Source organism: Triturus cristatus, chromosome 9, assembly GCF_964204655.1.
Source record: "Triturus cristatus chromosome 9, aTriCri1.1, whole genome shotgun sequence".
NCBI classification, from domain to species: domain Eukaryota; kingdom Metazoa; phylum Chordata; class Amphibia; order Caudata; family Salamandridae; genus Triturus; species Triturus cristatus.
This window is the reverse complement of record NC_140592.1, coordinates 368,848,706-368,992,884: the sequence shown is the minus strand read 5'-3', so window position 1 is coordinate 368,992,884 and position 144,179 is coordinate 368,848,706. Positions and strand designations below refer to the sequence as shown.

Here is a 144,179-nt window from a genome sequence, read left to right as displayed (position 1 = left end):
GGCGAGAATTTTGGGCTCCGCATTCAGTAGTGAGATAGGCCGATAAGAAGTAACCCGGTCCCGAGGTCTCCCTTCCTTGTGGATCACCACGATTGTAGCCAGACGCTGGTCAAGCGGGAGGGAGCCCAGCGAGTGGGCCGCCAGGAACATTGCGCGGAGGTGGGGCGCCAATGTATCCGGTCGCAACTTATACAACTCGATAGGGATACCATTCGGGCCCATGGCCTTGCCAGAAGCGACCGAGCGTATGGCGAGGGCGATTTCGTCGGAGGTGGGAGCGGCGTCCAGCGACACCCTGTCCTCCCCGGAAAGGGACGGCAGCGCGATATCCCTGAGCAGGGCACGGGAATCCTCTTCAGAGCAAGAAGAGACCGGGGAATACACCTCGCGGAAATAATCCGCGAAACAGGAGACAATTTCTTCTGGCTCAGTTACACACACACCATTCGTTTTCTCAATCAGCGGGACCACACGATTCGCTCTCTCCTTTTTATCCAACCACGCTATCAGTTTACCAGCCTTATCACCCACATCATACAGTCGCCCCTGTTGCTCTCTACTAAGGCCCCTGGCTGCCTCCGTGACGAGGGCCCTATAAGCCGCTTGTTTGAGTTGGAGGACATGTAGTGCAGCATCCGTCACCCCATCTTCTAGATTACCCTCCAACTCAGCTATTTCAGCCTCCACCCGGGTCACCTCCTCCCGCTCGCGCCTCCGGGCGTGGGAAATAAGGGATAGGGCCTCCCCTCTGAGTACTGTTTTGAAGGCCTCCCACAGGGAGATAGCCGAAGGCACTGACCCCACATTCTCATCAAAATAGCGCTGGAGGGATTTAATCAAGTCAGCGCGAATGGTGGGGTCGCGCAGGTACCAGGAATTGATTGGGACCACCCTGCTCTCACCCCTCGGAAAGACATCGAAATGTAACAGGAGCGGGGAGTGGTCCGAGATACCCCGTGCCAAATGGCGCACCTCCCCCACCCTCCCGACATAGGCCGCCGGGACAAGGACATAATCAAGCCGTGAGAGACTACCATGGGCCCCCGAGTGGAAAGTGTACTGCAGCTGCGTGGGATGTTTTAAGCGCCAGCAGTCCACCAATCCCAGTGTATCCAAGAGGCCGGATAGCCACGCCTGTGCCCGGGGGAGGTCCCTAGGGGGGGTGACGATCCACAGTCCCAGAAACCACCGCATTGAAATCCCCCCCCACCACCAGAAGCCCCCCCGGAAGGCCAAGGAGGAGGCGCCCCAGGTCTGCAAAGGTGGTCGACTGCAACCCCGGTGGGACGTACACTGACACAAAGACAACCACTTTGCCCTCCATTCTCCCCACCAAGACAGTGTAACGTCCCCTATCATCGTGGAGCACCTCATCAATTTCTAACGGGAGCGAGTTCTTTACCATGATACCCACACCTCTTGAGCCTGACGTGAAGCCCGAGTGGGCCACGAGGCGGTAGCCACGCCGATTCATGGCACAGAAGGAATTACCAATAAGGTGTGTCTCCTGCAGAAAGACTACATCGGGCGAGAGTCGCTTCAGAAACTGCAGGACCACACCTCGTTTGATCCTGTCCCCCAGTCCATTAACGTTCCAAGACAACAAAGTTAATTCCCTACCCCCCATCATACACAGAAACCATCATTCGTCCCCCCGAGAGCACATTAGAACCAACACAAAAAAAAGTTTGCCTTGTGATAATAACGAACAACACCCCATCCCTGCCCACCCACCCCAACAGAACTCCCCCCTCCCTGCACCCCTGCATGAGCCCAGACAGCCCCCCCAACGTGCAGTGTGCCTGTCGCCCCATAGATAGTTAAACTAACTAGACCCCCAGAGGAGGAGGGAGAACCCCCAAGAGACCCCACACAACCTCCATAGGAGGGGAACTTAAGCGAACAGACGTATGGTCAAAAGTGGCATCATTTTTGTCCCGAGCGAGGCCTAATATTAGTCCCTCAGTCCTGATCCGGCGAGCCCTCTCCCCCCGCCGCTCCCCCCCCGCCACCCCGATCCCGATCCCCAGACAGAGTATCCAGCCAGTCCCCGGCCGCTTCGGGACGATCAAAAAAGTGCGTGCGACCATCCACCTCCACTCGCAGCTTAGCTGGGAAAAGCATGGCGTATTTGAGGTTTAGGTCCCGAAGACGGCGTTTGACACCGAGGAAGCTCAGTCTCTGCTTCTGGACCGCTGGGGTGAAATCAGGATAAAAATTAATGTCCATATTGTCAAGTCTAATCGGTCCCTGTAGTCTGGAGGATTGCAGGATAGCGTCTCTGTCCCGAAAATTAAAAATCCGGGCAATGAGAGGTCTCGGAGTGGCTCCGACCTTAGGCCTTCCCCCGGGAACCCTGTGGGCCCTCTCCACAGCAAAGAATTTACTCAGCCCCCGTGGCTGGAGATGGGTAACAATCAGGTCTTCCACGAAAAGGTCCGCCGCCGCCTCCTCACGTCCCTCAGGCACCCCGATGATACGGATGTTGTTCCTCCGGGCCCGACTCTCGGAGTCCTCCAGGCGGCGATCCATCAGCGCACTCGCCCGAGCAAGCCGGCGCACCTCCGTTTGTAGGGCCGCCACATCTGTCGTAAGGCCCGATGCGGTGTGGGCCAAAGAATCGACTCGGTCGTTGGTCTTGGAGAGATCGGCCCTTACCAGGCCAACATCCACGAGGACCGAGTCGATCTTCTGCGCCAGCGTATCAAAACGCTGGCCCACCGAGGCCTTCATCTCGGCGATGGCGCCCATGACATCCCGCAGAGTCAGATCCGTGGGCAGATCGGGGGCATCAGTAGGGCCCTCAGGGGACCTGCGTGGCACCTCGGGAGATCCCTTCTGGAGGGTATATCGGTCCATGCTGTTGGACTGATGGGCTGCGCCACGCCGGGTCGATTTTATCTTTGCCCGGTCACCATCTTGTTTCGTGGCCATGGTCCCAGTCTCCCGGTCGCACCAGCCACGTCGTGAAGGGCAGGCAAGCCGGTCCACGGGCTCCGGGGGGGTGCCACCCCAGATCTGCGGGGCGGATCACAGCCGGCGGGCAGGCAGGGTCCCCCGGCGAGGCCACACCAACACACAAAGCCCCGCGACCCAACCTCGCAGAGACAGCAAGGGGGGTGCGAAAGCGAAAGTGAAAGTGCGGGGTACGCGAGTCACCAAGCCCTGCCCGCTGCTGTTGTTCACTTTGTCACTGGATCGCCCCACAGCGCAAATCCGGGGTTCGGCTAGGAGAAGGCCAGAAACCTCAATCGGTGCTAAGGCCGGTGTCCGAGGTCCGATTTGGAAGCGGAAAACGGGTGCCACCTCAGCTCAGGCTCACCTACACAGTCCCCTCATCTGGGACAGGATATGTTCAGGATAGTCATAGGAGGTCGCGGAGGTCCTCGGGAGCCTCGCACCTACGCGGCCATCTTGGTTGCGCGCTGGGGGGCGGCCTCTTTGATGGGCATCATGGTATCAGTCCTTCCTGCCTGGGGCTTAGTCGCTATGGGAGTTTCTGCTTTGGTTGTCTGTCTGTGCTCTTTAAGGTGTCGATAGACCTCGAGTGTACGAGTGAAGAGGTTCGTCACATCGCCCTCTCCTTCTTCCCCAATGTCTACCTTCCTATATAGGGCCGCTAAGCCTTCGGGACCTTTATCGTGGTACCTATCCTCATATGTATTCAGGGCGTGATAACAAAGTCGTACGACAAAGTGTCGTCTGCGGTTGTCGGCATACGAGTTATACACGTCTGTTATATACTCCTCACTTTCCTTTCGCTCCACCAGTGTCCCTACTATCTTGTCGATTCCTGCTCGTTCATCCTTTGTTAGTCGATTCATTCTGGTGGAATCTTTCTTTCTCATCTCAGGGTCATTCAACGTTATTGCCGACGTTGTGTTCAGTACAAGAGGCTCGGCCGGCGCGGAGGCCGTGAGGACCGAGGCCCCTGTACTGCTTTCGCTTGTGTTTGGGGGTTGTGGGTGTTGCACTACCGATTGGGAGGGTGCGTATGGAGGGGGCATGTAAATGATCGGGGGGCCTAATAGTAATTCGTCATTCGTTCGTTGCTTAGAGGACAACTCAGGGTAGAGCATAGAGGGGGTCCTAACAGGGTACTGGCCTGATGTTTCGGGCTCCTGTCTTAGTTTAGTTTCCCTTCTCTCCTTTATTTCTTCTTCTAACTTTCTAGCGGCAAGGTGAGCTGCCTTTCGTAATTCCTTTTCTGCTTTTACTTCTTCCCTCTTATTCCGTTGTGTTGCTTCTTTGCGCCACATGCCGATACTGTCAAGCATAGTAGGCGTCGTCTTATTGCTACGCAGAGCTATTTCTAGCATTTCTATCTTATGGTCGTCGAAGGATCCCATCAGTGGCCACTGACTCTCGGGGTCCTTCTTTGTATATTTATGCCATAGCTTGCTATAAGCTACGGCGACTAGTCCATATTTAGTGAACATGTCCTTATTAGGGGTGCCCTCCAGTGGAGCCGGATGGTTCACCTCTAATAAGCGGTCCGGGCAGAACCAACTACCAATCAGTGGGGAGAAGATAGGCATGACGGGTTACAATGGGGACAAAAGTCAGCACTACCTATCTTTTCACTGCTTGCAAAGACTAGACAGAATATCTCTATTCCTCGTTATTTGTAAGCAGAGAATACCTCCAAAGAACCAATATCGAACAACTAGTGTTCGGACAATCAATCAATCAATGGGGAGATAAAGATAGGCACGACGGGTTACAATGGGGACAAAAGTCTGCGTTACCTACCCTTCACTATTTGCAAAGACTAGACAGAATATTTCTATTCTACGATATTTGCAAACAGAGAATATCTCAAAGAGCACTATCCTTCAAAACAATCAATGTTCGGACAATCAATCAGTGGGGAGATAAAGATAGGCACGACGGGTTACAACGGGAACAAAAGTCTGCGTTACCTACCCTTCACTATCTGCAAAGGGAGAGAGAGAGGGTATTTCTACTCCTCCCCGTTTGTAGACAGCGAATATCTCAAAGAGAACAATCAATAAGCAATTCTAGTATTTTTCAATCAATCAATCAATCGTTTCGCAATTTGTCGTGTTTCACGACCTTACCCGGACCGCGTGGACAGTTTCTCGTCTTCCGCCTCCAGCGCCCGATCGTCCTCTACTCTCCGTTATTGCCGCGGCACTCCTGATGGTTCCCAGTCAGGACCGTAGATCACTCGAGAGAGGTCTGCTCGGAACCAGTGAAGTTCGGATGATCGGCTGCCAGACGAGGGTCTATCGGGCAGGAGCTCTCCCGATCGTTGCAGTCGTTCACTCTGTCGTCGGGACCTCTCCCACTGGATCCACGTGTCGCTGATGGGCCCCACGCTTGGGACGCCAATTGTTAAATGGTAGCGGCAGTCGTAGTCGATAACCTTTCAAGTATTGCCCGGCGGTAATCGCCTCTTATACCATTCGATGCTAAACCAATAAAGAGGCAGGCGCCGGAGACTGGAAGGCAGGAAACAAAGTTTTATTCCGTCGGAGTGGAACACATCAGATCAGACAGCGAAGTATCGTCACGAGGTGCTCTAACTGCATCTCTGAGACCTGGCCTCTTATACACACGTTTATGACTTTATTGCAGGGTTATCATACATGGCACATTCTTGAGATCACTTTGATGCATGAAAGAACATCCTCAGAATCCCCGGCTCAGATCCGATCCCACGCATAGCTACAGTAGAAGTTCTCACCCCACCCGCAGTAGGAGATGGCTATCACACAGCAGGATATTCCGCCAGTTCCCGGGGGTGTGTGCAACCGGTCGGGTCTCAGGGGGTGGGGGCCTTGATCTGCTGTAATCCCTTTGATGTGGGGTGTTTCCCTTACAGTAGGGGCAATAAACTGCATCCGCAGGCCTAGGTGATGGCCTGGGATCGGTTCTGACAATCAGGCACGGAGGAAGGGGGTTATCAGAAAGGATGTATGACCATGTATGGGAGGAAAGGAGGTGTTGGTCAGGCACGGGGTGTGATTCCATGGCAGGGTCGCGCAGAAGGAGAGGTTTTACGGCCCATGTATGAGAGAGCGGGGGTGGCCAGCGCGCGGGGGATGTTCGCAGCGCCTGAGGGGCGCGCTGGTGATCGGCAATGAGCAGGGAGAGAGAGTGGGGTGCCTAAAATGGCGGCCGTGCGTACGCTGTGCGTGGCGCTGGGGAGAGGCAAGATGGCGCAGATAATGTTCAGTTACAAGCTAAATTCCCACAGTGCGAAGTAGCGCAAACTTCGCAAACTACGTGAGCGTAGCGTAGTGCTTTGCCCAGGGTTAATGGAAACCTGAGTAACTGTGTTTTAATGCAAAAGTGTTTAATTACCTTTTGTCTAGAAAACGTTTCAGTGTGATATCTAGGCATACGACCCTGTTTAGAAAAAGTAATCTAAAAATAATCACAAAGACATTACAACTGTTTTTAAACGTTTTACCAACCTGTAACAAAGTCCATTTCATTCAGCTTGCTTATTCTGATCAACTTGTCTGTGAAAGTACAACTTTACTTGCCTGTACCAAGTCCTGCTTGGTTCTAAAAATAAAATACAACCAAAGAAGTATTTTTATAGAAACAATTGGTCTGAGTTCAGTCTTTGAGTGTGTGACATAATTTCTTGCGTAAGTGTGTAAAATAATGCTTAACACTACCCTCTGATAAAGCCTTACTGCTCACCCCTACTACCACAAATAGAGGGTAAGGTATATCTACATTTACCTCTGTAAGCCTTTGGGGATCCACTGGACTCTGTGCACACTATACCTTACTTTGATATAGTATATATAGAGCCAGCTTCCTACAATTTGCGCTTCAGTTGCTAGCAGTGGCGTTTGTTAACCTCGAGTTTTTCTGTGTTCAAGCAGAGGTGCTGTTGGGCTCTTGCCATTGGGATGTGCTTGAGGGGAGTCAGGGTGTCGGCGCATGTGTTGATACGAATGTGTTGAAAATGAAGTGTTAAGATATTGTGCTTATTAAATCTATCAGTGTGTCTTGCACACAAAGAAGAAGGAGTTTTTAGCACCTCTAACCCAAGAAAAATCTATCACAGGACATAGTGCATTTTGTGCGAACTGGATTTTATAACCTGTTAAAACGACACTAGAGGCATTTAAGTAATAGACACTTTTGGATTTTTATTGCATGTGTAGTGTGGCTCATAAAAGCCTCGTGCAACCATCAATTAGCTAAGCAGTATTTGGTTTAATTGTGGCACCAAACACGCTCGCTGTCAATTAAGGTCAGCTGTAACCAATAAAATAAACATTACTAAGCACAAACATTCAATTATCTCTACTTATTAATTCTATTGTAGCAGCGTTGCTATGTTAAGTTGGAAAATCTAAACATTATGGAGAGTCCCTCCTGTCTTTAAACCCATCATCCAAGAGCTGCTTTACAAAGTGTGTGTCTGCTCTGGCAGCTCAGTGGAATGGGCACCTGCTTTGCAGCTCAGTATGTAACTTGAAATAAACTGCAAGCACGTAAACAATGCTTTACACAAAGTAAGTGCACTACAGCGGCTAAGAAATAACAGACATATGTTTCTGTAGATCAAAATAAACATAAAAATACAACTGTGAAATGTTATATTTTCAAAATGTAATCACAAAAGAAAGTTTCATGTGTGTGTAGAAGTGATAAAGTTAACGCTGTTTCTGCAAAGAAATGCAGACTGGGCCTTGTAATTGTAGTAAGTTTCAATGCGTGTGTATGTATAATCCTCTGGGTCTACTAGAGTAAGAAGGAGAACAAAAGAAGGGGAAAGAGAATTGGTGTACCTAAAGCATGTAAAGTATTCCTTTTTAAGGGCGAATTCCCTCACCCACCAGAGGTGGTATGCTTCATCATCGGGAACCTCCTCACACTGATGACTAGTCACGGTATGGGCTACAACCCCCTCACTAGAGGGAGGAGCTCAGGGATGTTTTCAGAGGTATGAGAAATACCTTTCTAATGAGCACGAAGTAGTGAGGGAACAGCAGAGTGTGAGTGAAGAATGTATAATCTAAAACTGCCTACAAGGTATGCAATACAATTTATTCATGCGTCCTTGGGTCAGGATGAAAATCTAGCAGAGGGACAGGCAGGCATAATCACGTTCGCTGGATCTTTCCAAAAACGTAGGTCGATATGTTTCTGCCAATGACCCTCCTGAGAGATGTTGCGGCATTCCCTAGGACCAGTATAATTAATTATCCTGCTTTAAGTGCTCAAACTGATGTAACAAAAAATATCAGAAACAATACCAGTGGTCCAATTATATGTCCAAAGTAGGGCTCCACTGGTATCTCCTGAAAAAGATATTGTACATAGTATTAGCCATATTAGCCATATATACCATATGTGAAAAAATAGGATAACAAACCATTCCCAATCAACGTTCTCACAAATATTTTGGCGATCGTGGAATTATTATGTAAACACATTTTCTATATGCATCACCCATGCAAAACCTGTACCTTGTGCCAAACTAAGGGAACAGGTGAACATAACATGGGTGTAGGTCAAGGCTTACCCGCTAGCGTCGGGATTCAAGGCCTCAACTTGGGCCCTGGCGTGAATCTCAGGGTATAGTCTCCCCTATAATTGTATTGTTGGAGGGAAGAAGAACAGACAGACATAGTTTAAGAACAATTAAAACAATGAGAGAAAAACAAATTACTTCAAAGGTATTGAAACCATAGGTAGGCATCGAAAATGTAGCTTGTCATTACAGTCAAATCAGGATGTCAGGTCCCAAGGAGGTCCATTGTATCTGTTGCCATTTAACGTTACAAAAAACATAGGCCAAACTGGTGATGATTAATATCTCAGGTGGGCACATAGGGTTGTACAAGAATGTATTTCGAGGCTTCGCATACCATTACTTCGCATGCTTTTAGTGCAATATTTTTACGTAGCATAAACCATTACTTCGCAAGTTTTAACTGTGCATGCATTTTTAACGCAAATAGTTATAAATGTTCTATGGTTTATGCTAATTAAAAACATCGCACTAAAATCATGCTTACACTACACTACCTTACACTACTTAAACACCACTACACTACCCCCTACAGGACCTTCCCCCTGCCTGGACCCTACACTCTACCACTACACTTCACGACCCCCCCGACACTACCCTAAACCCTAAAACACTACCCTACACTACACAAACACCACACCACTACCCTAAACCCTAAAACACTACCCCCAGCACCAGCCTGCCCCTACCCCCAAACCGGTCCCTACACTAAAACACTACCCTACACTACACAAACACCACAACACTACCCTAAACCCTAGAAACACTACCCTACACTAACACCACATCACTACCCTAAAACCTAATACACTATCCCCTACATGACCTTCCCCCTGTCTGGACCCTACACTCTAACACTACACTTCACGACCCCCCCCCCCCGACACTACCCTAAACCCTAAAACACTACCCTACACTACACAAACTCCAAAACACTACCCTAAACTCTAAAACACTACACCCACCACGACCCTGACCCTACCCCCAGTCCTGTCCCTACTCCCAAACACTACCCTGCACAACCCCCCGACACTACCCTAAACCAAAATAGACTACTTTACACTACAAAAACACAACTACACTACCCTAAAACCAAAAAGACTACCCCCTGCACGACCCTCCCCTACCCTTAACCCTTAAACACTAAACAGCCACTCTTACCTCTTCTTCCTCGGTTCCTCTCTTCTCCTTGAGCCATGGTTCCTCTTCTCCGGGCTTCCAACGTCAGTGGTGCACGTCGTTGTGTGGAAACGGAAGTGCGTCCGTTTCCACACAACGATGTTGATAGCCTTTGCTTCGCCAGCTTTACAACGCATGCGATGTTACAACATGCGTAGTAAAGGCTACGCGTTGTAACATCGCATGCGTTGTAATACTTGCGAAGTAATGGTATGCGGACTAACATCCGCGTACTAATGGCTGTTTACCGTTTTACAAAGCTTTGGATGAAAGAAGGGGCCAAGCCATTTTTGGCCCTGAACATATAGCATAAGGCCTTGAATTTGATACGCTTATTAACCCTGAGCCAGTGTAATTTGTGAAGCAGCGGTGAAGCTGAAGCGTATCTAGGCAGCCGAAAAAGAAGGCGAGCAGCCACATTCTGGATGATCTGCAAGTATCGGATCAAGGATTTGTCTGCGTCCAGGTATAAAACATTGCTGTAGTCCAATCTGGATGTCACCAGAGCTTGCATCACTGTTCTCTGGGTGGCCGGTGTGATTAGCCAGAGGAACATTTTGAGCCATTTGAGAATGGCAAAGCAGGTGGCTGTGACCCTAGGAACCTGAGGATGGAGGAAGAGGTTGTTATCGATGATGAAACCAAGATTCTTGACCTTAGTTACCGGAGCGGCTAATGGTTGCAGGACATCCTTCCAGTGATTAACTCCCCAGAGTTTGGGGTTGTTTCCCAGAACCAGGACCTCAGTTTTATTGCCATTTAGCATCAGTGCAGTTCTAGTCATCCAGAGGCCAAGCTGGAGCAGAGAGGGAACTAGATGCTGAGCAGCTGATAATGAGAAGATAATTTGAGTATTGTCAGCATATGAAAAGATGATGAGTCTCAACTTCTCAACTACGTCTGCCAAAGGGCAAACGTAGATATTGAAGAGCAGTGGGCTTAAAATAGATCCCTGAGGAACTCCGGTTAAAGCTAAGATCTTAGATCTTGTATTGGCCGAGAAGACCTGAAAAGTGCGAACTTTTAGAAAGGAGATAAATGACCTCAAAGCCAAACCCTCAATGCCTGAAGTCTCAAGTCAGTCTGTCAAGATAAAGTGTGACACTGTATCAAAAGCCGCACTTAAGTCAAGCAGGATGAGGGTGGCAGTACCGCCGGTGTCGAGCTGTTGCCTGAGACATTCCCTGACCCTGAGTAGGGCATATTCGGAACTATGGCCAGCCCTAAACCAGACTGTGAAGGTTGAAACAATTTGCTAGTCACAACAAAAGAAGAGAGTTGGGAACCAACATGCTTTTCCAGTATCTTGGAAAAAACAGAGCAGGGAGATCGGTAGAAACGTTGACCAGCAGAGAGGATCAAGATCACACTTCTTTAGCAAAGGGAGTACAAGAGTGTGTTTCCAACTCTGAGGTACATGCCCTGCACTCAAGGATGTGTTGAGGAGGTTGAAAATCACAGTAAGGGCCGCATCATCTAACAGTCTGAGTTTAGAGGGAGTAACGATTACAGTGTTACCTTGTCCAGAGAGGACCATACCCTAATTCGGAAAGGTTCCTCAGACTGAATATCCGGGGGGTATGTGTCCTGGTGCCTATCTGCTTGAATTGCAGAGAACGTTAGGCTCCCTAGTTGGGAAGCTTCCACGTCTAATTGACGGTGGATGGACTCGACTTTATTTTGGAAAAACTTTGCTAGCTCGTCACACTGATGTTGAGAAAGAGAAGGGGGTGGCAGAAAAGTGCTAGTGCCGAAAATTCATTCACAACTTCAAACAGAGTCTTCTGGCAGTGTTGGGAGTTAGTGATCTTCTCCGTGAAGTAAGTCGCACAAGCAGATTTACAATCAGGAATCAGTCAGGGCTGGTTACACCATCCCATTTCCTTGTTCGTAGTGTTTCTCCGAGAGGCCTGCTGTATAACTCCTTTTTTCTTGCAAACCAGGGCCTTGAGTGGTTGTTATGACTGCCCCGGGAGCTATCCTGGAAGATGATTGAGTGCCATCTCCTAGGGATGGTAACTTGTGCCGTGCCGGAGCACAGGCTATCCAGCTGTATGGGCAGCCCTCTGAGCTCCTTTGCACTATTCCCTTGCGGAGTATGGGTGAAGGCCTGGTGGGTCATTATCCATTGCCCTTGAACACAATAAAGGGCTGAAACAACACTGCTTGGTACTCTCAAGGCGGCCAACAGGAAAATGGTTCCCTGGGGATAGCTGGAAACTAGGTAAGCCACGGAGAGAGTGAAGCTGGTTAGAGCTTTCAGAATGGCATAGGCGGTCTCTTGGAACGTATGGTGCTCCCATGGGACCTCCGTCTACCTTTACGACTCCATGTTCGACGCTGTCAATCTCATAAAGAAAGAAGCGGGGAATCTGACACCCACTGTTACAATTACAGACTTTACAGTGTTTCAGGGCATTTCTAAGACCCAGAGCCCATGATTATAGATTAGATTTCTACCGGTCTTACATGGCTAGGAAATTGTTTCCTATGTAGTCAATGCTGTGAGCAAGCAAATGTTGCTGCAGGCCAGGTCTGTGAAATGAAATGAGCATTTCTATTTTTGCCCAGGAATCTTGTAAGTGACTGGTGCGGATAGTGTTACGTGTTAGCCAGAGCCTCCATCTGTCATACGGACCTTCTCCCTCCATTCTGCTTCTAGACCCCCTTGCCCATGGAGCAGGCATTGAATTGCTGCGCTTTTCAAGGTGGGTCCCAGGGACCGAGTGATTGGATACATGCTACGTCTGTGGCAAGTATGAACAGCTCTGATACATCATTCCACTTTGAAATTGACAACCTCCTAAATGACTTCCAGGCTTCCAGTATTGTGGAGTTACTGACAACACTCCAATGGGCATTACAGCAGAACTGGCTAGAACACAAAATGTTCTCTCTGTTGACGAGACCTCTAGTGGAATCGCAGGTACAGTTGTCCTGGGGGTCAAGTCATTCAGTTCAAACCATACTGAGTTCAATCAATCCGGGTTTCTAAAGCGCAACTACTGACCCGCAAGGGTCTCAAGGCACTAAGGGGGGGAGGGGGCAACTCTGTGGTGTGCTGGGGTCACCCGAAGAGCCAGGTCTTGAGGTCTTTCCTGAACTGGGTTGGTGAAACTGGTACCCTTCTTCCTAAATGCCACCATCTCTTTTCTTCAGCAGTTATTTTGCCAGGCACCCATTATACTCAGATCTGCATCTGAATTCTTAAGACTTTTGGGTTACATGGGCTTTTTGGCCATTGTACTGGATTCTTAGCTAGATGCACTCAAATCCAGTGACATTTCAAGCCTTACTCTCAGTGACCTAAGAGCACAGGGTAGATGCTAGTAGCCATCTTGAAACATGTAAATATAGCAAGTATTTGTCCAGCTTTGCAGCACTCACTGGGCCAAGCACGCTTTCAAATTTACTAGAAATGAAAATATTAACTTAGTAAGGACAGACTGCATCTTGCCAGGCTTTCTGGAAGGAAAAGGAGTGGAATAGAAGATACTAGTTGTAGAGACACTGAATATTTCCCAGCCCATCAGACATAGACAGAGCCTCTGGAGCAGAGCTGGAGGGGCAACAGCAGGCAGGCTATTGCTAAGGGGATGTATAAAGCCAGCCAAAAGGCAAACTACTATTTTCTATGCTGATATGTTCTGTGTCCTCCATAGGGAGGACCACTGTTATTATGCAATTTTGCAGCTTCTATGTTTTCCGCATAATTATGAATTTGATGCATTTGCCACATAATCCATCATCTGCTGCATAAGCTGCAGATGTTAACAAAACAAATTGTTTCTAGCTCAAACGGATCCAAAGTTACTGAAAACTTGGCGACAAAATTGCTGCACAGTGGAAGGCCGTTTGCAAAAGTTGACTAGTACCATTTTCACTGCCTATCGCTATATAAAGGTGTTTAACTGGTACTAATGAGGTAAAACCTTTGCCCAGATAGTGTTAACCTGTGTAGAAATGTCAAAATAAAGAAATAAATACTATCCCCAAATGTGCCACATTATGCCACATAATTTGGCTTTTCTTGCTGCATAATTTAGTCAACTTTGCCACATAAATTGGTCCTCCTCTCCCCTGTCTATAGGACACCATAAACACATCACATGGTATTCCCAGGTCCACAGAATTATTGTAACATGACACGAACCAAGCACACGGAACACTGCCCACACATTGTAGGAGTAGATGAAGGGCCCATTTATGGCCGACTGTACACATTTTTCAATCAAGGGACAAGTGGGCTATCTCCACAACAGAGGCAATGGGATGAAGCACTGGCAAATAAAATTTGTCTTGCCTTTAATCTGTGTTATTGTTGTAGTCATGATTATTGTGCTATGTATTGTGACTGAATGTGAGTGTGTTTTGTGATCGTTTGGAGGTTGTTTTATTGCTGTTTGTAAAGGTTGTGTGCTTAAATTGTTTAATTTTTGTAAAGAGTAGTTTATTTTGTTTTTAATTATGTTCATTATTGTTTAAGTGAAATAAAAAGCTAGGTATAACTTTGTTTATAAATAGCAAGATGTATTTATATTGTGAAAAAGAAATGTACATACTTGTCTAAGCATCCAAAGAAACATTTAGTAAAGGGAACAGTTATTAAATAATGTTTTTTCGTTTTATTTTGTAAGGCAATGGTTATTGTCACAAAATATAACACTAATGAAAACACAGAAAGCAAGTCAGTAAGTGAGTAATTAAAACATAGGTTAGGGAGTCAATGAGGGAGCAAGTAGGGTGGCATGGGGTCGATTCCTATAAGGTTGGCGGCAATATTATAAATGTACTTTCTTAAATGTTGCCTCTCCTCGTGTATATTACAGATCCTGAGCCACAGAATCCAGAGTCTGGTATAATATGTGGATAGTGTGAAAAAAAACTCATGGTGCTGTCCATCGTGCACCAAAGTTGGACACCAGTTGTACGTCAAAGAAGCACATTAAAAGTATTGTTGTTAGGGATTGTATGCGCAGGAGTATAAGAACAAGGGTAGGGATGTAGATTTGAAGGAACAAGTGAAAATCATGCAGCCATTCGAAGTGTTATACTTAACACAAGAGTGTTTCATTTTAAACTAAATGTCTCATTGAGGGCCTGTGTGCAAACAATGCTATATTGTTGGCCAATAATCAATGCCTGTAATTTCCTACATTTAGTTTTGGAACATGTGGTATAGGGGGACATGCATCAATGTAGGCAATTGCGATTCCATAATTGCGATTAAGGAATCGCAATTATGGAATCGCAATTGCCTATGCATGTAGGTTTGGCTAAAACATTAGGGATTCCTACAAATTCCTTAATTGCGAATTGCAAATTGCGATTCGCAATTAAGGAATAGCTTCCCATTCATTTCTATTGGCCTAGTGGCCCATAGGAATGAATGGGAATAGCATGCGCAATTTGCAAGAACCAAATAGGTACTCGCAAATTGTGCATGCAATTTCAAGGGTGCAAGGGGGACAAAAGGCCACCCTGATGCACCCCTTAAATTGGTATGTGATCACATGTTGTGTACACATGCCCCAAGGGAATGTGTTTGCGCAACATGGCACTTTGTAAAATGCACTTTTGTGCATTTTTAAAACTTTTCACTCGTTACCATCAACTTGAAATTGATGGTAATTTGCGATTCCAAATTGCGTAATCGCAATTTTGAACTGCATCATGCATTGCATTTGAGGTAATCACAAAATTTGCGGTTACCTAAATTGCGAAATTGCATTTGGGTTGATGCATCCCAAATGCAAAAATACCCGTCGCAATGGGGCAGATTCTGCGACTCTGCCCCTTTGCGACCGGTATTTTCAATGATGCATGTGCCCATAGTGTTTTAAGAAAACATGGTGCTGTCCCTTGTGGATCAAAATTGGACATCCAATAAGGAGGCAGATTGTATGCACACTGGCACAAGAACAAGAGGAAGGAAGCAGACATGAAGAGAGCAAGTAGAAATAGTGCAGCAGCACAGAGTGTAATACTTAACTCAAGAGATTCTCAATATAAAGTAAACCTCTCACAAAGGGCTTCCAGTATGTGATACAAAAAAGCATCTCCCACAATGCAAACCGTGGAAGGACACATGTGGGACACAAGTACTGTGGCCATGCTACAGGGGAGGGTCACAGGGACGAGAAGCAGTGAAGCCGACAGGCGCTGACCGAAGAGAAGCAAGCAAATGAGAGTGACGATGAAGCCAACACATGGTAAGCAAGAGAAGTGGGCGAGCCAACAAATTAATAGGGCGAGGCAAGGGCCTGGCTTGACTTTTATAGCCCGTGAATGAGCTGAACCCTGAATACATTTGCCATGTAAATCATACAATAGACATCACGTAAAATATGATATATTCTCCTCAAAATTCATTGTGAAAACTTTGACATTAATACTCACGTTGCAGCACTACACTGCGAAGTACTTATTAAAAGTGATAGTTTTTTAACTTAAATATAATACCATTCCTGTCCCCACCGTCGCCACTCTAGCGACTGTGCCATTAGTGAACTAAGAGGCAAGGCAGTTGTCATCTGAACCCTGTATGCGGACTAGATTCTTATAGATAGAGCAATATTATTCTCTATCAAATTAAACAATAGGTTTTTGAACAAATGTTATTCTGAACTAAAGTATTTGAAGGTGCTGTCGTATGTGATAGTGAAGAAAAAGGATTATCATCGGTAAAATAAAATATTTGCCTAAGATTACACCATTTGTTGAAGAGGGGAAACCACAAATAACGCAGGTTTTCTGGGTCAAATCAGGCAATAAGTGGGTATCAATTTGTCTCTCTTTTTTACCTCAAATTGTAATTCTTTGTTTTTACCTCTGTGCACGAGGGCAGAGCGAGGGTGGCAGGCAGACGTTTTACCTCTGTGCATGAGGGCAGAGCGAGGGTGGCAGGCAGAAGTTTTACCTCTGTGCATGAGGGCAGAGCGAGGGTGGCAGGCAGAAGTTTTTACCTCTGTGCATGAGGGTAGAGCGAGGGTGGGAGGCAGAAGCCACTTGAAATCTCGGCTTCATTCAGGCTTGAGTGGTTTTAGCCTGCAGCGGCTCGCCCTCCTCTAGTAAGCAATGGGTGGGCTCTAAGTCCCTTGTAAGTAAACACGTCTTACAAGCGACATCGAAATGCGCCGTTTCATGCGAGACTTAAGTTACAACACATGCTGCCGTCTCAGGTGAGTCCTAACGTAGTCAGTTTCCACCAATAATCAGTGTTTCATAGATACCCTGGATATGGGTGAGGATACACTTCGGGTGCTTCCACCGCCAAACGTGGACTTGTAGGTTGTCTAATTTGCTGGTAATAGAACAAAGATGAACAGAAGAGACGTGCTGTCAAAGCTTTACCTTCTGTGCGAAGAGTTTTATCACTATAACGCCTTACCTGCACTTCAAAACAATAAATCTAATTTGAGGGAGTTGCATTTGTAAATCTTAGCCAGCAGATGGCGGTGTTTCTTTACATTAATGCAGGTTTTTAAATGTGTTTTTGGTGACCATCGACTCTTGCTGCTGGCGATGGCTTGGACCACATTAGTAGTTCGATCTACGTCTACCTTACCTTGAATCCCCATAAAAAGCTATGAGATAGATTACAGAGTTCTCAAGTTTTCAGAATTTTTAAGAGTAAGACCTAATTATAATTTGTAATGAAATCAAGGAATGTTATGTCCCACAACCGTTGACATCAATCATAACACGAAACGTGGCTAGTAAAACAAGCATTTGCAATGCAATAAGTTTCACATTATAAAAGTTTGAGCTATTGGCATTGCTAATAATAATGCAACACTAGTAGTGCAAACATTCAGTAATGCGAGACCTATTGCATTGCAAACTTTTTTTTGTTTGATGCTTTTTTATATAGCACAAACTTGACCCAAAGGCGTGCATTTATGTTGTATTGAGTTCAGTGCAATTATGTGGTATGTTAATATGTGGCACGGAGTGGTATTATGCAGAGTGTATTTATGTTGCATTAAGTAGAGAGTAATTATGTGACGTTGAATTATGTAGTATTGAGTGGTATGTGGAGTGTATGTATGTTGCATTGAATACAGTAATTATATGACGTGTAATTATGTGGTACTGAGTGGTATTATGTTGAGTGCAGTTATGTTGCATTGAGTAGAGGGTAAATATGTGGTGTGTAATTCTGTGGTACTGAGTGGTATTTTGTGGAGTGTATTTATGTTGTATTGAGTAGAGTGTAATTATGTGGCTTGTAATTGTGTGGCACTGAGTGGTATCAGGGGTGTATTTATGTTGCATTGAGTAGAGTGTAAATATGTGGTATGTAATTATGTGGAACTGAGTGGTATTATGTGGAGTGTATGTTGCATTTAGTAGAGTGTAATTATGTGGCGTGTTATTACGTGCCACAGAGTGGAGAGTGAGAGGGATAAAGAGAGAGAGGGAGGGAGAGAAAGAGAGCTAGAGAGAGAGAGTGGGAGAGAGAGAGGGTTAGAAAGAGTGAAAGAGAGAGAAAGAGAGAGAGGGAGAGAGAGAGTGAGAAAGAGAGAGGGAGAGAGATAGAAACAGGGGGGAGAGAGAGAGGAGAGATAAAGAGAGAGAGTGGGAGGGAGGGAAAGAGAGAAAGAGGAAGGGAAAGAGAGAAAGAGAAATAGAGAGGAGAGAGTGAAAGAGTGTGAGGGAGAGAGAGAGAGAGCAAGAGAGAGTGGGAGAGACTGAGAAAGAGGGAGAGAAAGAGGAGAGAGATAGAGAAAGAAAGGGAAAGAGTGAGAGAGCTGGGGGGGAGAGAGAGAGGGAGGGATATCGGGGTGATTCCCACTTCCGAAATGAATACAGTAAGGCCGTGAGAAATGAGGGGCAGAGAGGTTATTCTTTCACAATCCTCACACTGTGTTTCAGGTCTCTTGTGCTGTGATATTTAGAGGTAGAGGATGTGGGGCTGCGGTCAGAGCTGCAGTTAAAAATGTTATGCTACAACTCCTGCTTTGTAAAATTAGGATAAGAGCAAACTTGGCACCCTCGCTGCTGTCCAAAGTATAATCGTTTTGAATTTAACAAGGATCAGGAAGTACTTGAGACAAGAGAAGCTGTTTAAATGCAGACAAACATAGATGAGCTGCAGCTGCAAAACAACTTTCCAGCAGCCTTTGAATGTTAAGGACCTGGTATCAGACTGGTCTTTCTCGTCTGGCCCAAAATAACCGACTGCAAACTGAGTGACATGTTGACTTTAATATGGATACAAAAAAGATGACATCATTCTGATAGATACCTATCCACTTTTAGAGGCGCAAAGGGCTTTTGACCTGCTGAGTGTTACTCAAACTACACACTGCACCTTAAACAAAGACTGCTGAAGCAGGGACACCCACTTATAAGGGATGTGCTTCAGGTTTTATTCTGAAAATGATTGCACAGTACATATTTGTATCACAATATTTTGTAGCCCTTTTGTCGTTAGGGTATATATGCATTTTATTGTTTGTCTGTCCGTTAATCTAGCGGATGGCAAATGGTTCTGTGGTCCAAATAAATGCTTTCTATGCTTGTGCTATCTCATACTGCATCTTTTCAGAGGAACCTGCTGCTGCGACATTCTGGCCTGAAATAAATAACGTTACTGCATGTTTTAATACCAGAGCTTGAACAATGGCCACTAAGAATCACTAAGGAAATCACTTCAGCCAGTGAAAAACATTCTCTAGAAGTCCATATAAAATGTTGTTTGATACAAAGCAAGAAGTGCAACGAAAAGGCCTAAGACACAATTTGAGCAGTCTGGTACATGGAAGGATAGACACGTTATACGATGATGCAGAGTTTAAAATTTTATTTAGTGGCTAATGCCACACATCGGCTGGTATCTACAACAAGCAGAGAGCAAACGGAGGCAACCCGAAAAACACTCTTGTTCCTGCAGATCCAGCAGAATGCTTGAGAAGCATGCAACACAAAAATCAACAAGCATTGGCATAGCCAACAGGTCTCGCTTTTGGGAATTTATAAGTATTTAGTTATTCAGCACAATATCCTTGGTGCAACAACATCAACTGTTGCATGGCTAAATACTTATAAGGTCCCAAAGGCAAGACCTATTGGCTATGCCAATGCTTTTTTTTCTGGTTCCAGTACCTCCTGCGGCCCCCACTCTGCCTATTCCTTACATTTGTATTTTACATTTACTGCCGTAGTGTGAGAATGCAGTTCATGAAAAGGAATATAAAGTAGGGTTGCCAAAGAAAAATGCCAGCCATGTGTTGTTTAAAGAGCCTGCAAAGACCTCGTCTTGACACTAAATAGGGTTATAAATAAAATAGTATGTGCTCATTTGTAATGTCACTTTTCTGTCTTTGTTCCCTTTAATTATCAGTCGTGGATCATTTAGGCAGCCTTAGAGCACAATTAAAAGTACTTTATATTCATATTTGCTGTTCGAAGTATGCACAGATAAGTGTTGAAAATGAAATCATATATATGAGTTATATAATGAGCTGGCAGCCCTAATAATAAGACTGGAAGATGCATCCCGCAGTTTTCTTACGGAGTTTTATATGGCATGAACATGACCCGATCGGGTATCGGAGCACTTTACACAGCAACAGTTGCGTTACATGAGGACACTGTCATTTTTGTTAGGCACGGGGAGATTAAGTGATTTGCCCAGAATCACAGAACGCTCAGCGTCATTGCCGAGACTCGAACCCAGTTCCCCAGATTCGAGGTAGACCGCCCTAGCCGTTAGGCCAACTCCTCTCCCCGGTTGGTTTTTGACTACAGCACGCTCATCCCCCCCCCTTACTAAAGGCTATGAAAAGGGCAAAAACTGACAGCAAGAAGCCAAAGTGAGCACACAATATACACAATACTTTCTGTAAACTCAAAACCGAGATAACACATGCACTGGTGCTAGGGACACCTGACTATAATAAGAAATTCTTATTTAGCCACAGCGACGTGCGAGTCATGTCGCCAGTCTTAACACAGAAATATCCATTGGGGCACAAACCCCTCGCATACAAAAGTGGTGACCTAGACTCAGTCATGCAGGGTCACATCCCATGGTCTTTCATTAGAGATATCAGTTCCACTGGGTGATGGAAAACTTCAGTACCCAGGCCCAGTCATTCCTTGCCCTCTTCGGAGTGATCAGTTATAGGTAACAGTGCTGTGCACTCTAACCAGTTTACAAAATCAGCGTTTTTGATACAAATATTGAAATGTAACCTTGTAATTAATTACCCGTCTCTCTCTAGGATTAACACTACACACTTATGATTGTCATATGGCTATATCTACCCTAAACAACAAATGCCCATTCCCAGGATTTCCTTACACAAATCCCTTTTATCAAATGTGATGACCATTTGGGTCAAGTTGGTTTCCCAGAGCACATTAATTTGTTGAACGAAAATCCATCAATAGAAACGTGTTGTTTAGTGTTTATGGCCTGTTTTAGCAATTCCTATTGCTCACTGCAATTTGCATGCATTTACTGTGTGAAGTTATATTTTTTCACTAAACACACATTTGGTGTTTACTATGCAACAAGTTTCAATTCATTTTACTTGCTTGGATGCATTGAAAGGAATAATTTTACTTTAGGCTAAAACGTTGAAACCTTTAAGCTCCCTCAGTGGTGGGCTGTAAAACATTTTCATGAGTTTGTGTTTGTTTACGCTCACAGCAGTGTGTGGTTGGCACGCGATATATCTTGAGAATTGGACATTTGGCTTCAAACAGACCTTACAAGTGCAGTACTTTTTACCACAGTCAAGTGGGATTGATATTCACCCATATGAAGCTTGGCATCTATCAGTGGCAGGCCACGGACAATTTCAGATGCCACATAAATACTAACCAGAGACTAATCTCCATTACTTACACATGATGCTGGCTGCTCAACTGCTTACAAAGCCATCAGTTTCACTGGTCACACTATTTTGTGTCTCCAAAAGGATGTTGGATATGAATGCCACAAGGGAAGTTTATAATTCGAACCCTAAATTACATGCACTGCCCACGTCATCAGTTACCATGGTTGTGCATAATAATAATCCATATTTATAAAGCGCAAACATATCACCCCTTAAGGTTTCAAGGCATTGGGGGCCGTCAGGGAGATAAGTGAGCCTTTGCCCAGAGACACATGATGTTGACCTGCCGCCTGTGCTGGGGATCGAACCGTGAGCCCTGCGCTCCGGAGTCAGCCACTCTGGCCGCTTATCCACACCTCTGTATAGGCTGAGATTTTAGAGCTATAACAAATAATCTCAAATTTAATTAGTGGTACTCTGGTGGGATTTAAGCAGCACCCTTTGAAGATGTGCAGATAGTGGGACACCAGAGATTGAGGTTCGGGGACCAGATCCTTGGACCGGATCTGCGCCCCTCATAGCCACCTGCTAGAACTGGCCCGGATGGTCATTTGACATGTTTGATGAGCCTCCCTCGGTCAGCATCACGAGTGTTGATGCAAAAGCCAAGAACTATAGGCTGCTGAGCTAGGTCCAAGCCTGGAGCTGCTTGCAGTCTGACCTTTGCCACCTACGGCCCACATGCCAAGAGTATTGCCCATCCTAGCTCTAGACCTGTAGATACCAGGCATGTGTTTGTGATGCTGGCAATATGGCTTGGGGAGTTAAGAGCTTGGCCCAATAACAACTGGATAAATCAGACATATATGGGATTCAGTACTGTAGGGTAAAACTCTGAGGGCTTCATTTGATGCAGATTGAAGCGGGTTCCCGAGCAAGCAAGGAAGTGACTCTATCGTAATGGTGGCTTTAGCAAGTTTGTGCATATGTGATACCCTAGCCCCCCTCATAAAACCTTCTTACACTCAGGGCTCACTCGGTCTGAAAGCATGCATCCTTTTTGTGTCCTCTGGGACAGAGCCAGGTCTGTTGTTTGCCACATAACAGAGTAGACTGATTTACATTTGGCTGTCTGGAAATGTGGGTTATGCCACAAGCAGTGGTCTATTCAAAGTAATCTGGAGGGGAGCAGTGGTCTATTCAAAGTAATCTGGAGGGGAGCAGTGGTCTATTCAAAGTAATCCAGGGGGGAGCAGCGGTCTAATCAAAGTAATCCAGGGGGGAGCAGCGGTCTAATCAAAGTAATCTGGAGGGGAGCAGGGATCTAATCAAAGTAATCAGGAGGGAAGCAGTGGTATGATCCAAGTAATCTGAAGGGAAGCAGTGGTTTTATCAAAGTAATCTAGAGGGGAGCGGTGGTCTGATCAAAGTAATCTGGAGGCAAATTTGGCCTCTAACAAGATTGGGAGTTTCTGCGGCGGGTCCAGAGTTGGAATGGGCAAAGGCATTGTCGGAGAAGTGAAACTCATTCGCAAGGAGACAGTGAGCAAATCAGAGTTGAAGCAGACAGTCCTAAAACGAACCGAGGTCAGAGAGTGTCTCTGCAGCCTGATGAGAGACACCGTGATGGCATGGATGAAAATCGAAGGATTTGTTCAGAGAATACCAAAATGTTTCGTTCATAGCGAACCTTGAGGGAAAAATCGTTTCCAGCTTTGGGGGCCATATCAGACAAACATTGGCAAAGCTAACATATTTGGGTTTAATGTGACAACGAACGAAAGCAAAAATAGATATGGAGAAATTATGTTTCCACAAAACAGCAATTTAAGGAAAGGCCGGCAATGTTCGCTAGCAGAGATTGGAGAAGTCTTTTTTTAATTTTTATTCCACAGTAAGCAAATTTGAAACTTTCGAAATCCCACTCGCTGCCTCTGGTTTCGCATCTGACTAACTCAAATTTAGAGAAAAAAAGAAATGCAGACAGAATGTTCTTCTGCACAAAAACGTCTTGCTCTACACAGTAATCAGTACACAGAGGGATGAATTCTTGCGTTGTCCAGCTCAGTCAAAGGCCAAACTAGATTTACCTTAATGGTACTTGCATAAGTTAACTGATTATACTGTCCTCTCATGGAAGTGCATCAAACCAAATTCCCCCAGCAGTAGAGCCTGTGTATGGCACCAGTCTGTAAGGAGGGCGCTGCAGGCCGGGGCTGTACATGCTTCGGTCTGTAAGGAGGGCGCTGCAGGCCGGGGCTAAGAATGCTTCCCTGTAGGTAGAAGGCACTGCTATGAGTCCAGGCAATGTATGTACCTTTATTCAATTATTATTAAGGCAAATACATTGCCCGACCCTTTACAGTTCTCCTAAAAGCAACTGCATGGGGTTTACTCCGCCGGTGAATACGTAGGGGCAAAGTTTGCATGTTTTGAACATTTTCTATCTCTCACATCTCTTCATCCACACACTGCTAAGAACTGTGTCCCACAAAACGATAAAAGCACTCGGTTGTCCTGATGCACGACATGGACATAGTTCCTAGGTAAGAATAAAAATAAAGACAACGCCCTTCTCATTCACAAGGAGACAGTGAGCAAATCAGAGTTGAAGCAGACAGTTAAAAAATGAACCGAGGTCAGAGAGTGTCTCTGCAGCCTGATGGGAGACATTGTGATGGCATGGCTGAAATTCAAAGGATTTGTTCCTGGATTTGCCCGGTAGGGCGCTGTTCATGACCTGCGGGCTGGTGAGACGCTGGTCTTGCTTAGAACTGCCCCATGGCTGGGTCTCCAGAGAGTTGAGCGCAGCTGCGGACCAGGAATAAACGAGGGAGGGTCCCTGGGGCAGGCTCTGCTGTGGCACCCCAGGGGGAAAAAAGGCTAGGGCTGAGACTACCAGAAATGTGTTCGCTTTAAAGTAAACGAGTTATCATTTTTTTATAGCGCAACCTAATCTATTTTGCAACTTGTATATGTGGGTTCGGGCTTTGAAAAGGAAAATATACTAATCGATTAGAACCAAAACTGGTGCTATGACCTGCTGGTCATAAAACTGGAATCCGTGAAAGCGTTTCCCAGATTTGTATTTTCAAACGCTATAGCGGCATCATTACTGCATGTAGCCGCAACTCCTGATAGTACCGCATTTAAACGTGCCAGTATTCGGGGTGCGATGCTTAATACAAGCATTGGCCGCGCGGCAGTAAAAGTAACACCGCGCCGCCGTAAAGGTGAAAGTCATCGCGATCGCTTTGAAAGCGAAAGTGATCGCGATGACGTGCTAAAGCACTAGTTTTCAAAGTGCTGCTGAAGGCTAGCAGTTCACGCGTGCACGATCGTGTGAACGCAGCGCTAGGCCAGCCAGCAGCACTTTGAAAACTCACCTCCAAAATGTCTCTCCGAGCCAGCGCATGCGCTGGGCTCAGCGAGACCTAAAAAAGGATTTTTTCAAAAACGGGTGACTGTTCACAACCAAAGCTTTCCAGTTTGAAAGTTACACAAAAAATAAGCACTGAAAGCTCTGCAGTTACTGCCCATGTCATTGACATCAGTTTATGTCAGACGTTTTTCACTACACGTGCACCCCAAAAATAATACTTATTACTGAACATTTTTAGTTTGTCCAGGACATTAAGAACACCCAGAGCTGGATGCCTGGAAGAGAGGGAAATAAATGGGGGAGAGAGAGAGAGGTAGATAGAAAGAAAATCAGGGACAGAAATTAGGAAATCCAGATAAGGGGGAGAAATTAGGAAATCCAGATAAGGGGGAGAGAGAGATAACGATAGAAACAGACAGAGAGAGCAGGAGAAAAGTGAAAGATAGGAAGAAAAAAAAGTCAGAGATAAGGATAGACATAGATACAGAGAGAGAGAGAGAGAAGACAGACAGGAAGTGGCAGAGAAAGACAGGTGGAGAGACAAGAAGAGAGCGAGAGAGTGACAGGTGGCTAGAGAAAGATGAGAGCAAGTAATGAGAGAGAACGGGAGGCAGACAAAGAGAGAAAGCAAAACAAAGACAGAACCAGTCAGGAAGAAAGAGACAGGGAGAGGCAGACTAAGAGCCAAGAAGAGAGTGCTACAGGGAGAACCAGAGAAAAAACTGAGAATGACGGACAGACTGAGAAAGAAAAAGAGAGAAGGAGCACCCATGATGGAAGTAACCTTGTTGGATGATGTTATCATCGGTATATAAATACAAATATTGTGCAAACATGAAAAGGCAATTTGTGCACTGTGAAGTGAAGAACGGTGGGTGTAACCTGCCCGTGGTAACAGTGATGTGTGACCCGCTGCCAGGGTCCCGCTCCAGAGACCCCAACACTGCAGCTCTCTCTGTAGGCCCTTCCTTGCACCTAGGCCAGCAACCTGAATTGTGAAACACTGTATATGTGAAATGTAAATCTATTGATTTGGAAAGGTGCAGTCACGGAGTGATTCGGCTGAGAAACACTTTCGCAAATGAATGCTTTCATTTCAATTGTAAAATGCATTTAACTACATTGGCCTTCCCTGGCGCAAGGCTGAGAGGCACCCAGAGAGGAAGTGCCCCATTTCTGCCAGCTGCATAGCCGTGTGAGTCTGCACCGAATGGGGTGTGGGGTGCACTCAGTGATAGCAGACTCTGCTTTTTGGCATTTTGCAACTTGTGTGTTTCATACATTCATTTACTATATTTTTGTAATAAATTCTGCTTGAACTATTTATAGTTAAACATTGCTTGAAAACCAATTGAAGTGCTTTTAAATGATGGTTTCCTAACTGCTGCACCGCTTAATATCTCTGCATCCGGCCATAACCTTCCCACCACATGAGCTGAATGTTTATATGTACTGTAGAGTGTAGCACTGCTTAGGTGTTTGATAGGAGCTAGGTATTCCTATTACAGCGCTAAATTTATGGTTGTTAGATACGCCATGGCACTTAATGTAAACATGGAAGGAGGGGCGCTCTGTTGAAGTTGATCTGAAATTTTTTATAAGACTGCCACACTGCCCATTGTGCAAACTGAAAACCAGGCAATGAAACCTGCAATGAATAAATGAAAACAAGGGCTGGCAGTTGTGTTCCTGTGCGGCCTCTGGCATGGCCAGCTGGCAGGTTGCCCTGCGGAGGGGGATGCTTGTGACTCACTCCATGGGTGGGGCTGCCCCTCGGAAGAAGATTGGCGGAAAACAAACCTAAACTGTTTGTGTTCTCGCGCCGCTCTATCTCTCCGGATTGTTTGCGTTATCGAACCCTTTACTATCGACCCGTTCTCTCTCCGTTCTACGGGTCACGTGGCCCTTCCCGTTCTTTCACTCCACGTGCCTCAGTCAGCTCGTGCTAATAGTTAACCTCAGATCCTAGCACTTTGCTGGAGGATTGATGTAAGTCTTCGGCAATTAACATAATTACAATCCTGATTATAGTCTAATTGCATTATGATTATTTGGTGTTTCACTGTAAAAATCAGGGAAAATTAAACAGGAGCAGCTCCCGTGGCGTGAGCGTTGTGTTTTCTGGAAGCGAACTAAAAACGCGTAGTGTGGCGAGTACACAAGCCAAAGTAAAAAGAGGGGACTTTTCGTTTCAACAATGGCGAAATAAATTTTTAATGTATCCTTGATTATTTCGTACACTTGTGTACATACTTCTGATGCATTAAATGCTTGAGACGAAAGAGACATGAAAAGCGCCCACAACATGTTTGGGGCATTTCGGTGCGCTATGTAAGAGAATATGGGTTTCGAAAAACTCCTTTAACGAGGTGAACGAGCGCTGTTGCGCGTGCTACACACCAGTGGGAATGGGCGGTGCAAAGGCGGGTGGTGCACGCGCTCCACAAAGGAGTGGGGTCAAGGGAGCACGGCAGCGAGGTGAAAGCGCGCTGCTGCACGTGCTAGCCGCCAGTGGGAATGGGAGGAGCAAAGGCGGGACATGCGCCCGCCTTTTTCCAATTGCGTGCCGTTTTTTTTAAAAAAAAGCATGCGAAAGCCAATGCCAGACGGGGAAAGCAAAACCACACGCTCTAGCGTGTGGGTAGCTTTCTGAAGCCCGTACAAGAGGTCTCGCGCGTCGCGAGCAGTGCTACGCACTGCAACGCTAGGCGCGAGACCTAAAAAGAAAAGCTAATAAAAATGAATGTAAATTGAATAAAACGGCAACTATCACTTAGCTATATGTACTGGCACGTATTTCATAAGTATTAGAGCAGCAATCTGATGTGTCCAAAGCGGATGCTTAGATCAACTGAAGAATTCAATAGGAGATCTTCCATTACGGTCGAATTGCCTCCTGTTGTCTTTACAACTGCCAGAAGCTACTCTGCACACAGCACAGCTTTTAAAAGAGAAGCCTTGGAGGGTTCTAGTTCCAGCCCTTCTTATGAGGTATGACAGCCTCTTGTGAGTGAGTAGTCAATGTGTGACTCTCACTCACAATGAGTGAGACTTGAGATCTGTGAGATTATGACTACCTTCTTGATGTACCTGATCTTTCTTTAAGCACGAGAGGAAGAGCCTCATCTCAAGAAAGAGGCAGCTTCACGGTACCATTTCTAGAAAACAAAATGCTGTGTTATCACTTGAAATTTTTGGGAATCTCAAACATCTGTTTTTATTTCTATGCATATTCCAAGCCACTTCCTGTCTGGGAGTTTATAACTTACGTGGATATGTAGACTATGACCCTACAGGTCTTGACTTATTGCTTTGACCACAGTATCTTTGATGGCTGCCCCATTTCCTCAAGCATTTAGTATAGGAGGAAGTGCGTACTGCAGGGTTAGTACCCATGTCTTTGTTTTGATTAACTCTCAAATGAAATTTAATGCAGCTTCCTGTGGCTGCGCTTTTGTCAGCATGGTACAAGAATGCCAAATTTTGGGTTTTTGAGTATCCTCTCTCTGCCTCTGATGCTTTCATCTCCCTTCTCTTTCCACTAACTCAGAGGTCTTCAAACTTTTTGATGCTGAGACCCCCCTGTCAAAACTTTTTAGGCTTAAGGACCCCCTCCTGACAAAAAAATCCAGAACGTGCCACGCCTCTTCATTGACAACTATCGACAGCCATAAACGCCCCCAATTCCCAGAGCAAATCATTTTCACAGTGGCGAAATAATATTAAACAGTATTTAGCAAACCAAAGGTCATTGAGTGTGGGGGCGTAGTCAAAGATGTGGCTAAAAACAAAGGGCCTCATTTATGAGGAATTGGCGTAGGGCAGCTTTGCAAGTCTTCTTGCTGCGCTGCCCTACGCCAGGCAGGAATGCACCGTATTTATGAAATATGGTGCTTTCCTGTCCTTTCCCCCTGCTTTTGTACACATATTGCTGTAGGCAGGATTTTTTGTGTGCAGGAAGGGGCATCTTCCTGCACAAAAACAATCCAGAGAGGGATTTTCCTCTTTCTATGTGTGCTGCATTCTGCACACATAGAAAGAGGAAATAACATGGAGAAATGAAAACATTTCTCCTCATTTTGCCTGCTATGGGGAGGAGTAAGGTTTTGCTTCTGCCCCAGGTTTACATGGTTTTCAAAATCTGGGTCAGCGTCAAAATCCATTGGTGTTGCTTGGGAACACCCATTGCAATGCCCATGGAACGCCTACTTGACATACAGTAAGGCAACGCAGCAACTTGCACTCCACGTCTATGAGGCCATGCAAAGCCACGCAGAGTGACTTTGTGCTGCCTCATAGACATGATTGAGACGCTTGTGCCGCTGGAGCTTCAAAAAAAAGTGACCCTCAGGCTGTTCAAGCCTCTCATAAATCAGCCCCAAAATATTTTATTAGTTCTTTAGGTCCTTCACCATCAGGTAGCTACATATAAAACAAGCATTGGCATAGCCAATAGGTCTCGCCTTTGGGACCTTATAAGTGTTTAGCCATGCAACAGTTGCATAAATAAATACTTATAAGGTCCCAAAAGAGAGACCTATTGGCTATGCAAAGAAAGTGAAAGTGATCGCGATCACGATCAAACATCAAAGCGAAAGTGAAAGTAATTGTGGTAAAGCGCGGCGCGCACACATGTACTGTAGCTCTAGGCTGGCCTGGTAGCACTTTTTGGAGCCCTCTCAATAAGTCTCGCCAGACCAGCGCATGCGCTGGGTCAGGCGAGACCTAATAATGGGTAGCTTGAATTAAAAATAGATTTTAAAAAGTTGTTACTCAGAGGGAAATGCACTTTAGTAAATTATGAAACCTCTATTAGTTAATGCACTGCAGAGGTCTGTGTATAACCAGAGAGCCATCAGAATTAAATCTGGTTGGTGTAGAGGAGAATAGTGACTTGTGTATTTTTAGTGCTACAAGGTCACAGCCTGTGACAGAAAGCAACTTGAATGTGTAAGTCATTATTTTATGCTTCCATTACAGACATTATAAGAGAGACTGCTACAAACTGTGCAAATTATTTTAGGAAAAAATGGAGCTTCCAAAATGTAGATTTTTGTGAAACATGACCATAAGTAATGATTTTCTTTTTTGCATAACTGTCCCTTCAACACCTCCTCAGGGGTACTAAGTGCTGTGTAAATACAATTATGATCAAAAACATGCACTTCACAGCCCAGTTCTAAAACTCTTAGTACTACCACTCAGAAAACACAAATCTTTGACATCACAATGCTTGGAGTGAATCGAGCAATTAAAGCCAGGACTGCTCCCAAGCACCTTTTACATTTTCAGATTAAATCATAGCACAGATTTGCATTTTAATTAGGAAAGCAGGAACCCTGGCACAAGGAACTGTTTTACCTGTCTGCCAGGCCACTTCATTTCACAGCACAGAAGCATCAATTAACTTAAGCTGAAGCATTTTAAAGATCAGAATAAAGCGTCCCAGATGGTCGAGCACACATGTTCTGGATAACAGGTAGAAACGACGCCTGGAAATGCTCGGCCCCCTTCCCATGACTCCACGGCCTTTCTGGGGGTCTTGCCCCACAGTTTGAATACCTCTGCACTAACTCTTCCTCCAGCTAATGCCGTAGGCACTGGAGACAACATCTGCATCTAGGGTGTGGCACCCTTTGGTGGGTGGTACTCCAGGATATGAATGAACAAAATCTAAATAATTAGTAAAATATAAATTCTTCTAGGTGAAAAGTGAGATTGCAGAAAAATCTGCTAAGTGTCCAGCATTGTATAGTGACATAAGGCACCCAAGGGAATTAGCTGAAAGGTTGAATATGGGTTGGGATTTGAAGACAGTGCAGGCTCCGTATCATGAGATGGTGTTGATGGCAACATTGCACCACTGTTCTAACCACATAGGTGGAAGCTCTTATTAAGCTATCTCGTACCAAGGGTGATGGCAGAAGATATATTTGTCTGTCTTTGTTTTTGATGGAACAGCCAGGTCCTTGAGGTGAACAGATGTTCTATCTGGTTAGAATGGATACACCAGCTGGGGCACTAGAATATGGGCAACGTCAGGAAAAATATTCCCAATCTCTGATGTCCAGTTGTCAAGACCACAGCATCTCTAATAACCTCCTTCCAAGAAGTTGTCGAATGTGAACTTATCTCACTCTAAAAGGCCTTTATGTTAGTTCCAAGACAATGACCGAAGTAATTGCGCCAGTCGTGGCCTGGAGCCAAAAAGGCCAGAACAGTTAGCTGTTTTTAGGTGTAGATAAAGTAAGTGATGAGATGGTCTTCCTCAAAGGAGGAGTTGCAAAGACTGGCATGCCACCTGGATGGAGAAGGTGGTCCAAATGAAAATGAATAGATTCTTCTCAGACTGTGGCTAGAGCAACAGAAGAGCAGTCCACCCGGGTGGCAATGACCACCTTTGGGACATTTGTGACAAAGAGAGGAGAGGCCCTGAAAGCTAGCCACTCATCAACTGGATATTCGGGGATCGAGGAGTGGGCCCATCAGATTAAGACAGGGATATTCAGGCATATCCCAAGTGGACATGAGACTAGAGATTTCAAGAAAGCAATACTGCAGAAACGTGAAAGGCTGTTCACTTTCTGGTTTTAGTGCGGAGAAGACATACGCTCCAAAACCCAATCCAGGTGTCAGAGAAGTGTAAGGTATACTACACACTGGAGTAGCAGGAAGTGACACGGCAGACCTAAGGAAAAAAATTCGGACCGCTGAAGAATAAAAACCTCAGCACCAACCAAGGCACCCACAAAGCCTGCTTCAGCTCCTCAAAGAAATACCATTGCCAAGCTGGAGACACCAGAAAGCCTGAAGAAATACCTGAATATGCTGCCAGACCTGGTAGCCTTCAAAATAGGAAATCAGAGGGCCACCAGTTGAGAGCTACTCTAGACACCGGCTCCCAAATTTCTACCATCTCTGAGATCATGTGCAAGCAGTGCCTCCCCAACTGCCCTTTGAACCACTAAGAGTAGCCATCAGTGGAGTGGGAGAGTGCTTTTGCCCCTTCCTGGGGATCATACACTCCAAGTGTGCACAACAAAGGAGATTGCTTTGGCACATAAAAAACGGATTATCCTTGTACATGTGAACTCCTATCTGCCAAGCGCCTTCCCTATACTAAATCAGCAATATTTGGTGCTCGTGTCAAAATGTGGCATGTCAAGATTGTACAAAATTTTGAAAATTTCCTGGACAAACACTCACTATAGTACTCAGCATGGCTCTAGATGGAGCAAGCCAGGAAAGCACCATAGATGGGCCCTGTGGAGGAAGTCACCATGCCCAGAGGACAAGCCGTGGCCATTCTTATGCATGGATGCCAAATGGTCCAAAGAGTCTCTTCTGTGTTGAAGGTCGGCTCCAAAAGAATTGTCCTGTTGAAACTTCAACAAGAGATATCCTGCCAGGGGGTGTCTTGGTGTGGAGCTCCATGGTACCCATAGGACATTGGACACATTTAAACATTCCACTGCCAATCTCGAACCATACCCAACTACTCGTTACCATATCAGGAGAAATGAATCTGGCAGAGACCTACCTGCTAGTCATAGTAACACAGGAAACTGCCTGGACATGAGATAAGCTGACGTTCGATGCCAACTTCCTGAACTTTGAAGGCCTCTTAATGGCAAGGATTGTTAATGAAAGTCAGCATTGCAAGATGGCAGAGTGGCTTACTGTTTTTTTAATAGGCAATTGAGATGTGGGAGAAGCAAGTAATGTTGAGCTCCAGGTCCACCAGAACCCTTCAGTGAGAAGTCCTGATGCATTGCCCCTGCAGATAATAAAGATATGTGGTGACATCTGCTGGAACCCAGAGCATCTATGGTCATCCAGCAATCGCCAGTCCATTAGAATAACAGTGAGGAGCATAGATGCATAGATCGCCAAAGCTTCAATAAGTGTGCAATCTCAGACTAGTATACAGTGCCGAGAGTAGATGATGCACTGGACAGCCTCACTGGAAGCCTTTGGTTCTCTTTACTGGCTCTCTGTGACTGAATATTGGTTGGGTGAGGTAGACGAAGAGAAGCTGGCGTTCACTTGATCACTGGTTTTCTCTATGTTTAGAAGGATGCCACAACAACTTTCTGATCCCCAGTCGTGTTCCAGAGATATATGGGATGCACCATTGGAAAAATAAAACTAATATAAGTACTCTCCTACCTAAATGGCATGACTATGCTCGGAAAGTCAGTTAAGGAGCGTGAAAAACCCCCGGAAAATCCTAGATCTGCAAGCGCATGATTTGAAGTGGTTTCTAAGAAGGTGGTGACTGTTCTTCTGATTTAATGTCAAGTACATGGGATACATCTCCTCAGATAAAGGAGTTGAGGTAGACCTTACAAATATCCAAACTGTTCAGACTTGCCGTCCGCCGTACACCTTGAGGGAACTGCAGATCTTCCTAGGATCCTGCAGTTCCTGCTGATGCTTTGTAACTGGTTGTGCTGACCTCAACAAACCTCTCCCCGAAATGACTTGGGCATAACCTTAACCTCCAAACAAAATGAAACAGAAAAAGCCCAGTCATCCCCATGAACTGTCTTATCACAAGCTTCGAGAGCTCTTTTGAATCAGGTGGTCCATTAACTCTGGTCTTGCTTTCAAGACAATAACTGACAGATGGTCTCGATCACCTTTCCTTGCTTTTAGTGAGCCCTCCACCGCCATGTAGATGCTGGCTTTGAATGTTTAGGTGCTGCCCTAGTGGTGGTGAAGGAGAATCAGGCTAGTAGCAAAACCTCTCACAGTCTGTCGTAATGAACTTCCAGTTAACAAGGCTGAGTTCAGCTCTATGTGGTGGGCTGTGACAGAGAGAATTTGCAACTACCTCTGTGGGGTCCTTATATGACTCACAATCCTTTGAAATATGTGAAGACAAGCCGGTTCCCACTGGGCACCAATGTGTCACTGCTCTTTCAGCAAATGCCTTTCAGCTTCAATATCTGTCAGGGACATAGACACAGACTTCCTGCTTCTGAAGGAGAGTAACCGAGCTGGGTAGAATTATCTGCAACAGCTAGGAAAACACCATGCTTTCACCATGTGCCCACAACCAGTCCACGTGGTCACTGAAATTGAGATCCCAGAAGCCGGATCTGATAACTTTCCAGTGACCAAATGCAACCCATCTGAATTGGATCTGACTACTGTACCATGCCTACATAATTAGGAAATCCTTGCTGCCCAGCTGAGACGTCCTATCATCTCCATCATGCTTAATGCAAAGGAGATAGAAAAACAATGTCATCTATCAAAGGCACACATCTGGAGATAAGTGCCATCATTTGATTCTTAGATTGTCTGACTATTTATGGAAGAATGTTAAACCTGGAGAGCCAGAACCCTCAATCACACATTTTCTAGAAACTAGTCCTGCTCCAAAAGTTTCAAGCAACGGTGTTAAAGTCTCATTGCAATGGACATCCTGAATTTGATTGAATCATAGATTTAGTAAAGAAATTATATTACTGGGCCCGCCAAGCCTACAATGCGGTTCAACACTGTAAGACCTGAATATACTACATGGTTGGAAGAGACTACCCCACAGAGGTGCCAGAGTGAAGCGTATTTAGAGCTGTGGACCACAGGCTTGGCATGCATTGACTTCCTGGCTCAGGCTCCAGGCAGCAAAGGTCTTGAGAACATCCTTGTGATAACCAAACACTTTACCACTTATGCCACAGCTTTCCTCTGTAAAGACCATAACATGTCCACTGTAGTAAAAGTCCTTTGAGAGACATTCTTTTTCAAAATACATGGGCAGCTAGACTGCAAAGTGATCTAGGTCAAGACTTCGAGATCTACCTCATCAGGTCAGTACTATAACTGATAAGGGTTATAAATCTAAGATCAACACCCTACCATCCACAAGTCAAGGAACAGACCGCTAATTTTCAACCCAACTCTTCTAGATATGATAGGCATATTGACGACACCTCGAAATACAATGAATATCCTGTATGTCTCAATGTAAATGCCTGCCTATGACTATACTAGGAACAAAGCCAATTGGATTTCCTATGTTTTTAGAGTGCATGGGTGCCCATCAGTATCTGCTGTGGAATTTTTGGCTATTGAAATGGCCCAAAACCTTAGCTGAAGTATGCGATTGAACTAAAGAGACAGGTTCAGACTGCATACAAGTGGGAGGAGCTTTTTTCTTATCTGAATGTAGAACTAAGGCAGATACCATGTAGCTTTGGTTCAGTTCATGCATGTTTCATTTGCATATTGTTAGCATCCCCAATCACTATCTTCAAAGGGTGTAGCTAGCTTATTGAGTGGCATCCAGAACTCAGCAGCAAGACTCATCCTCGACCTCCCTAGAAGAACCAGCATCACACCTCATCTCAAAGCTCTCCACTGGCTCTCCATCCAAAAAAGATGCCTCTTCAAACTCCTCACACATGCCTACAAGTCCCTCCACAATTGTGGACCCGCCTACATCAACAGCCGCATGACGTACCACCAACCAGATTGCCGCTCCTCCTCCCTTGCCCTGGCCCACGTTCCCCACATCCGTAGGAGCCACTGCATAGGGTGTTCCTTCTCCTATCTCACCGCCAAGTCCTGGAACGACCTCCCACTCCACCTACACACCTCCCCATCGCTTGAAGACGTCAGGAAAAAGCTTAAGACTTGGCTCTTCGACTGAGGCTCACAGAAACCCAGCGCCTGGAGACCCACCAGGGTGACAAGTTGCACTCTACAAAAACCTACTGATTGATTATGGACATCAGTGGGCCAGTATAGAACTGCATTGCTATTATTTTCTGCATATGACTTATTCTCCACTTTGGGCATGCTGGCGTTGCTGTATCTGTTGCTTCACACATATTCATTTGCTTTTCAGATTTCGATCTTCAGCATTGGCATAGCCGTGATACATTTGGGGATCCGGTCACAGGTAATGAGGGAAAATATGTTGTTGCATATTCAGGATTATGGACTGGGGATGCAAAGCACTTCTGCCAATGGTGTCTCAGCCCTTATTGAGTCTCTACCATCATGAAGTCACCCTACAGCCCCTGGGTCCTCCTGTACAAAAGTCTTTTGTGGTTATTGAGCCTGCAATTTTTAGAAAGGTCCAAAGCCAATTTCAAAGAAGAAAAAGTCTTTCCAACTCATAAAAGGGCTTTTACGATCAATTACGAATCGCATACAGAAGGCGCATGGAAAGGCGTCTTCTCCTATTTGGGATTCAAAATGTAATCTTGATGCGGCAGTTGGGGTGGTACCTAATTCACAAATTTTGTGGAAGCTTTCACTGTGGGGTAGATTGTCATTTCTAAATCATGTCAACGAACTTGGGGGGAGCAAGCAGTGACCCATGGGCCCAGTGTCTCCTCCCTCTGATGTCTTCTCAAAAGGGAAACTTTTTTTAATAACACATTTTATTAATTTTGGTATATTTTAGACATCTCGAACTTTTAAACAGTAACAGAAAACCTGTGGCGTATAAGTCCCCTGTTTCTCTCCCAATATTCCCCCCCAACTGTCTCCCCCCACCAGCCCCCACACCTCTAGTTACATATGAAAATTGTCTATGGGTCAGCTCCCGTATGCCCGGATTTCCCAGCCTATTGGCGCTGTCTGCATTGGGCTAGGGTCAAGTGTAATGCCTCTGTAGTCAGCTAATTTCTTCCACATTTTGGCGTGATGGGGACTGCCACTGGCTTCGTACTCAGGGATCTCCCTGCTCATGCACCAGTCCAGACCTCCCCACACGACCTCCGCGGAAGGAGGGTCGCTATTTTTCCATCTACGAGCGATGTCCTTTTCTAATCAGATCAATGTTAGTTCATATTGATCCAAATTTAGGTCCATAGTGATGAGAAGGAGGGCCAGTTTTGGGTCGAGGGGCATAGTCGTCGCCAGGACTTCTCCCAAACAGGCAAACACGCCGCCAGAATCTTTCCAAACTCCCACACGACTATGTGGTGTGTACAAGTTCCCCTTCTTGAGTGCCGCAGCGGAGGCAGGAGGGAGAAGCAACAACTCCCATCCTCCAGAGTCTGCACCTCGTAAAGTAGGTCCGGTGTAGTTAGTTCCATTGGATTAGTCAGAGTCGAGTTGCAATCACTGCGTGACGCGTGAAGGTCAGGGCCTCCACCTAGCCCTCATCAGCCATGGCACCTGTAGTGTCCTGCTGCAAACGTTCTAGTGTCTCAGCAGGCACTTGTTTACCCGCCACTCCCTTGAGGGCGGTCCGTACACCCACCCCACAGCCATCCAACACAGGTGTCACCTGTCAGGTGACCCTGCCAATAAAAAGAGTCTGAGCGCACGTGTTCCAGGCCAGTTCCCATTACCATAATGCTGTGCCTGTGTCGTTTGTGTGCCTTCAAGTGGGTCTAGGGCCCAAGACACTACAGCACCCAAGTCGCACTCAAGGTAAGGCGAAAGTCCCTGAATGAGTCAGATGTGTGGTGTACAGAGTTCAATAAATCTGTGTCACCTTGTGGTCTCCCAGGAGCAATTTGGCCTCCAAGGGATAATACTCCAGGAGGTCTTCTAGACTTGTGATGGGTGGTCTCGGTGTGCGAGGAATCAGGAGGTAGTGATAACATTGGCTGCAATGCAGGTTGTACTCTGTTTGTAACCTCTGATAAGATTTAAGGGTAGTGCCCTCCATCACATCGCCCCAGAACGGAGATGCCTATCAAGTCCCACTTGCAGAAGCTTTCCAGTTATGCCGCCTGTGGCAGTAGGGAGCCTTCCACAGCATTGCCTGCTCTGCGAGTGTGCTCCCCCAATTCCCAGCGCCTAAGGGTCATCTTCCACAGTCTAAGAAACACTCTTGCAAAACTTTTCTTTTAAGGCAGCACTTGTCCATTTAATGGAAATAGGCTGCTTAAAAATAAAATATTTCTCATTTGGTCATGCAAATTCAGGGACGTTGGTCTGTTGGCCCTTTTAGGCTTCAATCCATGCATTCACGGGCAATCACAAGCGGTTGCAAATCATCATTAGACGGGTTGTTTTGTGACTCCAGAGAATGTACTATTTGCAAAGCAACCAACTGCTAAATCGGTTTCATCGCAAATTGAATTCACATTTGCAGGTCAGTCAGTTTGCTAATGGGAGCAGGACGTCACGCCCTAGGTCTCTGGAAGTGATTGAGGATACTATAAAGTTGGGTACACGTTGAGTAATTCATACATTTATTTTTAGTATTCACAAGTCGGGTAGATGCAGGAGAAGGACCTGCCAGTCGCCTCCAATCTCGTCACTTCCAAGAATTCTCATAACTGTTATTTCCACAAATGGAATCAAAACACAATTCTTGTCCCCCGTTAATGTCTTACCAAACATAGGAAAATTCTCCAAGGCTCTTAAGGGCAAAAGTTATTAGTATATGCACTTACATATAAGATAGATATTAACATATAGAAACATGAATGCAAAAGAATAAGATAGAATAAAAAACAAGGAAAAAATATACATTTCTACAATGTCAATAACTAACAAATCCAACATTATATTTCATAATCTTCCATCTGCCAAGGACACCTTCTTTTAATATCCTCACCCAACAAAGGACACAGGACGCGGGAGCGCTTTCGTTTACCTCCTTTATTCTTCTCCTTTCCCTACCTAACTGCCCCTCCCTTTCCGCCTCCTTCGTAGCCCCTCCTTTTCCCTTTCCTGCCTGCCCTGTCTGTGTATCAGGGTCAGGCATAACGACATGACACCTCCCCCCTTTGTACTTTAAGTGTTCACTGTATTTCAGAGTTCTTCAATGAGCCGGACACGTCTTCGAATTGTTCTTCGCGGTCGGCTGGCTTGTATCTGGTCAGGCGAGCTCCTTTCTCTCGTGTTGCCAATTTCCAGCGCTCGTCTGTACTCGTGGTCACTGTTTCTTACTTGACTTGAAAAGTCCATGTTCCAGTCAGGCTCTCGAGCTCGGGTATAGGCAGAGGGGCTGCACCTTTTGAAGTGCGATATGTTTCTGGTCATCCGCTTGCCTCCAGATTCGGCGGTGACCATGGTCCCTTTTCTTCTTGTCACCTGCAGGGGGTGTGCAAGGTAGCGGCTGTCCGCTTTGGTTCTCCTGTCCTGTTTCACCAGCACCCAGTCTCCCTCACGGATGTCGCACGTCTTTGCGCGCCTGCGGTGATCAGCATACTCCTTCATTTTGGACTTCTTGGCGTGATCAAGTTCTACTAGGGTGTCATGTTCTGTGGTTACGACTCGGGATTGTGTGACATCATCCGTAGTCGGGAGCCGGGTGCGTGGGGTTCGCCCGAGCATCAGAGTGGCAGGACATTGGTTTGTAGTGCTGTGTGGCGTGGTCCGGTAGGCTCGCAGCACTTCATTTAGTGCTGGTTGAATTTCACTACGAGCCAGTTCAGCTTGATGTATGGTCTTCTTGATTGTTCCCATAAAGTGTTCCACCATCCCGTTGGCCTGGGGCCACAGGGGAGTGATGTTCCGATGTTTGAAGTTCAAGTGTTTTGCAAAATCTGCAAATTCTTGTCTGTTGAACGGCGTTCCGTTGTCTGTCTTTACCACTATAGGTATTCCCCATGCCGCGAATGCTTCGTCGATGACAGGTATGACAGCAGTCGCTTTGGTGGAGGGAATTTGATGGGCGATGGGAAAGCGTGAGTATTCGTCCATGATGACAACGATGTATTTCCCTGATTTCAGGGGCCGAAGAAGTCGACGGCTACTTGTTGCCATACACTGTCCGGGAGGTCCGACATCTGCAATGGGGCGGGTAATTCCTCTCGGCCCACTAATTGACAGGATGGGCAGCCTTGGAGCGTGGCTTCCACCATCTGGTCAAGGGACGGGAACCAGACGCGTTCTCGTAATGCTTTCTTTGTGGCCACCACTCCTCTGTGTCCTTCGTGTGCCAGGTTGATGGTTCCTTGTCTTAATTTTTGAGGGATCACAATTCTTCGGTCTCTTAGTAGCAGCCTGTCAGCACTGATGGAGAGTTTGAATGCCACAAGTTCTTGAGTGTTGACAGCGTCATTCATGTTTGTGTCTTCTAAGTGTCTCCATGATTTGGTGCGGATTTGGTGCATGATGTTTTGGATTGTGGCATCTTGGGCAGACGATTCACGGACGGCTTCTGACGGGACCGCTGGTGGGCAGGCTTGGTCAATGACGAAATGGAGGTATTCTTCCGCCACAGAGCATCGCACTTGTGTCCGGGTTCGTGGATGTCGCAACATATAGTCTGCCGGGTTTTCTGCCTTCCCTGGCTTGTGGATAATGGTGTTGGTGTAATCTTGTAGGCGAATTCCCCACTGTTCAATCCGTGGGGGCATCTTGGCCCGCGGGTTACCAAAGATGGTTGTGAGCGCCTGGTGATCAGTGATGAGCGTGAAGTGTTTTCCGTATATGAAGAGATGAAAGTGTTCACACGCCCACACAACCGCAAGACTCTCTTTTTCCGGTTGTGAGTAGGCCTTTTCCATGTCAGTAAGGCTGCGACTGGCGTACGCAACAATGTGTCGTTGGTCGGCGTCATCATCATATTGTGCCAGGATTGCACCTAACCCTACTGGGCTGGCGTCCACAGTAATTTCGGTCTTCCGTTTGGTGTTAAAGTAAGCTAAGTTGATGGCAGTGCTCACCGCCTCGTTGATCTTGCTGAAGGCTTGTTCACATGTGGCTGACCATTGGAATTGTTGTCCCTGACGTGTCAGTTCTCTGAGCGGGTAGCTGATGGTGGCATAGTCTTTGATATAACGAGCGCAGTAGCTGGCCATCCCTAGGAATGAACGGAGGTCACTGACATCACGTGGTTGTGGAGTGTCAGAAAGTGCAGATACTTTCTCGGGGTCAGGACTCATGCCGTCCTTTGAGAAGATGTGGCCGTAGAATTTGAGTATTGACTTGTGGAACTCACATTTGTCTCGGTTGAGTGTGAGGTTGGCGTTGAGCAGGGCATAACATACCCGATCAAGTGCTTTGTCGTGTTCTTTCCGATTCTCCCCAAATACCAGTATGTCATCGCTGCAGTTAAATGCGTTTGGGATGTCTTGAATAACACGCCGGACGGCCTCCGGAAAAATCTCGGCTGCCGATGAAATTCCGAAATTGAGACGTTTGAATCTGAAGAGGCGTTGGTGAGTGGTGAATTTGGTAATGTATCTCGACTTCTCATGCAATTCCAGTTGGTGGTATCCCTTGTTGAGATCTAGTTTCGAGAAGAGTGTCTCTGTTTAGGCGCGTGATCATGTCGCTGATGTGGATGTCCTGGGTGCCGCTCTCTCTCGATAGCCGTGTTCGGGGCTCGCATGTCCACACACAGGCGTACCTTGTTGTCTTGACCTTTCTTGGGCACAACCACGACTGGCGACACTCATGGAGTGGGTCCTGTTGATCGCTCTATGATGTCCGCTCTCAGCAGGTCCTGTAATTCATCATCTACTGTCTGTTGCAAATAGAATGGCACTTCCTGTGATGTTGCGCTATTGGTGTTATTTGTTCGTTGATATGTAATTTGACTTTGAAGTGAGTTAATTTCCCTAGCCCACTGAATAGCTTCGGGAATTTGTTGACAATGTCCGGCGAGTCGGCAATCTGCTGCTTCGGGGCCTTCAATTACATGAATGTGTGCTTGGATTTGCCGGTCCTTGTACGTTAGAGTAGTGCGGAACTGTCCTAGACATGGCAGTGGTTTTCTGGATATCCACGTGTAAACTCGAACTGCCGCAGGTTCCTGTCTCGGTTTGGGATTCATGCTCTGATATTCTGTGGCGCAGATGTAGTTGAGCGATGCCCCAGTGTATAGTACAAACTTGGCGGAGTGGCTTCGTATTTGAATGTTTAGTCGCGGGTACTTCTTTAGTCTATCTGGGTCTGCCACCATACACACGTATTCATCACTATCTTGTGATATGGGAGTGAGAAAAGATGACTTCCTGGATGTTGACCGCTGGGATCTGTAAGAGCTGACTGATTGAGCGCTTGACCTTGATGAGCTAGTGGAGCGGTCTCTCCGTCCCTGTACAGCTCTCACATGGTGACGGGATTCTGTGTTCTGTTTGGTCTGTTTCACCTCCGACCGGCGTGTTTGGCAAACAGCTTCAAAGTGATTTTCTCTTCCGCATCGGTGACATTGCTGACCCATTTCCGGGCACTCTCCTGCGTGGGGGTAATCTTGGCCACACCGATAGCACTGCGGTGATTTTCTCCTGGGCTGACTGTTTGGGTCCTGATGCGAGGAGAATTCGCACGATGTGTTCTTGCAAGTCTTCCAGATTTGTGGCGGTCAGGGCGACGCCTCGAGTTGGTGTGAGACTGTATTCGAAGGGCTTGTTCTCTTTTCTCGGTTTTGCTTGCCTCCCTCTTTTTTGCGTGCTATTCGGCTTGGTGATTGATGCGGGTGATCTCTTCTATCTCCTCGAGAGTGTAATGCTTTTTTAGTAGTCGACGACGCAGTGACTCCAATTGGCATCCCTCAATGATACGCAGATGAAGCGCGTCTTCAGTGTTGAATTTGTCGAATTCACAGTATCGGGCCAGGCGCCTGATGCGGGCGATGAAGTCACTCATTGATTCATCCTTCTCTTGTGATGCCAGGTTGAACGTGTAGCGCTCATAGTCTAGGTTCCGTTTGTGGAGAAACTTCCTATCTAGGGCTTCTTTCACAGCTTCGTAGGATTTGGTATTGGTGGCAGGTAGTTCCTTGATGATTTGCCCAATATCTTTCCCCACTAGGTTTCGTAGAGCTATGAGTATTTGATTGGGGTCACGAACTTGCGAACCTGTCATGAAGTCTTCAAAGTCTTCAGCCCAGCTTTTCCATTTGGGCCCCATGCTGTTCCCAGATGTCAGCGTCAAAAGCTTGGGAGGGCGTAAGAAGGATACCCCCATGAGCACCGGTCCTAGCTGCAGGGCATTTTGGGTGGACCCAGTTGCCGTTTGTTGCGTGGAATCGGCCTCTACAGACATGGTGGGTGGAAATGTGACTCAGGTAGACTGTGGGGGCTTCCGGACCGCAAAATTGTAGGTTCTGGGAGGTTTCTTCTGAGTCGCCTGACTCTAAGATGGCCGCCGTGATGAAGTCTGGGTTTAACCAATGCATGGTGCCTGATTTCAAAATGGCCGCCGGAGGGACGTGATGCCTCACTCTTACTGAGTGACTAAACTCTTGCTTCACCAGGGTAGCTATTTGGTCGGACTTACCATGGTCTTTATGAGTTGGGCATCGGTGAAGTCGCGCTCTATGAATCGCGGTGCTCGCGCCCTTCTCTCGCTGCCGGAGTGCTCTGCAACGCGTCCTGGCCGTGCGCTCCTTCTGCGCCTCAGTGGTTGCGGGGAACAAGTGCGGTGGGTCAGCTGATCCCACCCTCGTCGCTAGTTTAATGTCCTCACCCAACAAAGGACACAGGACGCGGGAGCGCTTTCGTTTACCTCCTTTATTAGGTCTCGGCTAGCGTAGGCTGCGCAGACATGCGAAGTCTCGCTGGCGAGATTTAATGTTTTAGGTTAGATTTCTGTAGTGGGCTTTAAGCCCCGCCCCTCCTTTCCATTGGCTGGCATCACCGTTTATGTTAAACGGTGGCCAGCCATTGGAAAGGAGAGTTTCGTGACGTACACTTTTCGCTTTTAGAGCCGTCCCAGTTGGACTGGCTGCCCCGACTTACTGCTGGTGTAAAAGGTTTTCTTATCTTTATGGGGCCAAACACATGGCCCCATAAAGATAAGAAACCAGTCATGCGAGTCAGTCCAACTGGGATGGCTCGCGAGCCAGTCCAACTGGGACGGCTCTAAAAGAGGAAAGAGGAAAAACAACGTAATTGCGAGCGCTTGTTCAGTTGAGTCGCTTATTTATCCTTTCTCTGATTCAGTGTAAATTCGCCTGTTTATCCTTTCTGCGCGTGCTGCGTTAGTCCTTCCTCTAAGCCCTTTGTGCTGTTGCTCATCCTCTTTCCCAGTGCACTTGGTCGCTTGTGTTAAGTCCCTCGGCTCTAATCCATGAAGCCCCGGTGTAGTCCTTCCTCCCTGTTCATGCGGCCTCTTCTCCGCCATGTTGTGAGTTGTGCATGCGCACGCCCATGGCCGTCTCAGAGCCTCGCCAATGTGCCGGAGGCGTTGAGAGCAGGAACGGCAGAGGAGGCAGGGACCCGCAACCCCGTGCAGGAGTACGAGCCTACGCCCCGGCCCACGCCCCTCTCGCACCGGAGTCCCGTACTGGGACCAGCTTAGCCGGCATCGGGCGGACTGCAAGCAAAGCATCGGGTGAGTGAAACCCATGGGGAACAGTGCTTAGGAGCACAGGGAGGCTCTCCTGTTGAGGGGGCTGGGGTGGAGCAGAGTGCGCAAACACGTACTGGGGACCGTTCTGGGTTTTCGGGGAGGCTCAACTGATCTGATGTGTTGTTTTGCTGGTGGAGTATGTGTCGTGGGGTTCAAAAGGCATCTGGAGTGTATGTTTGGGTGTTTTATTTCAGTGCTGGTGGGCGCGCGCATGTGGTAGTCGCATATTTGAAGGTGGGGGGTGGTAGTACTGAGACTTGTGGTTGTGCATTGGGGAGGGATTGTTTCTTGTTCGTTCGTGTGATTTTGGCTGTCGATTGGTTGTTGGTGCATCATGGTACTTTGAAGTAAAATGCTTACTTTTTAATATTGCTAGTTAGTATTGGAGCCCTGTTGCCTGTTTGGTAGTACTTTCTATTTTGGCAGTGAAGAAAATCCAAGCACATAATGTTACATTTGCCCAGAATCAAAGTGTATTCTCTTCCGCCACAGGGTACTTCTAGGACTGCATCTGATACCCTAGATGGTAGGGAGCTCCCGAGATGTCATTCCTGGATCTTCATGATTGGTGGGTTACTCGGGTCCGTCCTGAGCACCTCCTGTACCTCGATAGTCCCCTTCTCCGTAGCTTCTCTCCAGGAGCCACTGCCTCCGCTTAGGCCTCCGCGACCGTCTTGCTCAACACCAATCCCCTTCCATGGTGACGGAGCAAGCTGGTGTCCTTCCTTACCACCCCCTTCTGCAACTTTGTTCTCCCTACAGCGGGGCCCTCCTTCAATAAGATTTGCTTTAAATAAAACAAGCATTAAAAATGCAATAGGTCTCGCCTTGTATTAAGTTAAAGCCATTTGCTTTGCTATACAATACCATTAGCAAAGCAAATGGCTTTAACTTAACCAAAGGCGATACCTATTGCATTTTCAATCCTTGTTCTTCTTCTTTCCCTACCTAACTGCCCCTCCCTTTCCGCCTCCTCCCTAGCCCCTCCTTTTTCCTTTCCTGCCTGCCCTGTCTGTGTATCAGGGTCAGGCATAACGACATGACACTTCTCAACTTTCTATTGCCTTCTGATGTATTCCTTACATTGTTTCTATTTTCTGCATTATGGACTTATATGGTATCACCATGTACCTCAAATAATATCTGAGGTACTAGTTTTCGCTCCTACTCATGCCGTCGTCACCCTTCACTGCTAGTCTCATCCTCTCAATTTGGCAAATTATATTTCAGCCCCGCTTTCTCAATTTGTCATTGTTTTGTGCTTCTTCAATTTGCCCCATCTTTCCTCTTGTTCTGCCCTTCTCTCTCTTGCTGTTGGGAAAAATCCAATGAGAAAGAATTACCAAAAATTAGTACTGCGGTCCATCACCTGCAGCCACCGGCAAACATTAAGCCCAGCCTGCAATCACAGGTTAGATTTCTGTAGTGGGCTTTAAGCCCTGCCCCTCCTTTCCATTGCCTGGCGTCACCGTTTATGTTAAACGGTGGCCAGCCATTGGAAGGAGCGTTTCATGACGTACACTTTTCGCTTTTAGAGCCGTCCCAGTTGGACTGGCTGCCCCGACTTATTGCTGGCGTAAAAAGTTTTCTTATCTTTATGGGGTCAAACACATGGCCCCATAAAGATAAGAAATCAGTCATGCGAGTCAGTCCAACTGGGACGGCTCGCGAGCCAGTCCAACTGAGACGGCTCTAAAAGAGGAAAGAGGAAAAACAACGTATTTGCGAGCGCTTGTTCATTTGAGTCGCTTATTTATCCTTTCTCTGATTCAGAGTAAATTCGCCTGTTTATCCTTTCTGCGTGTGCTGCGTTAGTCCTTCCTCTAAGCCCTTCGTGCTGTTGCTCATCCTCTTTCCCAGTGCACTTGGTCGCTTGTGTTAAGTCCCTCGGCTCTAATCCATGAAGCCCCGGTGTAGTCCTTCCTCCCTGTTCATGCGGCCTCTTCTCCGCCATGTTGTGAGTTGTGCATGCGCACGCCCATGGCCGTCTCGGAGCCTCGCCGATGTGCCGGAGGCGTTGAGAGCAGGAACGGCAGAGGAGGCAGGGAGCCGCAACCCTGTGCAGGAGTACTAGCCTACGCCCCGGCCCACGCCTCTCTCGCACCGGAGTCCCGTACTGGGACCAGCTTAGCCGGCATCGGGCGGACTGCAAGCAAAGCATCGGGTGAGTGCAACCCGTGGGGAACAGTGCTTAGGAGCACAGGGAGCTCTCCTGTTGAGGGGGCTGGGGTGGAGCAGAGTGCGCAAACACGTACTGGGGACCGTTCTGGGTTTTCGGGGAGGCTCAACTGATCTGATGTGTTGTTTTGCTGGTGGAGTATGTGTCGTGGGGTTCAAAAGGCATCTGGAGTGTATGTTTGGGTGTTTTATTTCAGTGCTGGTGGGCGCGCGCATGTGGTAGTCGCATATTTGAAGGTGGGGGTGGTAGTACTGAGGCTTGTGGTTGGGCATTGGGGAGGGATTGTTTCTTGTTCGTTCGTGTGATTTTGGCTGTCGATTGGTTGTTGGTGCATCATGGTACTTTGAAGTAAAATGCTTACTTTTTAATATTGCTAGTTAGTATTGGAGCCCTGTTGCCTGTTTGGTAGTACTTTCTATTTTGGCAGCGAAGAAAATCCAAGCACATAATGTTACATTTGCCCAGAATCAAAGTGTGTTCTCTTCCGCCTCAGGGTACTTCTAGGACTGCATCTGATACCCTAGATGGTAGGGAGCTCCCGAAATGTCATTCCTGGATCTTCATGATTGGTGGGCTACTCGGGTCCGTCCTGAGCACCTCCTGTACCTCGATAGTCCCCTTCTCCGTAGCTTCTCTCCAGGAGCCACTGCCTCCGCTTAGGTCTCCGCGACCGTCTTGCTCAACACCAATCCCCTTCCATGGTGACGGAGCAAGCTGGTGTCCTTCCTTACCACCCCCTTCTGCAACTTTGTTCTCCCTACCGCGGGGCCCTCCTGCAATAAGATTTGCTTTAAATAAAACAAGCATTAAAAATGCAATAGGTCTCGCCTTGTATTAAGTTAAAGCCATTTGCTTTGCTGTACAATACCATTAGCAAAGCAAATGGCTTTAACTTAACCAAAGGCGATACCTATTGCATTTTCAATGCTTGTTCTTCTTCTTTCCCTACCTAACTGCCCCTCCCTTTCCGCCTCCTCCCTAGCCCCTCCTTTTCCCTTTCCTGCCTGCCCTGTCTGTGTATCAGGGTCAGGCATAACGACATGACACTTCTCAACTTTCTATTGACTTCTGATGTATTCCTTACATTGTTTCTATTTTCTGCATCATGGACTTATATGGTATCACCATGTACCTCAAATAATATCTGAGGTACTACAATTTGTCATTGTTTTGTGCGTCTTCAATTTGCCCCATCTTTCTTCTTGTTCTTCCCTTCTCTCTCTTGCTGTTGGGAAAAATCCAATGAGAAAAAATTACCAAAAATTAGTACTGCGGAACACCACCTGCATCCACCGGCACACATTAAGCCTAGCCTGCAATCGCTTGCAACGGCTACTCAGTATGCTTCATAGGGCTCTTACACTCCAAAAAGGTTTTTAACTCTAACTGTCCAGCAGGTGGCGCTGCAGCCTCCGCTCGCATTAGAAATTTCCCTTTCTATTCCACTCGTTCTCTCTTCACAGCTCTATGTCCTTGTTTCATACTATGGGGTGCAATTCGTCTCCTCCCCCCGGACTTTGGATACAGCACTGGACAGAGGAAGACTTGCAGCTCTGCAGGCCTCGGAGGTACAGGTTGGTATCTTAAGCATAAATACAGGTTCCACGTAAATATCGTGGAAAGTTGCACATGACTAGCGTAAGCGACGAAACTCGAAAGATTTTTCTAAAGAAAGTTCTGCTAAACTCCAGGAAAGTTACCCTTGCCTTCTGCTGCAGATGTGTGAGATTGGGTAGAGTGTTGTAATTGCAGTACTGTTGGTGGTACACAAAGAAAGTTTTGCAGTGCGTGCACGCAGGTGTAGTATTTTCCCTTGCTTTGCTAGTGGTGTGCAATAATATTCTAGGAGAGGGACTACCCTTGCCACTTTTCTCAGAAAAAAATATCGGCCATTTGTTCACATTTTAAGTTTCTGCAAAGGCCTGGTCATGATACTTAAATAGAACGTTATAGAATTCAGTCTTTATTCATTGTTAACATGGCTTTTCTGTCTTTGTTTACTTTATCAGTCAAAGTTCATTAAGACAGCTGCAGAACAATTTTAAGTGCTTTTTTTCCTTACATTTATTGTTTAAAGTATGTTTTGATAAGGGGAATAAATACCGGATTAAAGCGATGCTAATAATTTTCGAACTAGCCAGCTGATTGAAATGCTGATTTTACTGGTAAAAAACAACCAAGTGGCATCTCTACCCAGGATACGCTTTGGTCCCACCATAAGTCGATTTATCAAACAAATTGTCATGCAAATCAGGCCTTTAATTGGTAACATTAATTACGAGTCTATCTATGGTACTGCATTTCATAACGTTAACAATAATATGATATTTTTGTACAAGAACATTATAACATTTGAAATCCAGAAGAACACAGCGACTGTACCGTGAATGAGCCAAAAGGAAGTTTCGGCTTGGATGTTCAATACATAATAGCACGATATTTGAATTACAGCCAAGGTTGCGCTATATTGTTTTAAAACTCTTTATAATCAAGATTATTAGGTATGCCTTGACAGCACAGCTGTTTATTTTACCTGTTGTTTCCAATTCTTTTAAATATATATAAAGTGGACTATGGTTCCACCCAGAGCAGTGTCTTTTTCTCACTTTCTCCTATTGGCTGTATCATTCGCCTTCTAGGAAGTGCTTTCATTGGAATGCAAAAGGGACTATTGTACACCTGAAAAATACACAGAGGAATTTCCGGTGCTGGTCCAGTAGGGTTGTTATCAATTCCTGATATTTTAGGGTAATCACCGACTTTGTAAATGATTTCCATTTAGCTTGTATTTTATTTTATCTAATGTGAATATACTGAACACCTGACATGGACTAGGCCCTCTTAGCACATTAAAGCCATACTTGTTGGCTTTGCCAATGCTTGTTACATGAAGATTCACCCAACTACTCCTAGGGTAAGGTTGGCAATGCCGGAAAAAGAACAAGCATTGCAATGCAATAGGTCTCGCATTAACTTAACGTGAGTTTGAGCTATTGACATTGCAAATGACAATGCCTTTTATTTTTGTTTCCGTTTAAAAAAATAAAATAAAAGGCATTGTTATTTACAATGCCAATAACTTAAACTCACGTAAATGCAAGACCTATTGCATTGCAAATGCTTGTTGGTGTTTTGTGTCGCAAGCTTTCATCGAGATTGCAAGACTGAAAGAAAAGCCCTTTCTGAGAGCCTCCTCGGGCGGCGAAGGGAGGTTTGAAGTGTGAGGAGGCAACCAGACCCGGAGAGCGCCTGGGGCGCACCGCACGGGAGTGGGTGGGGAGGAGGGCCGGGGGAAGGTGCCCTTTACTGGTGTGTGAGGCAGCCAACTTTAGCGAAATGTGTCCTTCAAAGGGCCAAACCTCGATGGGCTGCGGAGGAGGGGGCAAGGGATGCAACATTCACTCAGAACGTTACCAGCGCAGTGCCGGAGAGCTTACCCTCAAAGGGCATTACGGAGCTGGGATAATCATGCCCTTTCTTCGGTAGGAGGTGGTAGTAGTAAGAAGGGGCCAGCTAGCATCATTGCACCCTTTTCATGTGCAAAGGGTGTGTTGCGTCTGAGGAAAGGGAGTGCCTTGTAGAAGGAATGGGGCACACGAACGAGAGCTAGTTGCTGTGAGGGGTGGGAAGGGGTCGCTGCCCGTCACTAGGCCGATCATGGCAGGAGTAGTTAAGGGAAACGTAGCTGCCACTGTGGCTGCTTTCATGGTGGGGCAGAACTGAGAGCTTCGGGGGAGGGGGTTATGTGTGTGTTAGGTGTTAGTGTGTGTTAGGAATGCAGCGTGAGGGGCAAGGAGAAAAGGGCCCTTTATTGGTGCAGATGATGTGAACGGGCGGCCTGCAGGGGCCGCAGCAGGACACTTGCTCATCGGAGCAGAAATTAAATGTAGGAATATAAGGGTGGGCACTAAAAATGAAAGATATTGCGCACAAGTGTCTATGCGCACATGCACAGTCCACTAACCACGGTGTCACTTCACGAATGAGTGGGTGCTCTTTCATACAGAACTAAAACAAGCTCTCTGCATTGCGCTAGCAGCAGTGAAAGTGAAACCGAACGCGCTGACAGGATGACTAGCGGCGGTGAAAGTGAAACCGAACGCGCTGACACGATAATAAATAAGACAAGCCCGGCGGAGCGTGGCGCGCGCGCTTGGCGTGGGAGCGCATTCCAGGCGGGGGAGCGGACCCTTTGAAGTGCGATGCCAAACGGATTGCATGGTGGCACGATGCGCGTGATTGCGCGCGTGCTCGCCATGCAATCCGCTTTTGGGAGCACTTTGAAATGACCCCTTACAATAGTCTTGCTTTGCGATCGCTTACGCGATAGCAAGGCGAGATCTAAAAAGCACAAATTGAACTCCGTCATAAACAGGATAAAAGTGAAAGGAATGCCACTCACTACAACGTATACCACTTTGTCGTTTCCCAGAAAGATTGGCTGCTGATCCCAACTGAATAAAGCCTTGGGGGCAGATCAGTGAACTGGAGGCCTTCGCGTACTCCACCATGTCCATGATTTTGGCCAAGGGTTTTGCCACATCTAAGAACTTATCCTGCTAAGATTGCCAGGATCTATCAATGCTTTCTTGGGATCGCAGCTGAATTTGGCAAGGAAGGTGGCCATTTTAGCATCTATCTCTGGGGTCAGAACCACCTTCCCCTCCAAAGACAGCCGTGGACATTCTGCTTTAAGGCAGTGCCTCACCTCCGTGTCCAGGGGCTTATTTAAGCCTGCTAGCCATTTAGGATGCTACTTTAGGGGCTGGATACCATTCAGCGGAGCGCGGATGCAGCAGATCATCTGGATCTAGCAGGCCTGCCGCCGCAACCAGGTTTGCGCAGGAGGGGTCTGAGTCAGTAGGGGAGAAGGGATTGAACCCTACGATTGCAATGCCATAAGTCTGTTTTCCATGGTGGCCACCACCTGTGTTACTGCCTTAAGGATGGAGGCATCCATTACTTCACAAAAGTAGTCATCAATTGGGAGATATGTAACCTCCTCCTCCATATACTCCACTTGGCCTTTGAATCCCTCCATACTGCTAGTAAAGTAGTGTCTAGCTGCCAACAACTATGTCAGACTTTCAGGGCAGATGGGGCAATGTTATAGGGTAAATACCCCCTAGTTTACTGTCCCTGCTGCAGGCCTTGCTTTCCCTCTTAATGACCACCTTATAGGGGTGTTAGCTGTGGGACAAGCTCCTTTTTATTTACCAGGCAAGTCTGTACACTGCCTGGTACTGAACCACAAAAACCTCAGTTGACAGTTCCTGCCCGTGCCAGGTGTATGTCTCCAGGCAGGCGCTCAAGAGTGTGTTTGAAACGCTGAGTGTTTATTTGAATTAACTAGGCCAGTAAATCTTCCCCGTTTCAATTGCCTCCGCCGGCTGCGCTTCACTGAGTACAGTGAAAGAGACGCACGCCGGGGGACCGGGGGGTAGAGATGTGCCGGGTGCGTTTTCAAGTAATCGTGGGCCCCCTAGTGGTCGGCTGACTGCACCGCACACACTAACTTGACGAGGTTGCGGAGAGGCTCCCGTGGTCGAAAGAATGCTTAGAACAGTCAAAGAAAATTACAAGGCAACCAAAATTAGAGCAAGGTCGAGCCGCGAAACAATGTAATATGACCAAATAGAAATCATCAAGGCATAAAAATCCGTAAAAAAAGGAGACTTATCTGCATTCTGCTGGAGCAGCGAAGAAAGAGGAAGATGGAGCATCTACAGGGACCATTATTCACACCATGGCATCCTGATTGGATAGACTATTTCTTTGGTTTTCCCAGTGTACTATGGGAAATGTCGTTTTGTTTTAAGAAAATGTTGTTTTAAAAAGGCTGCTGTGGAATAAAAGCGAAAAAGGAAAAGCCTAATCCTCGCATCCGGGTCCTGCCATAGAATTCATATTTTAAAAGTGATTAACAGCACAATTACACGTGTATGACTTTTCCCCATTGCTGTAAAGTTGTAGGGACCATGTAGCAGTATGAAATGTGAAGCTGCATGTTTTCCCTTCTGACCAGAATGCTGCAGGGTGAGTCTGCAAGCGAGAGCTGAGGCTTTTTAAGTCTCTTGGGAACACCAGGGTAGCCTAATAGAGCAGCAAAGACCATCATCTCAAGGTTGAGACTAGATACAGCAGAACATAGCCAATGCAATCACAAAAAACATGAACTTCTATCCTGGGTTATTTAGTGAAAAGGACTACCTCTTTAATAAAATGAATACAATTATGGAGGGGTGAAAATTAAAACTCACCAAGAAAGCTGATAATTTTAGAATTGATCTTATATATGAACAGACACCAATAGTTGTATTTGTATTCTAGAGGCGGTGTGATCACTAGTACAGGTTCTCTTCTACAATGTGTGTGCTGGTACTGTTTGGGGGTCTCCAATAGGAGTCATTAGGCCTGTTTTATCCTATGTTCAACACAAAATGGGGCCGCTCCAAGAGTAGTAACCTAGTTGCAGAAGACTTAAATTGTGAGTGTAGACATCTCACAAAATGTGACGGACTGGTCTCACACACCACCTGGTGTCATGCTTCATCATTGATCAGTCCTCGCCCTCCAGAAACTCGGTTTGGTGGAGGGCGGGCATACACCTGACGACAGAGATGCACTTCTAAACTAAGTGGGGGCCCGTGAAGCGTGAGTGAGAATTAAAAACCATTATAGTTACCAAATTAATTTTAATGTGGCAGGCAGCTGTATGGTTTTAAAAGCAAGTGGGTTCATGGCATTCAGCTTATTCGCTGGGAAGGAGAGAAGCACACATATAGGTGCACCTACGGGAGACGCACCTTGATGCATGTTTGTCTACAGGAGTCATCCCTTTTTGCCCTCCTCCCATGGGGCATTTAGGTTCATGTTCTAGGGCTTCAAAGCGAGCCCTTTCTTCTGTGGAGTGTGGCATAGGTCACCCCACCTAGTGCATCTTATCACCACAAGGTTGGTAAGAACAGAACCCTTCATTCCTTTCTCTTAGGTCCTGATGAATGCCATGGACCCAACTGGGCCACACGGCAGAAACATGTCGACCGCACTCACAACGGTGAGGGGACAATAAATTCCCCATTACACCGTTCACTTGTTTTTAAAACCATATAGCTGCCTGCCACATTAAAATTAATTCGGTAACTTTAATGGTTTTTAGGTCTCGCCTGAGCCAGCGCTTTAGCGCTGCTCTCGCAAGAGCTTTTGTAAACGGGGGATTTGGAAGTGCAAACTAGTGCTTTCAGGCCGCCAACTACAGTGCATGTGCGCCGGGCGCGCGCACCATTTGGCAGCCTGCCTGATCACTTTCGCGGCCGCTTTGATGTTCTCTGTGAGCCGCGCGGCCACTGAGAACATCAAAGCGGCCGCGAAAGTGCACACCATTTGCCACCCCCTCCCTTATCCCACTTCCTGCTTGTTAAACTAAGAGTTCACGTCTTGGATGGCTTTGGAATTGCTTCGCGTCTGGTCTGCAGGAAACCCCAGATTGCTAGTGCACAGTCACTGCGTTCAGAGCACACGCCTGACAGACATATTAGTAAAACGCAGCAGGGTGCATGTTGCATTTATTTTTCGCGCCGCAATGTCACAAAACTGATTTCAATCTATGTTTAAAAGCGGATTCCAAACTCCTTTTCTGCACTTTAGTTGAACATACGGATGTGTCGTCGTGGCAATAACACAGCCATTAGTCGTACTTACAACATTTGGGAATGAAATGAGAGCTCCTTAGCGATGCATTGCCGTTCCTTGCTCCAGGAGGGAGCGCTATCCAGGTAAGATATCGCTTGTATGAACCTTAGATGTGCATTTTCGTGTCGGAAGAAGGAAAGTATCGGAATTCAAGTATACATCTTAGGCTCGCGGACAGTTTATTTATAAACATGACAGAGTAATGCGTGGATTCTCGAACTTCGCTAACATTTTCCACTTAAGACGTACTGTGTGTTTTCAACCCCAGACATTTTTCTATTTTGGCTGTATGGACCAGCTTCAGCGGATTCATTTAGAGATTTGACTCCTAGATATTACTTTCACACATCCCATGAGCGCATTGATTTAGGCTCATAAAAAGGCATTCAATATTTTGTGATTACAATTAATTGTAAAGGAAGTCATATAAATTTCACATATCTGTTGAGCGCCTTGAGTTAGGCTCATAAAAAGGCATTCCATATTTTGGGATTACAAGTGTAAAGTCCGTTATGCTGCGAAGGTAAAAGTTAAGTAGGGCGGGGGCAGAGCCAGCCATGTTTCAGGGTCTGCTGGGCTTGGAAAGGCCTGAGGTTGACAAACAGTGTGGGATCAGCTTCGAATCTCGGCGACCGCTCAACATCCTATGATTCTGGTCAAATCACTTAAGTGAATTAAGTTAATTCTCCTGTCCCTTTTAAAAACGGATGTGGCCTTCAGGTCGAGTGCGCACTGTATAAAACTGCGAAAATAAATAAAAGACATTTTTTGGGTCAGACTTATGTTAATGGATATTTGTGGAGAGCTGCATTTGGTAACAGCCTGGTCTCTGTGCGCAGACATTTTTTTCAATGGGGTTGTCGTTGCATCCATTCACCCGTACGTAACCCCTTCCTTCCTTTGTTTCCCTGAACTCATGGGACGAGCGTTCCCTGTATTACACAGAAGTGTGCTGTTAGGGGGTGTTCTCTGGCGAAGTGGATAGCGCTTTTATAAATGCAAATTACATTGCAGGTAAAATTTACTTTATATCCACTCCGAAGCTAAGATTGTACACAGGTTGGCAGCGGAGGATAGGTCACTAATACTGCTGTAATTCGTGTTTAACTTTGAAACTGAGCACGGCGCTGCTTCACAGACATCGCGCTCGGTTTATTTATATATTTTTTAACTTTAACACTGAGCGCAGTGCCCGTTTCAAGGACACCGCGCTCAGTGTTAAAGTTAACAAATACATAAAGAAACCGAGCACTGTGTCCATGAAGCGGCGCCGCGCTCAGTTTTAAACTTAAGCATTTGCAATGCAATCGGACCTATTGCATTGCAAATGCTTGTTTGTCTACTCTTCATTCTCGGGTGGTTTGAAGTTCAGCTGTGGAGTGGGGATAACATCAGGCTCCTCTGGTGGTGGCTTCTCTGATATGGCCGCCCTCAGTGTTAGCACATTAACACCACAGGGTGCAGCGTTGGGAATATTGCCTGGTCACCAGCAGAGCACAGGCAAAACAGGCGTGTGCAGATGGACTGTGCAGAGGGGCTGGGAAGGTGACTGGTGGCGGTGAGCGTGGGCTGCTCTGTGGGCCTGTTCCCCAGGGGAGTGTGGAAGGTGTGGCTTCAAAATACACCGCTCTGCTGCAGCTGCCTGTCCTGCCTACTGGGGCGGAAGCTCTTGAGGTTCACACAGAGCTCCGGATAGGGACGATAACCTGCTGAGTGGTGTTGGTCCGATAAACCCTACGACGTGCAGGTTACACGCATATCTCTGCTGCTGACACGTCAACCAACTGAACTATGCCACCGACTGAACTATGCCACCGGCTAGACACTGTCACTGGGCAGGTCTCGGAGTCGGATCCCTCATCCCTAGGGGCATTCGTTGCCCCCCCCCTCCCCCCCCCCCCCCCCCCCCCAGGCCCTCCCTTCCCCCGGTCAGCTGGCGAGCGTGATCAAAGCCCTTTCGCCCCCCCCCCACACTACCCTCCAACCACGAGGGCAGGCAGAGGCGGAGCCTGGACACAGCTTCATGGAAGCAGCCTGAACTGAGTCTTGGAAAAGAGTTCAAATTAAGCCAGCCTGCAACTTGTGAGCTTTGCTGTGTACATGACTGGCCCTTGATGGAGCTTAGATTTCACCTATAAAATGTATGCATTATTATATGACAAAAGCTGCAGACATGCATTTTAAAATGGCACGCAGATTGTGGCACAGGCAAGATCAAAACATAGGGCCTGATCATAAGTTTGAACGTGCTTTCATGTGAAAACATGCTTAATTGAACAGCCATGCTTATATGTGATTAATCCATATGTAATCTCACTATAGAATGCACATTAATTTAGAAAATGTATTTGTACCTTTAAAATGGCATCATGTATTTTTGCAAGAGTCGAAATGTGCTGAATTGTGTTTCACAGTGTAGAAACCCACGTGATTTTAGTTTGCCTTAGTGGACTAAAACTGAAACAGTTTGGAATGTGCTACTTTTCCCCTAGCAACTTTCAATGAACGGGCTCTGAGCTTCCTCCGACCTTCAAAATGTTGCATATTTTTGTAGCCTGTTTAAACGTGGAGAGAAGAACACACTTTTTTTCATAAATCACAAGACTGAAATTTGAACAGGAACAAGCCTGATTAATGACGTATCCAGTCAGCCCATGGGGAGATATGTCTTGAAATTGCACGTGAACTTTTCCTTGATATATGGCTTACAAGTGGGAGGAGTGCCTCCTTTTTGCCTTGCTTTTCGTCTCTCTTCAGGCCCAGTTTCTGTGCTGGACACAGAGAAAGGGAGGGGCTGCATTCTGTGGGGGCTATGGTGCAGCTTGAGACAGAGACACTGACTAGCACAGCAAAGCAAAGGGAAAAAGCTGAAATGATCAGGACAGATTTAGATATTTTTTATGTGCTAAATTGCATTTATTTCTCTTTATGGGATATTTTTGCCATTATTAATTATTGATTAACCTTGTAAGACTTACTCTTTTTCTTAGAAACTCTTTAAGAGTTTTGACTGACAATTTGCGCCACATTTCCCTTCCTATATGTGATGCTTATATGCAGACTGTAATATGTTCTGTATTAATGCTATTTTTCCTATTTTTCAATTCTGTAACCTGATTGATATTTGATTAATGAATAAAGAGTCAGAGAACCTTAACTTTTGACTTAAAATAAAACCCTTTAAAATAACTCACCACTCTCATTATTGCCTCTAATATTGTTTGCATTTAATTTTTATATATATGTAAAGTCTCCTGTTTGGTAAAACACGGTCATCAAAAGATCCATCATTTTTCACCCTTTACAGCGGTAAACCATAGGTGATGTGGTTTTGAATACCAGGTAATTTCCGCTGGATCACCCTCACCCAGGAAGCGCTGAACATGTCACTTCCCCTCCTCTCTCTGTACTCTCGCCCTCTCTCCTCTTGTATCTCTCCACCCTCTTTCCTCACCCAGCCTGTATCTCGCTTGGCTTCCATAGATTTATCTCAATCTCAATCTTTTTATTTTATACATACTTTTTGTTCCTTACCACTCTCCTTTCTCCTTTATGCTCTTTTCCACACCACCCTCTAGTTTTCTTCACGGCACGCCACATTTAATCTTTCTCAAAAAACTTGAATCAAAAATATAGATAAGAACGGAAAGACTGCTGCCTTGCACGTGTCCCATGAATCATGAGTAGTACTTGACATAGACCTTATTTTTCGCGCGCTGGGGAGAAGCTGATCACAGACATCACATACACTTTTCTTCCATTTGCCGCTTCCTTGCTTTGGGGTCCTCGGGATTGACAGGGTCGAACTATAGGGCGGGCAGTCCCTGATGGGTTGGTCTGACAGGTCAGTGAGTGAGTCGAATTTTGGACTGTTTGTGGACCTGTTTCATGGTCTGCTGGGCCTGTTTTACTGTTGGTTTTCCTCATATTAAATCAAACCTTGGTTTAGCAAACTCAAATCCATGCCGTCTTCCTTACTTTGCAAAACAATTATACGGCATCTCTTAACAAGTTCAAAACTGCCTCAGTTTGCAACCATGGGCCACTTTTTTGGGAGTCAGTTTTATTTTGGTGCCAGGGCCTATATTTTGTCCCAGTTCGTCTTGGGCATGGAGAGACTCGCTCACTAAAGAGAGAACTGATCACTGTTAGTCCCAGCGCTCCATATTCTTTACTCTCAATCACAAAAGTATACATTATCCAGATGTTCCAAATTAGTAAGTGTTTTTTAATTCTGGCTTGATAGCAAAACTGTCTTCATGATCTATGGTAGTCAACTCCTTAAGAGACATATATAGTGTGGGATTTGGCTATGCCCAGAGCCTTTTTTGACTCATGGTACTGGCTATCAGATGTATCATTTCGCCTTCTATGGAGTGCTGGCAACGCAAAATTGTAATGCACGAGGGGCCACTTTACATCTCAAAAATACACTGAATCATCTCTTTAATTGCTATTTATGCAGAAAACAATCATTTTTTATTATATTTTCGCTGCTGAATGCTTTAAAAAAATGTGTGGTCAGAAGTTATATTCAAGTTACACAGAAGTATAAACACACAAGTGCACATACATTGGCACATACGAGTCAGCTGCTTAAAAACAAAACCATAATTGGCAAAACAATCCATTAAGTCTGGATTCATTGTGGTAATATATGGAAACAGAGGCATGCACATTAAAACAAGACCTATTGGTGTTGCTAGTACTTGCTGATTTTGCTGCACAGTTAGCCAAACAGGCATAGTGCATGTGGTGTCATGGACGCAAGGTTGAAGTGCACTCGGTACTGCTGAAATATTTAGTTAGTTGAACATGGCTCATCCTAAATACACTTATTCACTCTCTTCTTCATGGGTCTGCCTCGTCACTGGGCATTTCCTGTCTTGTCCTTAGTCCCTTGAGGAAGTAGTGTTGACCAGTCTCGGGTCTCTCAGGGAGTGGTACATTCATGTTGACTACACATTACCCAAACTGGGAGGTGGGCTAAGATCTTGATTCCTTTGTATATTTATGTATTTATACTTGTAAAGAATTACTGGCAGGAAGCATGATCGAAACAGGGTACCCAGAGATGAAAGTCTTTTAACACAGGGTAAATTCTTATTGAGTCACTATTGTGTTCCACTGATTTACCTTTATCAGTTGATCCCTATTTTTAGGTTGAGCCTTGGCAGCGCATGCTCTGCTCTTCAAGACCTGCTGTATTCAGGTATGGACTTGAAACTCCGCCCCCTCTTCCCCCCCCCATTTTTAGGTCTCGCCTGACCCAGCGCATGCGCTGGTCTGGCGAGACATTTTGTGAGGGCTCCAAAAAGTGCTACCAGGCCAGCCTAGAGCTGCAGTGCATGTGCGCGGGCCCGCGCGCCGCGCTTTACCGCGATTTACTTTCACTTTTGCGACCGCACGGCCGCTTGGCATAGCCAATAGGTCGCGCTTTACCGAGATTACTTTTACTTTCGCGGCCGCTTTGATGTTCTCCGTGAGGCTTCAATAGATTGCAGCAGTTAAAACAAGCATTGGCATAGCCAATAGGTCTCCCTTTTGGGACCTTATAAGTGTTTAGTTATGCAACTGTTGCATGGCTAAACACTTATAAGGTCCCAAAAGCGAGACCTATTGGCTATGCTAATGCTTGTTTTCATTGGCTTGTGTCATTGTCCTTTGTAAATGTTGGCTTCTGATTTATTGAAAGGCTTATTAGTCCCTCGTTAGTACCTGCCTGTCTTCTGTTGTTACCTCCCATTAGGACTGGCCTTTTACATGTGTCCTAACTCGGGAGCTTACATTAGAAGTTTGGAGAACTATTTTATATTTGATATCCTGATATAGACAGAACTCGCGGGATGCCAGCAATGGCGGCCGCTTATATGTATTCACAGCGTGCCATGCTATCTTTCAGTGTGGCTGTCCCCCTGCACTCGCGGGACGCCAGCAATGGCGAGCGCTTCTATGTATAACCAGCGTGCCATGCGTGCTTTCACTGTGGCTGCCCTCAGCACTTGCGGGACGCTGGCAATGGCAGCTGCTTCTATGTATGACCAGAGTGCCATGCGTGCTTTCACTGTGGCAGTGCAATGGGTCTCACATTTGCGAGAGTTTGAGCTATTTGGCATTGTAAATGACAATGCCTTTTATTTATGTGTTGGTTTTTAAAACATAAATAAATAGTATTGTCATTTACAGTGCCAGTAGCTTAAACTCTTGCAAATGCGAGACCTATTGCATTGCAAATGCTTGTTAATTCTCTCACTCACTCTTCACGGGCCCCCACTTAGTTTAGAAGTGCATCCCTGTCATCAGGTGTATGCCCGCCCTCCACCAAACCGAGTTTCTGGAGGGCGAGAACTGATCAATGATGAAGCATGACACCAGGTGGTGTGTGGGACAAGTCCGTCACATTTTGTGAGATGCCTACACTCACAATTTAAGACTTCTGCACCTAGGTCACTACTCTGGGAGCGGCCCCATTTTCTGCTGAACATTTTATGTTGGAGGCTGGCCTGCTCCTAGTGCCCGCGCCTCTAGTTTCTTCCCCCGGGACCTCCTGGGAATAGTGTGGTTACCTGTTTTATCCTATGACATTTCAATACAGTTGATCACTCCAGAGTAGTCCATGGTGCTGGAATAAATTTACATGGGAGCCTATGCTTCCTCAGGGTCATTGAAGAGGGCATTCATTTGTTACCTTTGGGAAGTGTTCCAGCGCGTCACGCTGCTAATCTTCCCATCAAACATTTGACATATCATGCACAGCTGTAAAGTTTTCAGAATGGTTAGGAGTGAGGATTAATTGACACATTTGATGTCATCACAAGAAGTGATGTCACAAACCTTTAACATCAATGACATCTTGTAAAGGACCATCCGGCAAATTACAAAATAATTCAAAAGTAAAATAAATTGCGTTGATTTATTAAAAGCAGTAGTAGTTAAGATTACATTTGGAAAATATATTTTTCACCAGTAGCAAAGCAGAGCTTTGATGTGTCCAAAGTGGGAACTTCCACCAGCTAAATAGTGTGCAGGAGTCATCCCCTTGTGCTGGGTAATGCTTCTTTGTGGCCCCATTGGCACTCCGGAGCTGAACAAACCACATTTAGAGCTCGGCTTCTAGCCGTTCTGACTAGCTGTAACATTTAACGTGCTGCGACTGATAACTCGGTCTGGCCCCCAAATGTGTAGTTCTGTGGCTCTAATAGGTTTCCAAGCCAACAAAGCAGGTTTGGTACCCCCCAGAATCTTAAAATGTTATACAGCAGCCACCACTGATTGTATTCGAAACTCTAATCCTGGGATGCACAGATGTCTTTTGGTCTACTCTTCGGGGCTCACTGGTACTTTTAACATGGATATCTCCATCCCATTAACAATAGATCAAGAGCTCCAGCTACAGGAGGGGAGTCCGCTTCCTGCTAACAGAGGCCAGGGTCAGCTTTACCCTGAAACTGCATTGCTTTTGAGACCTCCAATGCTTAAAGTTCACACAAAGGACATTTTGTGTCCATGACAAACTAAGGAACTAGTGGTCCTAGGGGTCATCCGAGCAAAGCATAGTCATACAGGTGATAGGTGGTTTATAAGAGTTGGCTCAGGGATCCCTCTTCTAGGGAGCGGACTAAAGGTTGGTGTTCATGCCACACCTTATGGTTACTAGTGGAAACCAGCCTGGCAGGAAGGCGTCTCTACAGACATTTAGCAGAGGACAAGGGGGGTGTGTTCACCAAGTAGAAGCCCTGCTTCCTGAAGTAGCCTTCTTGCATTTGCCAATAGGTCCCTAAGATGTTCCCTGTGCCTGGTTAGTGCTTTGTATGCCTTCAGGGCGCACTCCTGATCGGTTCTTCTGTATGTCTTGGGGAAAAGCAGCAGTAGGGCACAGAGCAGGGCCTGAATCAAAGTTTCTCTCCTAGTCGCAGCCTACAGGAGACGGCCAGCTTGTAACTAGAGACATCCAGGAAGGTGCCTGCAGGTCCAAAGGTGAAGTTCTTGTGGGAACTAGAGTGGGGTTTCAGCATCTATATAGAGGGTTTAACACTTGGGCAGCAATCCTCTATAATTCCTAAAAACAGCCGTGTTGAAATTTGCATTTTGCTTTGTTGATATTTGTATAAGAATTTTCATATTGCAGGGTTGCCTGCCCGACAGCGCTGCTCAACTGTGCAGCATGTTCTGCTATATTACATTGATGAGCCACGTTACAGTACCAACTCCAAGAACGCTACTCTGGATGAATTCTCTGTGTATTCCACTCAGGTGGCTTTTAGGAAGGTGGAGGAGTTGGGTGGGTTGGCACAATTGCTATTTCCATGACCATCCACAAATCCTCCATTTTGCAATGCACTCTCATCCTCACAGGGCTGTTTGCGATCACCTACCTTGGACAGAAAAGTTGTCTTCACGATCATCTAATAAGGAACGGAAAAGTGGGGTGGCGTTTGTGATCACGCACTGTTGAAGAATGAGAGGTGTTCATGATCATTCACTGGCAAGAGAAAATATGGTCCCAATTGTCCTGCTGGTCCCTGACATTTCTAGCAGGAACGTCAGTATCTTTTCAGTGGTGCGTCCACGCAATGCCAGAAAAATTGTAAATTACTTCCATCACAAGGACACTGTGGTAAACGAGTTGAGGATTTGGCCATCCAGGGAAATGGGCAGGAGGAACCATGTTGGATTCCCTCTTGCCCCACAAGACAACAAGGTTGTTCCTTTGAAGCACTGGAGGCTGTGTTTCATTGACTTCTTTTTATTAGGGGTCACCCAATCCCTGGTAAAAATGAAAAAAAGGAAGCATTGGTGTAACCAATAGGTGAAGACTTTAAGGTGCTTAACACACACAACATATGCTCATTAAAGCCAGACAATATACTATAGGGAGACATTATTTTCTCTCTAGTGTTAAAGTAGTTCTGCGTGCAGTTCAGTGCATTTACTGGAGAGGAAGCAGAAGGATAGACTCAGCCAGCCAATTGCATTAGGTGAGAGATCCCTACTCCACTGAGGTGATTGACAGTCTCAGGGTAATGCCTGAAAGATGCTGGTCGTAAATTGCCAGTGACTGAAAGGGGCTTATACAAAATCCACAGATGTATATTGCAGCGGGTCTGCTGTACAACATACACATAAAAAACGCCAGATAATAAGTTAATGAAAAAAAATAGCAGGACGGAACAGCTGGATATTTCAGCTGCGTTCTTTAACTCTGCAAACATGGGTTAAAATGCATCTCTTTTGTTCCTGTTAGAATCTGAGCTGGTACTTTAAATCGTTGGCAGTTAACCTGATTTATTTAATAGCTTTTTTTTAACCTAGTTGTAATGCGCTTCAGTAAAATTATTTCAGAGTGTTTTCCTAGCTTTCGCTCATGTTACTGCATTTTAAAGAGCGGCCAGGTGTATGAAATTCAGCTTGACTGCGTTTGCTTGGTGAGTTTTACTAATCCGCTATTTAAAGTGTCGTTTCAAAGGAAGAAAAACTGCGTGAATATCGCATTACGTGCATGCGATTTTTTTCTGATACATGTTTTTTTTTTCTCTTTCTCAAATGCGCTAGGAAGGGGAGAGGGCCAATGTTTGCTCATCTGGGTCCAGCCGCGCCTTTTCGTCGCACTTCCGTTTATAATAACCCTGCGCTCTCCAGATAGCGAAAGAGAACGAACCGGGTTTATTGAGGACAGAGCAGGCGTGGAGGGGATAGTCAGTCAGCCAAGGAGGTGAAAGGCAAATAAGCCCAGGCTTCGCTCAAAGGAGCATAGGAATGCACTTTAGAGAATCTTGTTTTATTGTAGTAGAAGCATATCAAATGATTTACTGTTCAATTAACGTGTGTGTCTGTACGTGTATAAAAGAGAGATAGATTTACAGGAAGCGGTGGAGAAGAAGGGAACATGTCATTGACGCAGTTCTGGACAGAACACGATATTAGTCAACATTTGTATCTCACCTTTACATTAATTATATTTACAATGTTGGGCGCAGGGAGATTTAGTTACATTCCTAGAATCCTCGCAATTTTTCACCCAAGTGCTGAACTGGGATTAGAACTAAGGACTCGGTCCGTGGCCCTCAGTTTAGTCTCTCGAACCCTAGAACCCTCAAGTATCTGACTATATGGGTCTGGGAAATTCACATATAAAAAAGTTCTTGTCAGAAAATTGTCCTCACAACAAGAAAACAAACTTCCAAACTGAATTGTGTCAAAGGCCTTATCTTGGAAACACCCTACCGTTAAATGGAGTAACTCAGCGAAGACCTTCAATTATTATCAGTACTTTAAGTAGAGAGTAGGGATGTGCACCGCCATTGAAAACAGGATTTTATGCATCATATCCTTGATTTATTGGAACTGGACTATAGAGTTGGAAACCAAGTGTTTTTGGAGCCCCGGAGAAGCAGATGTGTCACGAAACATTTGTTGGCTGTTTACATAAGACTAAAATATGTGCTAAAGCTATCAACTTAAGGTGGAAAATACATTATCAAAAATAAAAGAAAAATATTAATAGGTACCACCATCGTGTCTCTCTTGAATTCAAGCAATGCAGCATTGGGGAACTACATTTGTCTTCAGTGTGACTTTGCACTGGGCCTCATCTCATTCCCAATTTTACCCCCTCTTTTTGTTTTTGCATGGTACTTTTCATTTGCATCATACTTAACTAACATTCCCTCACAATAGATACCATTAACCCCATACTCCTACCCCTGTCCCCATCACTTGGGGTCACCATTTCTCCTCTTTACGTAGTTGCAGTAGCTACTTTGCAAATCCATGTGCTGCTGGCACTTGGCCTTATTTACTTTATGGTTGCCTGCATATATCCGAGGCTAGTCACATACACCAGTCATGGGTCTGCTGAGGTTGTTGGTCCATAGTTAATCTTTTCCTGCCCATCCCCCCCATATTTTTATGTAAATTTGTTGAAACAACTACTGCCTTTATAACTATTTTTTTCTCGTCTGCAGCAAGTGTTCATTTCTCTTTCCCAGTCCCACACGGTTCGGTGTCATTGAGGAGCCTCATTTAAAGCACTATTTCCCTTCTAGCCACAAGGAAGCCCAGGTTAACACGGAGTTTTTGATAAGCAATAGCATCTGTCTCATTTCAAATCCCCAGCAGTACCAGCTGCAGTCCAGGCTCAATGCCTATCCCATTTGCATCCTCTAGGCTCCGCACGACCCCTAACTGGAATTGGTGACATTGTGTGGCAGAATGTGCCCTATTGTCCACATCCTTTTAGACACCTCCCGTTATTCCCCATTTTACAGAGGCGGACCCCAGTGTAGTATTTTAACATGCATTCACGATAACACACCCTAATCGCCACTATTCTGAGGAACTTCAGTGCTTCCTCCCAATCCTCGTCATCTGTTATTCTCACTTCCCTATGCCCTAGCTCTCCTTGAGTTTTTCTTTTCTATGTTTGTTGTGGGAGTGATATCGCCTTAGTGGTTATATGGGCATCCAACAGTTTGTTCTCTAAGGGGAGGCCTCCATCATGTGAAAGTGGGAAGAAACACACTGCTTGCATGTAACGGCGTTATTTCCCAATAGTGTCTTGGTAGTTGTAGTTCAGTTTTCACACAAAGTTCATATTATTCTTCAGCTAATGTCGTCTTTCAAAATCGTATCTCTTGACAGTAGTGTCAGGTACCCTGATAAAATCCTTTTATCTGATACAACCTTTTTGCCTTATACATTATACCTGAGAAAATTGGCAGCATATCCAGCAACCTGTAAATATTCTGTACTGATGAGGGAGGATTCCTGAAACACTGGTGTGAGTTACAGTGTCCTTTTGAAGCTGCTATGTTATTATGAAGTGTACGATGATTGAATCTTGTTAACCTGTGGGACATATAAACCCATTTTGGTCCAGGTGTACCGGGACTAGTATTACTCCCCTCAGTCTGTTGGCTAGGGCCTTAGCTAGGGCTAGGGCCCTTTTGTCCGCCGGCTTCCCCGGTTTGAGTATTGGTATAGCTGACCCCAATCTGAAATCTCTGGTGAGTTCACAATTTCTGTGAGCCCCCACATATAACTTATTTAGTGGGGCTGCACTTTTGGCGGACAGCTTCTTTAGAAGTTCTGCTGGGAGACCATTAGGGCCCAGAGCTTTCCCGGCATGCAGCTGAGAGAGCGCAATCCTTATTTCGTTCTCGGTCAGATCTGCCTCCAGCCCCAGCGCTTTCTGGCGCTCCAGTATCCTAGAGGGACAGTCTCGGACAAAGTCGTGCAGATCTGACCCCTTGGCAGGCATCTTCCACGCATAGAAGTTACATTTATATTTCGTCATTACCTCAGCGATTGTTTTACTGCCAAGACACACGCTCCTGTAGACCCTAGGAGTGTGGTAATGTATGTACTGCTTGCGTCCTGAGCTGCGGGCCAAGCTAAAAGTTTACCCGCCTTATTTCCGACTTCATCTATCCTCCTTTGTTGGGTTATATGTATTTTCTTAATGTTATTAATCAGTAGGGCTCTGTATTCTTCCGTTCTCAGAACTATCTTTTGAGTCAGTTCTTCTGAGGAGATTTGAGCATGTTCGTCCTCTAACTCGTGGAGTTCTCTTTCTGCCTCCTTACAATCCTGCATTCTGTCTTTTATCTCCTACCTCACCTGATATTACTTTTTCCTCCTCCAAATTTCGCCACGCCTTACCTCACCATGTCGCAGTCTTGAAACTGGCCACCACCCCAATTCACAGTATGCCGATCTCCCCTTTAATACGTCTGTTGTATAGAGAACTATCATGTCCTGTGTAGTGGTCCAATCGGTGTCTGGGTTAGCTCCGTTGGGAGTATAATTGTTCTCAGTTCTGCTCCTGTAATTTGTGCCTATTCTTCGGGGCAGGGAAGAAATCCCCAATTGTTTCTCACAGTTGACACCTGGATCTCACCAGCGGTTCATGTAATTTCCCCTGAACTCCTTGGTGTCACCATTTTGGATTCAGCTTGGTCCATTGATGAGCTCAGGTGAGCACCCTTCCACTGTGTTTGCCACCGTTTATGTTCCTGCCACCATGGGGCTGATGCCGCTCCTCTGTCCTTCTTCGTGGGTGCTGGATATTCCCGCCGCTCCAACCATTCCCACATCTCCTCCGGGGTTGCAAAGAAGTAGGTTTCGCCTTGCATCGTTATGCGGTTACTGACGGGGAAGCACAATGCATATTTTATGTCCAGGCTCTTCAGGTATCTTTTGAGACCCAGGAAGGTTTCTCTTTGCTGCTGCACCAGGGTGGTGTACTCTGGGTAGATGTTAAAAACCGCCCCTCCTTTTGCCATGGCCCACGTGCCCTCACCCTTTGCAGCATTGCGTCTTGGTCTCGATTGTTTAGTAATCGGGCCACTATGGCCCTTGACATTGCTCCTGGCTCCGGCGGTCTTCTTTGGGCTCTGTGGGCTCGCTCCACTGTGAACCATTTAGAGGTCTTACCCTACAACACCACAGAGGACATCCAATCTGCTAGACAAAGTTCCATAGATGGTCCCCCTGACCGCCTAGGGAGTCCCACTACCAATATATAATTGCGGCATGATTGCCCTTCGGTGTCATTGACTGTCTCCTTCAAAGCCATCATCTTGCTTCCAATGGTTTTATGCAGGTCTCGTGGTCTCCTACTGTCAGTCGGATGTGGACTAGGGTGGATTATGCGTCTGTTACCCTGTTCACAAGTTTACTTTGGTACTTCCTGAGTAGGTTCACATCCCGTATGACTGCCTCGATCAAGTGTTCCAGTGCCACTTTGGTATCTTTTATGGCCGCTAATCTAGTTGCTGTGTGTGATTCCATCCCGCAGTCCTGTGTCAGTAGCTGTTGTGAAACAGCTGACCCTACAGTGCGCAGTATGATGTCCACTTTTTGCGCACAAGCTGGTTTATTGCACACCATTCCAGCCTCTCTGTAAGTCTGCACAGATCCTTCCTCAGTTGCCTCCATTGGGATGTTGGGTGGGGGAGCAATGCCTCTCCGGATAGTCTGCCCTTTCCTGTGCCGGGCAAGAGTACTTCAGGCTGTTAGCGCTCTGCCCTCCTCATCCATTTATCCACTGCGCCCCGGGCAGGTGCACCCCTATTCACCTCCCTCCCTCCGGCATCTCCCCTGTAATATCTTTCCTCCTGTCGCACTTTGTTCCTTCCTTCCTGAATCCACCTTACCGCGACCTGCAGTCAATGCCCACCAAGCAATATGGGAGAGTGAGCCATTACGGTATCTCCATGCACCCTCTGGGTGAAACGCAGCTCTCGGCGTTTCCCTCCCAATAGTTGATTCTCTCCTGGCCGGTCCACTATAATCGCGCAGACAGGACAGGAGCCCCATCTCCGTCTCCCCGGTGCTGTCTCTCAACCTGAGGCGGGAGCGCCTCTGTTGTTCCACAAGCAAGGGTGGGGGTCGCCTCTTCACCACATTCGTCTGCCCTCTGGTGTTCCTTGGGCTCCTCCGATTATGGGCCTCTTCTATCTGGGGCTCCTCTGGAGGTGAACGGGAGATCACACCCATCACCTGATATAACCACGCATTTTCCTCTCTCAAAAGATTCTCCCTGACTGCCATGCCTCTCAGCAGTGTTTCTGTTGGTGCCATCTTGGCTTTTACCCATCTCCCCTGCAGTCCGCACAAGTCTAAGCCCTCTCCTCCAGCCCGCTATTTCAGGCTGATGCTGCTGGGTGGTCCCCTGAGCCTTATTCCACCTTTGCCTCAGTGGATGGGGGGGGGGGGGCAGGATAATTGCTCCTGAACAGGCTGCAGACGCTGGAGCTTGGCAGTTACGCTGTAGCTGCCATTGGTCCCAGGCCACGCCCCCTACCCTCACATGTTTGACCACTTGACAGCACTAAGTGACTAAAGATTGCTATATTGAGTCCACGAGAAGCACCAGAGTTCCAGCCCCTGGAGTCACTATAAAGTGACCAGTGAGCACTACAGAAGTAGACCTGCAGTGGTCACTTATGAGCCATTATGCATTGAGCTGAAGTAAATGACAAAGTCCCCTCAAAACCCTCCCACACCTCCCCTCTTCCCTGCATTGTCAGGAAGCACCTCTTTTGAATGAATATTTATTTTGTATTTAGCTTTGTTAAATATGCAAATAGGCCCATAAAGGAGTGTGGTTGGCCAAAACATTGGTTTGGGTGATGCTAAATAAACCAAGAGTGATTGCGGAAACTTTGACCTGTTCAATAAATGCATTTGGGATAGCTGAAAAAAAGAGTGAGGGAAGAATTCACAGGATTTAAACCCGATAACTGGTCATACTGTGGCTTGACAGCGCAACTGTTGCCAGACCATTATGTGAGCATCACTAGATGGGCTTTGGCTCCGCCCACATGTTGTTAGTCGGGAGTACAGTGCTTTCCCTCCAGCAGCTGTGATCATTTTGTTTATTTATCCAGTTACCTAAGCTTGAACTGTAAGGGGCACACACAGGACACTGTAATGCTATTAAAGTGTCTTAGATACCTAGATAATTTATGGTGTTTGTCCCTGGCAGCAGGAGAGGTGAGAGGAGGGTAGTCATTAACCTTCATGGATTTTTAGGTCTGGCTTGACAGTGCAACTGTCACCTGGCCTTTAAGCCTACACCAATATCATTATGAAGTTCCTTTCCTCTTCACAAATACATATCTATATCCATGCTATATTTTGTAATGCTTCAATTACCATACAACATTCCTTTAAAGCCAGACCTATTGGCATTGCCAATGCTTGTTTTGAAACTTGAGTTTGAAACATGGTCCAAATTGGCATACCACCCATAACCTCGCTGACGTTCACCGAGACACAGAGGCTGGATGCCAGGTAATGAGACATTAAGTAGGAGTGGAAGGATTGGGAGGTCCCAGTGTAGGAAGCAGCTGCAGAGAACCATTGGAGGAGTTCCAGGCCTTGCAAGTGGGCTCAGGAGGGAGGGGCAGGCAGAGACATGGGTTGACTACAAGCATATAATAGAAAAAAGAGAAGGATAAGAAAACAAGTCTGCAAACGGTCATACTAGACACAAATGTCCTATAAAAAAAAGTGACGCTACCCAGTCAAAATGTACAACAAAAGTGCCAGTATTGCCCATGGATTGCCTCTAAGCTCCTGCTATCGCACAAACCAGTTGCACGAACCGTGTAACTTCACAACTTGAAACACTCACAATTTAGCTCTTCATTTTTTATTTTAATTTCCTTCCTATTCTATGTTAATCATCTGCTTAAATCAGTGAGCAGCTAATTCGAGGGCCTGATGCAGCTCTCTAATGTCACTCCTTTTGCTCAAGGCAAGAATGCCTCACTTCCATGATACCTAATTCAGTGTGAATGTGGTGCAAGTGGATGGGGCAGATTGTAAGTATTGTGAAGCGGGTGGGGTTTCAGTCATGTGCTGCAGACAGCCCATTGGAGGATTCCCTGGCTATTCAGCCGCGGTCAGACGGATAGGTAGGCAGGGACATGAGCTAGCCACAGAACTGTAATGGAAACAAGAGACCAACAAGAGTACACAGCCATCAAACAGTCTTGTCAGACACAGACGTCCAACAGGACCTTATTTGAAATATGCAACAAAGTTGTCAACTATGCCCCACACTACCACTGGGCTCTTGCTGTTGTCCATATAATTAAACATCACAATATTGGGCCATTTGTACTAAGGACACAGAATGGGTAAACCCCTTTAATATATTTGGCACTTGGTTCTCATTTTTTCATTGCCTGCCTATTTTGATTGTAAAACCTTTTCAAGTATTCACCTTTGTCACATACACCATATAATGTTGTTGCTTTGTGTTAACTATGTAAATTGGCGAGATATCCACAGGGATGCATTGTAGATAATTTGCATTGCTGTCCAAGACCTCTGTTGCAATTGTACCCTCTAACTAATCCCTAATGCCAGTGCTATGTTTACTCTGGCAACTAGCAGTGACTCCTTTCTCATACTGTGCTAAAAATATGAATCCAGCTTTTTCTGAAAAATGTCCACGTGAAACCAGTATGGTGTGTGTGTATATGTGCTGAATTTTCCGGCGCCTCCCTTCTGTCTGGGCTCCCGTGCCCCAGACCTCTGCATACATACAAACCTGGTTCATTTCTTTCTCACGGTCAACTTTGATCTCTCATTCCTCTATGAAGCCTTTCAGATTGACCTAGCTGAGTTTTCTCTATTTCAATCTTAGGGTGTAATCATTAAATAATCCCTACCACTAGTCGTATAGGCCTTTGATGGTCAACGAAGAGAAATGATGAGGCATCATGTACATAAACAATACATCATTAAAGATTTATTATTAAGTCAATAAAGAGAGTTACTGTGAGTTAAAGGGTTTTATTTTCAAATCTTTTAGGTTTTCATCTATTTATCAGACATTAATCTTTAGATTTCAGTATTAAAAGTTAATATAATCCATCAATTGATATAGGATTAAAAAGTAGAATAAAATGTTCATCCAGTTCAGTCAAATTAGTAATAATACAACAAGCGTGCTCCATAAAGGAAACTCCTTATTCTAAATATAATTTGGACTTAAGAGAAGAAAGGTGTCAGTTCAGAAACCTGTAAAGAGTTCTGATGAGAGAAAGATCAATGTGTACGCATAAAGCCTTTGCATTATTGCTAGAAAACATTCGCAGCTTAAAATAACAGCAGACAATTCAAGGAATAATCTAAGTAAGCAGCCTCACATGAAGAAAGCCATCAGAGACTAAAAAGGTAAGTCTGGTTAAATAACAGGGAAGGTATCTATCTGTACTATCTGCCCCTTGGGGGCTGAGGTCTATGCTCTGCGCTGTCTGAACTATTATAAATACACAAATTCTTTGTTGCAACATTATTTTCTTTTGTCTTTTTCACTCACCAATAGAATATCAGCAGCCCTCTAGGAACAAGTTCACTCCCCATTCTCTCACCGGAGCATAATAGACTTTCAGACGTTCGTCCTAGGAAGGCTTCTTTGTGGTCCAAAACTTCTTCCAATGAATCATTCTTCCTGTAGTTATTGTCCCCTCCCAATGAGACCCTCACTATCGGTTGTCTAATACAAAACAAGTATCTATTCACTGACTAACAGTAGGCTTCTGAAGTTGCAACATCTACAGCAAAGAGAAGAAAACAATCTTGCACAAACAACTATTCAACGTGAAAAACAGGCCTTTCATTAGTTCATTATTTTCCAGTTAACATGCCATCAACAGTTAGGCTAACTTATTTCGGCACTTTATGTACATGTTGGCCTATAATACTTAAGTATGGTTACCTACTACAATTTTTGCGTTTTAGCTGGTATTATTTTAAACGTAATCTTGAGCACATTATTAATATGTGTTTTCGATAGCAGATACAATTTACTACAGCAAGATCATACCCTCACATCTCCCTTTCACTGCTCCCGTCTGTTTTTCCCTTTCACTACTGCTCCTTCGTTAAATACTCAACCGCTGGTTGTTCTATCACTAACGCCACTCACTCAATTAATCAATCAATCAGTCTTTTGTAAAGCGCACTACATACCCGTGAGGGTCTCAAGGCGCTAACGGGGGGGGCGCTACTGATCGAACAGCCAGGTCTTGAGTGTTCTCCTGAAGGTCAGCAGGTCTTCGGTCTGTCGTAGGCTCAGTGGGAGGGTGTTCCATGTTTTGGCAGCGAGGTGGGAGAAGGATCTCCCACCGGTGGTAGCTCTTTGGATGCGCGGGACGGTGGCCAGTGAGAGGTCGGCGGAGCGTTGCTGGCGGTTGGGAATGTAGAAGGAGAGAAGTCTGAGGTAGGCAGGGCCGGTTTTGTGGAGTGCCTTGTGTGCGTGGATGAGGAGCTTGAAGGATATCCTCTTGTTGACGGGGAGCCAGTGCAGGTTTTTCAGGACGGGGTTGATGTGGCTGTGGCGTGGTACATCGAGGATCAGTCTCGCCGAGGCGTTTTGGATGCATTGTAGTTGTTTGATGAGCTTGGTCGGGGCTCCCGCGTAGAGGGCGTTTCCGTAGTCGAGTCTGCTTCTGACGAGGGCCTGGGTGACTGTCTTTCTTGTATCTGTTGGGATCCATTTGTAGATCTTGCGGAGCATGTGGAGGGTGTTGTAGCAGGAGGAGGAGAGGGCGTTGACTTGCTTGGTCATTGAGAGCGTTGAGTCTAGGATGATACCCAGGTTGCGAGCGTGGTCTGTGGGTGTCTGGGCTGTCCCCAGTGCCGTCAGCCACCAGGAGTCGTCCCAGGCTGAGGGGTTGGAGCCGAGGATGAGTACCTCCGTCTTGTCTGAGTTCAGCTTCAGGCGGCTGATCTTCATCCAGTCGGCGGCGACCTGCTTTCCTTCGTGGAGGTTGCCTTTGGTGGTGATGGGGTCCTTGGTGAGGGAGAGGATCAGTTGAGTGTCGTCGTCGGCGTAGATTATGTTGAGGTCGGGCGACGTGTGCAAGTGGGGTCATGTAGATGTTGAACAGTGTCGGGATGAGGGAGGAGCCCTGGGGTACGCCGCAGATGATCTCGGAGGCTTCGGATCAGAAAGGGGGGAGGCGGACGCTCTGGGTTCTGCCTGAGAGAAAGGATGTGATCCATTCCAGGGCTTTGTCTTGGATCCCTGCGGCGTGGAGGCGTGCACGTAGTGTGCGGTGGCAGACGGTGTCGAAGGCGGCGGAGAGGTCTAGGAGGATGAGTGCTGCGGTCTCACCGTTGTCCAGCAGGATCCTGAAGTCGTCGGTGGCGGCGATGAGGGCGGTCTCGGTGCTGTGGTTGCTGCGGAACCCTGACTGGGAAGGGTCCAGGATTCTGTTTTCTTCGAGGTATAGGGTTAGCTGTCTGTTGACGATCTTCTCGATGACCTTGGCCGGGAACGGTAGCAGAGAGATGGGCCGAAAGTTCTTGAGGTCTCTTGGGTCTGCCTTGGGTTTTTTGAGTAGAGCGTTGATCTCGGCATGTTTCCACCTCTCTGGGAAGGTCCCGGTCTCGAGGGAGAGGTTGATGATGTTGCGCAGGTGGGGTGCGATGGAGCTGCTTGCCTTGTTGAAGACGTGGTGCGGGAATGGGTCTGACAGAGAGCTGGAGTGGATTGTGCTCATGTTGTTGATGGTGTCATTGATGCTCACGCTCGCCCAGGCTAGCAGAGTGTCGTAGTCGATGATGTGAGGAGAGTCTGTTGTGTTGCTGTCTGGGTGTTGAAGCTGTCGTGGATGTCTGCTATCTTGCGGTGGAAGAAAGTGGCGAGGGAGTCGCACAGGGCTTGCGACGGCAGGATGTCGTTGGTGTTGGAGCTGTGGTGGGAGAGTTCCTTCACGATGTTGAAGAGCTCCTTGCTGTCGTGTGCGTTGTTGTCGAGGTGGTCTTTGAAGGAGGTCCTCTTGGCAGCCTTGATGAGGTGGTGGTGGTTACGGATGGCGTCCGGCTGCCCGGGGTCTGTTAACTGTGCCGTTTGTTCTCTAGCTTTCGGCAAGCTTGCTTGGAGGCTAGGAGTTCTGGGGTGAACCAGCTGGCCCTCTTGCTGGTGTCTCTGTAGGGGGGTTTGTTCAGCGGGGCAAGGGTGTTTGCGCAGTCCTCGATCCAGCGTCTGAGGCTGTGGGCAGTGTCGTTGGTGTTGGAGGGTACGGTGGGTGGGCTGAGAGCGAGGTTAGCATGGAGTTGGTCTTCGTTGATTTTGCTCCAGCAGCGGCGGGAGATCTGTTGGGTTGGGGTGGTGTGTGGTGGGTTTCTGGAAGGTTAAGTGGATGCAGCGGTGGTCGGTCCAGAGGAGTTCGGTGGTGTGATTGAAGGAGACGAGCGGGCTTGAGGAGAAGACTGGGTCGAGTGTGTGGCAGGCGGAGTGGGTGGGCGTAGTGACGAGTTGCCTCAGTCCGAGGTTATCGATCAGAGTTGTGGTGTTGCTGTTGTTGTTCTCAAGGTGAAAGGTCAGGTCTCCGAGGAGGATGTCGTCGGTGGAGGTCAGGGCGTGCGTGCTGATGAGGTCGGCGATGGAGTCGCTGAACTGGGTCAGGGTCCCGCGGGTCGGTAGATGAGGGTGCCTCTGAGGGTGGAGTTAGGATCTGTGTGGATCTGGAAGTGCATGTGTTTGGCGGTGCTGAGGGTGTCGTCGGTGCTGGCCGAGACCCTGATGCTGTTCTTGTGGACGATGGCTATTCCTCCTCCGACTCCGTTGGTGCGGTCTCTGCGGGTTATCTTGTAGCCATCTGGGATGGCTATGGCGATGTTGGGTGCGGAGGAGTCGTTCATCCACGTCTCAGTCAGGAAGGCGACGTCCGGGGATGTTGTGTCGAGCAGGTCCCAGAGCTCGACTGCGTGTTTGCGTGCGAAGCGGGTGTTCAGAAGTATGCATCGGAGGTGGTTGAGGTCTTTTTTGGCGGGTGGATCGTCTGTTCTGAGGCTGGTGTAGCTGCAATTCCGGCAGGTGAAGGGACCGACTGTGCGTTTCGGGGCGGCCTTGAAGCAGGTGTGGGTCAGTCCGGGGTTGAGGGAATGCAGAGTGCAGGCATCGTAGTGGCGGCGTTCCTTGTTGCAGGTGCGGCGACCAGGGGTTCTGGCGCTGGGCGCGGTCTCGGCGCGGACGGGCGCAGACGGGCTTGCCTTAGGCGCACCAGTGGCCGCACAGCGGCTGGCATATATGGGGAGGTGGGAGGTAGGAGCAGGTGGGGGCAGCGAATGGGCAGTCAGGGGGCGGGGCCGCAGGGGACGCAGCGGCCGGAGCGGGACGACAAAGGGCACAGAAGGCAAAAAAGGCACAAAGTAAGGGTACAGAAGGCAAAAAGGCACAAGATAAGGGGGCAATGAGTGATACAGAAAGCGAAGAAGGATACAGAAATACGGGGGCAGCGAGGGGAACAGAAGTCAAAACTGGCACAGCGGGCACAGGGTTACCGGGGCAACGAGGGAGCAGAGGCAAAACGGGTAGAGACGCGGGGGCAGCGAGGGGAACACAGGCGGACACAGAGCAAGTACAGGCAGCGGGGGAGGACAGAGAGCAGCAGTTACGGGCACAACAATACGGAGAGCAGCACAGGAAAAAACAGTGAGAACCAACCTATTCCAACTTAATCAGCAGTGGCAGACACACAGGCGGAGCTGTGCGGCGGGGGAGCGACCTACCAGGTAGGGTCAAGGGTCGCTCTCCTCACCGCGCAGCGGCCGGCATATATGGGGAGGTGGGAGGGAGGAGCAGGTGGGAGGTGGGGGCAGCAAATGGGCAGTCAGGGGGTGGGGACGCAGCGGCCGGAGCGGGACGATGAAGGGCACAGAAGGCAAAAAGGCACAAGGTAAGGGGGCAATGAGTGATACAGAAGGTGAAGAAGGATACAGAAATACAGGGGAGCGAGGGGAACAGAAGTCAAAACGGGCACAGGGTTACCGGGGCAACGAGGGAGCAGAGGCAAAACGGGCAGAGACGCGGGGGCAACGAGGGGAACAGAGGGAAGACAGGCGGGCACAGAGCAAGTACAGGCAGCGGGGGAGGACAGAGAGCAGCAGTTACGGGCACAACAATACGGAGAGCAGTAAAGGAAAAAACTGTGAGAACCAACCTATTCCAACTTAATCAGCACTGATTTTTTTCACACAGTCATCTTGTGATTTTTGTTTTTGCTATCACCCTAATGATTTCTGTCTCACTGCCACACACAGATTTCTACCTACCACTGCCACCATCCAATGTCACACACACTGTAAAGCAAGTGAGAGTATGGACTCTCTATACCCATCTTTCATTATCAAACCCTTAAGTTTCTCACTTGTTTTCTGAATACTTATTCGGATATAGCCAGTTGGTTGCTCACTTGGTCTCATTATGACCTAATTTAAGAAAATCTCTCTACATGTTTGACAAAAATGTTAGTCCTTCCTTTTTAAGTCTGGTGTTAGCTAAGACCATGTGATTTTAATGAAATTATTTATAATATAATTGCAGAGATTGAGATGTTCATCCAGCTCTCTTCATCCATTTGTCAGTCAGTGCCTCATTCACATTTTGTTCCTTCCACCACAGCACACCGCATGGGGCACATGGTCATTCTCTTTAGCCATTCGATAACATCTCTCTGATTGACAGCATTCCGCTCCTATACGAAGCATATGTACACAGAAGTAGCCCCCTTGTGCAGTGAACCACAAACCTTCACAAATCTGAAAATTGACAGCCCACGCCACAGCTATTGGCTTTTCCAAAGCATGTTTGTTTTGGGCTGCTAAATGGCCTCCAACCAGAGAAACTGGACCCAGATTGTGAAATCTATGCATCACATAGAAGAGCCTAAATGCAAGTTAAATTACCTGAATGTTGCCATTATCCATGGGAGGCCCTTGTAAGAAGCAGGAAATGGCTGAACTTTAATAATATGCTCCTGGTGACCGGAGTTTCCACAGTGTTGCAGGGGTTCTGAACATACACAGAACTATGCGCAGGATTATGGGACCTCGGTGTATAGGGACTGCGCCTTCCTACCACCTTAGTACCCACGAGCCCAGGACCAGCTAGCTATAGTGTCTCACTCGTTCTCCTACACACGCACGGAGAAGCAAATGATTAGACACCCCAGTACACAACACTCCCGGATCTCTCAGGAATCGCAGTAACAAGACACACCTTTTCGCTCACACTCTCGTACCTGTCCACAATAAGATTTAACTGAGACTCGAATATAGTTTAAAATGTTTATTTTATCTAACGTGCTCTAACATGCAGTATACATGCCACAACAAGCAGAAAAATGCTTAACACAAGCATTGCAGCCAGTCCATACATCATGAAGGGAAATGTCATTGTATAAAGAAAGTGGAGAAAGGACTATAGTGCCTAAACTCCCTCCCCTTGGTAAGAAGAATTATTATTATATAATAGAAGATCTCTGGGTTTTGTCAGCAGACCCCATACCTTAGAGTATAGATGGGATCTCAACATTGCAGGTGAGTGTTGCTCTTCTCCCTGGAAAGGTCCCCCTCCAAGTGTGTGTTACCTAAACATGTATCCCCATAATATCAAAGTACAAGTCTCCAGCAGCAGCTGCAGTAGTTATGTTTTGTCTAGGTGCTAGGACCCTTCCAGAACATAATAACAAGGGGCATTGTTTATCAAACTTGCTCACAATGTTCAGACTAAATTCCAGGAACAGGCAGAGAACGAACACAGCAGACAGTTCCCATGTGAAAAGCCTAAACAGAGTCTTGCAAAAATAAAGCCATGTAGTAACGTGCGCAAAAGCAGCATCCTGGCTTCCGGGCTCAGGCTAACTTGAGATGTCGACAATGTCTCTATCGGCCATGTGACAACAGTACACTTTCCCTGTCAACCCTGCCACTCTTCACAGTGAGTAGTAGCATCCTCTATGCATGTCCAGGTGTATTCATGTGGTGGAAAATTACCTCAGTGTCTGCACCACAGGTTTTTATTTATAAGCAGAACTAGAACTTTGTAGATAGCCTCACACTAGTGGCATCGCCATAGTGGCTCCGAGATAAAACACACAGCATAGCCCTGTAGCCTCAGATACAAGCTCACACCAGTATCTACCTCTCCGGGAGCTCAGTGCGATCAGTATTAATGGCGGTCTGCATGTCTATCCCACTTATGCCCTCTTTCTGGCATCCATGGGCTATGTTGCCTTCCAGGTCAAGGGTCATTCGCTTGTCAGGAGTGGTAAGGTAAAGGATCAGTCCATGCCAAGAGGTCTTCCTCCAGTGGCTCACGTTGGGCCTAGTTTCACTGGTCTATCTTTTGGCATCCACCTCAGGAACTCTCCTATTCTTTGGTGACCATTCGAAGACTGGGCCTTCCCAAGGAGGGCACCCTACTGTGTGCTCAGCACTGACCCAACTAGAAGTGTTCACTCACATTGCTGTCCAGATAAGTGTCTCTTAAACTCAAAGTACATTCTCGTTCAGAGACACGTTACATTCTCCCCCTCGCGCAATTGGCCGGCCAGTTACTCACACCAGGCACGTTGTCAGACAAGCCCAGTGCTTGCAGACCATTAGACTACCCTCACTTTGGGAGGGGATACTTCTAATTTATCCCACACTCAAATTGCTTTTTAGAGCTCTGCCACCTACCTCGGTCAAGAGACTCAAGCGCAAAGCTCATTTTCAGCATCCTTATGAAAACTTACCATTGACCTACTCGGCTACCTATCCACTCTGTAGGCTGGAAGTGTCATATTTTAATAGAAGAACTTCATGCAGTTTGGCCAATGGCTGGCAAAGCTAAACGGTGAATAATCATTAAAGTGGGGGATATGCAGTGCACACATTCCCATGATTTTGATTTTATTTTGGATTCTGTAAAGCGTTCTATTGCCCTAAGGTGTCTTGGAGCTGATCTAAGCAAGAGAGGATGCAGAAATACCAACAGAGTAAGGATGAATTATTTACAGTAGAGCCAAGTTTTAAATGTTTTCCTAAAGATAAAGAGAGTGGAGGCAGTTTTTAAATCAAGAGGAAGTTCATTCCAGAGGAGTGTGGTGTTCCCATGTACTATATGTAGTCTGTGCCATTGCAGGGATTGGATAGGTTGAAATGCCAAGCAGTGTCTCGCATGATGGTGATGGCGAATCAAAAATCCATACCATTGAAATCTGCCCACCTTCCAGTTAAGGTTTGTAGCTTTCTCTCCACTTTTTTATAGTGAGCAATTAATTTCAGCATGCATATAGATATCTTAATCCTGTGTTTTTTACTTGCTCTGCCTGAGATGTTCCCCTGTCCTGCATGTACAGCCTTCATAATTAGTTTGTGTGTTTCTCCTGATACTCAAGGTGTTGGTTGCAGACTCCTCAGTGCAATGAACATTCATATCCCTCTCCCTTTTAGTGAAACCCCTGGGGTGGATTTCCTGTGAAGTGTAAATGAATCTGCCCCGCACGTTTTAATAACCATTCTGTTGACCTTGCACCATTTAGATTTGGAGCCAGATAGAAGTGCCCAACATGAATGGAGTTCGGATGTCAGATGGGACTATTGAGGTAGATGGGCAAACGCTGTTCTACCGGCAAGCCAGGCCTGCCGATGGTGACCCAGTGCTGAGTGTCCTGCTGCTTCATGGCATCCGCTTCTCGTCTGAAACTTGGCTCACCCTCAAGACGCTCTCCATCCTGGCAGAAGCAGGATACCGAGCAGCCGCCATCGATTTGCCAGGTACGTTTGACATCTTCGCAGATTTCATGGGGTAGAGGGGAAATGGTTAAAGGGGAGACATGGAGCCTGTTGAAGGAAGTTGTGATTCCTGTAGACCCGAAAAGAAATAGCCCAATCACCTTGGTTAGTTAAATACTACCACACAACTTTAGTGCTAGCTTAGTGACTATATATCATCTCAGTAAAATCAATACAATACTCTTCTTGAATGAATACTCAAAGATTTATCACTTAAAGGCATCTTCAAAGTGTTCCTTCAAAACACAAATTCAGTTATCTCTGGATTAGCCACTGAGCCCAAGTTCATTTCGCGGGGATTCCCTTGTCAGGAGACCAATGTGTGCAGACAATCTGTAGGTCAGGAGGAGGAGAAAAAGTAAACTAAGAACTCTAACTTCTTAGCAACAAACTTAAATGTTTAAATATTAATGATAAAAACAATATCAAGTAATTTCGTCCGTTTTATACAAGGTGAAGACTATCTGTTGTAATCTTCTCCTAGGCATGTTATGTTATGGAACCTCCCAGCGTGGAGTGTGGAGCGCTGTGTTCAGTGCATTCCACGTTCGACCTAGGAGTGGTAGATTCTGAGCTAGGCAGTTGATAACTGGCTGGCCTAGGGTGAGCATCGCTTTCCATGCAGGATAACTTAACTCAATAAAGAATTGCTGTTCTCTTACCTGAGTCCATCTGGTGTTTGGAGAGGACCGCTCTTAACATTGGCGGCGAGTTGGCCAGCGTCCTGCAGTGGTGGCGGCTCAAGACCCACGCGGTGAACTGTGATGTAGATTGCTGTCTGTGGGATTTTGGCGCTACAGTTGGAGCTTCAATTTCTCTTCTTCAGGAGGTGGGCCGTGTGTAGATGGCGAGAATTCCTTGTTGGCTGTGATTTGCTGAACTGTTGGTTTTGGGCGCGAGGCCGACGCTCGAGCCATTGCCTGCTCACTAGCTCAACAGCGCGCGAGATTCCACCCGACGAACATCTTGTGCTCAACCAACTTTAGAAAGAAAGAAGGCTGGTACGCTGCTCGCGTTTACCGGACAAGCCCTACTTCCTTCAGATAGCACGTCACCACGACGTCGGTGGCCATCTTATGAAAGTATTTTCACAACTTTGCATCAGCTGTTATTACGGCTGTCTTCTTTTGACCTCTACACGGACTCTGCACCCGATCGCTCAACGCGCAGGCAAAGATCACATTGCAAGGTACACATTGCCTTAATAAACTTTTGAAAGCATAAAATTTAGCGCTTTCTTTATTTTTAACAGTGCGGTGTGCATGTGCTCGGAGCCCTTCCTTCTTGTGACTGATCAAGTATCTTGTGACTGACCAAGTATTTACATTGATTTCACACAGTCACAGTGGCAATGGAATCACAGAGCTCAATCCTTTCACCTCCCGTCTTTCTAGCATCGTCAGGACCTTTATCTATTGAATGGGAAGATTGGCTACCCATGTTTGAAAATTACATTGATGCTCTTGATGGTTCCAAGTTTAGTGCAGCAAGGAAAAGAGCACTTTTGTTAAATAATTTGGGCAAAGAGGGTCAACGTATTTTTAAATACCTTCCACCTGCTACTTTACCCAATGGGAACGCTATTGAAGATGTGTATGTGGAAGCTAAGAAACGTCTTGAAACAAGGTTTGCCAAAGAAGTCAATATAGTCCTGAATCGTTATCACTTCTACACGCATAGACAAGAAGAGAATCAATCAGTTGATGACTTTGTATCCAAACTTCGTGAACTTTCCTTAAAGTGCAAATTTGGTGCAATGACTGATGAACTTGTTCGTGATCAGTTGATAGTGCAATGTAAATGCAAGAAAACACAGGAACGTCTTTGGGCTGCAAAGAATCCCTCGTTGAAAGATGCCATTGACATTGCGAAAGTTCTTGAACAGTCTCCATACTGTATGCGAGAGCTAAAGAAAAAACAAGAAAACATTTCAGATAGTGTTACGAGTGTGTCTAGAGAGGATTCAGATGTTGCAGCTGTGTTTAGGTCAGGTAAAATGCCACAAAGAGGGAGACAACAAATCAGATTGTGTTACAGATGTGGTAGTTCATTTCATAATGCGGATTATACTAGATGCCTGGCAATAGGGAAAGGTTGCAAGAAATGTGGACGTAAGGGCCACTTTGCAAATATGTGTAAGCAATCGTTTAAACAGAGAGTGGCCACAATTGATAGTAATTCTAACATTTTTTCTCATGACACAGATCCTTCATGCGTAGTCAGTACACCCATTCAGCAGGTGGATAAAATTTTAAGTGTGGATGATCCTGCTGACAATATTCTAAGTGTCGATGACCATATAGGTAGGAAGAATAGACCTAAAGCAGACTTTCTGAAAAATGGGAAACCTGTGCAATTAATGGTAGACCGTGGGTCCATGTACACGATCATACCAAAAGACATATTTGCTATGTCATGGGCAAAGGTTGAGTTATTACCCAAAGATATTAATCCGGGCGGTTACCAAGGTGAAACAATAAATTTGTTGGGATACATGAACTCCACGATAGAATTTGAGGGCAGATCCATACAAGGAAAAGTATATGTTGCCACTGAGGGACCACCTATTTTAGGGTGGATGCACCAATATGATCTTTCGATCATAGTTAATCCCAGAGCTCCCACTCAGGTGATGGTGATTGACAACCCATCTCTAGGGAAAATTTTAGAAGAGGTGAAGGATGTATTCAGAGAGGAATTAGGCTGCTTTAAAGGTTATGTACATAAAATAATTCTGAAATCCAATGCTATTCCTCTTCAACACAAGGTGCGCAGGACACCCTTAGTGGCCAGGGAAGCAGTTAAGGATATGTTGAAAGATATGGTTTCTTCGGGGGTAATAGAACCTGTGGAGAGCTCCATGTGGGTTTCTCCGGTCGTCATCACTGAAAAATCAGATGGAAAATTTAGATTCTGCATTGACCTTAGGTCACTTAACCAAAATGTAGTCGTAGACACCTTTCCTCTACCGAACATCAATGAGTTGATTCTGGCTTTGAGTGGGGGTAAGTTTTTTTCGAAATTAGATCTAAAAAATGCGTATCATCAAATCAAGTTATATAATGAGTCCAAGCCACTCACAGCCTTTATCACCATGGATGGCATTTTTCAGTGTACTAGGATGCCGTTTGGCCTTTGTTCGGCTGCCACCATTTTTCAGAGAGTGATGAATGTACTGTTTAAGGATGTTAATAACATTGTCTTTTTCCAAGATGACATCCTTATTTTTGGGGACACTCTGGATCAACATAATCATACACTTAGAGAAGCTTTACTCAAAATAAGAGACTCTGGCTTAACTCTCAGACGTGAGAAATGCAAAATCTTTGTAGATAAGGTTGACTACCTAGGGTATGAAATTTCGGACCAGGGAGTAAAACCCAAACAAAATTTGTTGGATGCTATTCGCTTGGCCCCTATTCCCTCGGATAAGGACAAGCTGAGGTCCTTCTTAGGACTTATAGAGTATTACTCAAAGTTCGTTAAGGATTTTTCGACCAAAACTGTTGCTATGAGATCCCTCTTAAAGAAGGGAGTCGCTTTTGTGTGGAGCACGTCTCATCAGACATGCTTTGAGGATGTTAAGAAAAGTATTTGTGAAGCAGGTATTCTCACTCCTTTTAACACCAAACGCCAATCAGTACTCACTGTTGATGCCAGTGCCACAGGTCTTGGAGCAGTTTTGGCTCAATTACATAATGCCCATGAGAAGACGGTGGCATTTGCATCCAGAACATTGACTGATTCTGAGAAAAATTATTCGGTGATAGAACGTGAAACTTTGGCGGCTGCCTGGGGGTGTGAATACTTTAGAACCTATTTATGGGGTTCCAGATTCACACTCAAATCAGATCACAAACCTCTCATCAAGGTGTTGTTACCAGGGGGTACAAATAAGTGTTCGGCAAGGTTGGCTAGATTAGCCTCTCGCCTTCAAGAGTATTGCTATGATGTGGTTTACATTCAAGGTTGGAGAAATGTACAAGCCGACTGCTTATCGAGATTATCTCTTGATTGGGAGACTGTTGATAAAACTGCTGTTTTAAAGAAACAAAGTGAAGGGGCTGTAGCATCAGTACAAGATGTATTGAGTGTGGTTGAATCTCAAGCCATTACAAAGGCAGATTGGATAAGGGAAATGTCATCAGATAATTCTATGTTAGAACTAAAACGCTTGATTCTCTTAGGTGGTAGAAGAGAAAGCTCAGTCTCTCACTCCACTAGACCTTACGTAAAGATCCTGGATGAATTGTCTGTATGCGGGGATGTAGTAATCATGCGAGGGGAATTGTTTATTCCACCTGTGGCGTTAAGACATAACCTAATCAGCTTGGCTCACGAAGGGCATCTGGGCCAAACAAGAACGAAAAAAAGATTGAGAGTGAATTGGTGGTGGCCCGGTATGGACTCAGATGTAGATTCTGTAGTTGCCCATTGTGAGGTTTGTAAGGAGAGTGACAAACGTTTGAAAGTGGGTGTCCAAGCCTCCATAGGACACATAACAGATCCAGGTCAACCATGGCATAGCATTTGCTTAGACTTTATTGGACCCATGAATGAATTGAAGGAGAGTTTACGTTTTGGCTTGGTAGTGGTCGATGTCCATTCAAAGTGGTTGATAGTTAAGTTCCTGAAAGATATCACCACATCAACCACTATCAACGTCTTAAAGGAAATATGTAGGGAGGAAGGTATACCCTCAATTTTGATAACGGACAATGGTACTCAGCTGACGTCCGATGAGATGCAGAAATTTTTGGGGTCCTTTGGCATCAAACATGTTCGCACCTCTCTTTTTAATCCGCAAGGCAATGGAATGGTTGAGAGGGCGAACCGTCTTGTTAAAGGTACCATTCAGATGGCCCTTTCTAGCGGAAATGGAGTTGAGTGGTTGGTGTCTGAAATGCTGTGGGCGTATCGCTCGAGTGCGCATGGAGTGACAGGCAAGACACCGTTTGAACTGATGCGTGGTAGACTTCCCAACACCAAACTGGTTCCCACATGGTTTAAAGAGATTGTGTTGAGGGATTCCGCACCCAGTAGTAGTTCATCCTCCTCTTCTCAACACGGGGGGTGCACGGAGAAGAAATCTGGGAAACATATTTCCTCTGGTGATTTGGTAAAAGTACGCAGTGGTAGACCAGGTGCTCGGTTTTCAAAGTTTTTAGGTCCTTATAAGGTCAAACACACCTTACCTTATGGTGTGGTTTTGGACAAAGGAGACAAGTGGAATTATAGACGTGTGGCACTGTACCAGAAGGGTAGTGTTAGTGGCAATGTCAGGAAGGAAGGTCAAGTTACTGATTGTAGTAACACTTTCCTATCTATGTCTGACCCTGATTTGTTGAACAGTTCCCTTGACAGTAGTTCCACTCATGTGGGAAGACAAGGGGGTGGTGATGCCTCTGTCTCTTTGGATGGGGCTGAATCAATAGTTCTGGTTGCAAGAGAAGTGAGGCATGTGAGAGGTCGCCATCCTCCAGGTTATTTGAGAGATTACATATGTAACTGATGGTTCATATTTTAGGTTTGAATAAGTGTATCTTTGAGTTCTTCTCTAAAGTGTTAAGTAATTGTTGCATTACTCGTACCATGTAATTTAAAAAAAAAAATGCTATGTACTTCTTTCATTCTTTCTCTCATACTTCTTTCATTCTTTCTCTTATCATTTTCTAATCTTTACATTCTTACTTTCAGTTATCTTCAGTTTTTGTTTTTTTATCTATTTGTGTAAGAGAAGAGGATGTGTTGTAATCTTCTCCTAGGCATGTTATGTTATGGAACCTCCCAGCGTGGAGTGCGGAGCGCTGTGTTCAGTGCATTCCACGTTCGACCTAGGAGTGGTAGATTCTGAGCTAGGCAGTTGATAACTGGCTGGCCTAGGGTGAGCATCGCTTTCCATGCAGGATAACTTAACTCAATAAAGAATTGCTGTTCTCTTACCTGAGTCCATCTGGTGTTTGGAGAGGACCGCTCTTAACACTATCATATTGAAGTGTAAAGTGCCTTCAAAACTTGTAATAGGTTAGTAAATATACAACGTGTCTGGTCCAACAACAACAACTGGTCCAACTATTTTCCTTTTAATGGAATTCTCTCTAATGACCTCACACAAATATCTAAATGACACGGTGGTTCACCTGTTTAGCCTCTGTTCTGCTTGGGTTTTCGGATCAGATAGAACCCGCTCATCAGAGCCTCACTAACCCAGCCAGAACGTTACCCCCTCCCTAGAACCTATTTACAATCCTACAACCACATATATCTATCACCTAAGGACAGGGGATTCCTACTATGCATACCAAGATCTCATAAGTGGCGGCCTCGCGGTCCCATACGAACCCAGACCTCTCTGCCCATACGACAGTATCACAAGTGGCGGCCTCGCGGTCCCATACGAACCCAGACCTCTCTACCCAGACTGCAGTCTCAGCACAATCGGCGGCCTCGCGATCCCATACGGATCCAGACCTCTCTGCCCATATGACAGTATCACAAGTGGCGGCCTCGCGGTCCCATACGAACCCAGACCTCTCTGCCCATACGACAGTATCACAAGTGGCGGCCTCGCGGTCCCATACGAACCCAGACCTCTCTACCCAGACGGCAGTCTCAGCACAATCGGCGGCCTCGCGATCCCATACGGATCCAGACCTCTCTGCCCATACGACAGTATCACAAGTGGCGGCCTCGCGGTCCCATACGAACCCAGACCTCTCTGCCCATACGACAGTCTCAGCACAGTTGGCGGCCTCGCGATCCCCTACGAATCCAGACCTCTCTACCTAGACGGCAGTCTTATACGACAGTTCATCCTATGATCACCATAACATACAAAAAGGGAATCAGTCTCACTATTCATCAGATCACACAAGGATTGCCAGTTCGGGCATAGCCTGTTCTCAGGTTTGAGGGGCTCCTCTTTCCCTTATTCAGTTACCACTTACCTGATCAGGGTTAACATCTGTTCATGTAGCCGCAGCTGACTAGAAGAATAGGCTACCCTCTTATACAAGAACACACAGCATATGTTGGTTCACTACAAACTGGATACTTTATTACTCATTACACATACAATCACATAACATTACGATATAACACATAACCTGCAAAGAAAAGTGAAAGATTAAGTTGTACACTCTAATAAGAAAGGGTCGACATCACCTTAGTAGTATGTAGCCTGCACTCAGTGGTCATCTAGGCTCCCTTCTCGTCTGTGCCTCGGCTCGCCTGGAATCACCCTTCTCCGAGTCACTGGGACCTCTTCCTTATCGGCTACTCTCTCCTCTCTGGCTATTCTGTTAGGAAAGCATCTGTCTCTCGGTTCTTCTCCGCCTTCAAGATGGCGTTTGTCTTCCCTGGAATAAGTAGTAGCTCTACTGCTAACGGCTAGATGCCGCCTACGGGCTGAACATGTAACTGCCTCAGACTTTCACTAATATAGAGGTGCATTTCCTCATGGAAAATTCCGGCCCGTAACCTGCCGCCCACCAAATTCTTGTACCTCCCCGTACCAAGGACACGTTCCCAGCCGGCCGGCCTGATGTAGTGTCTTCGGCATGAAGAAAAATACAATCCTTCGATAAGGGCCGGCCTGAACCGGTTCTCTCCAAGCGAATAACACCTCATAACTAAAACATAACTCTTGACCTAGAAGAATCCCAAGCTGCCGGAGCAGAAAGAAAGATGGAGTCTCTCCCGTTTGAGGCCTACCAGGCCTGCATTCAGCACGGCTCCATGAAATACCCTCACTACAGGACAGGTTATCCCTAATACTAACAAATCTATCCCCTAGGCTATATGTGCAAGCCCTGATCTATGGGGAAGAGCACAGAATCATGTCGAAGTGCCTAGTAAATAGGCTCCATCCACTACTCTAACCCTTAGGCTTGAATGGTAAGAGACTGAAGTCATATTCAATCACTTGTTAACACAAGAAGGCCAGGAAAATCGAGCAGAACATTTCACCCTTGACTTCAGTCTATTATACATTCATTAAACAGAACTAAAATCTGTGGAAGAATAATATGAAACAAAACTAACTGATCTATGTCTATTACCAAGTGTGCAGAATTGAAGTAGTGAAGGAATACACTGAATAAAGCAACAGATGGAAATCAAAATGGCGATAGTAATCAGAATACCTCCTAATATTTGACGTAACATATGTAAATCAGGTAACCAATTAAAGAGCCAGTCAAACCAGCCCTGGTCAATGTGTTTTCTAACTTCTTCTGTTAAGTCATGTAGCTTATTAATGTGAGCTCGAATGGATTGTGTATGATCAGACAAGTTAAAACAACAAAGACCCTCAAAATCAGAACAATCGTGTCCATGTTTAAGCAAAAGATAATCAATGGCCGCTCGATTTTGCAAGATAGCCCTTCGTTCACCCTGGGCGTCTAATAGCATGTCCGACAGGACTGTAGAAGTATTATTAATGGATTTTACCATCCAGCAGGCCATTTTCTCAATAGATTTTGCATTATAAACTGCCAAAGCAGGAACACCAATAATTGAAATAGCCAGGCTAAGGTATTCGGACTTAGAATATAAATGCAAAGATGAGTCACAATCCTCCTGTAACCTCACTGTATCTCGAATCACACGAGAGTTGGCATTCGGATGTGATGAAAACATGAGCAAGCTCAGTCTAGTAATAGCACAAGGGCCTCCAGAAATATTTGCGGGGACATATGGCCAGGAAGTATTACCACATGAGAAAAGCCATCCAGCAGGTAGTAACATCGTGCGATAGTGACTGGGGGTAACTACCATACTCTTACAAGTCATGTTGTTCTGAACAGAAGTACATGTTTTCGGTGTCCTTTGAAAGCACAAAGTCCGTTCATGAGTGGTGAATGAGGTGGCACCTTTCAATTTTAAACGCATACATTCCGAAATTGCACTAGGATTACACGTAAGGAAGAAACACAAATCACCTTGTGTGATATTATAAGTAACTATTTGGGACTGGATGGGGGGTAGCGGATCTGACAGTTCAGTACACAAGGGGCAATATTGATGGGTAGCGAAATCGCCCAGAAGAACATTGGGGCGAGCGGTTGATATATTAAAAATATGACTCAAAGTCTCCAACGATGCAGGGACAGCAACCAAACAAGTTGCCAAAATGTCGTTTACTGATCTCATCGGTGTCAAGCAGAAATGAGGGGCGCTAGTCACCCGTTTCGCTAGTGAAGTCCAAAAGTTCGATGACGAATCCCACGCAGCAAAGGAACGCGACACTCGGGTTTTCAACTCATCCCGGGTTGATGGGATCCCTCCTCTCTCGTCGCACCAGCCCGAAAACAGTCCGACGCCGACACATCCTGCAGCAACAGTCCAAAGAATGATCTGAAAGAGAATCAAATACAGGCATTATTCATTCTCGTAAGTAACATTTGTCAGCCGGGACTGCTTCCCAGCTATCTTTCCCTGGTCTCATAACTAAAATAGTATTATCTTGACCGGTTGCAATGACCTCTGCTTGTTCAGGGGGATTCTTAGGCGACTGCACCCAAACTCTGGCCCCAGGATTGTCGGTGGAGCCAAAACCTTTCTGGCCTCGTACAGTTAGCAACGTTGGGGCAGTGCCTTTTACCATCTCACCACTGAAGACAGGCATTATTAGCAATTGAGCCACTCGGTCAGTTTTATGTATCAGTAGGTCAACCTCACTGCTATTCAGCAGGAGCACCTTAATCTCTCCCTGATAATCACTGTCAATGATTCCTCCAAGCACCTGAATGCCTTTTACAGCCAGCCCCGATCTAGGGGCAATTAATCCGAAATTTCCAGTTGGTATCTGAACACCAACACCTGTCTCAATGATGACTCGATCTTTACTTTTTATAATGATGTCATCCATGGCATGCAAGTCTAAACCTGCCGACCCTGGGGTCGCTCTGCATGGAGCCAAAGCTCCGGGAGTAATCTCCCAGTACATCACAGTCTCTCTGATCTCGTTAGGTTTAGCATCAACATTCGGAGGAAACAAACGCATAAGTGGGGATTCAGCATTTAGAAAAGGACGATTATTCAAAATCAATAGCGCTTGAGGCAAAAAATCTCGCCAATTCTTATACTTGTCATCTGTTAATTTGCGAAGTTGGTCTTTTAGCAGGCCATTCAACCTCTCCACAAGACCCGAGGCCTGTGGATAATAAGGTATATGAAATACCCATTCAATATTGTTTTCCACACAGAATTCCTGTACCAATCTTCCACGAAAATGGGATGCATTATCAGATTGAATTTGGAATGGCACACCATAATACATCATAATCAATTCCAATGTTTTAATAGTATTCAATTGGGTAGCTTGCTTACAGGGAAGGGCCACCAACAGGCCACTGTATGTATCAACAATGGTGCAAACATATTGACAATTCCTACTCATAGGAAGTGGACCAATGTAATCAATCTGCCAAATTTGAGCGGGCAATTTCCCGCGATGTAAATGACCTTTAACAATTTGGGGCACTTTGCGCTGCCTGATATGCTGACAAATGGGACAATGTAGAATAACATTTTTAATTAAATCTAGGGGAATATAAATTCCTCGATCAGCAGCCCACCTGCTAGTGGCTTTCTCTCCAAAGTGTCTTGCTTTCTGGTGGGCCCATTTCGCCAATCCCGCAATATCAGAATCTTGCGTGTCCACCACTGCCTCAGCAATTTTAGATTTCTCATCTGCAATATTATGAAAGAATTTGTCAAGAGAGTCTATCGGGGTATGAGCATCCACATGGAAGATTGTAACAGTACTCTGTGGGAGCATTTCCCAAATCTCCTGCCATAATTCTTTTCCCCATAATTCCTTGGAATGAATTTTCCAACTATGGGAATGCCAAGTAGGTAACCAAACTGCCAGTCCATTGGCAGTAGACCAAGAATCGGTAAAAATATGACATGTGCCAGGTAACTCTTGTTTCAGAACTTGATAAACAGCATAGAGTTCAGCAAATTGACTGCTCTTACCCTCACCAGTTGTACTCAGCAATTTTTGTGTGATCGGATTATAGGACACTGCTTTCCAATGCCGTTTCGTCCCTATGAACCTTGCTGAACCATCCGTAAACCAGACATGGTTTCTATCCTCTGCAGACAAATCATCAAAAGGTTTACCCCACTTAACAGGAGACTCCTGTACTAAGGGTACGGAACATTCATTCTCAGTTTCAGTTGATAGCGCCCGTGCCACCTGCTCATGCAAAGATGCAACTCCTTTTTGTCCCACACGTGCCCTGTCTTGTATATACCATTTCCATTTAATCACACTCGCCTCTTGAGCGTGTCCAATTCGGTGAGTTTTCGGCGAACTCATAACCCACTGCATGATAGGAATTTCAGGTCGCAAAACTATATCATGTCCCAAAGTCAATTGCTCGGTATCCACCAGAGCCCAATAACATGCAAGTAGCTGTTTCTCAAAAGGTGTATAACGCTCACCAGCATCAGGTAACTTTTTAGTCCAGAAACCTAACGGTACTCTACTCTTACCTTGTTTCTGCCACAAACTCCAATTCGCATAAAGGCCTTGTACAGACACATTCAAATCCACATCACCATCACATACAGGCCACAAATCCAGAGCATGCTGAATTGCTTCTTTCGCCAGACTGAACGCATCTTGCTGTGGTTTACCCCATTCAAATGCATTCTTTTTACGAGTGACCTGGTACAAAGGGGCCAATATTTGACTCAAATGAGGAATATGCTGGCGCCAAAATCCAAACAAACCAATGAAGCTTTGGGCTTCTTTCCTATTTCTCGGAACTGCAAAATCAAGAATTTTCTGTTTAACCTGAGGGATCACTTCTCGGTGCCCTTCATGCCAATTAATACCCAAACATTTTACAGCCTGGGACGGACCTTGTAATTTATCCGGGTTGATTTCCCAACCTTTCTCACGCAAGCACTCAATGACTCTATCCAATTGGGTCTGAACATCCTCTTGTGATTCACCTTGGATCAAAATATCATCAATATAGTGACATATCTGAATTTGTGGATGAACTGGTACCTCAGCCAGATGCTCTGCCACCAGCCGGTGACATATCGTAGGACTATGCACATAGCCCTGAGGAAGACTTCTAAACGTCATTTGACGCCCGTTCCACGTAAAACTGAATTGTTCCTGACACTCAGGGGCAATCGGAATCGAAAAGAAAGCATTAGCAATATCAATGGACGCATACCATGTACCTGGATGTTTTTGGATTCTTTCAATTAGGGTAATAACATCCGGTACTGCAACAGTCAAAGGGGGTGTGTGTCTATTCAATTCTCGATAATCAACAGTCATGCGCCAAGAATTATCACTCTTAAGTACAGGCCAAACAGGATTATTCCAAGCAGAAGTAACTGGGGTTATAACTCCTGCATCCACCAACTCCTGAATAGTGGTACTTATCTCTTCATGACCACCTGGAATACGATACTGCTTCTGACGAACCACTTTTGTCGCCTGAGGAACTTTTATGGGGGGCATTCTTAAACGACCAACCCGTACAGGCCTGGACGATATATAATGTTTAGTTCCAAATTGGTAACATCCATCATCTAAGTGCAAAGTCATTCCTTTCAAAATATCAATTCCAATTATGAATTCTAAGAGTGGCACCACTAATACAGAGTATTCTTTTCTAGGAATTCTACCTATTCTCATTTCAAGTAAGGTTTGAACTGCGGGAGTTTCCTTTCCACCTAATCCGGTAATTGTAAAAGGCTGACCTTTAAACTTCTTTGATTTTCCATGAATAAGAGTGGCCTCCGCTCCTGTATCTACCAATGCTCGGGCCCTTTGGATATTACGATGTCTCCAATAAATATCAATATCTACATAGGGTCTATTATCTCTGTGAGCCCATCTGTGTACTGGAGCTTGACCTATTTCCTAGTCCTTTTTATTGTGTTCTGTGTACCAGGATAAATCAGGATAAAGACTCTCACGGTTCCTAGGTATCGATACCTCCTGTTCATATCCATCTCCATTACGAAATGGATTACTGTTCCCTGCATTGTACTGCGGGTTTCGATCGGCCAATATGTGTCGATCCTCTCTCCTTCTCAACTCAGGGGATTGATCCCTATCATCTCTACGTCTGCTGTTAACATAATCATCTCTCCCCCTCTCTCTTTCCCCCTCTCTCTCCCTGTCTCTCTCCCGACGGGGGGACAAATCACGCGCATAACGTCGATCATCACGACGATCAGAGCGCCCACGGCGGTCATCATCACCGCTACCGTCAGAAAAACCACGATCACACTCAGTTGTCCGAACACGCCGGGCACCCTCCTTTCGATCCAAGCCACGTTTGCGAAACATTTCCCACAAACGAGAAGTAGTCTCACCATTAATGTCCTCCTTTCGCACACCATCAGCCAGAAGAGCAAGAAACATATCACGTCTAGTATATTTATTTTCACCAGGAGTACGAGTGTCAGGCCGGGACTGCCGTTCAGGTTTAAACCACTCACCCAACTCACCGAGTTGGCGTACCGATTCCAGCACCACAGATAACATGTTACCAGTCTGATTAATCAATAAAGTCATCATGACCTGCTTATAAGCAACAGGGGAAGAACGAATAATACGATTCCGCACAGAAGATGTCAAAAAAGCATCAAGCAACCGGTCAGCAGTATTCAGAAAAATTGCCGTTTTCATCACCTCCTCTTTGAGACGTTGCGCAGCATCGCGCAAAGTATACCACGGTTTGTCATTCACAGGCCAGTCAGACTCAGTAGGATATTTTTGATTACAACCCTCAGTCGCCAATTGAAGCAAAGAAATTTGACCACCACCATTAAAGTTACGAAAATGATCCTGTACAGTAGAATCCGAACTCAAGGAACAAAACTTCAAACAATCGCCAGCATCCAACATAATGCCAGCAGCGCCCAGTTCATAAAGGCGCACCATCCATGTGAGTAAGGGCTCACCAACTCGCTGCCGAAATCGCTGCAAAATATCACTAATTTCTTGTTGAGTAAAATCCTCCAAAGAGTCTAAAGCAATACCATTCGGAGCACCGGGAGCCTGCTGCACCTTCCGTCGAAAAACTGGATGCGCCGAGACCGCGGGATGAGCATCACAAGGAGCTCGACCAGTACACGTAGAGGAACAATCAGTGGAAGAAGCATTGACCCCGCTCGAAGGACGAGCGCAATCACGGGGTGCACCATCAGAGGCGCAAGAAGCAGATTTACAAGCACGGCCGGAGCGAGAGGACTCGCGCTTGGCAGACTCCTCACCCGAGGAAGGAGAATCACTCGAGTTCCAGATATTACCATCCCATTCATCAGGATTCCAATCCGGCTTTCGCCACGACCAGACGCACCTTCCGCGTCGAAACCCGACCACGCCGATTTTTGTATTTATAACGAGCAATTCGCACAGCCGCCCTCTCGGCAATAGTTTGGTACGTCTCAAGTTTATCAGCAAGCAACTTATTTTGACACCGCAACAAAGTATGAGCATTCTGAATCTCAACAAAGTTCGCTTCCAAATCCTTATGCAAGTTCTGCAACTTCAACAACCTCTCATGGAGAAGCCTGTACGCAGACAGAACAATCCAACCTCTGCGCCCTAAAACGGGAAGCTCATCACCCTTAGATACTGGCGCCTTCTGTAAGCAAGTAATCACATTAGCCGGCTCCGCCAGCTCCAAAAAAGAATTCCAATTCTCACTCAAACCAGTAGAATCAGCCCACTCACGGGCTAAAGCTTCATAAGGCGTTGAATCCCAGCCGGGAATATCAACGGGCAACTTAAAAGTAGATTTCGACTTTCTAGAAAACATTTTTGAAAAGAAAGAAAGAGAGAAAAAGAAAAAGAAGAAAGAGAAAAGAAAATTATACGCAGGTAGATACAAATAATATACAAACAAAACCACGCACGCGCCAAAGGCAAACACAATACAACCACAACGCACACAGGTTTCGTAAACGGTTCGTGACGCCAAATGTTCTGCTTGGGTTTTCGGATCAGATAGAACCCGCTCATCAGAGCCTCACTAACCCAGCCAGAACGTTACCCCCTCCCTAGAACCTATTTACAATCCTACAACCACATATATCTATCACCTAAGGACAGGGGATTCCTACTATGCATACCAAGATCTCATAAGTGGCGGCCTCGCGGTCCCATACGAACCCAGACCTCTCTGCCCATACGACAGTATCACAAGTGGCGGCCTCGCGGTCCCATACGAACCCAGACCTCTCTACCCAGACGGCAGTCTCAGCACAATCGGCGGCCTCGCGATCCCATACGAACCCAGACCTCTCTACCCAGACGGCAGTCTCAGCACAATCGGCGGCCTCGCGATCCCATACGGATCCAGACCGCTCTGCCCATATGACAGTATCACAAGTGGCGGCCTCGCGGTCCCATACGAACCCAGACCTCTCTGCCCATACGACAGTATCACAAGTGGCGGCCTCGCGGTCCCATACGAACCCAGACCTCTCTACCCAGACGGCAGTCTCAGCACAATCGGCGGCCTCGCGATCCCATACGGATCCAGACCTCTCTGCCCATACGACAGTATCACAAGTGGCGGCCTCGCGGTCCCATACGAACCCAGACCTCTCTGCCCATACGACAGTATCACAAGTGGCGGCCTCGCGGTCCCATACGAACCCAGACCTCTCTGCCCATACGACAGTATCACAAGTGGCGGCCTCGCGGTTCCATACGAACCCAGACCTCTCTACCCAGACGGCAGTCTCAGCACAATCGGCGGCCTCGCGATCCCATACGGATCCAGACCTCTCTGCCCATATGACAGTATCACAAGTGGCGGCCTCGCGGTCCCATACGAACCCAGACCTCTCTGCCCATACGACAGTATCACAAGTGGCGGCCTCGCGGTCCCATACGAACCCAGACCTCTCTACCCAGACGGCAGTCTCAGCACAATCGGCGGCCTCGCGATCCCATACGGATCCAGACCTCTCTGCCCATACGACAGTATCACAAGTGGCGGCCTCGCGGTCCCATACGAACCCAGACCTCTCTGCCCATACGACAGTATCACAAGTGGCGGCCTCGCGGTCCCATACGAACCCAGACCTCTCTACCCAGACGGCAGTCTCAGCACAATCGGCGGCCCCGCGATCCCATACGGATCCAGACCTCTCTGCCCATACGACAGTATCACAAGTGGCGGCCTCGCGGTCCCATACGAACCCAGACCTCTCTACCCAGACGGCAGTCTCAGCACAGTTGGCGGCCTCGCGATCCCCTACGAATCCAGACCTCTCTACCTAGACGGCAGTCTTATACGACAGTTCATCCTATGATCACCATAACATACAAAAAGGGAATCAGTCTCACTATTCATCAGATCACACAAGGATTGCCAGTTCGGGCATAGCCTGTTCTCAGGTTTGAGGGGCTCCTCTTTCCCTTATTCAGTTACCACTTACCTGATCAGGGTTAACATCTGTTCATGTAGCCGCAGCTGACTAGAAGAATAGGCTACCCTCTTATACAAGAACACACAGCATATGTTGGTTCACTACAAACTGGATACTTTATTACTCATTACACATACAATCACATAACATTACGATATAACACATAACCTGCAAAGAAAAGTGAAAGATTAAGTTGTACACTCTAATAAGAAAGGGTCGACATCACCTTAGTAGTATGTAGCCTGCACTCAGTGGTCATCTAGGCTCCCTTCTCGTCTGTGCCTCGGCTCGCCTGGAATCACCCTTCTCCGAGTCACTGGGACCTCTTCCTTATCGGCTCCTCTCTCCTCTCTGGCTATTCTGTTAGGAAAGCATCTGTCTCTCGGTTCTTCTCCGCCTTCAAGATGGCGTTTGTCTTCCCTGGAATAAGTAGTAGCTCTACTGCTAACGGCTAGATGCCGCCTACGGACTGAACATGTAACTGCCTCAGACTTTCACTAATATAGAGGTGCATTTCCTCATGGAAAATTCCGGCCCGTAACCTGCCGCCCACCAAATTCTTGTACCTCCCCGTACCAAGGACACGTTCCCAGCCGGCCGGCCTGATGTAGTGTCTTCGGCATGAAGAAAAATACAATCCTTCGATAAGGGCCGGCCTGAACCGGTTCTCTCCAAGCGAATAACACCTCATAACTAAAACATAACTCTTGACCTAGAAGAATCCCAAGCTGCCGGAGCAGAAAGAAAGATGGAGTCTCTCCCGTTTGAGGCCTACCAGGCCTGCATTCAGCACGGCTCCATGAAATACCCTCACTACAGGACAGGTTATCCCTAATACTAACGAATCTATCCCCTAGGCTATATGTGCAAGCCCTGATCTATGGGGAAGAGCACAGAATCATGTCGAAGTGCCTAGTAAATAGGCTCCATCCACTACTCTAACCCTTAGGCTTGAATGGTAAGAGACTGAAGTCATATTCAATCACTTGTTAACACAAGAAGGCCAGGAAAATCGAGCAGAACAGCCTCTAATATCACAGAGCGGAAGGGAAACTCGACCTATGCAAAACAGCCAAAGTTGAAATCTGTCACTGACCAGCAATATGCATGTGCATTTAGAAAAACCTCTAATTTCTGCAAAGGTTCCGCTAACTGGAGTCGCGATGCAATACTGTGTGGTTCTGAATATAAATGCCAATACATATGGGGATAAACAAAATGTGTGAGACTAGACTAGTAGAGTCATAGCGCCTGGTTTAGACTTTGGCAGAAGAGTACTCTGTCGTTAATGTGACAGACATCTCTTACATTAATAAAAGTGCGGTAGTATATAATATACGTGTAATAGGGCAGAGGGATACCTGTCATGTTTGTGATAGAGTAACACACTTGCCAAACTCTAAATCAGGCCCTTGGTTCTCACAGATTAGTCTGGAGATCAGAACAGTAATGAACACAGTCCTAAAGGGATCCCTCCTTCCATATGGTGGCCGCATTTGGCCTTTATCACTTGATGTATTCTCTTTAAGGAGACTGAACCTCTGCGTTCTTCTATGCACTCTTCCCCCCCCACCCCCCCCCCCCCCACCCACCCACCAAACCAGGCACATGTGATGCGTCTGCATGGTTTCTGCACAGGCGGTAGGCTGTTTGAACTGTTTCCCAGATTAAATAGTGTGTCCATTACTATGTTTTTAAAAATATATTTTTTTTTATGCAAAACATTGCAAACATTTAGCAGACAAGTAATTCGCATATCGTCATACATCGACATGTCAAAAAAAAAAGTACAGATTGCACATTATTAAACAGTAGAAGTGTATCCCACCCTCTGCATCACAAATCTTGGCAGTTGGTTTTGGGCGGTTAAAAGGCAAGATATCCGAGCCGCCTTAAAGGAGGGGAGTATCCGTTACCACGTTCGAGCCTGTTCTTTGCTTCTGACTAATCTGTGGATTCTAAGGGCCGATTCACAAACTGCAATTTGTAAAAAGTTTTTTAGTACTACAAAACATACCACAAAGTGCTATTCAAAAACTAAGTTAGAAGTTTACGCCTCTGTAATACCCTATACTTATGTGTGTAGAGTTCTCCGCCACTACTGCGGAGTCTCTGCACACGTAAGTATCCGTTTTAAGAGTAAATGAGTGGGGGGACTGGAGTCCGTGAGTAATAAAAAGGGGAATACTTACTACAGAAGGGTAAGGGATTAGGGAAATATAAGAGGGGTTTAGAGAGGTTGCAGGATGGGTTAAGGGTGGGACATCACCCACCCACCCAAGAGTAAGTCAGTTGCTTTACACAGGGAGTGGAAACATGTAACTTAATTTTTTGCAGTAAATTTACACTTGGACTTTGTGAATCCCGAAAAGTAGTACATTTACTCCAAATTGTAAATTGCTCAGAGGGGCAAGTTACCTTTGTGAATCAAGCCCTAAGACCCTATTAGTCTAGTCTGACAGAGTTAGTGTCTCCGCCTATGTGCGCTGCATTAACGTTGAGCGCACAAGAAATGTACCATTTCGAATTCCTGCATGCCTGCCAACTCACACATTGTCATCATCTGTCACACGATATCGACTCACACAGTGAGGAGCCAATCTCACTCGGTGGGAGGCGGTTTGAGCTGAAAACCACTGTGCAGAGTGGGTTTCCAGCAGGGGCGTGTGAACTTTGTATTTGTGCAATTCCATGATATTTCAGCAAAAGAACGCGAAATTATGGAAACTGCAAAACTGGTATCCGGCAGTATATTGTAGTTCAAAATGAGTCCTCGTGACCAGCTTTTCACGCAAAAAACATTGTGCAGAAAACATAAGCTCCGCAAACAGCAGCTGCTCGCGTTGTAATCGTTAATGCTATTCCATGTGTTCGCACTACATTTTTTTAACTGAGCTGTGCATAATTGAGCGATCTGGTATGACACCGGAATTTTGGTAATTTCTTGCAACACGCTTAACACAAAATTCCGAAGATTACGTCCGTGTCATGGAAATTTCTTCTGGGCCTACTTTCAAGGTCCTGTGTAGAGTGTGAGCACCGCTGATGTGCTCCTCAGGACATTAGCAGCAGCCTCAGAAGCTTTTGTTAACATGTTTGGGGGGGTGAGGACGGTGAGAGTAGAGTGCCTCGGAAAATTGTGGGCAAAAATCCATACCCCCCACTATCCAACGGCCCTTTCGAAACCTCTCAACAGCTGGTGCGCATAATGGACTTAAGAACACATCTCCTCATACCCTGCCCCAAGACCCTTCTGACACAGCTAGATTTTTTATTTTTTTTATTTTAGAGATTCCAGGTGTGTTTTTGAATGCTGTGGGAATACTGTGCTGCGGCAGTGTGACCTATTCGAGCCCTGCGATGGCTCAACTTCTAAAACTGCTGTCAAGTCTATTTGGATGTAGGGCTAGTCATCCAGAAATGTCCACTCATCACATGTCCAGCAGTCCTGCTCCTCACCCTGTTATAAGCCAAAACACTATTTTTGTTCTATTATGAATAGCTTATCAACAGGACACTCCAGCAAACGAGTTTCCACTTGAGAACGTACCTTTACTCATTTTGAATGCAAGTGTCATTCGTTCTCACTTCCTGAATGTGTGTGTTTCGTCACGATCAGACTCGTAAAACCTTAAGGAGACATTTAAGTTATGTAATGGGATTCTGTTGGGCACACGCTGATTATCCCCGAACTTTTTAATGTTCCTAAAAATCGTAATGAGTGACCTGGAAGTACGTTTCTGCGTACGGGATGGACCTCTGAGGGGGAAAGTGCACGGAAAACTGCAGTGTTCGTCTTTTGATTTTCTTGTCCACTAGAGGGCACTGTAGTTACTGATATTTTTTTGTTGTTGCAGAAATAGTTTTCAAATTTTGTTTGGGCAAAGGGTAAAAGGGACATGTCGCCTGACCATGATTACAGAATATGTCCATCAGTCGCACATGTATGTTTAGCTTAAGGGTGTTATAAGAGGTTTCATGACTGCATCCACTCTGCTAGTAGAAAGCCCCCTAAAACTCGAGGATTGTGCAGTTCTCTTTCTTGCCTTTGACAACTGCCAACAATATTGTTTAAAAACAATAATAAGCATTGGCATAGCCAATAGGTCTCGCCTTTTGGACATTATAAGTGTTTAGCCAGTTTAGTTTCAACTAGACTTTATTTTTGCACTTTTCATGTAGCGCAAACTCGACTGGAAGGTGTTGCAGCGCTTTACATGAGCACCTGTTACATTACACAAAGTCACATATATACAGAAATGGGGCAAGTAAGTGATTTGCCCCAGATCACAGGATGTTGAGCCGACGCCGAGACTGGAACCTCGTTCCCCAGGTCCAAAGTACCAGCTCTGACCGTTATGCCACATCCTCTCATTTCCAACAGCAAAGAGTGCCTGAGACGTGTCTTTTTCACAACCCATGACTGCCCCCTCGTCTGCCGAAAGCGCGAGTCAGCCAGCACGCTAGTGGTTTATGACTCAGTTAATTCCATGGCCATACGGTTTAATGTGGCTGCGCATTAACCCACTGAGTTATCGTTCTCTTTTAGCTGGTCGGGGGCAAGTTGGTCTCGAAATGAGGTTTTTCCACGCACACAAGGAAACCTGATCACGTGGTTACAAGGAGTACCAGGACAGACAGACCTATAACCACAAAGCATACCAGACCTACGAGCGGGTCAGCACGAAGCCTCTAAGTGCTAGACGAATTCAGCTCTGCGTTATACAGAGGGTTGCCCTGGCGAGATCTAGTCAAAGTGCTCAATACGCACAAGGCACCCCGCCTCCTATCTTTCCATCATGTAGGATTCATTAGTGAATGAAGACAATGCAGGGAACAGATACCTTCGGGTCGAGTTTGCGCTATATAAGTGTGCAAAAAAAAAACGGAGGCAAACCTTGAATTACACGTACTATTTACAGCCAAAGCAGACTTCCAGCACCTTGTTAATTAATGTTTGTGTTAGCGAGTGTTGTAGAGCTCTTTACCGCCATTTGAGGCTTCTTGGCGCTACTAGAGAACAACTTGCATAGTGCAAAAGCAGATAGACTTGCTGCAGAAATCCCCAGGCCGCGTGTTTACATAAGCATGCTGCAGAGTGTGAGAAACGCGTGCGCCTCGGCCCTGGGATGGCAGCTCTTAGCCCAACGTCACTCGGCGTGAACTCTGCGTGAACCCGAGATTAGACGGGGGGCTTCGCTGACAAGCAGTAACACCTCAATGGGCCTAAAGAGTGAAGTTTGAAGGTGAGCAGACACAGTAAGCACTCAGGGAACACAGGAGACAAAAGTGTAGCAAAAAGTTGGAGCCTAACTATGAAAGCACAACTTTTTAAAGGAGGCAGGCAGCCGGTGAAAAGCATAACTACTCAATATCTAAGTAGCCAGTTCTGCATTATCACTAAAATAAAATTCCAGAATTAAACAAGCGCTGAAACACAAGCGCCATGGCCGCAAAAGAACATATGGCCCCTGCGCGCCTGTGACGCTCGGTAAACAAGTGGGAGGGGTGGGGGGGAGTGCGGCCAAGAGCACACACAGCTTTTCCCTTGCAGGAGCGAGCAGGGGCACCATCTGTTTGAAAGTTAACTACAAACAGATGTCGCCAAAGCTCGTTCCTGCAAGGGATTCGCCAAACGTGCATGCGTTGCCATTGAAAGCAATGCAAAGCGTGCACGTTTTTGGGTGAAAAAGTGAATCGATTTCAAGAGGTCTCCTCCTATGCAGCGCATGTGCGCTGCGTAGGCGAGACCTAAAAACTACAAGTCCCGACAAGAGTAGAAAAATAACTGCATGTTCCAAGAGATGTAGTAACCAACCAACACTGGTAGTCCTTCAGAACAGTGCTTGGATCCTGATGACGTCCTCTTTCTTTCAGCTGATAACATGGAAAGGGATGTTGAGGCACACTACACGATTCCTGCTTCAACTCTGAAATGACAGCAGTTTAACATACATCAGTAAACATGCCTAAACCAGGCCATTAAACCAGGGTAGGACAAACAAGAAAAGCTATTTCTTGCTGTTAGAACCGAGAGGATCAAGGGACCACCGACTCCGACGCGGTAGCTTGGCGCGAGGCGGGAAGGCACGCCGGAAGCTATGTGTGAAGTAGTTGTGCAGCACCCCCTCACACTGACCCAGTAAAGCGCATGCAATAAATAGACCCCACTTCAAGTTCATTGACAAAAACAAGTATCTTTATCTCTTGTCAGAATTAGGAATGCAAAGCTCGCACAGAGTGCAGGTAAACCGTTTCTATAGCATCAGGTCACTAGAGATAACACTTCTTATGCACATGTACACTAAAGGTAACATTTCTTATGCACATGGTCAATACAGGCAATATTTCTTATGCCCATGTTCAGTACAGGCAACATTTCCTATGCAGGGTTTATATAACAGGTAATCCCTCCTAAACCACTGGGCGGTATGGATGAACATTCCCAAGACTCCTACTCAATGTGGGCATTCCGGCTCATTTAGGTAGGGAAAATCAGTAACAAGGGCAGATCTATATTCAATTTAGGCCCCAGCCCTCCTGCACTGATTCACATAAGGGAGCAGCCATAAGTAGAGGTACGATATAGGCAGCTGTCACTTCTTGGGCCCAAGCTCCTGGCAGTTTCAGAGAGGGCACGGCTGCAGGGCGGGAAGCAGTTCCCAGACAGTGCTGACATGCGTCTGAGAGTCTTATGTGTGGTATTCCAGGCACCTGGCTCCCCTTAGACTATCTCTGCTGCTAGGGGAAGGGGCCTCCACTTGGGCTGGGGAGACTCAATTCCTGCCTCAGCGCCAGTCCTTGCAGGTGCGGGATGCCCCTGCTCCCAGTCAGCCCGCTGCTTCTCTCACTCAGGGCTTGACTGGGGGGCGGTTCACTTCTCCTACGTATAAGGAGAGGCCCGGGGGTCTCTAGGGCCTTGCTCACTCCCCGGACCTCCTCTCTTCGACTCTGGTGCGGGCTCCGAGCTCCCGGCTCGTCTCGGAGTCCGTGATCCAATCAATGCACGGCTTCTTGGGGGCGCGGCCAGCGCTCCGGTTGTCCAGCAACATTCTCTTGCGCGCTCCAGGCCTAGCGCGGACGTCGTGGTAGCTGCGGCGGTCCTCCTTTGGCTTCGGGGCCGCGGCGGCGTCCAGGTTCCCCCGTAGTCTTCCTCCGCTGCAGCGCCCGGGCGGCAGCGGTGATTTTGTCTGCAGCAGCACTCTTCCCGCCCAGTGCTCCCAGAGGGGTCCCGGCCGGCAGCGGTGAGTTCGGGCACAGCAGCGCTTAATTGGCACAGCGCTCGCAGAAAGTGGCAAATTCTTGAAGGACAACACTTAGTTGGCACAGCGCTTGCAGAAAATGGCAAATTCTTGAAGGACAGCGCTTAGTTAGCACAGCGCTCGCAGAAAGTGGCAAATTCTGGCAATATAGCGCTTGGGTGAAACGGCGCTTTACCTTGTGGTTCCCAGCAGCGCTCGCAGGTTCCTCAGCACTCAGGGATCACAGCGCTAGTTGGGGAGATTCAGGTGTTAGGGTCACAGCGCTTCTTCCCTCAGCGCTGGCAGTAGATGGCAGGCATTAGTCGCAGAAGTTAGTAGCAGTGGGAGGAAGGATGGTAGTCTCGGGCAGGCACATTGGAGTTGGCATCCCGGGTTCCCCTCACACTGGGCATGGTCTGCAGGCTGGCAGGATCACTCATCTATCTTGGGGCAGCAGGGCATAAGGTCAGTCAGCCTCAGTAGTGTAGCCTCCCCCTAGCTCTGCATCCTTTACTCCGGCGGAGGGTCCCCAGGTCCAGTAGTGCATCAACTGACTGTCAGGTTTCCCTCCTTTACCTTAGTACCCCTAGGTCAGGTGACCCTACTAAAAGGCGGCAAGTTCTGGCGCCAGCCTGGGGGGTGGGAAGGTTCTAGAAGGCTCTGGGGACTCTGTGGTGACTTCTCTGGTGACAAGAGGCGGGACGCTCAGGGTTACAGTAACATCATGCGCAGATAGGACAGTGGCCACTCCGCAGTAGCAGGGGCCTGTGGCAACCATGTTGTTAGGAGAGAGCACCTGCACCTCAGCACTGTTCAACAGCGGTAAGGCGCCCAGAGTCCTATGTCCAACAAAAATTGGCGGTCAAAACTGAGGCAGAAAGGGAAAGAATGCGGGGTAAGACCACCCTAGGGCTGACAGGTCTAACACTTGCATAAAAGAAAATCTGTGCATAAAAGAATATACAAAGTGTATTGCAAGGCAATGTCTGTGATCAATAATAACAAACTAACCACCTAAACAAGGGGGAATTATCTCTCACTTTAGCGACCTCAATTGAATTAGAATTCTTAGTCACACTAGCTAGAATATTTTCTTTTCTTTCACAGGATCTGAGGCAAAGTTTATGCAAGTTCAAAGAGTATCCACTACAATAGGAAAAACCTAATGACAAGAAGTTTTTGCCTTAAACGCCGTGGCCCCACTGCTTACTTACTGCTTCCTGATTGACTACTAGATTGGTGTGCACCTGTGAATCCCAGCCTTCTCCTGCTATCCTCATATATGTATTGATTGTTCTTCTCCCTGTACTGTATCCGTCCTACCCTAATTGTGATGAAATGAAATTTTGTACTTGTATAGCGCACTGCTGCCCCAGCGACGGGGCGTCCTGGCGCTTGTACTCATACCGCTGTGGAACCCTTCCTGGCTTTCCCTGTGAAATGTCCACTCCTGGGCACCCCCAAGGTGAAGCCAGGCATCCCCAGCGCTGTTGGGGCCGTTGTGGAGATTAAGCAAGCTATTGCCCAGAGTTGCAGAGTGGGACCCATGATTAGAATAGGCACTGAGGCGAGAATTGTCCGGTCCGAGGAAATTGAGCCCAAGACCCGCTGAGGCGGGAATTGAACCCTGGTCCCAGGCCAGACCTCTGCATCAGGGTCTGCCGCTCTAACCATTGAGCCACACTTCTCCACAACTGAAACACTGATCTTGTTCGTGTTATGCATATTTAAGTCATGCTTGTCATCTCCCCCTGCTATACCCCACCTATCCTAATTGTAAAGTGCTCTTATACCCCACAGCGCCATGTTTGCGCTGTATAAAACTTTTTATAAATAAGTAAATAGTAAAGTACTTCACTCATCCATTTCAAGTGTAAACGTTTAAAAGTATGATCAGATGAGCAGTTTGCAGCCCTAATTCTGTCCTCCAACCTAGCAGCCCCCCTAACAAGAAAGATTTAAAGGCCATAGCACCTCTGACAGAATTGTCTCTGAAACGCGAAGCATCACTGCCTGACTTGGCCATGATCCATCTAAGCCATCTACCGGAAGCAGGTGGAGATACTCTGACGAACCTTTTCCAGACAGAAATTAGCAACCGACCCGAGCAGACTTGAACTCTCTAGCCGCTCACTCATCAGTGCGCAAACAATGGACAACACCGAGCTCATCATCAGGCAGGGTAGATCACGCCCTTTGTGCTTGCTTTCTTGATAGGGTGAAAGATTCTCCTTCTGGGGTAAAACACCTGCCCGCTCAATGAAAGGCTTGATGCCTGGGCCCTCTTTGACAAGATGCTAGCCACAGGAGCTTTGTCCGCGGGGCTGAAAGTTACTTTCTAGAATAGTCGTCTTCAGTCATGAGGTAAGAAATTTTAATACAGCATACATACCCTCCAGGACAAAAAACCTGGGCTCTGCGGGGAAAAGTGAGCCTTACGAACCTCAAAACTTTAGTCACCAAAGGTTGCTCACCAACTGGATGATCAATTGCCGGAAGATGCCCAGCTGAAATAGCTGAGATGTAACTGTTGACACCTCTGTGCCAAATGAGGCAGAACATGTAAGATCTAGGTAATATTGCCCCCTCATGTGATCAAGGTCCCTGTCACATCACCAGAGTAACCATCTGCTCCATGTCGCGTTAGCGCCTGAGTGTGGTCTGGTTACTGCAGAAGAGAGTGCTGGCACCTGCCAGTGACTCCAGGAAGACTCCACGCTATCAAGTACACGGACTAAAGTTGGATGAAACACTCCCACCCACCCACTTGAAGTCTGTAGTGATACATAAACGTATGTGCTGCATCCCAAGCAGCAGCATTCCACAAATCAGTCATTGAAGCTTCCTTAAGTGCCACCCAGGAACTTGCCAGCCTCTTGTGTGATCTTCCCTATAATGATGTGGAAAGAACTTTCATTCTTTTTCATAGAGAATTATGATCGTTAATTTTAACCATCAACTTCTAGTTGCAGAGGATGGTCGAAGACATGACTAAAGTAATAAACAAGAAATCTACTTTCCTGAACAAAGTAGTCCTGGATAAATAGATTTAAGGGGCTCTATGCAAATGAAGCTTATGTAGGCTTATCTCTGCAGGTGAAGCAGGAGAAGAAAAACAATTGGCTACTCTGAATCCTGTGTGCAGTGGAATGAGGAGGGAGTCTTTGTAATGAAGGCCCGATTGGAGCACAATCAGGGCCCACTTTAGAGTGGTGTGACCGGCGCTGCTGCACCTGCCGCTGACCTTCGGGGGATTGCTGTGTTTAGAATTTAACTTATGGGTTTAAAAAAACCTGCTGCAGAGTTCCTTGTATGTCGGACCGTTTTCAGGCAACAATAAAAAATGTCAAGATAACTCTGGGGATTAATGTTCATGTTGGAGAGAGATTGTTTTGTCTAGATGTAGTTCTGACTCATCATAAACTGGTGGAGAGGGTTAAAATGCCAGCTACAAAGAACGTGTACCATGCAGTTCGGGGGAACTGTATTTCATGTGGGTAGCACAGTGGCTTACTGCTTTTGTCAGAGAGATCCTTTTATTACCCGCAGTCACAATCCTAATATAACATGGTGACCTATGAACTGAAATCAAAGAGCTGCATGCAAAAACTGTAAGGCATAGGATTGGAACCTTATGCTTTTTCCCAGTCTTTCATAATGCTAATGTTGCTAAAAAGGGTTAGTTTGGGTATAAATACATTCTTATTAGTAAAGCCAACCCAAACCACTGTGGTATGTTGTAAATCGAGAGTTTGTGTTTCTCCAAACTAAACACACAAAAAAATACTGCCTACTAGCATGGACAACATGTGATTCTCTACTCCGTGTAATCCTCATTGCTTTATGTAACATTTCATGTAGACTGGTTTTCACACATATGATTCACTGTCGCTGTACAATATATGCGAGATGTAGAGTGCTCTGGTATGAGTAGCACTATAAAACAAATAAAATGCATGTGAGTGAGAGGCTATAAAGAGATGAAGGACATTGTTGGAGGGTGGTAGTGAGGGAATCCATGGAGAAGAGATCATTAGGGAGTGCCAAAACAAAAAAAATGTTGCACCAGGCCCCACCAGCACTAAAGCCGTCCCTGAGCATAACACTGACCTAATCTGAAAAACAAGCAAAAAGGTTTTGTGCTTCAGAGCTCCGATTGTATCAGTTTTTCCCCATAGGGACTGCTACTAAAACCAAACTTAATACCATAGGAATTTGAGGTCAATAGCGCTTAGTGGTTGAGGTAAACCTGAAGAACCAATGGCAAATTCATGAGAGAGTTGGGCAATGAACAATGGTCTGTATAAAAAGAAACCTCTTAATACTCTTGTACCTAATCCAGAAGTAGGTTCCATATATTGCTGCCTACTAGATGAATAAAGTAGACACTACCACAGCCAATGAAAAAACAGCTTTCAAAAATTCCACATTTTGAGTTAGTCCGTAGCAAGATTTCAAACCTTTTTATGCACACCATTTCTCAAAATTCTTCCAGTTATGGGAATAATATTTCAAAATTGAAGGACATTTAGACTACAGAATGCTACCTCTGGAGAACAGCCTAATTCTTCCATATCCCAGATGAAATATGGACCAGGGAAGACTCTGGAAGTTGAGGAACTCTGAGTGGAAATGGTAAAATTGAAACTATCTGATGTGGTTGGAGACAGATTATGAGAGGAGGACAAGAAACTCTACAGATGTTACCACTCCCAGATCGAGCATAGCAAAATGTCGCTGTTAATTTATCTGACCCACAGCCGTCGGGCAAATACATACTTCTTGTCATCTACAAATACACCTGATTCCCTCTGGTTCAATCACTTGTATCGACACGTGCAGTAGTCGTCATACCTGCGTTAGATGAAATGTTTGCATCATGAGGAATAACTGAAGTCCTCAAAACTGACAACAGCCCAACATTCAGCAGCCAAGAATTGCCAAAATTCAAGTGGGAATGGCCCTTAATGCACAGCACAGTTATGATACTTCAAGTACTGTGATCATTGCTTAACATATTGGAGGACGAAATGTTGCCACCATAGCAGCGCACTCCTATAACTGTTATTCTCAAGAGGGTAACTACCCGAACTGCTCCAGGTTAAGTCGTCAGTCAACAAACTATATACATTGAGTTACCACACAAAATGTTACTTCATTCCCTGGCGAAAGTTAATTTATGGCCATCTTTTTTTCAGTACCTGTTTTAAACTGATGGACTAGTTAATATATAACAAAATGACTTTTGAGCATTCATTACTTCCTACTGACAGAGACCCGTGCAGCTTCATCCTCAGATTCTTTTTTTTTTTAATTTACTTTCCACTTGAACTAAATTCCCATTGACTGGCATTTAAACAAGCATTGGCATAGCCAATAGGTCTCGCCTTTGGGACCTTATAAGTGTTTAGTTATCCTGCACAATATCGTTGGTTCAACAACATCAACTGTTGCATGGTTAAACACTTATAAGGTCCCAAAGGCAAGACCTATTGGCTATGCCAATGCTTGTTATTGACTGGGAAGAGGAATACAGATGAAGAGGTAATGATTATTAGGATATCTGGGCAACGTTCTCGTCCCTTAAAGGCATGATTACGGCCATCAGCAGTTTCAATGGCAACTTTTTTTTATCCTGCCTTGTGTGAATGTAAGCTTTATCTGCAGTGATATTAAGAACTTTAAATCCATTTGAACAAGAAGCATTTTTTGTTCAAATATTTGTCATATGCAGCAAATGGGGGATTGCGTGATTGGTGTGTCAAGATCAATGTTTATGTGGAAAACGCTGCGGTTGCCTGGTGGTAAATTCAGTGGCGCGATGTATGCCCCTAAGCTTGCATCCTTTTACCCTCTGAATATTTTTGATGACTTCTAGCAGAACTCTCTCCCTAGCAAGTGTCGGGGGAGGTGGGTTACGGACAGGGAAGTAGTACTCCTCCCCCAGCGTCATGAGACTTGTTCAAGTCACATGCTGTAAACGTTTTGGCTTGTTATCTTGTGGCCTCAGCCTTCTCAGCACTGGGGGAGTCTCCAATCTGGAGTGGGCTTATTACACACTGCCCCTTCGACTGAACGGCCTTGAGAAACAGATGTTGCGCTTTGTTTGAGGAGAGAGGCCAGGAGAGTTACACTTCAAGAACAAGCAATTGTTCTCAAGCTGCAACCAACTTGCCTTGAAGGCCAGAGCGAGGCAAGATGAACCAAGAACAGCCTTTATGTCCGTTTTGTTGTGTGTCAAGTTCTCCCCTGAGAAGTGTAAAGAGTGGTAAAATCAACCATGACTTACTGCCTGTGACGCTGATGATGACCTCTGTAATGGCGCGTGTCAGAGACAGCCAGCAGCAGGAAGCAAGGCTGATAACCACATCCCTTGGAAGGCATCAAACACAGGGGAAGGGAGGTGGGGCCTCAGCAAACAAAAGAGGAATACCAGGAAGACAGCATGAGCAAACACAGGGAGGGTGAGGTCGGAGGATGAGCAAACACGGGCACGGGGGGAATCAGAACGGGCACGAGCCATGGGTGGATAAGCAAACACAGACGAAGGAGGGAGGGGAGCTTGAACGAACACGTGGGAGGGGGAGATAGGAAAGACACCAGAACCTCTCACTAGGCACAGCAACAATTACATGCACGCTTTTGACTGAGATGTCAATTACAGCTATTAGACCACCCTCTTCTGCCCCCTGCCTCCTCCCCGCCGCACCCCATTTGAGACGAGAATTAAAAACGAGCAGACCTCCGTGATTAAACCGCTGGAATGTTTGATTACATTTTTTTGGCTGACATTACAAATGACACGGGTGCTTCAGCGAGACTTGCTGCCGGGCGGAAAATTAGCCCATCCATCACGGCGAGCTGCCAACCACTCCTTTCAGTCAATAGCTGCCAGCGTAGGGTACTTCTGTCAAAACGTTTAGCAAACAGAAAGGGGAAAGAATGACAAGCATGGGAGTGGTGCGCCACAGCGAGACATCTGTTTTGCATTATCGCGCACGCATCTGTTCATGATAATTGAAACAGATGTGGCCCGTGCGGGTAACCGCAAGCAATAGGCCGTGGGCGGAGCACAGGCGGGACATGCACCAGCCTTTGCCCAATTGCGTGCTGTCTTTCTTAGAAAGACGCACGCAAAGCCCAATAGCCTGTGATAAAAAATAAAAAAAACACACGCATGAGCGTGTGGTGAGCTTTCTGAAGCCCCTTACTAAAAGTCTCGCAAGCAGCGCATGCACGCTGCTTTAGGCTCGACCTAAAAAGGGCAGTCAGTAACCCAATCCAAGATGGATGCTGTTTTCTTTCCATTAGTAACCATCAAGGGTACCTTGTCTGTAAATGTTTAGGTATTTACCTTACCATGTTATTTACCATGAATTATCATAATTTGTGATTTAGGAAATGTATTCAGTTGCTGGTATATTGGAGGATTCATCACCAAAACCTGGTAGTTTTACTGTAACTCACAATTTTCACTTCACAGTGTAACTGGGCAGTGTGATATAATATGCAGTGTGGGTGCTTAGTAACAGAACATTAATTCAATATTAGTATCACCCCTACACAAGAGAGATAGATATTCTTCTGTTCAGTGGAGGTCAGTCTAGCTACTGAATATCTCTGGAAAGCTGGAATGAGGGCTTTAGGATATTGGACATCCACTCAGTGGTGCTATAGTCACTGAATGTCCACTGCCAAGCCTGGAACCTATTTGTGGAATCTGGTTGACTTCCGAGGGCCTTGTAGCCATTCAGTGTGAATGAAAAAGCAGAAGTGATTAAAATGTTGTTTGAAAAGATACCCTTTCTGCTACCCGGAAGTGTAATCGACAGTGTTTGAAATGAAGGAGAGCCACTTGAATCCTGGATCCTGCAACTGTTATGAAGTCGAGTGGTGCTATAGTCCCTCGATGTCCCTGGTCACGCCCTAAGCCTATTTTTGGGAATTTGGTTTACTTCTGAGCAGCAAGGTGAGTGGAAAAGCAGGAGTGAGGAGGACACTGAAAAGATGCGCTTTCTACTGCCTGAAACTATAGTCTCCAATTCTGAAAATGAGGGAGATCCACTGGGGTTCCGGGTCCTGCAACTGTTATTGAGCCGGATCCGGGCTGAACTCTGACACGTGCTGGCTTTGTCACCGTGCAATATACAGACGCCGACAGGGTCAGTGGCGGCGTGGCACCTCTCTTTTTCTGCTTCCATGTTTAGCACAGCAACTGCTGGAGCAGGTATAATGTTTTATTTTTGAAATACCCACTCCATTATCGTATGTTTATATTAAAACGAATAATGAATAATTATAATAATTAATGGTTTGCTGTTTTTGAATTAATCCACCTTATTAACAGGAAGAATACACGTGGGAATGCATTTTGCATGGCTAAAATAATAAGTGAACTAAGCCTGTATGCATATTAATATGATAAACGTTGCTTGTGTGATGTTATTGTGATTTGCGCTTAAATAAGCACTAATGGCTTTGGATGGTGCATATTGCTAGATAAAGGCATACACATAAGGGTATTAGCAAGGGAATAACACTGTTTTAATCATTTCCATGTATTAATTACGATTTTTGTGTTTCTTTGCTTAAGTTGACCATTTTGGCCTGCCATAAAATGGCCACCGACTGAATCTGACATTTACAAATGACATCAGTGAAGGGAGAGAAGAAGTGCGCCTGCGCGAACTTCAGCAGCTGTGACCTGCCGGTGACCTGTCATCACTGTGCCCACCAAGGCTGCTCTGGGCGAAAGGCCAACCCTTCAACAAAAATGTTACATTTAGAACTACGGATTCCTATTTCCCATACATTCGCTTTTAAACTTATTCCGCATGGGAAAATCGACAAATGTTTCCTGATGCACCAATATGCCATCCAATTAACCAATCAAATGTTTTAAAAATTGTATTTGATACATTTTAAATGTAAATTTTGGTAGAAATATTGGTAGACTAGAGAGGTGTTTAGCTGCAGACGGAGAGCCGATGATCAGAGATCCTGATGTTATGCTGACGGAGAGGACGGTGACTCTACATGATAGAACAGAACTCTGACGAATTTACTGAGGACCAGTTCTGACTTAGAAAACGACAATTAGCCAGAATAGGTAAATATGACAAGAGATGATATTGCATTATTAAGATTTAACCTGCATTTAAATTAGATAAAAAGAAAATCATTATTTGAATTAATGTGTCGGGTGATTATTTCATTGAAATGTTTATTGAATAATTTTAGAGTGTTAAGGAGTCATTAAACTAAATTCAACTAAATGATTCGATCGACCTGTTGATGGAGGAGTTGTTAGGGTGATTCAGGGAAAGTGGTTTCTTCCATCAAGAAAGCAGTTTGTTTCGGAACTGATGTCCCTTTGTAGGTGCGGATAATTTGATAGAATGAATGTTGGTGTCATGGGCCCCACCAGCGTATGATATGTGTGTGTGACTGAGAAATCATTCTGTCCATGGAAATAGAGGGAAATTGAGGAACCCGAACTGCACCAGTTTTCTGGTAGCTAGAGATGGTTTTTATTGTTTTGGTTTAATGATTTTGCTTCTATATAGCTTATTGATTGATTGGTACTATATGTTGAAGTCGTATTGAGTTCTATGTAGTTTGTACGGCTTCTGGGACGTAGGAAGTCGGTGACAGTTCCGTAGTAGGGCAGAGGCAAGCGCTGCTCTCGGGAAAGGCGGAATTGTTGGCCCTGTATGTAGACAGGGGAAACGTGTAACAATTGAAGTTGGGCGTCGCATTGTCTGGGTTCGATTCGGTAGCATCGCCGTGTGTTGCCATTAGAGACATATTTTCTGTGTAAGAGAAGTGTGTATGATAGCGAAGGTTACCTGTGAAGTTCTGGTCTTAGGTACCAGGGATCCTATTGGCATTCCGATAACGCTTATCACTAGAAAGGTAATAGGTACTCTCTGAGCTTGTTAGAAGGACAGGGCAGAGGTAAGCGCTGCTTTGTTAACGTATGTCATAATTCTGTAGTAGGACAGACTGTTCGCTGTTCTCGGGAAAGACAGGATTCTGTGTGAATGTGCTACATTTTCTGGTGTGAAAGTGCGTGAATGAAAAGGCATTCCGGTTAATTGTGAAACTCTGGGTTTATTTCTCAGGAGCATTACGTCTCCAACTATGTTTCTTAATTCTGGAGAAACAGTTAATTGATGCTTGATAGAAGGGTGAAGTAGAGGGATGTGCTACTTTATCAACGGAAGTAACGATTCCGTAGTGGGGCAGAGGTAAGCGCTGCTCTCGAGAAAGACGGAATTCTCGTGAGAAAGGTCTATTGCTATTCTTTGGTTAGCGAAGCGGACAATGGAGATGTTTATATGTTGTAATTAACAGAATTGTAGAAATTGAAACAAAGTCCCCTTTGTAAAGGAGGGGTAGACAAGAGACAGGAGCAGGAGCTGCTGCAGCGACTGCTGACGTCAGAAAGACCGCGCTGGGATTGGACAGTGGGTCAGAACAGCAGAAGCGCCCTGATTGGTGCGTTAGTGTGTGCCACGCAAGGATTGGAAGAAGTACAGGGTGACGTAGACGCTCCAGGATTGGTGCGTTAGTGTGAGTCGCGCTGGGATTTGAGGATTGTAACAGTGACGTAGACGCTCCGGATTGGTGCGTTCGTGTGAGTCGCGCTGCAATTGGAAAAGAGATCGTACAGTTGTAGAGAAGACTAGGGAATTCACGGAAGACAGGAAAATGTATTACCACGCTGTAGAAAAGAAGAAGTCGTCTTTGTTTAGCAAAATAAAGGGATGGTTTGTGAAAGACAAAGAGATTGTGACGAGAGAAGGACAGTTACTTCCTCCGACGAAAACCCCCGCATCCTTCATGGTTGCGAAATATGGGTATCATATTTGCATTTGGTTAGACAATTGGGTAATATACGTAAGGGAAGACTGAGTTCTAGCTTTCCCAGAACATGGCTCATTTAATCTGGCTATATTAAGAAATCTGCGTGAGCGGATGATGAGTCTGGAGCCCCGACCTAAACCTACACAATTCGAGGCGCTGACTGAGTGGGAAGATGAGATGCATGAGCGAGGAAAAACAGAGAAGCGGTGGTAGATATAGATATATGTTTGGACGACAGTATGATCGTGAAACTCATAGTGATCGAATGAGAAGGTGGCGAGACGCAAGCATGACTGAAGGACTGTTTCCCGTAAGAACTGCAGGGGAGACTGAAGGAAGGAAATGTGTAGAGAAAAGACATAATGTAGAATCTAGAAGGTATTTAGCAAACGAAGTTGAGGACGATGTTCTAGATGACCTGTTTTACAAAAGTCCACCACCGTACAGACAGAAACCAGAGGTATTAACCCCAGGTACCCCAAAGAGAGAAACCCTGCGAATCATCAAAACAGAAGTTATGACCCCAGAGGTGAAAGGAAGTAATTCCCTTAGGGAAAGAGAGAAAGAAATGGAAAATAGGGCTGATAGTGAAAATTTGATGGAATTAGCAAAAACCACCCTAGAACTAACAGAGAAGATAAGAGAATTGACCAAGAATCTAGAAGCAGTCACTGTTCCTGTAACAATAGGTCCCGTTATCCCCATTTTTGAGAAGCAGAAAGAAAGCGAACATGGCCTAAACTAACAGTTCCGTATGTGAGCATTAGACAGGCTGAACAACCCCTAATGAGAGCAAGGGAGAACCCGTGGAGACATACAATGAGCGAAGGTGAACTGAATGTGTCAAATAACCCGTTCTTAAGTCCTGATTCCATAGAAAGAAACAGAATGGCAGGAGGATCAATATTAGAACCCCAAAGAGTGACAGAACAAGGGAGTGTAGAAAGAGCCACAGGAATAACTACAGATGAATTGAACGAATGGTTGAAGGGCTTGCAGGGAAAGGAAAGAGAATCCCAAACAATTGATGTGGCCAAATTACGCATGGTACTAGAAGAATTAATAGTAGGGACGATCCCCACAGAAAAGCTGAAAAATTACCAGGATGAGGAGCTGTTGTTTCTATGTAAGAGCGTCACTTGGAGAGCAAAGAACCTACATGACAGGCTAGAAGAAATAGCAAGCGAAATGGGAATTGACATGGACAGGGTAAAAGCTTTACAAAAGCCTTACCGAGTGGATTTCACTGAAAAAGACATTGAAAACATGAAGACTACAGGCCGAATAGGACAGATAATGGACATAATCACTTTGCTGAGAAAATGGGGAGATGTGGATAAATGGAAAAGTAGGTGGTATAGAAAACGAGATGATGTCTCAGACAGAACTTTTCCAGCATTTCCTGTGAGAGAGAAAGAAAAGGTAGTGACAGAACTTCCCATGAGAGAGATTCCAGGAGGAGGATATGTGCATGTCCCATGGACCAGACAGGACATTTTGTCATTTACAAATGACTTCCCTCGATTGCGAGAAAAGCCCGTCGAGTGGTACAGACAAGTAGACAGATTTGTGAAACTGTCAAAAGTACTGTGGTTTGACCTGAATAGCCTATTTGATATAATAGTACCAGCAGCCTTGTGGGCAGAATGCAAAATAGTTATAGATTGGCCAGCTAAAGAATACCCGAGAGACCCCAAAACAGGAGCACCAGACCCCGAGGTAATGAAGAAATACTAACAAGTCATGGTATTTTTGAAAAACAAGGTACCTCCCAAAGAAACAGACTGGGTAAAAATAGATCGAACACATCAGGAAGTGAAAGAATCAGTCCATGCATACTACGAAAGACTAATACTAGCTTTCAAGCAGTTTAGTGGAGATGAGAATCTGGGTGAAAAGGACCTGAGTCATTTTGTATACAGATTTGTATATGGTTTACGTCCTGAAATCAGTGAGATGATTAAGCAGCATACAGTTGACTGGCAAAGCAAGAAGATTGATGAAATCCCGAGACATGCTAAATACTTTAGTGATGAGATTGAGGCAAAGCAACGAAAGCTGAATGAAAAGGCAATGTGGGCACAAGTGAAAGTTGCAGAAAGACCGAAAGCTCAGTTAGTCGAACAAGCAAATAACCCAGGAAATAAACCAAGATTTGGCCCAGGAAAGGGGAAAGGTAATATAGAAGAAGCTAAAAAGAAGTTTCCATGCCACAATTGCAGTAGGTTAGGGCACTGGAAATCCGAGTGTAAGTTTCCTCCAGGTACTAATAATGAAAATCCATCATTGAATCCACAGGTGCAGAGTGAGGTGGGTGGCCAACAGCAGCAACAGCAGAAGGCTGTTAATCCACAGAATCGGGTGCCAAAACCACCTTTACCACAGAGCAGAAACGCCCAGAAGTATAGTAACGAGTCGGGATTCTACAATGAAGAACAGGTAAACAAACCGCAACGCGCAAGCGCTGTTTCACAGTATTGGCTGCGAAATGATGAGAGTGATTCAGAGGAGGACTTCTGACGGTGCGGAAGGGAGGAAGAAGAGTGCGTGCTTGGCGCAACTCTAGAAATAGACCAGACAGGACCATTTGTAGATGGGAAGGTTAATGATGAAAACATTACTTTTCTAGTCGACACTGGAGCTACACGATCAACTGTCAGGTCAGCTGATGTAAAGAATCTTCCTCTTTCGGATGAAACAATCCAAGTAGTTGGTGTGTCTAACACACAAATTAGAACGTACCTTACAGAACCAGTAAAGGTTAAAATAGGGACATTTTCAGACATGCATCGTTTTGTGGTGGGTGACACCAGTCCTGTGAATTTGCGAGGAAGGGATTTGTTGTGCAAGATGAATTGCACCATATTCTGTACTCCAGATGGAATAGCTTTTGAGACCCCAGATGAGGATGTCCTGTATAAAATGACCATAGCTAACAGAGAGAATGATGTTGCTGAAACATATGCCATATTCAATCCTGATGAATTGCCACCAGAGTTAAAACAGACAGTGAAGGCAGGAGTCTGGGATTTCACTGGAGAAGATGTAGGCCTTATGAGAAATGTAGACCCAGTGAAAATTTCTGTAAAAGAAGGAGCAGTTTATCCAAACATTCCACAATACAGACTGACACCCGAAATAATTGAAGGAGTAACACCCTTAATTGAGAAAATGATCCAGCAGGGAGTTTTGAGGGAAATATTGAGCAGTCCATGTAATTCACCTATAATGGGACTGAAGAAGCCTAATGGAAAGTTCAGAATAGTGCAAGATTAGAGAAAAATAAACAAAATTGTTGTCATGCTGCCCCATTGTACCAAATCCATCAGTGATTTTGTATCAGATTCCCCATGATGCAGAATGGTACACAGTTATTGATTTGTGCCATGCTTTCTTTCAATCCCGTTGCATCATGATAGTCAGCAAATTTTTGCATTTCGGTTTGGAGAGCGTATTTTGGCATGGTGCCGAATCCCACAGGGATATACAGAGAGCCCTTCAATATTTAATCAGTTGCTGAAGAAATCTCTGGAAAGTCTAGCAATGCCTGAAAATTCAGTCTTGGTCCAGTACATCGATGACCTGCTTGTGGCATCGAAAACACGTGAAGCTTGTGAGACAGACACAATAGCTGTGCTGAATCACTTTGCAGATGGAGGACTAAAAGTATCTCCAGCAAAATTGAAATTCTGCAAGAAAGAAGTACAATACCTAGGACACAATATTGAGAAAGGTCTGAGAAAAGTGACAATAGACAGAATCAGAATCATCAGAGGAATGAGAGCCCCGATGACACAAAGAGAAGTGAGAATGTTTCCAGGAATGGTTGGCTATTGTCGTCAGTGGATAAGTAATTTTTCCCTGATTGCCAAACCATTGAAAAAATTGACAAAAAGTGAAGTAAAAGACCCCCTTGAATTAAACAAAGCAGAATTGGCAGCATTTAGACAATTGAAGGACAGGCTTTGTGAAGCACCTGCCCTAGGTATGCCAGACTATGAGAAGGAGTTCGAGTTGTACTGCAGTGGGAGAAACGGATGTGCACTCTCAGTGTTAATTCAGAAACATGGAAGATTGAGGAGACCAGTTGCATATTTCTCATCAATGCTTGACCCAGTAGCTGTGGGTTTGCCAGGATGTCTGAAAGCAGTAGCTGCTACATGCCGAAGTCTGGAGCAAAGTGAGGGAATTGTGATGGGATATCCATTAAGAGTGTTTGTACCTCATGATGTGGCGATCCTTTTAACAAGGAGCCGAACACAGTTCATGTCACATAGTCGGCTGACTAAGTATGAGAAAGTCATTCTAGGTTCATCAAATGTGAGTCTTGAGAGATGTGTGAATGTGAATCCAGCCACTCTATTGCCAGATGCTGAAAGAGTGGAGGTAAGAGATTATGTTGATCATGATTGCCTGGATGTGCTTGACTTTTGCACAAAACCCAGACCAGACATAAAAGATTTGCCATTGCCAGAAAGTGATTATGTGATGTTTGTGGATGGATCTTGTTTGAGAACAGATGAAGGATTGAGTGCAGCATATGCAATATGCACAGTTTCAGCAGTTCTGGAAGCATCACCCTTGAAAGGAGTTAGATCCGCTCAAGTAGCAGAACTAGTGGCATTGACAAAGGCATGCAAAATTGGGAAGAATGTGAGAGTGACTGTGATGACTGACAGCCAGTATGGCTTTGGAGTGGTCCACGACTTTGGCCAACTCTGGCTACAGAGAGGTTTCCTGACCTCAAGTGGAACTCCTATAAAGAATGCAGACGTGGTTGGAAAATTGCTTGAAGCAATACAGTTGCCTAAAGAACTGGCTGTTGTAAAATGTGCTGCTCATGGTCAAGGTAGTGATTACATCACTACAGGGAATAGATTTGCCAATGACATGGCTCAGTATTGTGCACAAAATCAGTATTCAATCAATCGGGCAAAGGAAAAGGAAATGTCTTCTTGCTCCTTAATGTTTGCTAACGTTGTGGGAACATGGGAAGAAATGAGGCAGTTGCAGGATGAAGCAGGAGATGACGAAATGAAGCAGTGGGTAAAAGCAGGTTGTGCACCAAGGGAGAAAGACCATGTGTGGGTCTATAGGGATGGAAGACCAGTAATGCCAGATAGCATGATGTCAACCATGGCACGGATGTATCATGGCCAGGGACATCTAGGGAGAGATGCCATGATAAGAGCCTTTAAGCAAACCTGGTACAATGCAAAATTCAGGTTGATAGCAGAGAGTCTCTGTCAAAGATGCCTGATATGTCAGCAATACAATCCTGGAAGGAAAACAATAGTGAGCCTAGGAATAATAGGCCGAGAGGGAGGACCCTTCACCAGAATGCACATAGATTTCATTGAAATGCCCCCTTGTAACAGGTTGAGGTATGTTTTGGTGATAGTCTGTCTGTTCTCCAGGTGGGTGGAGGCATTCCCAACAAGAAGAAATGATGGAATAACAGTGGCTAAGCTATTGTTAAGAGAATTCATCCCAAGGTTCGGGTTCTTAGTGACCATTGAATCAGACAGATGAGGACACTTTTATAATGAAATCATGAAATTGATCTGTGAAGCATTGAGTGTACAACAGAAACTACATTGTGCCTTCTGACCAGAGGCTTCTGGTGTGGTTGAACAAATGAATGGTACCATCAAAAACAGAATTGGGAAAATGTGTTTAGCCACAGGAATGAAATGGCCTGATGTCTTGCCTCTAGTCTTGATGACGATTAGTTCTACTCCAGACAGAACAACAGGTTTGAGTCACCATGAAATTATTATGGGACGTGCCATGAGACACGTATTTGTACCAGTCAACAAGTTGATGACTATAACTGATGACATGGTTTTGGATTACTGTAAAGGCCTGGCTGACGCAGTCCATTCTGTGTTTCACCAGGTTGGAGCGGATGCCACCACACTTGAAAGGAAACCAGCCCATGATCTGAGCCCAGGGGACTGGGTGAGAATAAAGGTCCACAGAAGAAGAAATTGCTTGGTTCCAAGGTGGGGAAGGCCAAGGCAAGTTTTCCTGACCACAACAACTGCTGTGAAGTGTGCTGGACTGAAAAATTGGATATATGCAAGTCACACCTTGAGAGTTCCAAATTCAGGTGACAGCATTGGCAAAGAGTATTTTGATGATTCAGAATCGAGTGGTGATTCAGATAACGAGATTTCAAAGACAAAAGAAAATCCTGAAAGGGGGAGAAAGGGCCAAGACCAGTTCTAATTCCACGAGGAGAAATCCTGAGGAAAACACTGCAGATTTCAGAGACAAGTTCAGATTCTGGAAAAGAGCAAGAAATACCAACTACCAGTAACGAACAGAAAAAGAAGTAAAGAAAAGAACACTCCCAACAGAAGTGACATTTACACCAAATGAGAGAGTGGGAGAAGTTCCACCTGAAATAATCCTTGAAGGGGAAGAAGGGACAGAAATAGAGAGAGGGACAGATTTCTGCGGAAAACACCCGAGGAGGTGTAGGGACAACCAACACTGAGTTAGGTGAAGGGACAAGTAGACAGCAGGAAGATTGCGTGTTGGAGACCCGAGGAGGGACAGAAGTAGGGCGAACACAAGAGGTGGGAAAGGAAACTGTTGGAGAAGAGGCAACTGAAACAGAATCTGAAGAAAGTGAGAACGACATACATGAAGGTCGAGTTCTGAGAAAGAGAACTTGGATCGAGGAGAAAAACAGCACAGAAGGCAAAACAAAAAGAAATGCTAAAGGAGACCTTTGGCCGAATAAGATAAAAAGACTGAGATATCGACTGACACGAGTTAATCCATCAAAAGCTGAACAAGTGAACGAAGTGTCAAGTCAGAACAAAGCAAAAGAAGGAGAAACAGAGATATCTGAAGAAAACAAAAGAACAAGAAAACCAAACCAGAAGTATAAGTCACCAGAATGGACGTATGTGGCACTGCCTGAACCAGGACAAGAGGCAGAAAGTCAAGGAAATCCAGAGGAGGCTTTACTGAAATTGGTTGAAGAAGAAGAAACAGCGGGAATCCTGAGAGTTATCTTGTCCGATATTGGAGAAGAAGCGGATATTCAGGAACTTCTGTATTTGGATGACGAGAAGGAAGTGAAAAACGATGAGATGCCAAACTGAGTAATTCCAAAGAAGGCATTTGTGGAAGAAAATTAAAGAGACTAAAACTAGAAATTGAAGGACTGGAATAACCTGTTAGGGGCTTGGTGCCTTAAGGTGGAAAACCCAGTAGTGGAGTAGAAGAGGCCAAGTCAAAAGACACGGTCAATTTAACAAGATGGCTAACATAGATGATAACAAGAATAGATGTACCTTTATGAAAAGATGGTGCAAAATGTGTTGTTGTTGTACAGGATTATTAATGCTTCTTTGGAGTGTACTCGCTCTACTGATCTCTTTCAAAGTAACAATAGATACATTAGGAGGGCATACTGAGAATATGACTAACATAGGGAAGAGTTCCCAAAAGGTAGTTCCGACTAAAACCAGCAATGTACATATACACAAGGATAGGTCTATAACTGATTTTTCTAGCAATTTGTTTTCAAAATTACTGTGTGAATACGTAAAAACAATGGACGTAAGGGATTGCTACGTATGTATGCAGTTACCTGCCTCTGTTTCAGAAGGAGTGACTTATCATCACCTTCCAGCTACGTATGGAATATCATGTAGTGTGTTAATAAGTATATTTTATCAAGTAGGGAAATTAGATTATAATTTGTCAGACATAGATAACATTCTTGGGCAATTGCCTATGAACAATGAATTGAATCCTGCTAAAGAAGCTAATGTTTTAGGTGAAATTTTTATAGAAACTAAAGAATTAACATTAGAATACATTTTTAGAAACAATTTAACTTGCAGTTTGAAGAAAGAAGAGAAAACCTTTTTAGACATGGTTGGGGAAAGGAGATTAAAGATGCACAGAAAAGCAGAAGGAAATAAAATGAGTAATACTGTGTGGGACATAGATAAAGAAAAGGAGCTGAAAAATGAAGCCAGTCCAACAATGGCTATAGATACACCACAGAAGGGCAAATTCTGTATTATGAGGAAGAGATCCCAATTTGATTATTTCATAGGGACTAGTGAGTGCCATGATACATATTTTATTGCAACCAGATGGGGATTTAGAGGTGGAAATGATCCAGTCTTTCCTGGATTGTATTACATTTGTGGGAACAAGGCTTATTACAGGTTGCCAGACCATTGGTATGGCACATGTTATGTTGGCCTGGTCTTTCCAAAAATCTTTCACATGGATAGAGTAGAAAACAATGGACAAAATAACCTACTAATGCGCAGTAGAAGAGAAACTTGGGCAGAAATTGTAGGTGATATTTTTGGAGCCTTGATGCCAGCAGTGGGAATATCTTTGAATGCAAATAACATTCGGAAGCTGTCAACAGTAGTGGATCGCTTGTCAACAAGCACCGCTGGAGGATTTCTATTGGTAAACACTGAAATGGTTGCCATGCGTGCTATGGTAATGCAAAATCGACTTGCCCTTGATATCTTATTGGCAAAAGAGGGTGGAGTCTGCGGAATGCTGAAAGTTCAACATTGTTGCACTTACATTCCTGACGAAAGCAAAGATCTAAAAGTCTATATCAAAAACATTACAGAATTGCATGATGAAATAGTACCACTGGAAGCTGAAAGTATCTGGACTAAAGTTAGTAATAAAATGGCTGCTATTAAGAATTTCATAGCTAAAGTAGGTAGTACCATTATTGGTAAAATATTATTTCCACTAACTTGTGTAATTTTCATATTATTAATTCTTAGACTAGGATGTTTGTGTTGTAGATATAGAAGAAATAAAAAGAAAATTTGACGAGAAAATATCAAAAAGAAACAAGAAAGAGATTTGGAAGAAATAGAATTGGAGGAGTGGAAGGAGAGTATGTATGATAAAGCAAAAAGAGAAGATGAAGGGGAAACAAAATTATAACATTTGAGCAAGAAAACATTTACATTTCCGTAAAAGGGGAAGACAAAATTTGTGGGTTTTTGATTTTTGTGGTGATAATATCACCAAAGGGGGGATTGCTGGAGCAGGTATAATGTTTTATTTTTGAAATACCCACTCCATTTTCGAATGTTTATATTAAAACGAATAATGAATAATTATAATAATTAATGGTTTGCTGTTTTTGAATTAATCAACCTTATTAACAGGAAGAATACACGTGGGAATGCATTTTGCATGGCTAAAATAATAAGTGAACTAAGCCTGTATGCATATTAATATGATAAACGTTGCTTGTGTGATGTTATTGTGATTTGCGCTTAAATAAACAAGCACTAATGGCTTTGGATGCTGCATATTGCTAGATAAAGGCATACACATGAGGGTATTAGCAAGGGAATAACACTGTTTTAATCATTTCCATGTGTTAATTACGATGTTTGTGTTTCTTTGCTTAAGTTGACCATTTTGGCCTGCCATAAAATGGCCACCGACTGAATCTGACATCAGTGAAGGGAGAGAAGAAGTGCGCCTGCGCGAACTTCAGCAGCTGTGACCTGCCGGTGACCTGTCATCACTGTGCCCACCAAGGCTGCTCTGGGCGAAAGACCAACCCTTCAACAAAAATGTTACATTTAGAACTACGGATTCATATTTCCCATACATTCGCTTTGAAACTTATTCCGCATGAGAAAATCGGCGAATGTTTCCTGATGCACCAAGATGCCATCCAATGAACCAATCAAATGTTTTAAAAATTGTATTTGATACATTTTAAATGTAAATTTTGGTATAAATATTGGTAGACTAGAGAGGTGTTTAGCTGCAGACGGAGAGCCGATGATCAGAGATCCTGATGTTATGCTGACGGAGAGGATGGTGACTCTACATGATAGAACAGAACTCTAACAAATGTACTGAGGACCAGTTCTGACTTAGAAAACGACAATTAGCCAGAATAGGTAAATATGACAAGAGATGATATTGCATTATTAAGATTTAACCTGCATTTAAATTAGATAAAAAGAAAATCATTATTTGAATTAATGTGTCGGGTGATTATTTCATTGAAATGTTTATTGAATAATTTTAGAGTGTTAAGGAGTCATTAAACTAAATTCAACTAAATGATTGATCGACCTGTTGATGGAGGAGTTGTTAGGGTGATTCAGGGAAAGTGGTTTCTTCCATCAAGAAAGCAGTTTGGTTCGGAACTGATGTCCCTTTGTAGGTGCGGATAATTTGATAGAATGAATGTTGGTGTTATGGGCCCCACCAGCGTCTGATGTGTGTGTGTGTGTGTGTGACTGAGAAATCATTCTGTCCGTGGAAATAGAGGGAAATTGAGGAACCCGAACTGCACCACAACCACCATGAAGTGAAAATGGTCTCTTACTTTAAGTTCCTGCTGATGCCAAAACAAATGCCTCCCTTGGAAGGCCATCAGCACTCTTTATGTTGGTCTCATGCTAGCTGGAGCCTAACACCTTTACGTCAGTGCCACGTGGAAAGTAAACGTTCCGCTTGCGAATCTGCAAGTGCATGGGCTAAACTATGATTTGGAGGCAGGGTTTTGAGCTTTTCAAGGTCTGTGTGTATGAAACATGCATGCACTGTAAGAAACTCAGATAATATCTGTCTATATTAGCAATTACACTAACAATCATTATATAGCACTTACTCAAGCCTTAATTACTACCCAAAGGAACCCTTTTTAGCAACCTTAGATTAACGAAAGTTTGAGAAAAAAACAGTAAAACAGTAAGGTTCCACGTCTAGCAGTTTGCATGCAGCTCCTTGATGTCCATTCTTAACTTCCTGTGATACATTACAAGGATTATTATTTGTGTCCTGCAAGTAGCAGAAGGATCGCAGCAGCTAAAGCTGTTGCGCACTGAGCGGTCTACATAAAATACAGATCTGACTTGTATGTTACACGTTGTGCTTTGAAGCAAGCGCAATAATCCTCTCTGCTATTTTATGATGAGTTATACCTTGGATTAGAGTGCACACAGATATCTCGTGCAAGTGCATTAACAAAGAAGTGTCATCTCATTGTTAATGTATCCCAAACATTGCTTGATACACACCGATCTCCGCAGCAGAACCCCGAGCTCATAAGAGTGTGATCAAAATGTAGTCTGATTTTGACCTATTATCTCATCTAGCTCATATTTACTATTGCGTTTGTCCGTATTGCCCGCTTTTTCAGGCAAATATATATATATTTCTTTTTAATGAACTGTCAGATTCTGCTCCTTGTGACTTCACCTCCTTTCTGCTGTCTTCCCATGATGGATTTCAGAATCAATGTTTTCAATTTCCAGCACTGCTCGTCCAGTTCTAGAATGAGTTTTGTTAAAGTTATGATGTTGTTCTTGGAATTGAGTTGAACCCTGTGACTATTTGGTGGGCTGCTGTACCAGGATTTTAGATTGGGTGTCAGATGGTGATATTGTTCAATTAAGGGGTGATAAAGTAGTGACACATTCACAGTAAAGTGCTCTATGTAAGTCCTGTTACTTGCTCAATAGTGTTATTTTTGTTTAAATTTATAGTTCTATAATTCACATTTAAATTGGAAAAATACTTTACTGCTGTATCACCTCGATTTGTTTTTTCAGGGTTGGGCAATTCTAAGGAAGCATCCGCTCCAGCTCCTGTCGGGCAGCCCGCTCCAGGCAGTTTCCTAAAAGGCGTCTCCGAAGCGCTGAAGCTAGGCCCAGCTGTGGTGATCAGCCCGTCGCTCAGCGGCATGTATTCGCTCCCATTCCTCATGCAGCATGGTGAGATGGTGAAGGCCTATATCCCTGTGGCACCCATCTGTACGGACAAATTCACAGCGGAGCAGTACGCAGCGGTGAAAGTATGGAAAATATTGTTCTCATTAGGTGGGGACGGGGCAGTGGAGTCAGTGAGGGCAAAGGGGTCCATGGCGAGTAGTGGCAAGTGGCAGTAAAACAGGCTAGTTGTATGGGAGCAGGCCAGTGGAAGTGCAGTGGGCTACAGACTGTAGAATAATCTTGTGTCAGGGACACAGAAGGGTGAAGCCCTTGAGGCAGTATGATGGGCTCATGACACTAGTGTGAAGCACATGGCAACAGATCAAAGGCATCTGTCTTGCAGACTATTGGTAGCTGGATGGGCCAATGGATGTGTAGACAGCTCTTGGTAATGGGAGAGGAACAGTGTGGAGTGCAGGACCACAGAGTAGCGGCACGAAATCAGGATATCTGTGGGAGAAAATGGTGGTTGTTGAGCTGATTAGTGGAAATGGGACTAGGTTGGTGTCCGAGACCTAGATTAATCTCAGATGAACATACTAGAGAAAGTCAGATCTAACATTGACTGTAAGGCAGACTAAAAGCTGGGGGAGATGGGTGGTGGCAGGAGAAGCAGGCCATTGCTAGGGTAAAAGTGTAGCGCCATGAGAACTCTTGGTTGGAAAAGACGGTTAAGACTATGAAAAGGTGTGATCTGCTAGGAACAGGAAAAAGACCTTGCTCGGCACTTAGCTGCCTGATCCTAATCACTTCTCTTCTTCCCACTCTCAGCATCTCCCTTTTTTTGCAATGTAAATCTCCATTTCTTTAAATGTCTTCCTTTTCACATTTGATGCATTTTTCCAGGCCTGCTTCTATTCCTCCTTTTCCTACTATCAGTGCATGAAGTTCCTCTTCGCTGCTCAGTTACTTTTCAGAGTTCCTCTCGACAGGTATGTTTTCTTTTTCCTTACAGGTTGAGAGGTCAAATGTCATTTTAATAACTTTTTTTTGTCATCCTACATACATAAGACAGGGCTCATGGCGCATCAAAAATGTCAGTGTTTGACAAGAAGCAAATGCATTATCAGTTCCTACTCTTTTCTATATTCTCCAGTTCTCACTGACTTGTTAGTAGTGACCTGAGTCAACTTGACACAGATGTGATTGAGAGTTGTCCTCTCTTTTTCTGGTGTTGCACGATGTGTGGTATGGCTGGTGATGTTGCACTGGAGCTTCTACATGCAAGAGCGACATGATATAGTCTGGTGCCACTCTAAGGCCAACAGGGAAGTTCAAATTTGGAATAGTTTCCCAGAAATCCAGAGAAAAATAAGTTTCACAATTTTACTGACAGTCAAGACCTTCCACTCTGGTTCTGGTCAGAGCTTAGAAGACCAATGTAGGGCTGTCGTGCTTTTAAATGTGTTTTGGATGGATTAGCTTGTCTCTGTGGCTTGAACTGAGCTTAATTTGGTGGATAAGAATTAGAGAAAGGTATAAAACATGTATTTCCTCTACTATATGGTCCAGTGGTTTGAACTGCCAGTAGGCAACAGGATAGACTCTTAACAGAAAAAGTAGAAAGCCGAAGCAGAAAACCCAAGAGAAAAAATAAATGAGAGGACCATAGAGAGTGAATCAGTCGGCAGGCTGCGGAGAGTCATGCTAACCGAGCGCCAGCCATTCCTTTCCAGAGTCGTGCAGCCTGGATCATGGCACTGGATAGTATGGTTTCAAGGAGCCCATCGGTTTGGGCCAACAAGTTAGAGGTTGAAACAGTGCTGATTGGGAGCCCAGTGCCATGGCCAACAACTACAAGGTGAACTTTACATATCCTCCTGAGTTGGGGGGAAGTGGGAATGTTTTCCTTGTGGAGAGTGTTGGACTTGGCCCTTTTTGGCAGGTTCACCCCTGAACTTTTTGCCTTAAGCTCTGACATGGTGGTAGTGGTTTTAGGTCTCTGGGCACTTTAGCACTGTGGCCCAGTGTAAAGTGCGTGCGCTCTGAGTGCGTGTGGTGAGATTGGCCTGCCCTCCGATAGGAATGCATGGAGGATATGTGTGTCCATGGTAATTCTTGGTATGAGGGGAGTGCAGGGTCGAGTTTAGTATGTATGGAATCGTGAGAATGAATGCTGCGCAATGGTATGCGCAGATCCGTTATGACTATATGAGAAATACCACTTTTAGAAGTTGGCATTTCTGTGTGCTGTGTGTCTGCCTGTCTGATGTGAATTGCATGTCTGGCTTGTGATTGACAGGAGCTGAGAGGGCTGGGGAATTCCAGGAGCCAGGATGGGTCTGCCCGGTGGTGAATAGGGAGATCTGCATGTACATGGGATGAAGGAGTTGCACCTCGGACCTGAATAGGGCTGTGCCTTCCCTCCACAATGCTGGCTTCACCTCCTGTGGTGCGTCTGATTTCCCTGGCCTGTCCTGTGAAAGGGAGAGGAGAGCTGAGCAAAACAAAGTGCTCAACAGCTCCCCTGAACCAGTTGTATCTGGTTCCCCCTTGCCCTACACTTTGAGACAAAGGAAAATGCTGTATAAAAGAAGGGGCTGTGACCCGATGAAGAGGTTCGGATTTTGGATCCTGACGGAGGGGGGCTTACTGCTGGTGGGGCCCAGGAGGGACCGCCATGGGGGCTGCCTCCCTGCTGGAGGGCCCTGTGTGCTGGCCACTGGGCCCTACCTTGCCCCTTTGATGCCTCACGACTTCTTGGACCTTTTTACTTTTCCTTTCACTTTGCCATGGCTTGATACAGCCTTCCAGCGCCCTGGGAGCGCTTTATCGTGAGCTTTTCCCTAGGAGAAGGAGAGCCTGGGGGCTGAGCAGCGCTGCAGCCCTGGCTGAGGTAATCCCCCTCGTAGGGATTCCCCCCTCCTTGTGAGCTTTGCGGGTGCCCACCCCGCTTATATAGCTATTTAGATGGCGGGTGCCCACCCCGCATTCTTTTGATGCTCGCGGGTGCACACCCGCTGCATACTTTATTGCCATAGCGGGTGCCCACCCCGCTTTCTATTTTTGATGTAGAGGGAGCCTACCCCTCATGGTGCCCGAAGACGAAGGTGCCAGGAAGTCAGGCAGGCCCGCCCGTGACGGGGGCGGGGCCTGCTGCCAGGCCCGAAGAGGCCGGCGCGAGTCCGTGACATAGGGGCTCCCAGGTTCGAGGGAGAGCCCAGCGGTAGCGGCGAAAGTTGAAGAGAGCCCCAGGGAAGAGGAGGGGCTCTCCTCGTGACCCCGCGTGGTGCTGCCCGGTCTAGTGCAGAAGCGGCGGCGCGGGGCTCTCGTGATTGATGAGAGAGAGCCCCGCGTCGCACTGACCGTGCCATAATCCAGACGGGGCTCCCTTGAGTGAGGGGCGCCCCGGAGACAGAGTCCTGCCGCATTGAGGAAGAGCAGAGTACCGGCGAGAAAAGGAGCCTGCAGGCAACGCCCCGATGAGTGGAGCTGCCGCATGGCCCCTTTGCGAGTGCCCCCCCCTATTTTGAGCGGCCCGTCTTTCAGGGGTCAGCTTCAACGACCAGGTGGCATGTTTTTGTTCATAGAGCCTAGAGGGCTCCACCGTTTGGGCATAAATATTTTTCAGAGCCTATGCCGCTCCTACGTGGCCATAATTGTTTAAAGGGCCGGAGGGGCCCGTCTTCTTTCCCCGTGTTGTGCCCCACAGAGCCAGTAATTGAGGGCTCTTTGGAATAGAGCGCCCAGAGGGGCCCATGCTTTCCCCCCTGAGAGCCACAGTGCTTGTGGGCCTCAGTTACCTACAGAGCCCCGTGTGGCTCCAACACTCGCATATTTAATTCCAGAGCCCCATGTGGTTCCAACGTTTGGCCTATTTGTTTTGACGGCCATTGGGAGCCCATGCCTCATTTTTGATGTTCCCAGCTGCCCAGCAAGTAGTGGGCAGCTGCACTGTTTAGGCGCACAGTTCTTTGGAGGCATGTCTTGTGAAGTTAGGAGCGAGATGCACTCCTTTGTCCCATACTTTCCCAGCTGCCCAGCAAGTAGCTGCTACGTTTAGGTTTGCGTCGTGGCGCACCCTTGACTCTTGCTGCACAGGCAGCGCGCCCTGACTTTTGGACAGAGGGCATTTGAGCCCCTTTGGAGATGGCCTGTTGGCCAGGGGGATTGTTAGATTTATAGGGCACCAGGCCCGAATGTGGTGCTAGGAAATGTGATGTATGTAGTATGATTACGCACCCTGTGTTATACCTCTAAATGTGGTTTATGATTATGAGGTTGTTTTTGCATATCATGGTTTATGTTAGGGAGATTATGTTTCACTGTGTGATTTATGCCCCTAAGGTGAGTTATACTTAGGAGGTTAGAGTCTAATGTGTTTAGACTTGTGAGATGATTGCATAATGTGTTTATGCTGGTGATTTTGGCTCAGAATGTAATTCTCGCCCGATATGATACTTTACATGATATGATTTATGTTGCAGGATGATGCTGAGTATAGTGTGCCAGTAATTACTGGTTGTGTTCTACGTTAATAATATTTCTACATTTATTATCTTTACTAAGTGATGATTCTGACAGTGGCCCACGTGGCCCTGTCGTGTATATAGTCCCCTGTAAATATTGCCCAGTGCCAGTTGGCACAGTGTATATTGTGTGATTATCATCTAATGTGTTTTATGATGATACAAAGGCTATTTTTGCTATAACCTTGTGTGGAGTTCCTTTTGTGGTGGTGCCTAGTATGTTGTTGCTGTGTGTGTTGTGCAAATGCTTTACACATCGCCACCGGGATAAGCCTGACTGCTCGTGCCAAGCTACCAAGGGGGTGAGCAGGGGTTATCTTTGGCATGTAACTCCCTTGCCCTGACTAGAGTGGTGGTCTCTGCCTGGCTTTGGCGCAAGCCTTAGCCAACCAGAGATCCCATTTCTAACAGAGAGCTTTATCCAAGCTAAGCAATAAGGTTTCAAATTTGACAAATTATTCTCTTATATAAAAGCTGGTTCAATGAGTGCTTGTGTTGTTTGATATTAAGTTACTTAATTCTAAAGTAAAATGTCATCCTGCCGAAGATGAATCAAGATTCGATGATTCTTATTCAATTTACTTTGAATACAGTTAAAATATTATGTAATTAAAAAATGTTGTAGCTTGTTCACAAATGACTTTCAAGGCCTAATAAAACCTATCCCCCGTATTTTTTTCTGCATTTTTTAAATTACCTACATGCAACGATGTCTGTAAGAGGGATAGGGAGCATGTGACATGTGTAGCACCTAAACTATAATAGTCAGCTTAGAGGTAAGGAATATTTGACTCCTCAGTGACTCATTTTCGGCAAACGAAAATGCTTGTGCCGCCAGTCACTTATTCCATCCCCCGCCTCACGCATATTAAACGCTACTCTGACGTCAAGGTCGAGGAAGAAGGACCTTTGGAAAACAGCACCTGTGGTACATCTTATATTCTCAGTACTGGGCATTGTCATTCGCCCATGACTTTTCTTAGTGGTATTGGGGCTCACAGCATTCATTTTTCCATTCTCCCAATATCCCATCTTAATATGTTGCCAGTCAATACTAGGTATTTGTAGAAACCTGAAGTCCACCCAAAGGACTTTTAATCAGGATCTCCATATTATCGATTTCAGTGTGCATGAAGCGTGGCACCCACCCTATCTTAATTGGGGACTAGAGTCCACGCTGAGACACAGAAATAGAGCTTCAGGGTGGCTACTGTAATCAGTCAACCTGTGGGGCATTTCTAATATTATCAGCCTCCTGAACTCTGGACCTTTTGGCCTCATAATTATCCCAGAACTTAAGCTATTAAGCCACCTTCTCCTTCAGTGTCTCTTCTTACTACAACTAGCTCATTTGCTTCATTTCCACATTGCCAACAGCCTGTCTTCCTTCCCTGCTGAAAGAAACTGAGGCCACGTGTCTAGTGAAGTTTCTCAGCATGCTTTTACTGTTGCTCCCAAGCAGAATGTTGGACCTTGCTGCAGAATGAGTTCCCAGCAAATCAACCCTTAGTAGGAAAGACTCTCTCCTCCCCTTGCTCTGCCTATGCCTGGACTGGTGGCAACAGTTCATATTGGTTTGTGCGCCTACTAGCAAACCATCCGCTGACGTCAAGGGAGTTGAGGCTCTTAATGGAAGTCTTGCTTACCCGACAAATGCTGAGATTTACTCATTGACCATCCCCTACATCTGTTTGTCTAGTTCAGGTAAAAACGTTGCAGCCAAAGCAACAGCCCCTGACCGACTGATGACCATCTGGATAAAATCCACAATCTACGAGTATTATGGAACTTTTTGTATCGCATGAAAATTTTTCATGAAGATTGTAATGATAATCTTGTTAACCGTGCGAAAGGTTTATGGTTCATTACAATTTTTCAGATCTTACTCATAAATGTCACAAGCCTGTATAAGTTTACAATTTAAAATAATTGGATGCATAAATCGGCGTTTGCAGAACTTATCTGTTAAAATCAGTTAGGGGCTCATTCGGTGAAAATACATGTATTCATGCCTAAAAGCTATACAATTCCCACCTGCCCCCTTTTTCCTATGCACCACTGCATATGAAGGCAGCATTCACTATGTGTGGGGCTATACCTGACATGTTGGGAATTGTAACTGAGCATGTGACATGGCTCGTGGTGTGAGAGGCTGTACCTGGGCATGTAAGGATGTGCATGGGCCTCTGATTCTGTGCTTGCACTATGTGGTTCTGAAGTGCGGTTGAGGCTGTGCCTCAGACATATCTCTGTGGCTATTTCCCTGGCGCATCTTGGGAGTGTCATAGATCTCACCTGCATTGTAACTAATATACAGTGGCCGCTGGTAGGGAACGGGGTGGTGGGTGAAAAATATTTCAAATCCTGCCATCTTGCCTCGTCGTCTCTCCGCTTCTCTTCCAGACTCCGAGTCCAGAAGAAGCAGAAAGCACACAGGCTTCCCTAAGCCAATCACAACGCTTCAATGCAGCGTTGTGATTGGTCTGAGCGGGGTGGTTTGGCGCTTAGACGTTGACAGGGAGCCTGTGCATGTTCCCCACCAGGCTGTGTATTACAGCCTGTTGGGGGACATGCAAAGTGCGCATGACTGTTTGGCCGGCCCAAGACGGACGGCTAAACCAATATGCGCACTTAAGTACATGAACCACTCCTCCTCACTGTGCCCCCAACCCGCCCGCCCTAACCCAGCCCTGCAGCAACGAAAAATAAAATGATAATAACCTTGTTATTATCAATTTATTTTTCCCTTTCCACTGCTCTGAGTGCAGTGGGGCGATGCTCCTCCACCTTAGCGGAGGAACCGCCCCTGCTAATATAACATTTTATTTGGTGAACCACTTTATTTTCACGTTACTAACCCTATAATTAAGTGATTTCACTTCCTGTGCATTTATCATGATCAGAAGTCGTGATCTCAGTGCCTATGCACATTTAGGGTGTTTAAGGGGTGCCCAAAGGGCGCATGATGCCACTTATGCTGCCCATTGGAATTTTTGGGAACTGGCAGTGGATGCATGCCACTCTTGTTGTTCACAGATAATAGTGCTTATTTTTCCCGTCAATTGCCTCTGTGTTTATATGCCAAAACTGAATGTGCGGCTGTCATTTGACTCTTTCATGGAGCGAGTAATTCAGAATGTTACTCTCATAGGAGAATAAGCTAATAACCTCATTTGACTTGCATGCAGCAGAGCTTTTGAGTAACATTATTTGCAGTTGAAACCACTTTTCGTACAGGCACCTGCCTCAAGATATGAGGCACCAGCTTAAAAGTGATCATCGACAAGCAGGTCATGAGGCCACCACAAATTGGAGGTTCTAAACCTACAAGCTAATGAATTGACTACAGATTGTAATATGAGTGGATAAATATTGCCATTACTGCATAATCCAAAATAAGATAGCAAGACGACATTTGTTTTGCTCTGTCATAAAAAGCATTACATTTATTTGCCAGGGTGAATGCTTTCTTGTTAGGTATTGTGTCAGTCACGTGGCGTGAAGGCTTCACATCAAAAGGAGTGTGAATATTGTCTCATCATCCAGGGCCTTCCCCATAGGGTGATAAATTAGGTGGATTGTTGTTGTGTATCTGACTAGTTTGGTTGTACGAGTGAAAAAGTCTAGTGGTGGCCTCTTGCGTTTTGCCTTTGAAAATCAGTTCCGAATTACCAAAAAGGCAAAGTAGGCACCCGCCTATGGGCCCCACTCCTTTTAGGGGCCCCGTCACAATGGATCAAAATAATATTGAATTGCTCTTGAAAGAAAATTACAATCGAGCTTTCTTAATTTACAAGGGAGGCCTGAAATTTCGACTGCCTAGGGGCCTCCGCATGGCTTAATCCTCCACTATTGACAAATCTGTTTTTTTTGCAAACCGTTATTTTTGTGGAAGCTGATTCCATCAGTCTTAAAACATTTGGCAAAAAAACTATTTTTAGCCTAAGTAATCCCTGATAATTAAGGGAACTACTTGAGTGTAGATGTGTGTTCCTTGTGACAGGGCAGAATGCCATCACTAGGGCTTTAAGTGGGATGAAGAAACTGGGGGCGAGGGAGGTCTCTCAAAGGGGCGTGGCCGACGTAATTAAGGGCATGGCTTAAAAACACGTAAGCTAAAAATCTTTGCTTAGCATAGTGTTGCCCGTCTTGTATTTTGCTGTTTCTGTCATTGTATCCAGATATGATACAACAAGTAACATCATACCTACAACAAGTCAGGACTAATGGCTTTGTCAATGGCTGTTAGTTGCACAAGATAAATAAGCAGTAACTGTGGCTTGTATATAATATTGAAAAAGATTCCACTTAAAGCCCTGGTGACAATGTTGTTGCTCCTGAGTGTCAAAAAGCGAAGGGGAATTCAGAGAGAAAATGACTCTCTTTAAAGGATTTCCCTTACACTAAAACGCTGACCTGGCATGACGTCATGCCGTAACTTCTCCATTAGTGAGAAGTGAGCGATGTGAGCAAGTGCACATCGATGTGCCTGCTGTCACTGCAGTCCGGAGAAAAACGAATCGCCTGTGCCAGGGCACAAAACCGAGCCTGATAGAGACCCGTTTCGAGGACCCCTTTAAAAAACTGCCAATGCTCAGCACTGGTGAGACCCGGCCCACTAAAAGCCCTGGCCATCACTCACATTGAAGTTAGGCAATGGCTGAAGTGAGCTGACATGCTTTATTCTGTAATGGGCAAAAAAAAACCGTTAAAGACACAATAGCAGACTGGTTGAAGATGTCTGGCAGAAAACCCCTATAAGCCGCATTTTGGCATGGGCGAGCTGGGCCCAGGGTACCAATCTTCAGAGGGTCGAAAAGAACTGTCTGCGCAAAGGCCCTCCAAGCAGTAACACTCCTCTACCTTGGCTCCAGTCATTAGTTTCAGGTGCTTCTAATTGTTTTTAAGATGCTGCAGTTGCTGTTTTTATCCCTATCAGCACCCTACCTTGCCCCCCCCATCTATCTCTAGGCCCCTGCTGACCCACATCAACACCCCTTCCCACCAAACAACTTGAAACCACCCAGCTTAGGTGAGTCAAGTGAGCTAGTTGATGTGCGGAGATGTGTGTTCAGAGGCCAGTTGCTAATTGGATGTAGCCAGCCAGGGACTGACCTGTAAAAAAGGGCTTCTGCCTCCTTGTATTCAACATCAGTAAGAGCCGTACATTTTTCTGTCCAGTGCGCCATAAAAGCAAGGGTCAGCTTAGTCTGTAAGTAAGTATATTACACATATAATTTGAGTACACTCAATAGATCTTGGCTAATGCTAGACCGAACGTTCAGTGAGAGGGGCAATTAGTTGTGTACAGCATCTGGGTGACTGCAGTCTGGCTTTAAAAAGATGACCATCTCTCTTTTTTCAAATATCCCTATTCTTTTCCAGACACCAACTTTGATTGTATATGGAGACCAGGATGCTCAACTGGGGGAAGTGTCCCTGAACAATCTGAAGAACTTGGCCAACCACAAGGTGATGGTAATGAAAGGTGCCGGACATCCCTGTTATCTGGACAAACCGGACGAGTGGCACCAGGGCCTGCTCGACTTCTTGAAGACACTTCACTGAATAACCGTTGCTGCACAGCTTCAGAGCCCTACATTCCCAGATTCTGTGGTCCTGCATCACATCCTACTCGCAATTTGTTAATGAAGAAGAGACTGCTACTAATGATTATTTGCTTGCTCCGTGTATTTCGGCTATGAGATGACAAGTGTGAGAGTTCCCTGTTCAGAGAATGAGGGATTACAAGGAATGGTGTGTATGGGATGCCCCTCTGAATCACACAAGTTTCAATGAGGCATGCAAGTGCAGAGATCTTCCCAGAGCGGAGGTGTGTGATGGATGACCAAACCAAGCAACCCAATCTTTTTGTGTTTGTCTGGTTTACAGAACTGTGCTATGCGAGTCCATTCATGCCGGCACAGAACAATGATCTGAAATAGATGAGAGAACTGAGATATTCTGTCCCGAAACAAGCACAAGTCCATGAGGGATGCCAAGGTTTAAGGGTCTGGCCAAAGTAGCCTCTTCGGTGATCGAGGGAAGCGAGTCACTGCATCAAAAAAATGTTTAAACAGGGAAACTTTCCATCTGGGATCTTGCTAATTTACTGCCACATTACCAGTGGGGTGCTAGACCGTTCTAGGTTCTTCAGACTTTTGTTTATAAGTCCTATCCCTGCTAGCTGGATTCCACCCTTCTGCTGTTCACTCAGTTGCCCTTGTTATAGTTATGATTGCCACTGAGGAAGAGGCTACTTTGGTCCTCTTGATTACCACCACCAGCGCTTACTTTAACGTTCACTTATCTGGTATCCATTGTTGTCAAGTGAAAAAACAAGGCGGCATTAAATATGTATTCCATCTGCTTTCATTAATCCCCAAAACAGAAACTTAGGTGAGGCAATCAAGTAGTTCCAAGATTGCCCCAGAAATTCTGTCAGAGCAGACATCGGAGTCAACAAAGGTTTCTCTAGAGGCTGCCATAGAATTTAATTTTAACATTAAGATGCAAACATAGACAGGCACACTCTCTCACTGTCACCCTCCATCTTGCTTTTAATTTGAAGGTCCGCTAGGGAGTTAATCCACGCATCTAAAACAAGCAGACACAAAGGCTGTAGAGGATTTCATTCACACCATGTCAAAATAAACTGGAATACTAAAGAGAGAGGCTCCTGATAAATGGAGTAAGGGGTATTGGATTTGTAAGAAGTTAAATCCTTAAAAACAAACTCCTGAGAGAGTAATGAGATACCCAACAAGGGAATGAGGTAGATAAACAGAAGTTATACGAATATGACGGGTCAGATAAGGAATTCCCAATCCGTAGTAATGCAAAAGGCCAAAAAGTGTGGCAGAGAACTTTGAGATGCTTGTGTGGAAGAGTTTCAAGGCCTTGTATCATGCACACCATCCCAAGATGAATATAATTCCTGGAGTCATGAATGAAGACTTTGGCCAAAGCCTAAAACACAAGGACGGTGAGTGTGATGTATAAATCAGCGTTAGAAAATGAAGCTTAAGATGTACAAAGTCTTGCGGGCCCACTGAAAATTGACATGTACACAGTCATTGGGTCACCCAATAAACACCCATTTATGGAAAATCAGGAATGCTGTATAGTACTTTATAGGATTCGAGAGTCACTGAGTTGTACAAGACACTCAAACTGGCTCGTGAGATCCTGAAGATAGTTCACCCTACTAAGCATGTTTGTTTCAAAGAGACGTAGAACCTGACAACTCCCTAAATTATCAGATAGCCCCAAAAGAAAATACTTTGGTGCAGCATTCTCCCTAATAACTGTAAGGGTCCACTAAAATGACTGTTTACTACTATATTACATTAAAAACATGATCCTGTTCTACATTAAATGCTTGCAATATACAAAGGCTGTCATTGTGTAGTCCAGTGGCACAATACTTGAAAAGCAAACAATCTGCTTCGCCTGGGTCACGATGATCAACTCAATGATTAAATCATGCTCTATTTAATCATGCTCGGCTTTATGATTCATTTAAAGACTGTTGAATAAAAGGATCTGCCATACTGTTGTCTTTGTGGCATTCTTTGTTAATGTTGTATCCCCACACAGTGGCATCAACAGCTGTGTTAGATGCATGAGTGGACAGCAGTGCCCTGGCTATTGCCGGCTTTTCCTTTTTCACAAAAGGATTTAAATATTAAGTATAAAATACATGAATGACTTAAAAGATGACATTTGGGTAGAATGGTATAACCCAGCTACATGTCCTTTTTATTCTACTATTCTTATATTGTGCCATTGAAACCTTTGCTTGGCAACTACAATAACATTACGCTCTTTCCTAATCGTTTTATTACCCTCAGTATCCCGGTTTCTAGGTGGTCCAATGTCATGAGTTACTTTGTGGGCCCTGTTATGGAAAGTATGGCATGAATCTCACTGGTGTGGTTGGCATGACGTCACTAGCAGGGGTGTACCACTCCTTATTGAAGGGATGAATCCGGCCAGAATTGGGTGGAAACCTTCACAGTGATGATAACTGGCTTTTGTGGTAATAAATAATCGTGGGCGTAGTACTACGCTATGCTAGCGGAGCATGCATAGTTTGCGCTACTAAGCACTACGCGAATTGCACGTAGCACAGTTCAAAAACGCGTAACGGGAAGTTTTTGCTTGCTCGCGGTCCTCAACATCAAGTTGGCGACCACGAGTGAGCAAAATCAACATCCCGGCGAATCTTTTTCCACGTTCACTATCAGCAACATCAAGTTGCGGATCGCGAGCGTGGAAAATAAACCTCCCGCCGAGATTCTCAACGCGGGGAGGTCAGGTTTCTCATTGCGAATGGTCGAGTATGCTCACGACCGCTCGCGATGAGAAACTACCAGTCCGTGTTGAGAAAGCTGCCGCTCGAGTACAAATCTACTCGAGTGGCAGAAAACGACCGCTTGCACTGTGCAAGATGCCGTTTGCAATGATTGCACAGTGTCGGATGCTTGTCCGCACTCTGCAATCTCTGCGAACCGCATTTCCCTACCGCACTACGCAGTTCGCGTAGCGCGAAGTGCACTTTGCATAGCTACGCGTAGCGCTACTACGCCCAGGGTTAGTAATAAATGTACTACTGCTGCAAACACTGAGTTCAGTAAAAAATACTGCCTGAAAATGCTGAGATTTGTCATCAAAAATGAGAAGAGCTATGTGGTGTTAACATGGCCCAAACCAAGTGGAGCTGACACAACCAGTGACAGAGATAGTTGAGCTCACTTTCCCGGCTCCTCATTTTGCCATAGTTCTTATATCGGTCTAGGATTTTGAACAGGTTATAATGCCTTTCTGATCAAGGAAGGATGGATGTTACTAGCAATTACTCGTGCAGTGTTGGACGACCAGTTTGTGCAGCAGCGGAAACTAATATCAGTTTTGGGTCATGACAAATTTCAGTGCATGTGGAAAATATGTGTAGCATTCTGGTATTTTTTTCATTGCCGCAAATTCTGGCTACCGGCATAGTACTACCCCCCCTCCCCCCCACTTTCTCCATTTGCCACAGCAAATGGGCAGTAATGCGGGACTAGTAAACCAGAGACAGATATACAATTGCAGTTCTGCCCACGTTATACTCCCAGATCAATATTCCCAGCAGAGGCTAAGTTCCTGTGCAGTATGTTTTCTGTTATGGGACTTGTTAGACTTGGCATCTTTTGGCGTGGTTCCCCCGAGTTTTTTGCTTTCTACCCTCCCGATTTTGACTCTGTTTTTGCTGGTATAATGTTTGTGTGCTTTTCGCACTGCTGATCAGTGGTAAAGCGCGGGTGCTCCTGTGGTAAATTGTGTTCTGATTGGATGTGTGACTTACTTGTCAGTCCCCAGTAAAGGGCACTGCAGGTTCCGGGGCTTGGGAGTCAACCGCTACTCATGGGCCTGCAGCACGGGGTGTGCCACCCACATATGTAGCCCGAAAAAGGTATAAGTGAATGATGTTTGGTATGCCTGAACTCAGCGTCTAAAGACGCAGCCTTTAGTGAGGGTGCCCTTTTTATTCTGAGTTCATAGAGGCCACTTTTAGAAAGTGGGTATTATTTTGCTCGGCCATCCCGTATGCCTCTGTTGGAATGTGGATTGCCTGTCTGGGTTTTGGAGGACAGAAGGCTGGGGGGCCGGAGGGGCTCCAGATGGTCTGGATAGGTCAGGAAAGGGCCTGGTCTGCTTCTGACAAAGCCGTCTCCACCTCCTGCCAGGAATTCAGGCCAGAGAAGGCCCAACTGGTTGTGGCCGGACATCGACACCCTCTGCCTGGCAGATTAAAGGATTTTTGTGTACAAATGCTGGGTCCCAGACCCCTGAATTTTAGAACTCACCTGGATCAAGAAGACTGCACAGGAGAAGCGCCGGAGAAACTGCTAAGAGGAACGACCACTTTGCTGCGTGCTTTGCTGGGCTGACCTGCAGTGGCTGCTTCTGTCGTGGGCAGTGAAAGGCCTGGACTGGACTTTCTGCAACCAAATTGGTGAGACTCTCCAAGGGCTTGAGGTGGAGCTTGCCCCCCTGTTCACAAAGTCTCAGGAACAGCAAAGACTTCAGGTTCTACGACCTGTAGCACTGGGGACTGTGTGTTTTGTGCTGTAACCCGAAGAACGCCACTCTACGACGACCCTGCCGAACCCGTGCCCTGAAGGCACCGCAGAGGGCACTGCCAGAACGCTGCACCACGACCCTGGTCTCACCAAGGACGCCTGCTGACGCCATCACCGAGTCGCTGCTCGCACCGTGACCTGTGGGCACCGCACTCTCCACCGCCTGGCTTCACGCCAAAGCTTTGGCACCGCAGAGGGCACCACCGCCACGCAGCACCGCGACCCTGGTCTCACCGAGGACGCCTGCTGACGCCATCACCGAGCCGCTGCCCGCACCGCAACCTATGGGCCCGCACTCTGCACCGCCTCGCTACACAATAACACTGTGGCCTTCCTGATGCCGCCACATCCCACCGAAATTGACGCCGCTGCTTGCACCGTGCTTCGGGGGCACCGCTCGTAAGTTACATGACGCACCACACTCATCCCACACCGCAGCCTTGGCCCACCGACGCCGGTGTCATCGACTCCAGTTTGTCAGCCGACGACAGCGCTCCAGAAACGACAACGCCGCTGCTTGCACCGTGAACGGCTAGCACCGTGACGAGCACCGCCTCCATATTGCACCGCGACCCTGGTCTCACCAACAATGCCATTTGACACCGCCACCTGTTGGCGCCAGCGTGCCTGATCTCATCAGAGAGGAGCTCGCCCTGCAATGCAAGTGACTTCAAGGGCCCCATTGCCCTGCATCTCTGAAAGGTACTGTTTGCAGGTCTTCCGGACACCGTAGTTGGCCGCGACCCCGCGGTCAGCCAGAACTGTTTTTGGATTTATGTGCTCACGATGCCGTGGAAGCCCGGACGGAGCTATCCACCCAAGGGACTCTTTTTAATCGACGTTTTTGAACTGTGAACTTTTAAGTATAGTATTGTGGAGTTTTTATCGTTTTTGGTCTTATTTTAATTATATAAAAATATTGGATATTTTTCTAAACTGGTGTGGTGTCCTTTTGTAGTGCATACGCTGTATTACTGTTGGTTATGTGCAAATGCTTTACACACTGCCTCTAAGATAAGCCTGGCTGCTCGTGCCAAGCTACCAAGGGGGTGAGCAGGGGTTATTTTAAATGTGTAACTCCCTTATCTTGACTAGAGTGGTGGTTTCTGCCTCGCTTTGGCGCAAGTCTCAGCCAGCCAGAAATCCCATTTCTAACATTGGTTGTCAGCGGTGAGGATCGGACTTATGTTTGCACTTGACTTACAGTGATTGGTGTGCACTACTGCCATATCACATACCATTACGTGCCACATACTAACTAGTTTTCTTTGTGGCCGACTTTTGGGATCTTGCCAGGTGAACTTTCTGCTTCATCATGCCGGAATCAATAGCATCATCCGTTGCATCCATGGATATTGCCTTTGAGGAGGATAGGTTGGAGCTCTACAGTGTGAGAGAATTGAAGTCTGTGTGTAAAAACCTAAAATTCCAAGTCAGGGGCCTCAGTAGGAAGGACGAGCTACAAAAGGCGCTGAGGGCATGGGTAGCAGCCAGAGGCGCAAGTGGGCAATCTGGGGACCTTAGTGGAGAGGCGGGGAGCCTAGTCTTAGGATGGATGTACTTTTGGGAGGAGGAACCCTTCCGTCCAGGCAGCAGTGGCCTGTCCCCAGAGGTGCTGAAGGACAGGCGGGAAGCAAGGAGAGCCGCCACGGAGCTAGAAAAGCTTAGCTTGGCCATGGAGGAGAAGAGAATGGTTTTGGAACATGAAGTTAGGATGAAAGAGCTGGATCAAGAGAAACGAACCAGCTCAGATGGTGGCAGCAACTCGTCAAGACAGACAGACCGAAATGTACACATCCCTAAGAATGTTGGCAGAGAGTTCAAGAAGGGGGATGACATACAGAGGAGGTTTCAGGGTTACGAGGCAGCGATACACATGAATGGGGTCCCTCAGGAGAATTGGGGGGAAGGATTGTGGTCTCTGTTCCCAGAGGAAGCCAGGGATACTTTGACAGCTTTGGGTAAGGGGCCTAACCTCACCTATGCTGATATGAAGGAAGCCCTTCTCTTTAGGTATGGTCTCACTCCTGAGAAGTACCGGGATCAGTTTAGGTCCTGGAAGAAATTTGATGCCAACACGTGGCTGGAATGTGTGGATGGTTTTGTCGATCGTTGGATGGCTGGGTGAAGGGCAGCAATATGACAGATTTTAAGGGCCTCTACAATTTGATTACGTGGGAGCACCTGTCCAGTCTATGTTTTGCAGATCTGCGCCAGCACCTAGTAGATAGTAAGCTAACTGACCCCAGGAAGCTTGCTATGGAGGCGGACCGCTGGGTGAGTACCAGGGTCCACAAGAAATTGTTTGGGGGAGACTCAGCCAAAGGTAGGTAGGGTCCCCAGCCGAAGAGTTGGGGGAACAAGGGTAAAACACAGGAGTTCTCGAAAGGGCCCCGAAATGACACCCAGGGTAAAGGTTCCCATCCCCCCGGAGATAAGAAGCAAGGGGCCTCGACAGGAAAGCCTGCCGAGACCGGGCCCGCATGTGTTTTGCATGCGATCAGGTGGGGCACATGAAGGGAGACCCCAGGTGCCCAAAGGAGACACAGCCCCCCACCGGTGGGCAGTCCAAAGTGTTGGCCAGCATAGCGCTTGGGGAGGAGGAGGAGTCCCAACAGGAGGGTGGGGATCCCACAGAAATTACCATTGTCTCACTAGGGGACAGTGAGACGGTCCCTGGAGCCCAGGTGGCCCCTAACACAAATAAATACAGCACCTGGGTGACCATCAACGGGAAAAGGGTAGAGGCTGTCAGGGATACCGGAGCCAGTGTGACCTCAGTTCGGTGTCACCTGGTCCCTGAGATGCAGGTAGTCCCCGGGGTATTCCACCAGGTGATAGCCGCCGACAATTCAGAGCGCCAGTGTCTGGTGGCGCAGGTTCCCTTCGAGTGAGGGCGTCTCGGGTCCACTGAGGGTGGTTGTGGGCCCTTCAATGCCTGTCAATTGTCTGCTGGGTAACGACCTGGAGCAGTCCTTATGGAAGGATGTTGAGCTCAGGTCCCACTTGGAGATGTTGGGGTTGCCAGAGTGGGCATCCATGTCCTCTCGGTCGGTGGCGGCCCGAGAGGGAGATCAGAGGGAACCGGAGCCTGAGACAGTGGCCAGGGTCCCTGCCAAGAGAAAGGGCAAGGAGCGCGGGAAACCGGCCCCTGAGGTTCCCACGGCCCGGGAGGAGGCGGACCTCGAGGGGGACGACCCGGTGCCTGCAG

The 144,179-nt window shown here is 45.9% G+C and overlaps 1 protein-coding gene across 2 annotated transcripts; it reads left to right on the top strand.

Moving 5' to 3' along the window:
• Positions 1 to 47,739: 47,739 nt before the first annotated feature.
• On the top strand, positions 47,740 to 138,394 carry ABHD14B (abhydrolase domain containing 14B). Of its 2 annotated transcripts, none has more exons than XM_085625178.1 (4): positions 47,740 to 47,866; positions 79,823 to 80,057; positions 126,214 to 126,455; positions 136,227 to 138,394. In XM_085625178.1, the coding sequence occupies exons 2-4, from the start codon at positions 79,850 to 79,852 to the stop codon at positions 136,407 to 136,409; spliced, it is 633 nt and encodes a 210-aa protein (XP_085481304.1). In that variant the 5' UTR covers positions 47,740 to 47,866; positions 79,823 to 79,849; the 3' UTR covers positions 136,410 to 138,394. The 2 variants fall into 2 exon arrangements, with proteins under 2 accessions (XP_085481304.1, XP_085481305.1); XM_085625179.1 differs by having other exon boundaries at positions 47,759 to 47,860.
• Positions 138,395 to 144,179: the final 5,785 nt, after the last annotated feature.

Excerpts from the sequence above, each read along its gene's own strand:
- ABHD14B (XM_085625178.1), top strand. The coding sequence starts at position 79,850 with ATGAATGGAGTTCGGATGTCAGATGGGACTATTGAGGTAGATGGGCAA. Across the intron at positions 80,058-126,213 it reads AGCCGCCATCGATTTGCCAG|GGTTGGGCAATTCTAAGGAA; the intron begins GTACGTTTGACA and ends TTGTTTTTTCAG. Across the intron at positions 126,456-136,226 it reads AGCAGTACGCAGCGGTGAAA|ACACCAACTTTGATTGTATA; the intron begins GTATGGAAAATA and ends ATTCTTTTCCAG.